General features: G+C 38.1%; 1 protein-coding gene and 1 long non-coding RNA gene across 4 annotated transcripts; one reads left to right on the forward strand and one right to left on the reverse strand.

Moving 5' to 3' along the window:
- Positions 1 to 14,479: 14,479 nt before the first annotated feature.
- On the reverse strand, positions 14,480 to 96,971 carry SLC44A1 (solute carrier family 44 member 1). 2 transcript variants are annotated; one of them, XM_088130111.1, is made up of 16 exons: positions 96,580 to 96,971; positions 76,765 to 76,854; positions 75,506 to 75,648; positions 67,945 to 68,081; positions 53,173 to 53,266; positions 42,555 to 42,724; positions 39,985 to 40,074; positions 34,821 to 34,960; positions 32,489 to 32,675; positions 28,829 to 28,994; positions 26,953 to 27,109; positions 25,980 to 26,063; positions 24,708 to 24,845; positions 21,065 to 21,301; positions 19,813 to 19,893; positions 14,480 to 18,097 (listed from the first exon to the last, which is right to left on the reverse strand). In XM_088130111.1, exons 1-16 carry the CDS (start codon positions 96,607 to 96,609, stop codon positions 18,074 to 18,076), a joined length of 1,968 nt encoding a protein of 655 aa, XP_087986237.1. In that variant the 5' UTR covers positions 96,610 to 96,971; the 3' UTR covers positions 14,480 to 18,073. The 2 variants fall into 2 exon arrangements, with proteins under 2 accessions (XP_087986237.1, XP_087986236.1); XM_088130110.1 differs by lacking the exon at positions 14,480 to 18,097 and having other exon boundaries at positions 18,104 to 19,893.
- On the forward strand, positions 64,254 to 94,319 carry LOC148213857 (uncharacterized). 2 transcript variants are annotated; one of them, XR_015793813.1, is made up of 3 exons: positions 64,254 to 64,379; positions 90,194 to 90,290; positions 94,067 to 94,319. It is a non-coding gene; the product is annotated as an uncharacterized LOC148213857 (long non-coding RNA). The 2 variants fall into 2 exon arrangements; XR_015793814.1 differs by lacking the exon at positions 94,067 to 94,319 and adding an exon at positions 91,237 to 91,363.
- Positions 96,972 to 106,279: the final 9,308 nt, after the last annotated feature.

Genomic DNA, 106,279 nt, shown 5'->3' on the forward strand with positions numbered 1-106,279 from the left:
GCAATGAGCATGAAACTGAGCAAACTCAGGGAGGCAGTGAAGGACAGGAAGGCCTGGCGCAATATGGTTCATGGGGTCACGAAGAGTCGGACACGACTTAACGACTTTTAACCAGCAGCTGCCTCATATAGGATCAGGCCAGGCACACCTCATCAACAGTGGGAGGAAGAAGTTGGCGGAGGTCAGCAGGGTGCGGCAGGGCTGGCGGAGTGCGGGGTGGCAGAGGCAGCTGGGGCTTTGCACTGGGGTGGCTGGCTGCAGTGTGAGATTTCTGTCACTAAGTGATGTGATCATGTGATATCACACTTTATGACCACATCGCTTAGCGATGGAAATTCCAGTCCCAATTACCGCTGTTAACCGAGGACAACCTATACAGATGGTGTGTATATAGCATATGAACAGATACACCACACATTGTATACCATTCTAGTGTCCATGCATTTACATTTAAAGGTTGTTGAGTTCCAACTTACAAATAACAATTTTGGTAGAGTGTCTAAATCTGAAGCTGAAACCCCTGAAAAGGCAAAAGTACAGCTAGCTAAATTTACCACAGGGATATATCAGAAAAGGGGGAGTGTTTTCAATAGCTAGGAAAAGATGAAATACTGTATATGATTTTCTGGATTTGCATAATACATTGAATCATAAATTAAATAGAATGGGTTCACATAACATACGTGAGCGCTCAAAAGATAACCAAGGTCAAAACAAACCTTGTTTGTTGTATGAACTTAGCCAGTTGGAAGTTCCAGTGAAAGCAACTCTGTGTTTATTGTTAAAGAAAGGACTGGAGACTTACTCCATTGCCACAGAATCTATTATCCTCCCTCAATACACAAGATTCTCAGAATGAAAGCATCATATTGGAGAAGGCTGATATACCCTTTTTCCTAATAAGACAAAGTGCTCCATACACATAGGCTGAGTTTGGATGTTGCTCTAGGCCATACGTGGTTTACTTTTGGTTAGTGCATTGTGTGAATCCAGCCATTGTGGTATACAGTGTAGCATGTTGTATAGGTCCAGCCAGTTGGGATTTATGCAACAAAGCCTGGCTTGCTGCAGTGTGCGAAACCAGTAATCTTCACAACAACCTTACGATGTAGGTGGCTTGTGAATGCATATGGAACTATGAGTGGAGTTGCCTGAATACATGCACAGCAACCCTGCCGGGAAAAAAAAGGATTTTAGAGGGAGAGGTGATACGAAGGATATGGGAGAAGTTGGTCTCCTCTGCAAGGGAGTGGAAGCAGAGGTAGTGGTGTTGTCAGTTGTGTGGGTTACAATAATGAAGATTTGCTAACATCTGGTTCTGGTCTGTGACCGTAATAAAGATGATTCTGATTCTGACTTGCTAACATCAAGTATAATTAGATTTCTTCACATCCATTGCCAGTCTTCTTCAGGGCAAGGCACCAAATGTCATCACAGACATTGCATATGCCCAAATCCCAGCATTACTGGAAGATCATTTCTATTCTTTGCAGCTTGCCTCAATAAATAAAGAGGCTCCTGCTGATGCTGCAGTGCCAGGCTATAGACTCAACTGTTTCAACCAATTAGAATCCTGGATTTTCTAAAGCTCTTATCCAATATGGATTATTGCCTTGCTCTGTTAACAAGCTCAAGCCACTATAATTTTGTTCCTCAGGCCAGTTCCTCCACAGGTTAAAAAATGAGTGAATTATCTGGCTACCTATCTATCATCTCTATCTGCATTACTGTAAGCCACGCTTCTGCCTTAAAGTTGTAGATAGGTGATAGAGCTGGGTAAATTTAGTATGGTGACAAATAAAAAGTAAGACGACTTTCCTGGACATGTTGGCAAAAGCTAATTAGTCCTATCACTTCCTTAGTTAAGCCAAGGGACCTTTGGCTAAAGTTCATAAAATGTGGCAATCCAACCTGTAACCCAACCAATTATTTTATTATTATTTAGAAAAGGTACATTCAGCCTTTCTTTTTCTACATTCCCCAAATGTGGATACAATAAAAGGAAAATACCATCCTAAAAGGGACCATAGAGAAAGGTAGAGAAAGTTACAATGAAAAATCAACAATACAATACAACACTACAATACAAACATTTAAAGCCATAAAACCCTTAAAGCCACAAACCTGTTAAAACCCCCCAAATCACAGTACCCTCCAGAGTTTAGAAGGACCAGGTTGGAGATACATTTTAAGCTGGCGCTGAAGCTTCTAAGACTTAGCACAACTGTAACTGAACAGGGAAGAATGCCACCATCGGGGTCCTTGAATCAGAAAGATCTCCAAATCTCTGGCAGATGCATATTACCATCAGATCTTAGTTGATGGGTTTGTGTACTGACAAATATCCAAGTCTTAGATCCATATCGCTTTTATATTACAATAAATACCCAGAATTTAGCTCAAGAGCAAACTAGCAGCCACCCAGTACCTTCCAAATAAATATGTTGGGTTAGAATAGAACATACAGTTATCAGTGATCTTATCTTTATATCACTGCTACTTTATTCTTCCTATGATCTCATAGGATATATGAGATAATATATCATGTAACTCTGAATTAGAGGAGACCATTCTGGCCCACTTATGCTCACTTATTCTTAAAGCATTCCCTTTGGTGCACGTTTGTGTTTTGACAATTTCAAGTTTTTCTTGGTTTGTGCTTCTTGCATTTTATGTTCTTAATGTCCTTGTAAATATTGTCAGTCTCGGTATTATCCATGATTCAACTTTCTTGCAGCTTTGGTTTGGCTATGTCATCTTTGGATCTACTTGTGAGTGTGATACTGTTCCCCAGGGCCTTCTGGCTTGAGGATCTCATCCCTCGATACCCAAACTTGTCTAAATGTTAAGCCATGTCCATACAGTTTTCTTGGCAACAGTAAAGAAGTAGTAAAAATCCCAGGTAATGTTCACTTGAAATCAATTTTTGAGTGATAACAATGTGTTTTTAATCATTTCATAATGTCATCCTGTGTTAAAGAATAAATATCATTTTGTCTGTGCCACCCACTGGCAGTATTTACAACTACAATATTTGTTGACATCTTGATTTGGCCCAGGAGCATTTTCAGCTTTAGAGGCATATGAATTATTAGAAGTGATTGCTAAATCTTATAAGACAAAAGAAGCCAATGATTAGACTTTACTAATATATACTTTTTTATATAGTATAAAAAGTATTTATAAATGCTATAAATATATACTATAAAAAGTATAATCAATAAATCAATTTTAAGACTGGAATAAGGATTTAGAGATTCCCATTTCATTTAAACTCTTCAATATTTGCATCAAACATTTCAGAGTAAGTTTTGTTCAGTGCAAAAATATTATTTCAGACTTATTGGAAGCCATGGTGTTTGTATAGAAAAGGAATGAGTAAATTATCAGGTTGTTGGAGATACAATGGAATAATGCTTCATTACAGCATATGTTTTCACAATATCCTAAATTGTTTACATTCTGGGAAAAAGTCCTTTGACATATTAATTTGACTTTGAGGTAGGGTTTAATATTTTTGGGTGTCCATGTTCTTTTCAGCTACATATTTATTGCGTGGTAGGAGGAGAGCCATGTTAGTCTATGGTGGTAAAAAGTCTGGAGAGGTCCGGTAGTGCCTTTTCCAGCTAACACATTTTATTAAAAGTCATAAGTTTTTGTGAGCAGCATCTGATGAAGTGAGGTGTAGCTCAAGAAAGGTGATGCCTTTAGATAAAATGTGTAGTTGGAAAAAGTGCTACCAGACTCCTCCTGATATTGATTACATTAAATTGATGCCGGGACAATGGAAATTGATTCTCTATACTGATCTTATTGCGAAGAGACTTACCTTTCAACAGTGAAAAGATAACGCTACTAAGCCCTCCCATTATATCAAGGTAGCAGTCCCCAGGGGAAGGGTTGTGTATATATTGGCAAGTAGTAGCTTACTTCTTAGCTAAATGCAGTCAGTGATTGATTTAATATATGACATTAAATTAAAATGTGGCTTGCTTATTTGAGGCTTAGCTACTACGCATAAGAAGCAATGGTTTATGGCAGGTTACTCAAACTGTGTGGTATCCAGAGCTCCTAAAACGATGAATGAATTTGTGTAACAACCCCCACCCCACCCCACCCCCAGTCATCAATAAAACTATCGGACCGTGTTTGGACAAGACTGATAGTTTAGGCGCAATAATCTAGCAGGCAGGCAGGCACATCCAAAGCTGGATTGCTGTGAGAACAGGGAAGAATGCCACCATTAGGGTACTTGAATCAAGAAGATCCTCCAAATCTCTGGCAGACGCACATCCCCATCAGACTTGGTTGATGGGCAGGTGTACTGACAAATATCCAGGTCCCAGAACCATATAGCTTTTATATGACAATAAATACCCAGAATTTAGCTCAAGGGCAAACTGGCAGCTACCGAATAAAGGGGTCTCCTTCACTGGCTGCTGCACTCACCGCAGTGACCCTGCAACAAGCCCAGCCCAAGCAGGCCAGCTTCCTGTCACAAGGTGTCACTTGTGTCTTCTACCAAGGGGTAGAAGAGGTGCCCAGTCTCACCCTCCTGGGCTTCTTCCTGGGGGATTGTGCTGAGTCAGTGTGCTTGCTCTCAACAGCTGAAATGCTGTGTCTCTTCTACTTCCTGCAGAAGGGTGATGCCCCCATGAAGAAGCCCATGAAGAGGAGGAAGGCAGCACTAGGCAAGATTGCCTCAATCCAGGCCAGATTGCCAGGATCAGGCAGTGGGTTGGGCTGTTGCAGGAGCTGCTGCAACTTTAAGATGTGTGGACTTCAACTCCCAGAATTCCCAAGTCGACACATCTTAAAGTTGCCAAGTTTGAAAAACACTGCTCTAAATGAACTTGACCTCCCAAATTTCTCAGCAATGGGCACAGTGGCTGGGGAATTCTGGGAGCTGAAAACCACCTAAGTGAAAGATGCTCAGTTTGGGGGAAGTTTATGCTAAGCCATGACACTGAAGTGCATGTGACCACTATAGTTGTAATTTTTAATTATACAGATGGAGGAAACTCTTGCATACATGGGTAACAATTGTTTAAACCAATATAATTGAGTTTTAATTTCACCTGAATAGCAAATTAAATTTGCTTTTTCTCTTGGACTCACCTATTTTGCCACTCAACATGCCATCCAAAGGGCAAATGCAGCCCTTGGGCTAAAAAAAACTCGACCCAGCTTGGCAGTAAATTATGTTTTATTGACTACTGTAGTGAAACCATACAACGCACTAAGCCAAAACTCAACAAACTACATTACGGGTAGGCTGTTGTGTGAAATAGGCCAAAGTAGACGGAGCAAGGACAAATCGAGGAGCTGGGCTTCTCATGCCACCTCCTCTGCCTCTTTTACAAGCTGGAAGTCAGCGAGAGTCAAGTTTTTAGGGGGATGAGACAGAAGGTTTGCAAATGTGGCTTTTGTCCTTAATGGTGGAGAGAAAAAAGAGCCCTATTTCATTTGCTGTAGGCCAGATATGAGCCAGATGAGGCTCCCAAAGCAAAGATTCATCCTTTTTGGGGGGGTCTTTCTCTAAATAAAAATGGTGATCAGGTTGCAGTCATGGGCATCTTTACTAAAGTAATGTAGTTTTATTGCAAGAGGAAAGACACCCACCAAAGCCTTCGAGCAAAATAGCTCCATTGCTAGGAACTAGTACTGTAGCAGAAAGTAGCTCCTTTATATAATATAAATCATCATCATACATTCATATATTCACTGTACTGACATATGTTTAGCATCCATGGGTGATGGCAGGAGAGGGTCAAAATCTGCAAGATGGTAGGCTTGGTGTTGTGATCAAAGCCCTGCCCTTTTTGTACATGAGTGCAGCCTTGGTACATTTTCATAACCATGGGCTTTCAATGTTGACCTTGTGCCTGCCATCTTGTGGATTTTAATCCCCCCCCCCATCCCACGGATGCCACTAGTAGCATTTTCACAAGTTGAAATAGATAAAAAGGACCAAGTCTGTTCTTTGGCTTACTTGGGCTAATGGCCCAAGTTCAAACCCTGTTTGGCCCCCAGTTGAAGGCTCAACTGTAATGTTAAGGGACAGAGCTGTAATTAGGATTTCCAGTTGACTTTCTTCTCCCAAAGCCTGCTATGTGGAATGGTCCTGGTTAAATCTGTAGTTTGTATATTGTAAACAGTGTGTGTACTTTACAACCATATGCAGATATCTATGAGGTAGAGTGTAATATTAGTTGGATATATATAGAATCTTTTTCTACTCTCTGAATTACATGGCCAGCAGAGGGTGCTATGGGATTTTTCTATAATTTTGGTAGAGGATTATTAGCCCTTTCTGGTTATGGGGGAGTTGTAAATTGTAACTCTCATAGTACCAATCTTTACTAACACTGGTGAGCAAGTATCTAATTCTCTGGTGACTCCCAGGCATGATACAGAGGGCATGAACGATACAGATTCCTTCAAAATCAACTGAAATTAGCTGTACTGCCACCCACTGATGCCCTGCATTGGCAAGGGGTGAGCTAGATGACCTTTGGGGAATCTTCCAAACTTGTGGATTCTGCGATTTAATAGGCATTGTCTGTGTTCTGTCTTAACCAGTGACAAAACCATTTGGATCTGCACTGGCTGACTGGAAGGGAGGGGAAGGTTCAGAGGTAAAACAGCAGAGAGTTGGCAATTTGGACCATTGATTACAGGGAAAAGGTAAATGAGGGTTCTTGAAGGAAAAACATGGAGAAAGTTCATGTCTGAGGGAGAAAGGTTTTATCTAAGGGTTCTGGCCAGGGACAGCAATTTGGTCAATTAGCATAAAGTGTGGTTATGTTTGCATTCAAGGTGTCATATTCGGGTTCCATTAAACACTTATTCTGTAGCTGTTGTTGAATGTGCTTATTGAGGACTAGTCCCTTAAGAACCATGACTGGTAAAACCCACCTTCTACATTCGCCCACCCACAGAAATCAAGACTAATGCTAAACTTACAAAGTGGGGTTTCTGGTTTTAGCCAGTACGGAAAGGACCCCCTTTCCTCCCCAAATAATTGGCACTGTATGTGCAAGTGTGCAGATACTTTTTGCCTACTTTTGGCTGGCCAGGGAAATTGCTGGGTTCGAAGAGGAAGGATGGATTTGCCCCCCGATACTGGAGCAGAGGAGTTATAAGAGGAGTTATTCCAAGGGTAGGAAGAGATCCTTAAGAGCGTGAGCGAGCCATGCCACTTAACGCAACCGTGGGAGTCACTCTCTGGGTGAAAGGAAGAGGCCAGAACTACTGGCAGAGAGCAGAATCAGCTGGGCTAGAATTTGGGGTTGGGTGCTGTCCAGCCCAGGCAGTGGGACAGGAGGAGGGCCTGGCTGGCCTAGACGGGGCTCGGTTCTCCCACAGAGCCTGCAGGGGGCAGGCTGTGATTCTGACGCACCCTCTGGGAAGAAGAGCAACAGCTTGGGGCTTGTTGATTCAGAGCACATGCCGTCTCTCGATAAGCGAGCAGACCTCGTCAAGGACAGTCGGAGGGGCCAGGTCATGTCCCCAGAGAGCTATTACACAGTGACTGATGAATTCTCTCCTGATTGCCGGCTGAGCCAGTCCCTGTGCAGTATTTTATCGGTGCTGGAAGTTCCCAGTGTTCATAGGTTCAAGATTGCTTAGAAAGGGATAAGGTCAGGGATTTAAACAGCAGGAAGCAAATATTGACACTAATATCAACCCTTTCTAAAATAGGAGGTCTGTAGAGTAGACAGGAATTTGGGTATTGATTCCCAGGAACATCCGAAGCAAGAAATTGCTGAGGCTGCAGGCGTCACACTTATTCACAAGGACTGATTCCTGCCTACTTCATCAAAGCTCCTAGGGGTCCAGCTTTAACAAATCCTCCAAGGACACACGAAAAAGGAGAGGGCACTGTCTTTATTTTGGAGGCTCCCAGGACAAAGAACTCCTTTTAAAAAATCAGACATTGGAAGGATGAGAGCATATGTGGCATTTTCTCTCACACACGGAGAGTTGCTTCTTTGAGAGGGCTTCATTGCTTTTGCATTTTCAGTTTCTACGGCTTTGATAAAATTGGCACCTGTTTTGCTTTCAATTTTTCTTTTCTTCCTAGTGTTTTTCCTGCAGGTGCAGCGTCTGCTCTTTTTTTTTTTTTTGATCAACCAAATATTGATCTATTGGTTGCGAGAGGAATTGACCGACCGGCTTGTCGCCTGAGCCTGACATCATGGGCTGAGAGACAGGGACTGGCCCAAGTCGCCAGCCAGCTTTCATGCCTAAGGCGGGGCTAGAACTCAACAGTCTCCTGCTTTCTAGCCTGGTGCCTTCACTACTAGACCAAACTGGCTCTCTGCCTGTTCTGCTTTCATTATCAGGACAAAACTCATATGCAATGACATGGAAGGATGATGCTTTCTGAAAGCATTTATAAGATTTGGCTTTTTGTGGGTGTGTGTCTGTGCGTGCCTTCAAGTTAGTCTTATGCCAGTCAAACTTATTTTGTGGCAGAAGTTGCAGAATTCGGTTGTATACTGTTCTTTGATCTAACAGTAGCTTCAACAATTTCACAACCTAAGTGCTTCCTTGCACCCTTTCCTGTTAAGGCAATTATTTTCTCTCATCCCAGTTTCATCCCTTGAAACACTGGAATCTAGCACTGAAATTTTTTGAAGCTGGCAACAAGGCAGGATGGGGGGGGGCAGGGAGAGAAAGCAAAGAGAAAGGCCTATCATCATCATCTTCATCATCATCATCATCATCATCATCATCATCATCATCATCCCACTTTTTAATGCTAATACTTTAATATTAATTTAATATTTGGTTAACTCAAGGCAGTGAATGTACCTAATACTCCCACCTCCTATTTTCCCAACAACCCTGTGAGGTGAGTTGGGCTGAGAGAGAGGGACTGGCCCAAAGTCATCCAGCCGGCTTTCACGCCTAAGACTGGCCCGGAACTCATGGTCTCCTGCTTTCTCGGCCAGCACCTTCACCACCACACCATATTATATCCTGCTTTATCATTAAAAACAATCCCAGAATGTTCCATGTTGTGTGGTAGATTCAGATGTCTGAGATTAGGCCCAGAAGAGAACTTCAGTGAAGAAAGGGTTAGCTAGAACAAGGACCCTGGCTCAGCCTGGCATTTTGCACTTACTAAATTGATGCAAGCAAAGAATGAGAAGATAGATTCTGCTTGGCCTGCCTGCAGGCCACCAGGAACAATGGACCTTAAAAGCGAGCCAAGGCCGGGCAGGCAGTGTTGACTGCACATTGGCTACCTGACATAGCTTGGATAGAACTGGAACGATTGACGCTCGGGATGTTCCTAATCTGCTATTTTATAGCTTAATTTGTAAGAACCCATTGCTTTGTTCATCCTCCCTGTTTATCCCTGCAGATCTGCCGTTTGGTCTTCGGTGGCAGGAGAACACAGTCTCTTGGTAACTGATTATTGTATGTTGTATGTAGTCAAGATTGTAGATTTCTCTCCAGGATAATTAAGTTACATGATTGCACATTGGAGTTGTCTCTCTCTGTTCTTCCAACAGTCCTGCATAGAAAACTGTCTCTCACCAATTGGTTCATGTTCATTAATTTACCCTCAAACACATAACCAACTTATACACGCTGTGTTAGCTGTGACTGGTCACTCTGCAGTTTACACACTTTAACAGATCAAGCAGACGTAAGTCTATTGGATTGTGTTTATGAGTAGAAAGCATGCTAGCCCAGCTACAGGAGGTCCATATCTATAGTGCAAATGGTCTTTGAAAGTTTATTTTTAGTTGCTAAGAGTTGACGCTGACTTGATAGCATATAATCAAAGAACTTGCAGATGCTCTTTACAAGCGGACTGAGCATGTTAAAAATGTGTGAAGTCATCATTTATTTATGGTATAAGCTACAATGGGCTGAATATGCATATCATGCTAACTATAAATCACGGTGACTGCCCCAACATAAACAGTAAGTTAGAACTAAATACAGTGTGACTTTGTGCTATGCGTGATCCTAAATTGGGTTAATATTTAAAGAGGTGTAAGACTTGTTTTTAACTAAAATAGCTATTTCCTCCCCAAGCTATTTGTGTTTCTTTCCTTCCGAGACTGAAGTCCAAAGGATACTTACTTGGTGGTGGAGAGGAAATTCAAGTAAGTTCATTTGATGGCGGGAGGAGGGGGGAATTCAAAATTCTCTTCTCATCTTCTTATTGAGTCAATACTATTGTTTCCATATTGAAATGGGGGAGAGGGCAGAAGCTGTTCAGTGCGTTCAGGCCATGGGTGAAATCCCAAATACTTAGAAGGCAATAAATAAATCAAATTTAGCTTTCTTCAAATTCAGTGATGATGGGCTTGCAACTAAATCAAATCAGGTCAACCTGAATTCAGTATGAACAAGAATGAAAAACTTTAAATATTGTCTTCGTAATATTGATAATATCTCTTCACCAGGCAGGATAATACCAAAAGAGGGAAGGGGACACAACCCATCCAATCCAACATTTGAAGAGCCTCATGAGTTTAGCCACAAGCTGGCACTGAATTTAGCTGTATTTAGGTGAAGAATATTACCTAGGAGGAAGATAATAAAGTTCTTGTTTAACTTTCTGATTGGTATGTTCTCTAAATGTTTTATAATTGTTTCCTTCTATCTGGTTAGATGGAATATTTCAGCATCACTCAGTGCTTGAGAGCCTTTCCAGAATATACTCACTGTTCTCTTCCCTCCCCTTTCTCTCTTGCTTCGGTTTTAAGGCAATAATTGCCATCAAAAGCTAAAAGCTCTTTATTTCATGCCCGCTTGGAAAGTGATGATTGGCTAATTGAGCAATTTAGTTATACTTTGTGCAATTCTGCTAGGTTTTTAGCATTATCAAACCCTGTGATTACTAAACCAAAGAAACTGTATGAAATTACGCCACAGAGTTGAAAACACCATGGTGCACAGGCCTTGTCAGATTTGACCTGAAGCTATGCCTATTGGCAGCATTCAACGGGTCATCTGGGACTTTCATAATTAATCCTCTTTTAACCGGGACCACCAAAAAAGTTTTTACACAGGGCATTTTATTATTGCTTGTACTAATTACCATGGCCCTTAGAAGGCAAAATTGCTCACGCACAGATGGATTGCTGCTGCGGGTTGGCCTTCTGTGATGGGGAGCTTTGGCTATTTATTGCAAAGTTAAATCCTAGAGCCGCTTTTGGTGGGCACCTTTTGGGAGGAGGTTTTTACTTTTTACTATGATTCAGATGCTGCAATTCTGTGGATCCAGGCCTAGTGCAGTGAGCTTCCTCAGAGATTTCCCAGAAAGGAGAGAGACTCTGGGTGTGTACTTGTACGATGAAGTAGGGGGCACACCAGTTACTGAAAGCAAAGGTTCGCATACTTTTGCCACAAATATGTAGCTTTGGATCATTTCCCTCAATAAATGATCAGATATAATGTTTGTGACTCATTTGCTTCACTGAGTTCTCTTTGTCTAGTTTTAGGACTTGTGTGGAGAACATAAAATGTTTTAGGTATTATATATTTAGGCAGAAATATTGAACATTCAACAGTGTTCACAAATTTTAAAGCACTACTGTACATTTTCTTCCTGACACCAGCGAACCCCCTCCCATAAATCCTTCTCTGATTGGGTTCCAGCTATGTCTGCCTTCTATACTTTTACTGATTATTGACTGAATACACTTACTGGACTCTTGAGCTATGTCTGCCAATGAAATGGTATCCATAAGCAAAGTTGATGCTCTCTTAATCTGTTGCTTCCTCATGGTCCCCCAAAGTGTTTTGGGAGGCAAAGGAACCTTCAGAGTAGGGAAACTTTTGAATTTTACTATGTGAAAAGTCTACTCACCTGATCAAATGTTCCCCATGCCTGCAGTTTTCCCTAAAGCAGAAATTAGGAAACAGTGGTCCTCCATTCTTTTGCTAAACTACAGTTCCCAGCAGCCCTAACCAGCATGGCCAATGGTGCTGGAAGATGTAGTTTTTTTACCTCTGGTCTACGCTATGTAGCCAGTTCAAAAGGCCTCTGATTGTTTCCAGAACAGAAATTGTGTTTTATTTTAGAGTATGTTGTGCTTAATAATGTTTGACAGCTGAGATATAAATTCATTTAGGAATAACTGATTCCACAGCATGTGGCACCAAATGTAAGAAAAATCCTGGTTGCCTGACATCAATAAAAACCATCCACATTTCAGTAGATCTTTCAGAATGCTTGCACATAACCCTCACAAATACATTAATGGATAATGGCTTCTTAAAGGGGGCAGGAAAAACTTCCATTTGCCTCACTCCAATTAATTATTCAGTTAGGAATTATCAAAAGAAGCAATCAACAGTGAATGAGATGACAGACATAATTTGGAAAGCGTAAAGCACTATCCTGAGAAGAGTGGTATCTTCACTCCAACTGGCTTCAAAATCCAAAATTTGTTCAGTGCTGAACAAATTTCAGCAAATCCCAAGTAAAACAATGGAGATGATTCTCTATGTTTTTGCTAAGAGCTTGTTACAGGGGACAGGACCCTTGCAAACCATGGAAATGCTGAGATCTTTAGAAGGCAGACAGGGCTCTACTGTTAAAACAAGCATTATTGAGACAACTTGAACCAAGTAGAAAGATAATCAAATCAAGATCTCCTGTCCAGACTGGATTCTTCCAATCTGGTCAAAGCAAGAAGCATGAAAAATATTTACAATCTGAAGAGAAACCAGGTTGCCTTAAAAATCTTTTCATGTCGAAGTACTATATCATATGGTGTGTTTAAAACAATATGGAAGTTGTATCCCTTTCTCTTGGATTCAAACTGAACAAAGTTGTCTAGCAGTTTTGTTCCCTAGAACAATCAGAAGAAATGTACTCATAGGGATTTAACTATTGAAACAACACTAGAACTTGGGGATATATTTTAAAGAAATAAGGCAAGGAATTAAGAGTTCCCTATTATCATGATTAAGTAAAACTGAATGTTTAGTTTAACTGAGAATACTGAAATTTGAAAACAAACACTTGATTGTTGTAACAGATGAAAGAACAGAAATGATTTCTAAATTACAAAATCATATACACTGTTCCTTTTGATATCTCCAGTTAAATAGTTATATTGCAAGAATTAAGAATCCAATTGAAAAAAATATGGGACGGCGCATTTTCAGGACATGCATGAAAATTAAATTTTGCTGCTGGATCACCCTAGCATATCATCATAAAATCATGTTCCATTAGTCTCATGGAAGACTAAACAAAATTAATGGATATCATTTCATTGGCGGACATAGTTCAAGAGAGTCCAGTAAATGTATTCAGTGAATGACTGGTAAATGTAACTGATTAGTGCTAGTGATGTACACAGCTAGGAAAGTTAATTAATGAGATTTATAAGTGGCCTTATTTCAAATGAGGAAGTGTACATTTGAAAATAAAAGTAGTCTGGAGGAAAATCTTGCAACTTCTAAGTTTATTTTAAAATGTCAGAAGCATCCTTATGCTTTGCGAAACTACTAGGTTGGAGTCTTTTTGAAAACAGCCCCTTTTGCATTTAGCATATTTTTACTGGCTGCTGTCTAAAAATATCACTGCTTAAGCAAGTCATTTGACCAATCAGGTGCCAATTCATGCTTGGTAGAATACCTCAGAAGTCTCCAGGTGCTATCAACCTGGAGTGCATCTTTCTGCCTGAAAATGGGGCCCGTGTTCATCTTGAATATCACGGCTCCTAAGGGAAGTAATACCCATAAAACTTTTTAAACACCAGGTTAAGAAACCAATTTTATTTGTAAAACAGGACCTGTATATAAAAATGCTGCACAATCAAGGTATACAAAAATACAAAAATTTGTTTCTCTTTACAATTCTAGTTGCAAGTTCAAACCCAAAAGCATCTCTTTTCTCAAGGTTTCAGCAAGCAGGGAACACAAGTTTGTGGAGCCTGGGAAAGCAGGAATTGTGATGATGTCAGTGGTGAGTCTAGTCCAGGTCTCCATCTTGAGTCATTTTTGAAGTAGAACTCAACGGCAGATAATCTTGGAGGAGCCACCTAAGTGTCCTGCCATTCCCTTTCTGTTTGTGGTCCAATTTCTGTGGTTTTCAATCTGCTAAATCCAGATTTCTTTCACTATAATTATCACTTCAGTGACTTAAGCAATCTACATCTGAAGTCAAGTGCCAGGGCAAAACTAGAGAACTTTTTCCCGTATATTAAGGCTCCTCCTCATAATTCTCCTCCAAATATCATTACAGTAACATGTAATATTTACATTAAAAGAGACTTAAAGCAGTGCTCTAGTTTAAGCCTAGACTAGTACCTTGGTTCCTGCTAAGACATGCATTTCAAACCTTGATTCGTGTCAGCTGTCCTAAAATGAAGTTTTCATGGCATTATTCACATTGGTAAAATCAGCATGTTAGCAGGAACAGAGGCTAATCTAGTTTGCTCAACTTAAAATATAGTTTCATAATTGGATTGTGTGACTGATTGAGAAAAGATTCTTCTTTTAAACTGTCCTGAATTTTATTGCAAGTAGTCTGAAAAGATTGAGATGTCATACGAATTATAAAAATTAACTGAAGCATTTAGTTACACAGCAAAGACCACCAGTTAATTACAGAATGCTATGTTTCATTCAGCAGCAGTTTCAAAAGGTCTCATCCTTTGAAAGGAAGCACAGAATCAAAACAGCCATTATAAAAACACTGGTAGCCAGACCCCTTGTCTCTACACCCATTTTCATAACCGTTAGCTAAGCTTACCTAGAGCGATAGCTCTTTTCCCAAAAGATTTTCTGGAGTGAGTCAACTACTGAGGCATTCCTTTTCTCTCTCCACGTCTGCATTTAGTGCAATAAAGTTTAAAAATTTTACTCTGAAATATTTAGTTTTATATTAACAAAAATAGTTTCTTTAAAAAATTGTAACAAAAGAATATATAGCATAAAACAGATCATGAAATTATTCTCTGCAGTTACACTATAAGCATTTATCATTACATCAAGCCAAACAGAGAAATATTAGCATTCATTACGTAGTAAATTTCAGAATGAAGAAAGGAATTTAACACACAAAACTGATTACTTGATAAATGAAAGCTACCAACAGGCAATGAAGTTCTTCCAGAGGTCTCTGGCTATTCATATTAATAGGAATGGAGCCTGGTCAAACTCTGGAACCTTCTGGAAAGCAAGGTTTACCAATCATGCTTTTGGCTTGATCTTACACAAAGACCAGAAGCAGAAACATGTTCCTGGCTATAACTTCAAACTGCAGGATGCTTCTCCATAAAAATATTATCCTGCAAGTATAAACTAAAGGTCTAGAGTAGCTGTTCTGGCCCAATCATGCTAGCTTTCTGTGAATAATGACTTGGTGAGACAATCAGGAACAATCTTATTAGCTTGTCTCCTGTTTATGGACCCCATGCAAAAGAAGCAGCCAGTTTTCTCAACTGCTTCCTCAATTACTCCATTACTTACAATGTTATAATTTGACCATCTAACATAAAAAGTTGATTACCTCAAGGACTGTATCTCAAAGCATCCCAATTGCCTAGAAAGCTGATACAGAATAAGAGTCAACCTTCTAATGAATGAGAGATATGGATCAAGCCTTCAGAACATATCAGAAGGAAACAATAAGAAATACCCTAAAAGTGACAGGCTGTGGATAAAAAGGAAAACAATCCCAGCTATCAAAAGGTAGAAGCTTCACGAAATTAGGGCATGAAGAAAATCCACTGTCAGGAATGTTTCAATATCAATTTCTAAATACTTTAGGAACGTAGATACACATTACATATCAATCATTCAAATATCTGATGTGGCACTGAAGGCCTTCTCATATTTCTATCCAGAAACCAACATGATCACAGGAAAACCAAGATGTGCTTTCTGGAATGCATGCTTAATATGAGAGTATCCTGAGGGTCCTAAATAACTTTATATCAAAAAACCCTAGAGAGACTTCAATGTGTTTCCAGTAGAATAAGAGACAAATTGGACACAAGAGCAAACAACTATCACGGGTGTTGAATGAGAGTTGTGCAGAAAGGGAGATGGAGATTTAAAGTACAGCACAGATTCATAGTAAGAATTGTTGAATCATTCTCCTATCTGTACTTACTTTTCTACTTTCTCCCAGTAAAGCTCCAAGATAAGAATATCTACTGCAGTCAAGTTGCTGGGGTACGGGATAGAGATAGGGGTATGATGGAAGAGTAAAATGATCTGTTAGGATGCAAGTAATGGGTTAACTGGCCATTACTTTATGAAACTGGGAAGGGAATAGAAGATCAGAGGCATTGGTTAGACTGAGTAAAAAGAGGGAATATAAAAGTAAAAGATGCCTATATCTCAGAGGAGAAAAGACTGGTAACCTATTACGACAAGTGAAATAACATTTGGTAATTAAGCACAGAGGAGTAATTTTGCTGATATACAGCCTTAAAGAGAAACATCTTTATCTCCAGTAGAATTTCCTCATATAAATTTATTATTAAATATCATCTGAATAGTTCATTAACCATTTATCATCTGAATGAATGGATGGACTGCCCTTCCACAAATTTAAGATACTATACTATCAGGAAAAGAACAGAAAAAAAAGGCCAATAATATCAATATAAGATCAAGATTCAATGTAAGAATTCTAAGTTTGCATTCTTGGCAGCAAAAACTGAAAAAATACTTACCAACCGCCAAATAAATTTGGAACAATAATGCTACTACCATCCAAATAAATCTTAGTTTGGCACAGAGGAAAATTAATCACTTTCCCCATGCCCATGAAGTTCTGATATTCTCCACATCTCACTACAAGATGCACAAACTTTTAGGATGGCAAGAGCCTCAGTATTTAGCTTGTTGCTAAAAGAATTTCAAAATTTTATTCTGGAAATGTGGGAAGATGGGATAGGAGAGAGAGATTGCTTTCTGGAAGTTTCTGAAGTATTCATGTGGCTCTCAGGTCCCATGATCATGAATATACAGAGACTACTCTAAGACCTACATTACATACTAAGACAGTGACATTTCAAAAAGATGTTTATGTGTTCTTTCCCACTGTACTCCACTAAATTACCAAATGTATAATGAAATATGTCCCAGATATGGGGTCAACAATAATAAAAACACAAGCAACTTACAGTACTTAATTTTTTTTGTATAGTTGTACAGTTTGTCTCTACTCTCAAAATCTTTCCATATTGTCATGGATGAACAACAATGGAGCATATCTAAGGCTGAGCTTCAGAATATTGTTATTAAACTGTTTATGTGAAGAATGTGCTTAGTTCAAAGAAATAACATTTCTTTGAACAACAAAGGACAAGATTAAACCTAACAGGGAAAATAAGATAACACAGGACAGAAGTTGCATATAAAACTCATTCTTCCTCATACACCTTTAGTTTGTCCTTCACAGATTCAGGGGCTGTCTCAATACCTAAATACCTGAGGAGTTGGGTTGTTTTTTTTTTTTTAATGTGTTAAATTGTATAATGGGTTAATGACAAAAATCTGAATATGCTGAACTTACTTGATTCTCTTTGTATCCCATTGCAAAGATGCAACAAAATTCAAGATGATTAATATATTATCTATTTTGATTCTAATAATAAAAAACATTCTAATGAAGGATTTTTCCTCCCAGAACAGTCATTACCCCCTAAATTCTAAAGTGTTATGTCAATTAAAAATGAAAATGTGGGGAAATTACTTGACCTACTTATGTTATTCCAGATCTGAAAATCTTGCATCATTATTTGTAAATATTGTGGAATTCTCCTCCAAATTATGAAATCTCTCTATCAGATTACAATCATAACATTGCCACGAACCACAATGTTTTTTTTTTTAAATGGAACAATGATAAAAGTTGCTTGTAAAAGCCACCCGTATGAAAAGAGTACATGTTTCACAAAAATAATCATTAAAAAAGTATTAAATCCCTGTTCCTTTTCTCTGATTTTGGCTGCTTTTTAAATAATATAGATATAGATATATATAGAGAGAGATAGCGAGAGAAAGAGAAAGAGAGAAATAGATATTGTTTTGGAATGTCAATGGTTTCCATAACAGCTGACGAACTTCAAGATGAACTTGCTCCAGAGGCCTAGAAAAGAAGTTATAAATTAGAAAAAAAGGTTAAAAATTAAGCATTATGTTTCTAGACCCAAAAGCATAATTAAGAAACTATACTAATTTTAAAATTATAACTGCATTTAAATTTTGAACAGGCACAATACTACATTTCATTGCTGGAAAAAATGTAGAAAATGGGAGGTTTTAAAAACAAATACACACACACATCATAGCAGTGATACATGGAGAAAAAGAAGAGTCCATTTCTTTGGTGCAAATGTTTAAAATTCAAACATTTGCACTAATCCCTCTTGAAAGCTTTAGACAACATTTCAACAGACGTGGACTGCTGAGTGGCTGCTTATGATAATTCATTTCACTGCATTTCTTTCAAGGAATTTAGGATGGCTTGTGTGGCTCTGATCCCAGAAGGGGCCATTTGGGCCACCAGACTGAATGCCCACAGTGCAGGATTAAAAGATCCCCAACAGATAGATGACTGTTCAGCCTCTGACGTTCTCTCTGGGATGACAGAGAACAGGTTGTAGGTCTGACCGTTTGGCGTTGGACATTTTAATTGCAAACATTTGCATGTGAGTCAGTTATTGCAGAGGGAAAAAGAGCAGGGAAGAGGCCTGTATGACCCAGCCCAATGCCTCCAAAGCAGGGTGCTGATTCATGGAGAGAAAAAAAGCACATGCCCATACATGTTTTGATTTCGATCTTACTACAAAGTACAGTAATAATGCTACGTTACTGAACTTGTTCTTGTCTCTGGGTTACTGATATTCAGTTGTAAGCAAGGAAGTGCTTCAAACCAAGGAAGCCTAGGTTATATATTTACTCATCAGCCATAAAGCATAGAAGGAACAATGATAAAGAAAGGGGAGGGGGAAGTCGTAAGAAGCAGAACTAGGAAAAACCTAATTTAGCAGGTTGAAAGGAGTAATTGTATTCATCGCCTTACTGGTGGGGTGGAGAATGCTTAAAACTGAGGCCTAAATAAATGGCTTATTAGACTACATATGGCTGCTTTTATTTGTTTCAAAGAGACCCTGCGCTGCAAAGAGAATGCAGCATGCCTCAGTGAGGCAAAGCTGTGATGCACTCTGCTTTGACAAGATGGTTTGCTCAAGCCTTCATCAAAGCAAAACATCCCCTCAAAGACATCCATAGTCTAATTGTTGATACGAATGGAAATAAATATGAAAGTGAATTAGATAGAACCATTTCCTTTCACCTCTGAGCTTTCCAACCAAATACATCAGAGGCTCAGTTGCAAGCAGAGTGGAAATCACTGATCTGGTGGTGAATGTTTGCCCTCTTTGCAGTGAGGGTTCATGTGTCTTCCAAAATTTCATTAGCGGGACAGAGCAATGAAAGAGACACCAGAGATAGATTCGTATGTCTGATATTTCAAGCCCTTGAAATAAGCACTTTTCACCTTAATGTTTCTAACCCTTAGAATACTGTGACTACTAGTAGTAGCCCTGGTGGCATAAACACAGGAGAGGAATGAAGATACAGTTCCTTTCAGCTTACTTTTATGGGAGGTGGTCTCAGCTGTGACAAAAACTCTGCCATCCAGGTAATAGGCAAGCTCACAAACAGAAAAAGCAGAACATCCTGAGTGACACAAATGACAAACACTTCTCCTGAAGAAGCACAGTCAGTGAAAATAGAAAGGGACAGGAAGTACAAATGAAATTCTTGGAAAAGAGCAGCTACCTCTTCTCTTGGACCTACCATTGGTTTGAGCTCCTTGCCTTCAGGTCCACCCCCCCGACCAGCTTCTTTCAATGCTTTTCTGCTGTTCTCCACAAATTCCTGAAAAATAGTTGGGGAAAAATCCTCTACTGTAATACTGCATTATAGACTATCTTTGGAGCCTAAATACTGGTAGAAGAAGTCCTCCTTTTCTATTATGGCTTTAATGAAGTGCTAGCCCTTATGATAGCTGCATTATACCTTCCCCCATCTTGTAAGACACCAGTTCCGAAACATGACAATAAAAATTCCCTGCTGCCTGGGCAACTAAGCTGTTGTTCCCTACCGACTTTCCACTCTTCAACTTCCTCCCAGGGTTTGCTTGTTGTCCGGGCAAATGGCCTGCTGCTGATGCACTTACTGGAGGCTCTCTTCCTTTGGCTGCTAGGAAGTAATAATGTCAGTGGATCCTTGACATTTATCCAGCAGAACCCTTGTGATGACCACATGAAAGGATTAGCCTATTTAAAATGCCAAACTACGGCTTAATGCTCTAGCAACAGATCCTATAACTGATGCACTTTCTCTAGTGCTCTCTGCTTTTTAACATTTATTATTTTATTTATTACATATTTACTGAGAGAAGCGTGGTATGTTGGTTAAGTTGCTGGACTGACATCAAGTCTTACTTCACTCTCTCTCCAGCCCAACCTACCTCATAGCATTGTTTTGGGAAGAAAACAGGAAGAGGGAGCACTATGTACACTGCATTGAACAATTCCATGTAGTCTAGAGACCCAAGTAGCTTCTAATATATGTCACAAAAGAGGACCACTGAAAAGCCATGTATTTTTCCAAAATTCTAGCTGATGCTAAAGAGCCTAGCATCTAGCTGATGCTAAAGAGCCTACATCACTTCTCTTTTTCAAACTACTCAATCTGAAGAGTAGTTTCCTTATTCAGCAGTGCAGGCAGCTGCAACATGGAAAAGACATTTCTGGGTGAATGTAAGCTTTTTACATTAGACCGTAGAAAACAAAAAATTATTTGGAAGCTTGTCAAATACCTTCCAACATGGTGTGGGATGAAAACAAATAGCCTTTACAGCAAATAAACTAGCAAACGTTTCAAAACAGAGTTCCTAAGGGAAACAACATTCAACAACCATCGTTTTGCAGTTTATTTTATTTATTTACTTTATTACAGTCAATTAGACCAGTATCGTTTTGCAGTTAATGATTCCTCCTACTTAGGAGAGTGCAGAAATACATAAACATAAGTAGGAACTTACCATCAGGACTTTATCCATGTAGAACTCCTTTCCAGGACTGCCATCATTATACTTGGTGTCAATGGCAAAGCACAAGAAAAGGACGTCCACTACCATTTCATGAATAGACAGGAAGCAGTGAGCAACCAGGAATGCAAATAGGCAGACAATGATAAGGGGCAGCACCCATACTGTGTAGTCCCGCTGGTAATTCAGCAGCATGATCCCTGCCAAGCCAGTGCTGCACACTATTAAGACCTAGGGAGACAAGAAAGCAGAGTCAAGAAAGCACAGAGCAAAGAAACTGCTGATTGCCAAAGGTCACCTCACCTCCAGGCTTCAGTTGACCAAAATATCATGAGCTACTAAAGTCTATCAAATCTCTGCCTAAACTATTCTTTTAATAACAATGGACTTTAACAGTGAAGTATTTATTCATTCTCTCTCTCTCTCTTGCCAATGTTATGCTAACTTTTTAATAACAATTTGGATCAGGAACTTCATTATACCCATGAAGATTTTCTAAACAGGAGTATCCAAATGAATTGGGTTACAATTTTGATCATTTCTAGCCAACACAGCAAGGCATCAGATTGGGTAAAGATCTGTCTGTACTTTTGGAGAAGAATCCATGATGGGTAATCTCAGTTTTTAGGAACAGAACTAAAAATATGTATTAATTCAGACTTTTCTATAACTAAACTAAATTTAATCCAAGCTCTAATTCTAATAAAATAATGGTTCTTTCCTAGTAATTAGTGCTAGCTATGGATCACCCCTCAGATAGCAATTTTCTTGGGAGGTAATTATTTTTCTTAAAATTTACAGTACAGAGATTCATTATATTTTTTCCAAACAATTGGAGCATGCAATTTAAAAAAAACACAACCTCTCAACTGAAATTGAGGATTACTAAAGGCCAACTAAAATTTACTTGAAGGCTTGAAGGCTAGAACAGCAAGAGCAATGTGTGTGTGAGAGTCTTCTAGTTAACTACTGCACTATTTTCTGAATCGTCCTCTGGAAATACTAAAGCCAGACCAGTTCCCAAATCTCTTCCAACTGTTTGCAAATGGAAGGTTAATTTAATTCTGTGTTTGCACAATTTCCTAGTATATGATTTAGAAAAGTAATATGATCCATTTCAACATTTCATTCACCTACCCAAGAAATGCAAGCTTTGAAAAAAGGATTTTCAAATGCATTTTCAAAGTATGAATCATGCTCTTTATGAACGATATGTGTGAAAATAGATCCTTGCATCCTATATCAGTGTGAACATTGGCTTAAGCAAAAAGGAAAAACAGAGCTGGGCTGGCTTGATACTGCTACAGTGATTACAGACACTGCTACAGTGGTTAGCTGGAATTAAAGATGAGAGTGCTAGTTCCAGTATTTCTCATCATTTCATTGTTGCAGCCATCTGAAATATGTATTTCCCCTGCCGTTTCTTTGCCTGCCCTTTTTAGCACATGCCAAATCCAATTCTAAGTTAATACTCCAGTGTGCAACTATGGTCAGCATATTTTATTTATCGTTATATTTATTATCTCAATTTATATAATCATCATATATTAATGATTATCTCACTACTTAGTTTATTTGTGGGATTACAAAGTCTCCACTTGGAAGTTTAATTGGCTGCAGCGTCAATTCTTTAACCACCATGAGCAGAAAGAAAGGAATTCAGAACTATGACTCCAATGCTGTATGGAGGTTTTAGATGTATTTGTCTTGCAAGGCAGGTGCGTAATAAAGCTTTTCAGTTAAAGGAAAAGTGTTTTTAAATGTGTGACCAAATCATGTCTTGTTCTCTGATTATCTAGATCAGTGTTTCTCAACTTTGGCAACTTGAAGATGTCTGGACTTCAACTCCCAGAATTCCCCAGCCAGCTGGCTGGGGAATTCTGGGAGTTGAAGTCCAGACATCTTCAAGTTGCCAAAATTGAGAAACACTGATCTAGAGACAAACATTAAGATCACCACTGATCCAATTAGAATTTTAGAAAGCATATGATGGGACAGGCCTAAATCATTAGCATTCAAGTACATATGTAAATAACAGCTCCTTTTCACATCTCACTTTAACTTCAGCATTCTTACACCACACCTTGGTCTTGTTCTTACACATTGGTCAGTTTCTCCCTATTTGAAATGAGAAAAGTCACTCATCTTCCGCTTCTTGATTAAAAAAGAAAGCAAAATATAAGACCACAATGAGCAGCACGTGAACCTGTAATTGTCAAGTGCTGAATTCATTTGACCATGAATCACAGTTAACTGAATCTTGCCCACAGAGTTTTTTTTTTTTTGTTGGGGGGGGAGTCCTTGTTGGTGTGGATATACTTTTAACAGCTGTATACATTTGTCCACATTGCTTCATTTAAACAGAAGATAAACTTTGGGTATATCAATAATAGGATAGTGTAATGCAGAGGTTTTCAAACTTTTTCAGGCCATAAAATTTGTTAGTTTTTTAAAAAATCCCCAGAAATTCTAGGATAGATCATTGGCTGTATTCCAGTGAACTTTCTTGTTGTTGTTCTTTGTCTCCCACAGAACCCCACTGAGTTCTTCCAGAACCCTAAGGTTCTGTAGAACGCTGTTTGAAACACCTTGCTGAAATTTATTTATTTATTGTTAAACTTGTATGCCGCCCATCTCCCCCAACGGGTGACTCTGGGCGGCTCACAATAACAAAAAAGGAAAAATCAATCCCTCCAACAATGGCTAAAATCCACGAATAATTAAAATAGAAACATACATTAAAAATGTCCTAACCCCCCCCCCCTGTAAATTTTAGCCCTAAAGCCTTCAAGATGCTGGTGGGGGGGAACCAAACCCATCACTCCACCAGCCATCTCCACAGATGCGAGCCCCCATCCGGCCCCCAGGCCTTCTGGCAGAGCCAGGATTTAACCCCTTTTCTGAAGGCCAAGAGGGAGGGGGCACACTGGACCTCGGGAGGCAGGATGTTCCATAGGGCGGGAGCCACAGCAGAAAAGGCCCTCTGCCTAGACCCCACCAATCGAAATTCCTTGACCAGTGGGGTCTGCAACCTGCCCCTTCTACTGGACCGAGTGGGGCGGGCTGAAATGTACTCTGTGTGAGGTGGCTGACTGCTCCAGACTGCAGAAGCAGGTACACCAGCACTTTATGCGACACAGCAAAGTAAACATCATGTCTGTTTTAGAACATCTATGCCTAGTATAGGCCATTATGAAGACACAAGAGGTGCTTCATTTCAATCCAGATTTCACTGATAGGACTCCTGGAATCAGCACCCTACTTTGGAGCCACTTGACTGGGTCAAACTGGCCACCTCACTGGCCTTTCTTTTCTCTGTGTGCATGTGCTGAAAACATTTCCACAAAGCAGCCACTTTAACCCTTTTGGCTGAGGGCATCAAGGCAGAGCACCCCTCTTTTCCACACAAAGGCAGCTCGGAGAAGCAGTGTCACTGCGCACAATTCACTGGATACCAACAGGTATCAGTACTGGAATCCTCACATATAATCCAATCAACCTTGGTACAGATTTAAAAATCAGCATATAGGCAATTGTAATGATTTAGTTTTTAAAATCACAGCATATGTATTGCTTTGAGTCAAAATAAAGAAGGGCATTTGGAGAAGGCTCCTGACATTTTTTCACTCAATTCTACCTTTCCAAGAAAGAGCATGAAGTCTCCCACTGTGTTTATCGCAGCCACTCGCAACGCATTCTCCACCAGTATCACAAAGGCATCCTTTGCGGAGGTGCAGAAACTGGTACTGTTGATAGCTGTGGCTGTATATGCATTCTGGGCAAGAAAGACACCGTTGTATTGGTTAGATCCTCTTCTACTCAAATTTTAAGCTCTTCCTATCTAAGATCTTCACATTAGAGTTAGTTTTGACAAATATCTCTCACCACTGAGTCTTTATCACAACAGAGAAGATTTCTATGAATCTGATCAATGGCCCAAATTAGGTTTTAGCAAGATACGAACAGCCAAGGTGATGCAATTCCAATATCCCCTCTGTTCTTCCTCTGTTCCTCTGTTCTTCCTGCAATGTCTTACCATGTTACTCAGGTTGCCAACTGTACTTATCATTAACTACGTCAGCATAAACAAGTCTGTTTCAGAAACCATGACTGTGGTTGAATGACTGTGCAAGTGGCAGCAAGAGATACAAGCAGATAGCAGGGACATAAATCTGGGATGTGGCTAAACTCATTTATATCTGGATAAACCATAAATTAGTGTAATGCCCGTACTAATTCTCTTTGGGACTGACCCAAAAGGATTTTTTTTTTTTGGTTAACAAAATCTTGCACATGTTTGATTAGTATCTGCAAAATGATTTAAGAAACAACAACAACTGTATTACAGCTGTACACTAGGAAGGGAGGGAGGGAGGGAAGGATATTAATAATTTTAAAGTACTGAAGCACAGGAGCATATAGTCCAATTTTTTCATACGGGTTTGAACTTTATTTTTCTATTTAAGAATTTATTTTTGAAAAAAAACAGGACAAATAGGCTGAATAGACCTGAGTGACAATTATATAACAAAATAATTACACAAGCATTTGCATAAAACTTGCAAACACAATGGGATTAGAGCAAAAAAAAAAAAATTACAATATAGCAGTCAAAGGATATCTTTGGGTTTTCTTATAGTTAATTCCACTGTAATTCAATGAAGGCGTCCTTTAAGGATATGAGAGATTATAATTCTTTCCTTTCAAAATTGATATCTAAACATGAAAAAAAATGTTTTTACTTTTTGTGTAACAAGTTCATTCTGTGATCAACCCATTCAATCTCACACCTTTGTTCTTATTTTCTTCCAAGGAACCTCTTGCATTTTAATTTCAGCAAAGGCACTATTGACCACCAAAGGATAATTATTTCATCCTCTGCTTTAAATATAAATGTAAGAGATCTTACCTGATTTAAGTAAGTCAGGCACTTTTCTAGACACCAAAGGCAGCAAATGCAGGATTTCAGAATACATCGAGCACAGACATTTTCCTAAGGTAATAATAATAATGATGATTAGCGGGCGGGGGGGGGAGAAGAAATTGCATTGTGATAGAGCACAGAATGCTTTTTAGATGAGGTTTCAAATATAGGATTCGTTTTATATAAATGCTTTCTTGTAGACACTTCAAGACCTAATTTTCATTTAATGATTCTTACAGTTATGTTACATAAAGCCAAATCACATATGCAAAACAGCTGCTTTTTCTTTCCATGCAAACTCAATCTGTTTATAGACTTATAGGGAGAAATCTCTGGGTGAACCTGGCTATACGTGGGGACTACTGGCACTTACTACAATTCCCATTCTTGCAATGATGATAAAAGTTATGGCTGCTAACCACAGAAATGGTTGTAGCTTACTTAATACCAGGTTAGGTCTTAAGGATCTACTCGGCATACTGTTCAGAATTTATGTCCAAATATCTTTCACAATTTATAAATAGAATTGCTGTACAGGTGATCTTCTTCCTCCCACTGCTGACAAGGCGTGCCCCGTCTGCGAAGGGCCAGGCCAAGCGTGCCTTGTCAGCAGTGGGAGGAAGATGGCGAAAGTCAGCTGGGTGTGGCAGGGCTGGCAGAGTGCAGGGCAGCCAAAAGGGCAGAGATGTGGGGGGGAGATAGGCAGGTTGGGGAGTTGAAGTGGAGGTGAGCGCGGCAGGGCAGAAGAAGCATGAGGTCCTAGCCTTATGACCACAACCAGTATTACCGAAACTGCTGTCGCTAAGCAGTGCAGTCATGTAACGGCATGAGAATGCTGAACTGACTGCATGGGTCTCTGTTCTGATCTGCCAGAGCATTTTTCATGGCTCTTTTTTTGCCCCCCGCCCCCGATAGTTTCATCATTTCTGGTTATATAGCAAACTTAGTTTTCTCTTACTTTTCCTTTGACTTGGGTATGAATATACATGAGAATCATTCTTGGAATCTTCACTAAGGTAATAATGAAAGACCCTTTAGCTACAGTTCCAAGGTGGTAACAGATCAAGCGATTGACAGATGCCAGAATTGGTGTGAATGGCAGATTTCGTTTTTCTCTGTGGGGAAAAGCGCAAAAATTACAAAGTGTGACAGTATACTGCATTTATAGGCAAATGTAGATGGCAATGACATTACTAAGGTGGCATCTTAACTTGTGAAGAGCTCCAGGACTAAATTTTGCAGGGCCCTAAATCTGTAAATGTAATCTTTGTCAGGGGTGAAGAGATATTGGTTCAATTCTTTTCTTACAACCAAAATGGCATATAAAGTAGTAAGAAAAATAATTACATCACTCAAGTACAGTGGTGAAAGTGAGTAGTCTTGACCTCTGCTTGGGAATAAGCAGTGGCTTGGGCCAGCAAAATGACTGCAAATGTTTGACAACAAATTACGCAGTGGTGTTTGATCTGAGAAGCAGAAAGCACTGAAATGATTGGATTGATCACTTCAGCAAAGAAGACAGAAAAATCACACTGATTACAAATAAATGTATCAACTGCATAGTTTAATTTATGAAACGTATATGTGATTTTATATTTGAACTGACTTACAGTAAGGATTTTACATCTTTCCCTGGGCCAGATTCAAAAAAACCTTTGGAAAAGCTCCACAGAGAAGTGAAGAACTTCTTGGGGTGGGCTTTCATCATACCTGACTGGATGAAAGTTCATGGTGAACTTCCATCTCTTTGAGATCTAACTACCTTTCCATTTATTTAATTGCTCTCAGTTTAAGTGATTCTGGGAGTCATATGGGTCTGCTTAGAAAAAGAGGATCAGAAAAGCATTCATATCAAGAGCTTCACTTTCCAGAGGACAAACAGACATTTGACAGCTGTCAAGATTGCCAGTCAGAATACCCCAAGTGTAGAAATCTATTAGTCTGCCCAGTAGGGACCATTTCAATCTGTCTCTTATCCATGCAGGGAATAAACTACAAATAATCTAAGCCTCACAAAAAAGTGAGGCTTCTGAATCACTGACAGATTCAGCTACTGATCAGAAGATGGGGAATAAATGTCAAACCTCCTGCCTTCAAGGCTATATTCCTGCAGAGTGGGAAAACTAAATCTTATATCCTCCTTATACACGTGTTGAGCCAATTATATCCTAGGGATTCCTCCAGTGACATGCATTAGATCAATTACATTTGGAACAATTACATTTTTCATTGTCATGGGAGTCATGAGGCCCCAGACATGGAGGTAGGGCCTTCAACATCAAGCCCAAGATAACTTCCATTAGCTTGAGGAAGGAAGACACTGAATAGCAGCTGGTCCAAACTGTCAAGATACAAGAACCTTAGATTGTTACGAACTAGAAGCTGGGGTTTGGAGTGGAACCATTCAGATGACAGCAGCTCCTGCTAATGATCCTCCAATTATGGAAACATTGCACAAAATAGCTACATACAAAATCCTCAAATAGGAACACTCCTGATCAAAACAATTTTGGGGTAAGGATTTTCTGTACTTACCTAATGCACCAATACAGCTACAATCCTATAGATACTTCTTGAAGAATTAGCTCCTCAGAATTATTTATGAGCAGAGTGTGATACATTCACTCTTTATTTACTATAAAGGCCGTAGGAAACAAAGCATCACTCCAGAGCTCCTCTCCCCTCCCCCCGTTCAAAATTAGCTGAAGTAAAGTGAGAATTTCCCTTTCTTCCATTCTATCATTTCACTTCATTATAACACTAGTCCATCCCCAGTTACTTTTGAAATTTCAGAAGTTGGATTACTCATGATTAGACTGCCCAAATTCACTCACCTTGTAAAATAATATGTCACAACAGCTCCTGCTACAGTCATCTGCTGACAGGCAAGAATAAATTCACTAATCCAAACTAATCCCACGATGTGATACCACCACATGTATTTCAGTGGGCCTGCAACTCGGAACTCTACCAAGCCCTGTTCATTTTGAACAGGGCTACCTGGAAGGAAAGGAAGGCAGGAAGGTCTTAAAATATTAAGTCTATGAGATAGCTGCCCTTTTAATATTTGCATAAAAGTACCCCATGCAAGAGTCACAGTTATTCTTGTTCTGGGCATTTTTATAAGCAAATAAAATAATCATATACAAGCTGCCTTTCAAAACACCAGTGTGGTAAAAACATTTCAGTAAAATAGTACAAAAAATTAAAAAGAAGCTAACAGGTTAGAATAATAGAATCACAGGGTTGGATGGAACCTTGGAGGTCTTCTAAGCCAACCTGCTGCCTAGTACAGAAATCCTCATACCACCCTGGACAAATGGCTGTCCAATCTTTTCTTGAAAACTTCCACTGATAGGGCACTCATGACTTCAGGAGGCAGGCTTTTCCATTGCTTGATAGCTCTCACAGACAGGAAATTCCTCCTTATTTTAAGCTGTAGAACTTCCACCCATTGGTTCTTGTCTTACCTTTGGTTACTCTGGAGAATAAATCCACCCTCTCTGCCCTATGACATCTACCCTCTCTGCCCTGTGACATTTAAGTATTGGAAGACTATTATGTCTTCCCTCAGTCTTCTCTCTAGATAAACACACCAAGTTCCTTTAACTGCCCTTCATACGATGTAACCTCCAAGCTCCTCACCATCTTTGTCGCTCTTCTCTGCACTTTTTCCAGTTCCTCAGTGTCCTTTTTGTAATGGGTTGACCAAAACTAGACACAGTATTCTAGGTGTGTTCTGACCAGTGCAGCACAATGCGGTACTATCACTTCCCGTGACCTTGAGATTATACTTCTGTGGATGCAGCCCAAAACTGCATTAGCTCTTTTGGCAGCTGCAGCACATTGCTGGCTCATGCTTAATCTGGTCTACCAAAATGCCCAGATCCTTTTTGCTAGTGCTGCTGCTAAGCCAGACACTGCCTATCTTGTACCTGTGCTTCTGGTTTTTCCTGTCTCAGTGTAGAACCTTATATTTCTCACTACTGAAAGTAGTTAAAAACTACCTGGAAGTAAAGAGTTTGGGGAAGGTTGCTGAGAAGGTCTTTGGATTACAGAGGGCCTTGAAGGAAAATGATTATCTAGACCCCTTTCCATCAGGTTTTTGGTCAGGGCCTAGTGCAGAGATGGCATTGATCACATTAATGGATGACCTGTGGCAGAGATAAGGATGGGGGAGATACATCAATTCTGGTTCCTCTTGATTTCTCAGTGGCTTTCAATATCATAAATCATATCTTTCTGAACTAACTGTAGGAAGTAGGAGCTAAATTTTATGGTGGTTCTCCTTTTTCTGTGGTTGGTTCCAGTTGGTGTTGGTAGGGGGAGAGAGGTTGAACCCAATGCTCCTGATCTACAGGGTGCCCTAGTGCTCAACACTTTCACCCCTTCTGTTTAACATCTACATGAATTGGAGCAGGTCATCCATTGGTTTGGAGTCAGGTATCATCAGTATGCTGATTATATTCAGTTACAGTGGGGCAAAAAAGTATTTAGTCAGCCACCAATTGTGCAAGTTCTCCCACTTAAAAAAATGAGAGAGGCCTGTAATTTTCATCATAGGTATACCTCAACTATGAGAGACAAAATGGGGGGGGGGGAATCCAGAAAATCACATTGTCTGATTTTTAAAGAATTTATTTGCAAATCATGGTGGAAAATAAGTATTTGGTCACCTACAAACAAGCAAGATGTCTGGCTCTCACACACCTGTAACTACTTCTTTAAGAGGCTCCTCTGTTTTCCACTCGTTACCTGTAGTAATGGCACCTGTTTGACCTTGTTATCAGTATAAAAGACACCTGTCCACAACCTCAAACAGTCACACTCCAAACTCCACTATGGCCAAGACCAAAGAGCTGTTGAAGGACACCAGAAACAAAATTGTAGACCTGCACCAGGCTGGGAAGACTGAATCTGCAATAGGCAAGCAGCTTGGTGTGAAGAAATCAACTGTGGGAGCAATAATTAGAAAATGGAAGACATACAAGACCACCAATAATCTCCCTCGATCTGGGGCTCCACGCAAGATCTCACCCTGTGGGGTCAAAATGATCACAAGAACGGTGAGCAAAAATCCCAGAACCACACGGGGGGACCTAGTGAATGACCTGCAGAGAGCTGGGACCAAAGTAACAAAGGCTACCATCAGTAACACACTATGCCACCAGGGACTCAAATCCTGCAGTGCCAGATGTGTCCCCCTGCTTAAGCCAGTACATGTCCGGGCCCGTCTGAAGTTTGCTAGAGAGCATTTGGATGATCCAGAAGAGGATTGGGAGAATGTCATATGGTCAGATGAAACCAAAGTAGAACGTTTTGGTCTAAACTCAACTTATCGTGTTTGGAGGAGAGAGAATGCTGAGTTGCATCCAAAGAACACCATACCTACTGTGAAGCATGGGGGTGGAAACATCATGCTTTGGGGCTGTTTTTCTGCAAAGGGACCAGGACAACTGATCCGTGTAAAGGAAAGAATGAATGGGGCCATGTATCGTGAGATTTTGAGTGAACACCTCCTTCCATCAGCAAGGGCATTGAAGATGAAACGTGGCTGGGTCTTTCAGCATGACAATGATCCCAAACACACCACCCGGGCAACGAAGGAGTGGCTTCGTAAGAAGCATTTCAAGGTCCTAGAGTGGCCTAGCCAGTCTCCAGATCTCAACCCCATGGAAAACCTTTGGAGGGAGTTGAAAGTCCGTGTTGCCCAGCGACAGCCCCAAAACATCACTGCTCTAGAGGAGATCTGCATGGAGGAATGGGCCAAAATACCAGCAACAGTGTGTGAAAATCTTGTGAAGACTTACAGAAAACATTTGACCTCTGTCATTGCCAACAAAGGATATATAACAAAGTATTGAGATGAACTTTTGATATTGACCAAATACTTATTTTCCACCATGATTTGCAAATAAATTCTTTAAAAATCAGACAATGTGATTTTCTGGATTTTTTTCCCAATTTTGTCTCTCATAGTTGAGGTATACCTATGATGAAAATTACAGGCCTCTCTCATCTTTTTAAGTGGGAGAACTTGCACAGTTGGTGGCTGACTAAATACTTTTTTGCCCTACTGTATACATTTGTTTCCTGATTTGGCCAAGCAATGCTGTTTTAGTCAAGTCCCAGTGGCTGGAGACTGTAAGGGTTCGGATGGGGAGGAACAATCTCAAACTCAACCCTAGTAAGACTGAATGGTGGTATATGTTTGAGCCTTCTGGTGTCAGTTTCAACCTATTTCATGGCAAACTGGGATTTTTTGGGAAAAAGTGGAAGGGTACCAATACTTTTGATTGCATCTATACATATACTGTGGAATCCCTGCTCAATCAGCGGTGAGGTAACAAAAACAAAACATGTCATATATTTCAAAGAAGATTCTTAGTGAGGTTCTTAGATTTAATTTGACCCAATATAAAGATGAGAGCACAATGCTTTTCTGAAAGTGCAAGCAAAGAAACACAAAAAATCTGAAACTACACAGCACGTACCAGTGATACCTAGGAACAGCAAGACCATAATCCAATATATCCAGAAGAGGATGAGGGCAAAAAAAGTCCAAAATGGCTGGAAGACAAGCAGTGGCAGGTGAATGAAAACCTTGCCAGCCACGTGGAACAAGGCAATGGTGAGAGCTACTCTTTTGCGCATAACTAACATTATTAATAGTAAGATAACCTGAAAAAGGAAAGAAATTCCATAATAAACTTTAGGTGAATTGTATCTATTGAAATAAGGTAAAAACATGCCTCCTATTCAGAACCCCAAAATATTTGTATTTAATTACATCATTAGAAATGCCAACACAAAATATATGAAGTAATCTTAACTCCAATAGCCACCTACTAATAACAGTGGGTTTCAGGGCATTTTCACATATTACTCTAAGGAAATAAAGGTGAAAGAAAACTGCAGCCAGTCCTGGCTTGGATTACATGACTAGGTATAGCACGTTTATTCTATTCACACATTATATTTTAGATAGACACCTAAAAAACACATAACTCGGCCTTCTGACTCGGCCTTCAGAATGATCACAGCTTAGGCAGAATATTGCCTTCTCTTTTAGACTGAAACTCAAAAACATAATTGAAAACTGTGTGGATCAGCAGTGCTGACAACTAGGTCTCCATGAAATTTAAACTTTGATAATGAACTATTTCAGAGCCAGTGTAATGTAGTGGTTAAGATGTTGGACTAGAAAGTAGGAGACCCAGGTTCTAGTCTACTGTCTGCCATGGAAGCTCACCAGGTGACTTTGGGCCATTCACTTTGCCTCACGTGGTTGTTGTGTGGAAAACAGAAGAACGGAGCACTGTGTATGCCACCTTGTGCTCTTGTACAAAAGGCAGGATATAAATCTAATACTAAGTAAACCATATTACATAGCATTTCTTCACTCATCTCAAAACTAGTTCTGCCATTCTTGAAAGCGTAAAACTCCAATATTATTTTTATTCTCCTTCCCCTTCAATCAAATAAGATACTGTAATGGTATGTGAGAAAGACCTTGAGAAACAGGGCGAAGAGATACTGCCTAGGGAATGATCTGATAAGAGAGGGCATAGCCCGCAGCTACATAATGGGTAGAGAAAGAGGCTCAGAAGGGATCCTCCCTAACTTCTCAGGCTGTAATGGAGATGGCGGGAGATTTGTACTTTCAGACTTGCAAGATTCTGTTAATGTAACCTTACAATAAAGTAGTATTAGCTCATCTGGCCGTGTTTCCTGTCTGGTCTACCTGGGAAGGCTGACAGATACTGAGAAAATTAACAGCATGATTACAAAATTAACAGCATGATAACATAACTATACATACACTCCTGAACTTGTCACTACCTACCCAAGTACAGGTAGTCCTCAGTTAATAACCATTCATTCAGCAACCAATTGAAGTTATGACAGCACCGAATGAGGAGACTTACGGCTGGTCCTCGAAGTTGTGGCCGTCATAGCGTCCCCACAGTCACGTGATCACAATTCAGGCACTTGGCAACCAGCTCACAATTACGATGGTCTCAGTGTCCCCTGGTCATGTGGTCACCATTTGTGACCTTCACTGCCCACTTCCAACAAGCCAAGTCGGCAGGGAAGCTGGCAAGAGGTCACAACTGGTGACTGCATGACATCGCACCTAATGACCATGTAGGATTTGCCTAACAATTGCAACTGGAACTGCTGGAATGCCATCTTAAGTCAGCACAGTCACGTGACATCACACTTTACGACTGCATTTCTTAGCAATAAAGTTTCCAGTCCCAACTACCATTGTTAACCAAGGACTACCTGTACTTAGTCTTTCATATGAGAGAATAAGAAGCCAGCCTTGACTTTTTTCTTCCACTATGTAGAGCCTATGATATAAAATGTGGCATCTTATTTCTAGATTATACATGACCAGCATACTGCATGTCCATCTATCAGAAGGCTTTCTTTTGCAACTCTTTCTCTCTGTGCTTACACATAATAATAAAATCAACCCCAAAGGTGTATATTTGGTTGTCTACTTTCCCTTATAAGAGAGCCAGTTTGGTGTGATGATTAAACCATCAGGGTAGAAACCAGAAGACCATGAATTCTAGTCCCATCTTAGGCACAAAGCCAGCTGGGTAACCTTAGGCCAGTCGTGCGCTCTCAGCCCTAGGAAGCAGGCCATGGCAAATTACTTCCAAAAAACCTTGCCAAGAAAATTGCAGGGACTTGTCCAGGCAATTGCCAGGAATCAAGACTGAACTGAAGGCACAAATTTAAACTTCACTTTCCCTTGCATATGCCTCCTTCATGTGCAAAGACATCCTAATTTGACAGACATCAAGTACTCACTGTGAAGATGGTAGCTGCAATGGCATAGATCAGGAGGGCCTGACGATTGTCTTTGGCTATCTGAAGCTGTTCAACAGTAAGAGTGACACTGGGAGTCTTCCACATTTTAACATACAGCCACCACAATACTCCTGTGCCACCTGTGCCCACATAGGAAAAAAAAATACAGTGCATGCCATTTTCAGAAAAGAATATATATATATTTTTAATATGTACGCAAATAGTTTGGACAGTTTCATTTTCTATCACTCTAGGCCAGATTGAAATACATCCAGGGTTAACTTTAACATTAAATATGGGGACAGAATGGTACTCTGATTTCCCAACAGACGACTGATTAGAAAGATTTTGGCTTTACAAAGCATATCTTTCTGTTCCATAATTAGAAGAAATTGAGGATTTCTACGCCAGAAGTGTCACGGCCAACTTGACTCAGAGACTCTAATACCGAGGAGCCTGCTCTGGATGCACCAGGTGAGTGTCTCCTTGCGACCAAGCAATTAAGCACCCGAGACTGCCTCTGCAGTCATCCAGAGTAGTTGCCCTTGGAGTCAGATGATGAAGAACTTGATCCTGGGCAACTGCCCAGTCCCTGGATGTGCTGCTCTAGGTGCTGAGCAGACCAAAGGTACTCTACATGCCTTCTCACTGGGCAAGAGTGTTCTCATCCTTCCACCCAGAAGAGGCTCTAGATAAAAGCCACTGTTATGTGGCAAGAATCTATTGGGAACAACCGTTCTTATCTGGATTTCACATGCTTGAACCTTTCGCCTCCTGAAACTCTGAACCTGGACCAGCTGATGACCTACCCTTTGGACACCTAGATCCTTGGACTGGGATCTGACAACACTTCTGCTCATGCTTTGGATTCACTTGCAGACAAGCTCATGTGCATTTGGAACTTGCTGAGATGTGCCTGCGACTACACACACGCTCTGCTTGCTGAGCCTGAAATAAAACTTCAAAACCTAGTCTCTGTTTATGGGTAGGCTTGGTCTGGAATTGGACAAGAAGAGATGGTTTTATAACGAAGGAACAACTCAGATAAAACTGCCAATAGACTGGACTATGCTGATTTACAACTTTGTCATCTCTTTCTTTTCTTTGAGATGAGAAAATAAGGCCTTGTTCCACTTTTTTCACTGGTTATAACTGAGACTTTCAACTGTGACCAACATAGGACCCTTTTTATTTTCCCATCATCCACCAAATACATATTTTGCCAGTAACTGAACTGTTACATTCTCTATGGGATATACAATTTTGGTTGAAGTAATAACTTGACAGGTGCTAGTTTTCATCTTAAGGAAGACAGGAGCATCTTAATTTTTTAAAACAATTTTTTGCTATTATTTTTACAGATTTTTATAAAAGCTGCTTTGAGTACATTCTACACACTGAAAAATCTCAAAAATTGTATAAATACCATTTTCTTGTATCCCAACTCAGTATCAGACAGCCAGTTTGGTGTATTGGTGAAGGTGCTGGCCTAGAACCCAGGAGACCATGAGTTCTAGACCCATCTTAGGCATGAAAGCCAACTGGGTGACTTTAGGCCAGTCATGCTCTCAGCCCAACCCACCTCAAAGGGTTGATGTTGTGGAGAAAACAGGAGGTGTGAGTATTAGGTATGTTCACCCCCTTGAGTTATATATATAAAAGGTGGGATAAAAATATCATCATCATCATCATCATCATCATCGACTGCTAATCTTCTGCCTTTTATTATTTCGAATTAGAATTTTTTTTAAAATTTTAGAAATACTACCTTTATTTCATTAAACATTTTTAAAGCAGTACCTCATGCAAAAAGTGTGTCAATTAAATCAGACTACAGTAAGCCTACATGACTTTTAAAATTTTCTAGTTTTGCAGCTTATATCACTACATATGCCTTACCATTTTCCTCACTTTTGTACTTTTATATTCCATGAAGTGTAACTCCCTGAATTCATCAATGTGAAGTCATTCTGCAATATAAATATTACATTCTGCAGGGTAAACATTGCCACTACTTTAATATTTTCTTCTGATTTCTAATAATTGGCAATATCTTCATTCTGTCTAATAAACCTTATGTAAACTTTGATGATGACCAAATTGATATTGATGTTTTGTGACTTGCCATTCCCACCATGGCAATCATTTTTTGATTAGACAAACTTCCCTCATGGCAGCTTTTTGTGAGAGCATTCCCAACATGCTTTCAAAACCTCAAATGTCTTCACCAACCTGAAAAGGCTTCCTATCTCTGAGATAGTCTTAATTACATGTACACAAATCATTTGGATAGATGATTTCCCAGCACAGACTGCATGTCCTTTTTGGAGCACAAAGAACCATTAAACACCATGTTGGCAACAATAGCAATTAGAGCTAATCAAACTTTCTTCAACAAGGACTGGAAAGAGAGTCAAATGCATGATTGAAATCTTAAATTAGGTATCAAACTTTACTAAGTAACTTTAGGATCCAAGTAATGTTTAGCTGTTGTTAAAGCAAGTGGTAGGCAGTCTATGATTTGCAGTCCATATCTTCTAACTTCCTTAATTCTGGGTAAATAATCTGGAGTGCTACATATATACTGTACCTTCTTTAAAAAGGAGGAGAAATCAGTAGTTACTAACTCTTCATGTGATCCTTTGCATTACTCTTGCTTGTTACTGCGTCCCCCCACCCCCCAAATTTCACTCATCATAGGAAATCACTTGTCACTGACTAGGCTGTACTGAGTATCTGAAAGCAGTCAAAAAAGATAATACTTTATTCAAGAAGCCATAATACATGTGAACATTCATCACAGCAAAGGAATTCAATCATTATTTTTCTTCTGTGCAAATTGTAAACCAGTAGATATGAAGACAATGCTGATTTGAGAATATTGCTTGTTTTCCCATAGGTTTTGAGATCATTTTCAGTGCTAATAGTAAGAAAATTCAAGCACTAGAATGGATAAGGGGGGAGATGGGCGGGGACAAGTCTGCTAAAATAAACAAACAAACAAACAAACAAACAAATAAATAAAGCAGTGTGCTTATGGGTCTTTGGAAAATATCTGTCTGGCACAGCTGGAACCAGGATCCCAAACTAAACAGACTCTTGCTCTGATCTGGAAGGACTTTGCTTGCTTCCTCTGAAAACTAGGGAATTTTATGTTTTCAACAGATGGGCTAGTTGGATCATGTGCAACAGCTATAAAAAACTGCCAATTTACTGAGCAGTGAAATGTCAGCCCATAAATGCTCTAATCTAGAATCTGGTTTGATACACAATAAATTTTTTGGGGTTACCACTTTTTAAACATTTTATTTCTAATTGTCAACAAGGAAATCGGCTCTGTAATATTTAGGAAAATTAGAACATCATATTGAAAGGTCATTATAGTCTCCATAAGGACAGGATTTTAGTTTTAAAGTCTCAGAGATGAGAAGAATACATCACAAACATGATTAGAACAGAACTCAAATGTTTATCCTGATTTTAACTGGAAGCCCAGGTATCTCTAAATGTATCAGAGAGATATAATAAAATAAGATAGTGATAATTATGCATGGTCTAATGAAGAACAAATCTTGTTACAGTTTCTAAATAGAAAGCCATTCTAGGGATACCCATTCACTTCTATCACTGCTCTCTGGGCATTAATCATGTCTAAACAATTACGTATGCACTGCTGTCAAACATGGAAATAACCATGGTTTTCTTTTAAACCACAATGTGAAATCCATCAGACATGAAAGAAACATAAATAAAATACTGTTTGCAATTTTGGGTATCAATTACTGTTTTTTTCTATCAATTGTCACTGCTTATTTTGCATACACGTATTAAAGCTTTAATATAATCTTTAATCTAGGTTTGGCCTGAATTCATTGTTTTCTCCCCCCTCCTTCCCTTTTAAATGTATGGAATCTGTCTTCCAGATCTTCCAGCTAAGGACAGTTTTTTATAGATCTGATGACATGGGTCCTCATTCCTGGATATGTAAACTGTAAATACCAACAAATGTATTTTGGTACTAGAAAAATCTTTTTTTCCCTTGCAATATGCATACTTCCACATGACACACAGCATATGTGTAAGCAAAGTACAAAGATAATCTATATATACAAAAATTGCCTACATTTTAATTCAATTCAGATTGAACACCTTTCAATTAAATGAGTTGGTCCAATAACATTTCTATTACCATTATCATGGTTATTCTAGAAAGCAAAGTTCTAGATTCTCAAGATGAAACATTCAATCTATAATCTCTCTCTCTCTCTCCATTATTACAGTTAGGCGAGCCAATGGAGCATTCTCAACTCATGAAATCAGGGACTAGTCAGCCAGGGAATTTTCTGGCTTTTTAGAATAACTCGCCACGTACACTGAGCCATCCTCATAAAATTTGGTTTGACTTGTAGCTGCTATTGAGTATTTTTTACCCCCAAATCCTCTGGTATATAAAAATGGCTTGGAAAAGAGGCAGTGACTTGGTGGTAGCATGTGAAGAAGTTAAGAACATAGTTTTTTTTGTTGCTCTGAAATACTTCTTCCGTTTTTCCAATGTAATGTAAATGGATAGAGTTGAATGAACTACTAAAGACACTGCTCATCCCAGGGCCCAAGCCACTGTTTACAAGTTGCTCTATCCTTGTCAATAAATAACACTGACATAGACTGTGGTGAAACTCATGTAATAATTATTCTAACTCCTAAGGTTTGCAGTGGAAAATGTAAACTTGTTTTGAGGATATCGATTCCTCTGGCAAATGTAATCCCTAAACTTGCTCTTAATGCTATCTGGAAATGTCCCCTATTCTAATGCCAATAAAACAAAGCCTATACTACTCTTCAGATGGTGGTTAAACAGTTCCAGGGTTACTTTCCAATAAAACAACACTATTATCTTCTTCATTACGCCGGCCATTAAATACAGCCTTTAAACTAACATTTGGACAATGATCCCTTCCATCACTATACTGCCATGATCACATGATAAAGGAAGAATGTAAGCGTCAATCCTAAAGTAGGAAGCTCTTTTTGGTTATTTCAATTTTCATAAAGCAGAGAGAACGGTTTTGAGAAAATGGGTAAAACAACAGCAAAATGTTTCTGCAGCAAAAAAAAGTTTTAAACATATGCAGTCTGAGGACACAGAATGCCTTCAATTACTTACCAAGTGATCCCAAAACAACAAGAATGGTTAAGATCCAAACAAGTACCCTTGAAATGTATCTGATTATCACCATCAAAATCATGGAAAGCACTGCAGAGAAACAAAATAGAATAAGCAGGTTAATTATTCAAAGGACAAATAGCCAAGAATAATGGCTGCAGTAATATAAATTAATATTAGTGATGTTTCTGCATTCATTATTAACTCTTCTGTACAACAATGTGCAGGTTAAACTACTCTATTTAGCTTCCCATCTGTAAATTAAATAAAACAAGCCTGTATGCAGATTAAGCACCAATGTTTATATACACACACCTACATACATGTATAAAGAGATGCAGGCACACACAACAAAAGATTAAATGACATGATAGAACAGCACATTTATTATCATGAGTTGAAGAAGCATCATACAACTCATGGTGAGCAAAACCCAAAAAGTTGCATGCAGACACACATGCTTAACATTATCATGTCAAGGATGAATAACGATGTAAACATTGTGAGAAGAACCACATCATATTTTATGCTTCAATATCAGGGTAATTCATTTAACTAACTCTTACATATCTAGTGCTTTGTTTGGAATGTGAAAATCTAATCTGTGTATGGTACTTTGTTTCATACTGAAACATATATAAAATACCAACAACAGATAGGATGGCTTAGAAGAGTATGAAAAGCTGCAACTGCTTCTGGACTGCACGTATCATTTGGAGGAATACTACTTTTAATGTAATTAACAGTAGAAGTAATGAGTTGTATTAAATTATAATTGAATGTAATATAAATTGTATATTTATATTATATAACGTAAGTACATAAACATAAATTGCAGTATACTGAACATGTAATATTCAGCAAGTATCAGCAAACAAAGAAATCCATTGGCGAACTGTTCCCTGAATGTGATCTTTAATGTACTTAAGCGAATACTGATACTGTGGAGAACATTAAGTTATACACTTTTGGTCATTTACTAACTTTAGCTGAGATTATCATCAAGTTTGAGGATATTCATTTCCCATTGACTGTGGCATAAATATCTAGAGAGGTAAAGGCTTTCAAGTAATAATAATAATAAAAAAATTCAATCCACTGTGTTGTGAAACAAATCTAATTATCACACTGCTACATGTTTTGTCATTAACCCAAAATGAATGGCTTTAGAGAGCTATGGCTTCTCCGTCATTGTAATTATCCCTAAATCTTATTATCATCTGTGATATATATATATATATATATATATATATATATATATATATTTCAATGGAATATTTAAATGTGTATTGTTTATTAAGAGCTGTTGGCTCAATGTAAGACCATACCAAAGAGTTTTCTCTTATTATCATCATATTTAACAAACAATTCTATATAGAGTTAAGAAATTTCAACTAGGACTGTACTCTTTAAATCATGTGATTGAAAGATCAGCTAATTATTTCATCAACACTATGCACACTAATTTTAATTAAAACTATACTGAATCTTTGCCCTTGAACATTTGAAATAAAACATGAACTCTAGGTGACCGTTGCCCAACTTCACACACAGTGAAGTAGGAAGAATTCACACAACGGGAAAACATTATATCTCCCCAAAGTTCATATTTTATTTCAAACGTTCAAGGGCAAAGATTATTTAGGAACAAAATAGGAACAAAATAATGTCAACATAGACAAATAAACCTGCACTGCTTTTACTATGAAGTCCTTATTGAGCTATAATCATGCCAGAATGAGCAGACAGATTATATTCAGGCTTGGATGCTGAGTTTATTATGTATTCTTATCCGCATTTGGCTAATTCTTTCAGTTCGCTTCATGGCAACAAATTTGTTGGACCCTCCAAAGTGTCCCTGAAAAAGAGGCCAATTTGGGACACTGAGAAACGTCTGTGGAAGTGCTGCTTCCTTCCACCTATTCATCCTCATTTTAAATTCATAAATTAGATCCATTTTAAGTTAAAGGATACTTGAGTTGGGAAAACATGCTTGCCTGCTCACTCATTTACTGTTTGACTAGTTGAGTTAAGCTACATAAAAGCCAGGGCTTCTTTCCTAACAATGAAGGGTACTTCTTGCTAAATAAAGTTAAGTCCCTTTTATTTCATATAGTAGTATTTGGGCACGTGCATTAAAGTAGTGGCAATCCTGGCACTTATTTTAGGGTAAATGATTAATCTTTAAATTTTAAAAAAATGTACCTATAGTTGCTATTTCTCTGATGATCTTAGAGTAATTTATGCGTGGTTCTTTATCTATGAATGAGATCACCTCTATGGCTAGATTCCTTTAGTTACCACAATGGAAATGCAGCAATGTGCCTTCAAATAATTCAGCTTTCATCAGTTAAAATCCCCGTACTACTTCAATGTAAGGAGAATCAACGCACACATGTTTAAAAAACACTTAATTCAGAGGCTGGATAAGAAACACTTTTTGGAATAGTTTCCTATACTGCAATAGTTAATACTGAGCATGCTTCATTTTCATATTGTGGGGATAGAAGTTGTTCACATTCTCCTGTTGCAATACTATAGAAATAGCTAAGAATGAGAAAAACAATTACCTAGTGATAACAAGCAAAGTCCCAATATAATCTCTTTGCAGGTCATTACTCCACTAATCAGCCTGTGCAAGACACTACTGTCACTGACAAAGGTGATCAGGGCCTCTGCAAACTTGGTATAGCAGGAAATGTTCACAGGAGCACAGCGATGGAAGAATGGAATAGGTGCACTGGTGATACAAGAAAAAAAATCAGAAAAAAAATTACTCTTATGTAATATAAATGCCACATCAACACACAAATGGAAGGTGAATTGATGCAGTACACTCCACCCTCATAAATACTCTAAACCACAAGCTGTGAGATAAAATAAAAGTGCTGCTATAAATGAAAATGACTGTAATGGGTCATGAAATAATTTTTAAAAACCACGAGGAGGGTGGAGTGCACATTCCCAACACATCATCTTAACGCAAAAAAGAAAAATCAATCAATCCAAAATAATAATAATAATAATAATAATAATAATAATAATAATAATAATAATATAAACTTCCATTACTCCAGAGTCTTAAGGAATATACTATAATTTAATGTGAGAGAAGAAGAAAAATATTCAGATTTCTAGAATTCACAGGTATTACCACCTCACTCCCCTTCAGAATAGCAAATGTTTTGTAGCAAAAGTACTCAAGAACGTCTGTGCCAGAACACTCCAAAAATGCAATTTTATGGAGATCCTTCAAGCACATCTTGTCCAAATAATTATTCTAATTACTGGATATCACAATTTGATGGTTGAGTCACCAATTCTAGAAAATTATGTATTTGTACACTATAGGATGCATCACATGCTTCCTTGGACTCCAGGTGGTATACAATAACACAATAAAATGACATTCAAAAACAAAAGTGAAAACCTCAAAGGACTACCTAAAGGCAGCCTTGTGACCCTTAGCGCTTAAATAACATGCAGAATAATTCCTAAAAGCCAGGATGTTGGAGGCATTCTACACCTCAGGAGACTATCCAAAGTGTGGGGATAGTCATTGAGATGCATCACTGGCCTCTCACCCCATTCACTTCATTCTTAACATTCCCTCTCTAAAAAAATATAGAAAGTGGGCTGAATCTTGCTGGATAGATAGATGTAAATATTCAGAAGCTGATCCATGAATGGCCTTGTTTGTAATGACCAGCAACTGTACTGGCCAAAAGGCAGACCAGTAACCCAACCATAAATCATAGCATCAGTGCTAAATGGACCACCACATTTTGGACCAATGGAAGTTTCTGTGTCATCTTCAGAGGCAGCCCCATGCAGAATGTGTTGCAGTAGTCTAACCACAAAGAGTTATGGAAATTATAGCAATTTGATAACCTTTTAAAACAATATTAGATTCATTTTGTTGTTCAACAGTTGTGTAAGGGCCTGATTCTTGCTTTCACAATATAAGCTTCTCTACCCTCAACATGGGTAGAAGTACTTGGTAGCTAGATCATTCAACACATTATATGGTGTTAAGTTCCACTGATTAAATGACAAGTTCCCACCATGTTAATTATTATTCTTCATGTTTGCTTAATAGACAGCTACATGACTGCTGCCAAAATTTATAGGAAACTGTCAAACTTACCTATTTTTAACTCTCTTTGGGACACATAGAACTTTTTGCATTTTTATTCATTAGATATTCTAATGATAGGAACAATTTCCATATCTAAATGGGATTTTATTCAACCTCCTTCTCTGATTCAATTCCTGGTGTCTTAGTTGCCAGGTTCAGCAAAAGTATGACAAATAGGGTATGACATGCCTTTTTAGGTCCTCAGCTGGATATCTTTCAAAAAGAAAAAGCCTTCACATCAAGGAAACAGAAGAAAATACTCTCAACCTTCCTTTTCCATATATTACATTTCATTTGCAAAGAAACATGTTAAAACAGTAATTGTCTAATTTTTAGCTCCAAGCTGAAAGGAAATTATTGCCTACTATATCTAGAGAATTCTTTAAGAATCTCTATTTCCCACATAACTAACAAGCACTTTGAAGTATAAACAAATTTCAGATTGTGTTTAGAGCCCTAAGATAAACAATAGGCAACATGGGCTAGAGACCCACTGAATATGTGAGACATGCTGCAATTTTAATTCAATTTTCTAAATTGATTGAAGAGATATAAATTTTTTAAAAATCACCTTTTAATAAATATTGTCAGATTTTATTATCAACATCTAGCACTCCTAAATATATATATGGTCCAATCGCAGATCTTCTAGGAAAAAATCCATAATTGTTTTCAGTATTTATATACAGGTAGTCCTCACTTAATGACCACAATTGGGACCAGAATTTAGGTCACTAAGTGATGCAGTCATTAAGCAAATCATCACATGACCAGATCTGAGTTTACTTTTGTGTGGTCGTTAAGTGAATCACTGATCGTTAAGTGAATCACATGGTCGTTAAGCAAATCAAGAGGTTCCCCATTGATTTTGCTTGCCGGAAGCTGGCTGGGAAGGTCACAAATGGAGATCACATGACCCCAGGATGCTGCAACCATCGTAAGTGCGAGCTAGTTGCCAAGTGCCCAGATCGTGATCACGTGACCACAGGGGTGCTATGACAGTCATAACTTCGGGCACTGGTTGTCACTTTTTAGCACCGTCTGTAATGGAGGGCATGAGCGAAGAAGATACTGGAATGGAGGATCAACATTATCAGGAGTGAGGGGGAACATTTCAGAGCAAGCGCTTTCTCAGCCTGCAGCAAGAGTGTGGGAAGACGAAGAGGATGAGGCTGGCCCCTCCCTAGAGTCTCACTGGCTATAGCCACTAGTTGCTTTAGTATAGGTTTAGTCACTATTAGGAGCAAGCTAATAAAGGAACTATTGGACTGGACTGTCTCGTCATTGTTCTTGGGCTGGGCCTGACACCATTGTAACTTTGAATAATTGCTAAATGAATGATCATTAAGCAAGGACTACCTGTACTAAGTCAGTAGACTGGGTCATAGTTGGAGGTGATCTGAATCAAACTTTGGTTCCTTTTTTAGATTAACACTCCACTGTCCACTTTATACTTTTGGATTTGTGGCATTTAGCATTCTATTTATAATTTCAAATATATATTTTTCCCAGTATTTCATTCTTTGAAATCTAAACTTAAAGTATGTAATACAGACACTATTACAATGTAAGGCTTTACTCCCATAAAACTCACTGCTTCATTTGTCATTACTGTCTTCCAAATGGGATATTGCTAAGCATTCAACTAACACTGATTACTATTTACATTTTTTTTTTAAAAAAGCAACTACTGGCTAAAATTAATTTTTCAGAGGAGAAAGTTAAAAAATTACTCTTTATGCATTATCATTCATATCCTAATACGATATATATGTGAAGGATCACTTCTTTTTTTAAGATGACTTTAGAATCTCTGCCCTGCATAATTAAAACATTAACAGAATTACAATATTGGAGACAGATTAGAAAGCTATAATATATTCAAATAATATCTGATGCTTTACAGATAGACAGAAAATTTGTATTTCCAACTTTATTTTATTAAAAGTTTGGAGCCAGTCAGACTTGATGTTAATGGGTCATAGCAACAATTTAGTCAAGTGTAAGATTTAGAACTTTGGGTTTGTTCTGACTTTTAAATTCATCATAATATAAGGAAACTTTCACAGTTCCTAGATTTGTACTTATACCCTGTTTTGTTGCAAATAAAGGGTGTTCTAGACAGTCTACAATTTTTTTTAACATTCAGTGTAAAATAAATGTGATTAAGAGTGACTCTGACTCCAAGACTGGTTTGAGAGGCCTTGCTAATTTATTCTTTCACATTATTTTAAATGAATTAACAGTATACTGAGTACACTCTTTTCCACAATGGCATCCTGCAACTTTCATTGAGTTGGGAAAGGCAGATTTAATTTTTCATATTTTCAGGCTTATCACTGTGCATTTATCTTAGTTTTGGTTCCTGGCTCCTTCAGAATTCAACTCCTTTTGGACTTGAGTAATTCTTTGATCCTACCAAAATCTTGGCATGTTTTGGGATCCCTGTTTGCACAGAGATCTGTTTTAGTATCTGCACTTAATGCCACAAGATACCCATGGAAAATACTGGACTACTAATATAATTCCATTTTCTTTAATCCCTGAAAAACTTACATTACACGATCTGAGCTTTAAAATAGTAGGTAGAGCTGTTCTATGAGAAAACTAGGCCTTTCATTACTTTGGATAGATTCAATTGTAAGAAAGCTGTTTTTAAAAATTTTGCAATTTTTTTTTAAAGCAAGCTTGATTTATCAAAGTGCTTCTTGGCATTTTATTTAAGGGTAGCATTTGTTATTTAGTCTATTTGTCCTAAAAGTTATTGCAGCTTCTGATATTCCAGTTGTTGCGGGCTTTCGAGTAATTAAAACTGTGGCTCCTTAAGCCAGTGATCTTCTTTAAACAGAAAGTTAAAGGAAGCTGATGAAACTGCATTCATTATTTGTGTGGCTTCTGGAATAATGTATGTGTATGCCTTACCCTTCTAAAAAGGGTAAAAAAGACTATAAAAAAGACTATCTTATCACCTTATATCTTATCTTAATGAATGTTTACAGAGATCATAATTTGTGAACTCACTCAATACTAGAGAGATGGTTTAGCATTTTCCATTTCCATGTCTAGCCTTTCCCAACCCTGCTGGCCCTTTGCGAGGCAATGAAGACCTGAATGTGTTCCAGGCTCTGAGAGTTGGAAGGTCTGATGGCTCATTGAGAGGTTTTCGTTGATTGTCTTCTTGGGGACCACTTTAGCTTTTAACTTTTGTTGATATTGGGTTTTTTCCTACTATTTTTAATGTATTAGCCACCCAGAGTCGCATTTGCAAGATATTAAACTGAAAATTAAAATTAAATGAATGTTAAATAAATAAGCAAGCAAGCAAGCAAATTAGTTTTCCAGGACATATTCATTTTTTTTTTAATCCGTTCAATCGTGTCTAATTCTTGGAGACTGCTGGACAAGTCCCTGCAGTTTTCATGGCAAGGTTTTTTCAGAAGTGGTTTAGGAATGTGTAAAACACATCAAGTTGAAAGGTTTTGACCTCAGAACTGCTGTTATAAGTGCACCAAACTTGAAATTAACAGGTTTTTGTTCTATGGCAAGAATAAAAGGCACAAAATTGCAGGTTAAGAAGACTGAGTACAAATGTATATGCATATACAACCCATTATATTGTTGTATTACAGCTGTAAATGTAAAGATAATAGCAAAATATCTGACTTCCAGAGTGCATTTTTAAAAAAATGTAAAGATTTAAATACTGTTTGTTGAACTTTCTGATACAAGTGCATAAATTCTAACAGGTTTTTTTTGTTACTGTTTCTGTTATTTATGGGCATTTTTAATGTGTTTAATGTTTTATAATCCCTTGGGCCAATTTTCTGTACATTGCATGCAGTTGCAGTATGTATGGACTGCCACCTCACCTACTCTTGTGGACCTGGAGTGCAAACAAAAGAACAAAGGACTTTTTAAAAAGTTCCCATGGCTGAAATACTCAAAACAGTTCAATTTTTATCCCATCAGAATACAGCAAATTTGGAACAGTTGTGACAAAGCCCTGCAAGTGGAATGGTTTTGTTTTCTGCTCAATGTGGAATCAGAAAAAGTGAGATATTTTGTTCTCTGTCTCTTGGTAAAAGCTCTTGCCCATATTCAGTAAAAAATATTCCAGTCCAGAAGCAACTATATTATCCTGTTTGCTATAATTGAATTTGCAAATGCTCTTTAAATCTTCCCAGTTATAGAATTCAACATTCCCTTGAGGAACACAGAAAAATTCTGAGTTGATTTTACACAATATAGAGGGAGTGTATGTTTGCCAATTAAAGAGGCTAACAAATTGTGATGGCTGTGATCCCAAATGCCTTTTTGTCAAGCCCTGGAGATCCCACTGACAGCCATTACCAAAAACTGGCAATGCAGCTTCCTGCTGTTTTGAAAAAGAAAACACATGAAATACTATAAGGTAAATAAGTGGGGGTTGTTGTTGTTTTTTTTTGGTGTGTACATGCCTTTGAGTCAGCGTTGACTCTTGGCAACTGCCTGGACAAGCCATGCAGTTTTCTTGGCAGGATTTTAGGAAGTGTTTTTGTCTTGTCTTCTTCCTAGGGCTGAGAAAGAACGATTGGCTCAAAGTTACCCAGCAGGCTTTGTGCTTAAGGCAGCATTAGAACTCAGAGTCTCCCAGTTTGTAGACTAATATGGAGAATATCTATGTAGTGGCTGAGTCAACACCAACTTGATGTCACATAATTAATCGTTTAAAACATCCCCAAATTCTCAGAAAAGAAAAACTTAACTCCACAGATATGCCTGACATGACCCTACTCCACACTTTTGTTCCTCCCCTGAAGCCCTCACCCTTCAAGCAGAGTTGAAGGTTGCCCACCTATGATGATACTCAGATAAAACATTCTGGCTGCCCTCTCTCTGAACAAGCAAGAAGAAAAAGCCAAGAACTATGTCTCTTGATTTTTGCTTGTGAAGAAAGGCACATGTGAGAGTTCCTGGTGTGCGCATAATGATAATGAAGCCACAGAGGAGAGCTGAATGGGTTTTTTTTAGCTACACCTGCTGGCAGGAAGGATCAAGCAGAAATGACAAGATAACCCTGCATGATGCTTGTTCGTGGGTAAGCATGAGAATTCTGGCTCATCCCTGGTTGTCAACCCAGCAACAACATGTCTCTTATGGGGTGGGTATTTTTTAAAAACCTCAAGCTGCTTATTTTTCAATAAGTAACTCATTTTAAATAATATTCAAACCATAATCCTGTTCAGATTTTACCGTTTAACACGGTCAGTCCAGCATATGAGTGGTCTCGTCTCCTAGTCACACTGGAGACAGAACTGAAGAGAAAATCTCCCTGTTTACAGCATGGTTATCTTCAGCAGGCAGTCTTGGTGGACAAATGCTTCCATGTGAGCCTTGCAGCCTTGAGAGGGGAAAGTTCCAAGTCAAGTGGTTTGTAGAAAGCTAAGCTGAATAGGAAAGGTGAGGGCTTGCTCACCATTCCTCAACTTTTGGATTGAGCATACACAGGAAAACCTGAGCAGGAATTTTGGGTTTATCAAGTTAAAAACTCCATAGGTTAAGAGAACTATGCTCCATCAAAGCAAAGGCCTAGCTCAGCATTCTGACTCATCGTGGCTAACTAGATCCCTGTGACAAGTCTAGGACATAATCATGCACCCATCTGTCTAATTCCCTTTTAAAGCTATAGAAGCTGATGGCCACCCCTACATCTCATGACAGCGTGCTCTCCCATTTATTTATGTACACAAAGCTTTTTCCCCCCCATTGTCCTGAATTCCCTACTGAGTTACAATGGACAATTCTAGAATTATGAAAGAATCTTCCTACTCACATTTTTCATACTGCACATAATTTCATAAGCATCTATCATTCCTCCTCGGCTATTAAAATATTTAAATATCTCAAACAATGTGACTTTCCCTTACAGGCAGGTTGCTGCCATCCCATAATCATTTGGGCTGCCCTTTTCAGCACTTTTGCCAGTTCTGCAATTTCCTTTTCAAGGTGTATGGACCAGAACTTATAAAGAAAGGAATCACTGGTTTAAGGAGTCAGTATCCAACTCCAACTTGAATAAACCAGTTTTTATATAATATTGGAGAAAAGATGACAGCATTAGCTCTTATTTATTAGTAGCCAAGTGGAATGACTGCAGCTGAGAAAGAGATGGAGGCAATGTGTTCACTCCATTGAATCAGCTAGGTCCCTTTTGACTTCTCCCCCTCCACCACCATTTGGCTACCATTCTACTTGGCTCTTGCTGAGGAAGAAGTGAACTGTTATAAGAATGATATTACAGTACAACTTTCAGAAATGAGGGCCTGAATTTCCCTATCCATCTCCTTTGCACTGATAATTAAACAAAAATCAACCAATATGCATAAAGATCAGAATATGGCTAACACCACAAAACTAAACAAATGAAATATCTAATTACAGTGTTATTTAAAAAAATAAAATAAAACGTGTATATTACATTGATGCCCATGAGCAGGAAGTCTTTTTTTTTTTAAGAGATCTTAGCACCACATCTAAGATATTTTAGCCTTTTTGTGAATACAAATAATTAACAAACAAAATATAAATTAATAAATTGGTGATACAAAAGGAAGAATAAATAAATGAATTATTAATGAAATTATGGCTTCAAACTGATTTTAAATATTAGGCATTGAAGCAGCTTCAGGATTCTTCTTTAACCTAACTAAATGGAAATACTATTGAGAGCAAAATTGTCATACTTCTTCCATATACAAGGATTGTTGTAGAAAGCAGTAAGTTACCACTTAGTAAGAAATATTTTATAAACATACATGTAATGATAATTGTACTTAAAGAATGTAAATAAAGCCTCTCAAATACTCATCTTTTTAAATTTTAATGTTAACCTGAAACTATTTGGTTAAACATACAGAAATAGCATTTTCTGATTTTACACTGAGAATTAAACAAACACCATGATTGTCCCAAAGCTGAAGCCCAACATTTTTCTTTTATTAATGTATCAGCATTTGGGAACAATTTTCCAATCAACATGTATGTTTATATCAGAATAATTAAAATTTACATTCATTGATAAGAAATCAAAATCAGAAACTGAGGAGTTGTGAGGCTGTGCTGCCAAGCTAGTGGAATTTTGGATGTAGGTTTTTTAAACAGCTAACAGACGCTCCATGATAGGCTCTACTTTCCTTTGCATCTTCCTTCATTTTAAAAGCCTTCAGCTATACATCACTGAGAGGCTTGCTCATTGTTTGAACAGAAAAAAGACTAAGACTGGCTCTGGACTAGATTCATGGTTGCTTAGATTTTGATCAAAACAATCCTTTCTCTCCATAAATATACAACTTACATAACCTGCAAAAAACTTTATTCTCTTTACAACCTCCTCTCCTTCATTTACACATAGTTAATTATTGCACTGAAATGTCTTTTGCTAGACAGTGTGATCTAGCAGTACTGAAATTATGTGGTTTTTACATGTAGAAGACAAATTCTATAATGAATAAAAAATTAGGTCAGTGGGTATTACATGATATCTTGCAATAAATGGGACCCCAGAGAATGTAGTACAAAAGATCAATTTTTATTACAGTAATTTTGACTCTGGTAGGTGTAAAATGCACAGCTCCTTCCTTTAATAATAAGCGGAATAATAATGTATTGAGAGTGACCCTGTTATTTTATTAATGACTGATTCTATCCTTTGTTTAATAATGATTATAACTCGGGAAAGGAGAGAGCAATGCTAAAATGTGTTATGAGGAGACAGCTCATCAAACAGAGAGAAACCTTCATTATCAGTATTAAATATAGGCTTCAAAAGAGGCAGAATCGCTATATAGGGCTGGCACGGAAAGAAAAATATAAATATCAATTTTTAGGCTAGTTAAATAAAAATTTGACAGATGAAGGAAATTTATCCACTGTTTCCACTTCACATTTCAGGAATCCCAGTCCAAAAGCCAGCCATGCAGAGTTCCTGATTAGAAACACTAAGACAACATCCACATATTATATTTTTTTGAAAGGGAAACTCTTTTCCTCCCAAATAATTCCAACTTTAAAATAGAAGATCTGTCTTAAGAGTCACATGGAATGTGGTGGAAAAAAAATTTTTTTTCTCTGCAGGTTAGAAAGATAACCCTGAATTTAAGAAGATCTTTCCTTCCAAATCCTGACCATCATGAAAGGAAGATTAAACAGAAAATCTATTTAGGTATACGATTGAAAAGGACGAGAGCAGCAATTCTATCCTGTAGGATTGTTCGTGGTTATATTAAATTCCAATTTTCTCATCAGAAGTCTAGAGGTCACCTCATTTAAATTCAGGTTTGCCTTCAGTTGGGTAAATATGCTGTGTGGAAGTTTCAGTGGAACTGCAAATCCCAAGGACATATTTCAATACATTTATAGTAATTAAACAGAAGTTACATGACATCTCAGGAAGAGGTCACCCTGTTTATATAACTAGGGTCCATAACTGTATGAAATCACCATCACCATCCTCCTCCTCCTGCCTTTTCTCCAAGAGCTCATGGAGGTTTACAAGGGAGGCTCCCTTCATTTTATCCCTAGAACAACAACCTTGTAGGGCAGTTTGGACTATGAGAGAATGACTGATTCAGAGTCACCCAGTAGGTTTCCATGCTTGAGGTGGATTAGCATCCAACTAAGCAACCAAGTGTCACTGAATGAAATACAACGACAAAATCACAACTGACCAAAAAAGGGGGAAAAAAATCTCATGCACATGCACCCAACACAACCCAAGATACTCCAGAGCCATGTAACCTAGTAGCACCAAACTCCTTTGAGTTCCTGGCTAAATGATAGTAGGGAAATCAACATCATTTTCAATGCATTTTTCAATGCCAGATCTGAAATACATAAAGTGTAGAATAGGACTTTTAAGTTATGTACTAGGTTTGAGGGAACTCTTTACAACTAATGTATGGTGCCATCCTGAATTGCCCTTATAGGTTACCAGGTGATTTAACCTCATAATAATACACACACCTATACATAGAGTTTTGTCACAAAAGTAAGACATTCAGTAGTTTCTTTACCTCTCTGGAACTGGGAGCTTGGGGCAAAGCTTAGCAGCGCTTAAATGTGTAGTGTATTCAGATGGCTTTAACTCATAACTACATAAAGCAGAACCTGTTTAAAGCATAAAAAACAAAACAGAACATTACTTGATGAAGAGTGATACAACACATCCATTAACTTGAGAAATACAAATATTATAGCATTCCATGATGCAATAGAAAACGCCATGTACAATATAGATTTTCTGAGACCAATGTTGTGCTTAGGTAAAAAGGAAATGCTGTGTTTTTAGAAATTCTTCATTAGATTGATCTCAACCATTATTCAAATAATTACAAACAAAAACTTCAGGAACTATTTGGAACAGGATCGGCATGAGGACTTCTTGCAGCAGTCTAATGTAAAGCACTGAGGAGTTCCTTGCAAGGACCAACAATTATGACATGAGAGAAAGTTCATATCATTAATGAGAATGGGAGATCTTCACATAGAACGGATTATTCATCACTCATTTTACAACCACCACATGGAGCAGCCATCTTGCAGAAACTCTTATAAGCAACCTTCATATGATTAATATAACATGAACATGGAAAGTGAATGGGTAGGTGGAAAAGTTATTTTTGAGTTTAGTATGATTTTACATGGATAATAAATGTTGTCAAGGAAAAGAAGTTTATGAAATAAGGAACATATATATATATATTCCTTCAATAAGCTGGGCCTAGATGAAAGGAATGCAAAATTCTATAATCTGGAACTTTGCATTTTGCTAGTTGTGCTTATGTCTCCTCTGCTACAACTTTACGAAATAAACCAACATTGTTCTCCTGAATAATACCACCTAGTCTAAACTAAAACAAGGAATGTATTTCTATAGCTTTCAACTTGAATCAATTATAGACTTCCCCAGGCTGATGCCTATTCTTTTATAAGGAAGAACGCTAGAAATCTATTTAATTTTTATGTCACAGAGCTCACAGCCCATCAGAACTTTTATTAGCACTGTACATCTTAATAGCATTCCTTTTATCATCTTTATAGTCTCAAAGATACTGTGCTGATTTTGAGACAATTCTATTTGTTGGAACCACAGAAAAACTAAAACATCCATCCTGAGCTCAGGATGGTACACTCTTTTCCCACATTTAGAGCCAAATGATCTTTCTATTCTCTAACTAAAACTTCTAGTGCCCCCCGAAAATAGTTTGAAGTTTCCAACCATTAAGAACAATCAATCTCAAAGTTCCTATCCTTTTGGGAAAGTTTCTACCCTTTTGGGAAAATCTCTTTTATGAACCACTGCATTCCTTACAAAAAAGATTTACAAGTGATTTTAGGACATATCCAAGAATATATAATACACACGGCCATTATCTATGGAGCTCTGCATCTCATGAGAAGACAGGTAATATGTTAGTAACTTCAAATGAGCCCTAAGGAGCTTTAAAACCTAACATGTTGATATAATATAATTTTCTAAATGAGTCTCCAAAGAGTAACTCTTTGCCACCATTCTTTCAAGATAAATCTCCAATAGAATTCATCCCATAATCATATCTATATTTCCATATGATATCACACTTGATCTTAGCCAAAAGGTTGCAAAGCTATATATCTGTATTTGTATCATCTAAAACTTGCTGTTCTGAAATGAGCAAACCAAAATACAAGCCTTCCATTGCATGTTCGCAGTAACCCTTGACTATGGAAAAATGATAGTTGACAGCAGTGAAATTTTCGAAGGCTTTCACGGCCGGCGTACGATGGCTGGTGTGGGTCTTCCGGGCTGTGTGGCCGTGTTCTGGAGGTTTTGTTTCCTAACGTTTCGCCAGCACCTGTGACCGGCATCTTCCGAGTGCAGGAGCACAGACAGGAGCAGTTCTCTCTGTGCCTCCTGCACTCTGAAGATGCCGGTCACAGGTGCTGGCGAAACGTTAGGAAACAAAACCTCCAGAACACGGCCACACAGCCCGGAAGACCCACACCAGCCATCAGTGAAATTTTCATTTGTAAGTTAATAGTCATTTAAGCTATCAAACAGTATTTAGTTTTCTCTACATAAAACAAAAATTCTTTTTCTTCTACTTTTTTACAACCAGCTTTTTAATAAACAGTGATGCAAACACAGTTCATGAAGAAAGACACTCCCACTTCCAGAAGTCAAGCACAAAAGATTATTTCATTTTTTTTTTTGTTCAAGCCATTTTATATTTTCTGTATAAGTGGGAATGACATCCACTTATTTCAGCTGCAGATAATTCTACACCATTGCAAATGTCACTCTAAAAGCATCCCCTCAAAACCTACTCCACCATGAAATATAAAACCAAAACATTGTATGTATTTTTCAAAACTGCTTTTCAGCTGAAGTAATAACATTTGGCTATATTCAAGAGTTTTACGAAGCCAATTTTCCACAGAAATTTCGACCACTAGTCCTAGGCTATTATCCCATTCCTCATTTCCTTAGGAGTTAATATTGAATCTCTTGCTTCATACCTGACCTACCCAGAATTGGAGATCAAAACTCTTATCTCCAAGAGCTGGCATATTATGAGTAACCTTTTTTTAACTGACACTTACTCTCTACTTCTTAATGAATACATATCCTGATTCATCTCAAATTGGATCCTACTCTGCGTTCCAAATATAAAACCATTTCTTTGATAAATGCGAATGCTGAAAGCTATCTTCGGATAGTGCACAAGAGCTCGTAGCCCTGGACACAACACATCCAGCTCCAGCTAGACTTGTATGGGACTATCAAGCTTCCGTAACATTGGATTCCTAACTGATACAATCACGTGAACTGAGAATTGGTGGAATTCTGCTGCTTTTACATGTGGGAAGCCGAGCAAATTTTAGTTTTGGGTTGGTGGAACTTTCTGCATTTTATTATGAATTCTCCCAAAGTTTTATATCTTCAAAAGACATGATTTATTTAGCTCCTAGATCACAAGTGACTATAAATGATATTTTGCATTTTTGAAAATTATATTGATATAAAGGATACCTTCTCACTTCCTTTTGATTTGGTCATAGAACCTTCTGCTTGTACTATTAGAAAAATTGAAAATATTAAAGAAATTATTGTAGCCAGGCAGAATAAATGATAATTATGTATGCAGGTGATCTTATATTGTATAATATATCAGAAATATCTATCTCTAATCTTCTTTTCTTAATACAAGAATTTGATATCTTCTCTGGTTACTGCATAAATTAGGATAAATCACACTTGACATTACTGGGTGCTATTGTTATTCGGCCTTTTGATACATTTAGGACTTGCAGTTTTAGAATTGTTCTTATTTATTATTATTTAATATATTTAAATAATATATTAAATAATATATAATAAATATTTAAATTTATTATTATTAAATATTATTATTTAATATGTGATTCTACTGCTCCCTATAAAAAGCACCCTGAACTGGTTTACAAAGTATAAAATGAAAAATACAAACTAAAAACAATTCAATCACCATATATTGTATACTAAAAATGAAGGCAGAAGTTTTTAAAAAAGGGAGGAGAAGTAGAAATATATTCATTCAACTTTCATCTAGAGAGGGCCTGTATGAAGAGATAGGCCTTCAAGGGACGTCTAAAACAAGTACAAGAGATTCCTGAAAAATGTCAAGGGAGAGAACATCTTTCTTTTGGTATGAGTCCTAGAAAGCATTCCCAACTAGTAAATATGAATTTAACTTCAATTTTGGTCATGAACAAACATGATCTAGATTGACTGTCCATAACTCCTTCGTGTATTTGGAACAAAATAAATATACCTGAGATATTGAATTCCACTAATTTATCTTTTAAGAGACTTTCCTATTTTTATTCCTTTACATTATTTAATATAAATGTATTCAGTTATTAAATCATATTCTTTCACAAGGTCATTCTTTGAGATTCTCACTGCATAAATTACATCTCCTAATGGGAAAAGTGGATTTAATTTTCTGCATTTCAAGACTTATCCCTGGCTACTTATTTTTGCTTTGACTATATGCTGGAATATGGAATTTCAAAGTTCAGCTCCTCTTAGATTCAACTCAAGGATTATTATTTAACCACACTGAAATGTAGGCAGGTACCTGGGTTTATTTAAGAATTGGTTTCAATACTTCTATATAATTGATAATTGAACAGAGATATCGATACTGTGATATAGGAACAGCTCTGATCCCCTTACCCATAAAAATTTGACATTATAGTATAATGTGGATTTAAGTACAGCTGATAATTCTTTTAGATCTCTGATAATATTGTAACAATGAGGTTCTGCTGAAAAACTTTTATTTTTATTCTTTTTGTAAAACTGAAAACTAAGTGCTTCTTGGCAGATTATTCAACTTAAACATTTGCATTTAGTTATTCTGTATTTTTATTTGTTCTGTGATTATATCTGAGTACAGTACAAGACCTAGTTTATATCTGGATTCTATATCATTACAGCCTCTGGGATCCCATACTTGTTAAATTTTTGAAAGTGTTAACTGAAGCTTCTATGCTTATAGGTCATCTTGGTAAGAAACTGAAAGAAGCAGATAAAACTGATTCTATTCATGCAATCTTTGGAATGACAAGTTTGAATGTACTGTCAAAGTTAGAAATGGTTTTTACAATGTAACATCAAAGATCATACAGGAAAACACTGTCCTAATGATTAGTCCAAACAGGACAAACATTTATGGATCCTCAACCTTGGCATGGTTAAGGATGAAGTAGGATCTCTAAACATGCAGATTTTACTTGCATACAAGCAAGCATGACCAGAATGCCCTGTCACTCAACACAGCTAAGTTTAAGACTTAGGCAATAGGGCTTGCATTTATGGAGAAACTGTGAGCCAGGAACCTTACACCTGTTAAAAATACCTGTCCTAGTCCTAGCATTCTCTCTCTCTCTCTCTCTGTGTACACACAAAATAGCACAGAATAAGAAAGTTATGGCTTAAATAATTGGCTATAATTACTGATTTAAGAAACTACCAAAGTTGTCTATTTAGTCTAGTCATCATAAGTAATAGTCCTTTTTTTCCTGCATCAAGTATAAAGATTTAGCACTACATAAATAAGCCTTGGATGCCAAACACTTTCCCTCCCTTTTGTACTATGATTTCTACATTTCCTGTTTCGTTTTTGTTTTTATGAAAGCAGAGTTTGCCTCCTAGTTGGCAACTTGACCCTAGCTGGCAACCTTGAATTTTATGTATGCACTTCTTTCTTTCAGAAAATCCAAATGGCCAGCTGATGTTTCTCTGCCAATTACAGATGTTTAAGCCAGAATCTTTGTAAATACTCAATGCAGCTTCATGCATTAGTTATTCAATGTCAACAAGAAGAAAATAGTGGCAAGTAATTCGGTTTGGGCACTGCATGACTTGTTACCTTGTGATTAAGAATATGAATTTGCATATGAATGTCTGAACATTTCCTGTCACTAATTTTGCTCTGGCCCATCTATTTTGTCAAATACACCCTTCAATTTAATTAAATATTTTGCAATTTCAATGAAGCCAAGATTTCAAAATTCTGAGCAAAGAGCAAAGGACATGATAATTAAATTCAAGTATATCAAATATAATCTCCAAAGCCACCGTGAGCCACTTCTTACTATTTGGCAGATAAAGTTGCTCAGATCTGCTCATAGTTGGACTCCAGCTGGTCATTTCCAATTGAGGTGCCTGGTGTGGTTACCTGGAGAAAGTTTGCTTCTGTGACTCTTGAGGAAGTGGACAGGGTTCTCCAATCTGTTAGCTCAGCCAACTTCTTATTTAGATCCAGGTCCCTCCTGGATAGTTAAAGCCACCCAGGAGGTAACCTATGGTTGGTTCCGTCTGGTGGTGTCAGCTTCTTTGACTGAAGGGATTGTTCCATTAGCCTTGAAGGAAGCTGCGTTGTGTCCTCTCCTCAAGAAGCCATTATTGGACTTGACTGTCCTGGACAGTTTACCATTCAGTATCCAACAGGCTCAGTCCTGACAAGACCAAATGGCTGTATCCGGGCCTGCCAAATCCAGAGGTATTCCATTGTTAGCTGTCAATGGAACACTTCCCCATTTGAGACATGTGTGCAGTCTGGGGGTCTTTTTATTTTCTTTTGATTTCTTTTGGTCGTTTTGAATATTTTGTTCTTCTAGTCAGTTGTATCTTTTGTTTGTGTGTGTGTGTGTGTGTGTGTGTGTGTACAGACTCATACATACTCAATTCGACTTTTATTTCTTAAGTCAGTAATATACATGGCCTAAATTTTCTAGAAAACTAGCACAGCAGTTCTGCTGACACTGATAGGTGGAGGTGCACTAGCCATTATCAAAATTACATCATTCGGGGGACAATGGCTGCATGCTGACAGGAGTCTTTTTCCTGTCCGTAGTTTGTGGCATTTTTATTAACTCTTAGATACTTAAGCCATGAGTTAAGCTAAAAAAACATGGTTGGGGGATTCTTGGACATTCTCCTCAAGGCCACATTTTTACCATCTAGCAGCCACACAGATGCAGTTTTTCAAAGTTGACCTCTGTTAACCTCCCTTCGTTCTTCCTCCTGGCAGAAGCATTTGAAGAATCTATCAAGGATCCAACCATTAAATTATCATTGTACTCTGTATCGTATCTCTGTACTGTTCCTCTTCCCCGGATCTTACAATTACAACTACTTTCCTATACTGGATTTTATAATTACAATTTCCAAATGACTCCTGCACTGAGGCAGAGGAGGAAAAGAAAGGGAGAGAGGATGTGACTGCAGCAACAAACAACAGAATCCATTGAGCTTATACAGCAGTTAGATCTGAGCTAAGATCTGCATTTGAATTATTAACATAATTTGTTAGTGGGAACAAGTTGTGGGTTTTAACTAACAACTACTGTAAATACCTGTGACTCACAAAGAATTACAACAGCAGTGCAGGAGATTGTTTGGGTGGAAGCTGACCTTGAGTCACATTTCAGCTCATTTTTCCTATTGCGCAATACAAGAAGACGTTTCACTAGATGGCTCCAAAGAACATATTTCAAATTGACTTATTCCAATTTAAGGACTGCATGTATTCTTACTATCAATCATGAATTTACCCAACAGAATTTACATACAAGCACACAAAGTTTATATAGAGGTTTATATAATCTTGCAGAATTTGATGGGGCAGTGCGCAAACAGAAGGGATGAAAAATGAGTGAAAGGTTTTTTGGAACTGATGGTTTATTGAAAGCTGGTCATATAAAGAAGATTATAAAGAGGGTTAAGAATGTAGTAATAAGGTAACAGCAGAAGTATTACAAAAGGAACAGATTCATAATTTATTATAAACTGTAATAATCAGAAAGCAGCAATGGTTGATTTCAGCAGTAAAACAAGAAAACACTGTGTATGGAAAATATTTTTACTACTTGCAAAGAAAGAAAGAAAAAGAAACAGCGTCAAGGGAGAAGCAAAAGAGGGGAGGGGAAGAAGAATCAGAATCAGACTCAAGATATGCTTAATCAAATGTTCAAGAAACTAACTGCACAATGTCAGGACAGAAAGAGAACTTTCAACAATCACAACAGACAGTCACGAATAAGTTATCGGATATGAAAAATGATCTGAAAATAGAGATGGAGAATATGAAAGCTGATTTAAAAATAGAGATTATGAACGTTGTGAAGAGTGTTCAAGCTAATACACAACCGATTACAGGGATAAAAGAGAAACAAAGTTTTGTTTTGTTTTTTGGCACAAGAGTTGAAGGCCCAAGAGTGAAAGGGCCAAGAAACAGAAAGAACAGTGGATGCATTAGAAATTCAGCAAAGACAATTAAATTTAACATTCGGAGGCATCCCAGAAGATTTTGGAAAAGGAGATCTGAAAGCCACTTCAAAGAGTTGATGCAAAACTATCTAAAAATAGAGACTTTCTAGATATTAAATACATTTTTAGAATAAATTTTACATTTGCACAAAGAAGAAAAGTGCCTTGGGATATCCTTATAAGGTTTTTGCACAAGAGAATGAGAGCTGCTATTCTAAAACAGCAGACTGAGACACATTCAACTGTAGAAGGGAAGCAAATTCAAATATTTGAAAATGTCCCTCCTAGAATGTTGAAAAAAGGAGACAATTCTCATTTCTTGCAGAAGTACTAAGAGCTAAGTACCAAGTACTAAATACTAAGTACCAAGAACTAAACGCATTAAATATAGATGGTGAATTCAGTTTGCACTGGAAGACATTTTGGTGACAAAAAGAATAACTACTAGGACAGCTATAGAAACTTCCTCTTTATATGAAAGATTAACTGCCCAGGTCTAAACAGACACAACTTTCTAGCTTTGGGAAGGATACTGGAGATGAACAAGAGGGGAAACCTGGTATAGCTGCAGCATTAAATTGAAATGAACAATTCTGAATAAGTTCTGAATACATAAAGCTAATATTGTTTGTGTACAAGAAATGCATATGAAATAAAACCATGCCAATTTGTTAAGACAGAAAAAATTAGGATATATAGCATCAGGAAAATAACAACAACAATAAAACCAGAACAGTAATTCATCTTTCCTGGGAAGTACTGGAGCAATTAAAGGATAAAGAAATAAGAGTTTTAATTCTGAAACTAAGAAAAGAAGGTAAAGTGTTATCCATTTATGCTCCAAATAAAGACAAGGAACAATTTTATGAAAGATGCTAATAGAAATTACAGAGGGGGAAATCATCATCTTAGGAGACATGAAGTGCTAGATCTGAATTTACACAGATAATTTCAAGGGAAAAAAGGAGGAACGCTCCCCCAAAAGGTTTTCCAGCATATGGACACATTGGCTTTGACAGATGCTTGGAGATCCAGAAGCAAGAGATTATATGTTTTCCTCAGCTAGACATCAAATGTATCCAAGAATCAGTATGTGTTGGGTCTCCAAGGCTCTCACATTTATTAAGGAAATGCAGATCTGCCTAATGACACACAGAGATCATAATCCAATCTTAATATCATGGTTCCAAGGGGAAAAACTGCCCTTTAGATGGAGGATGAATGATACTCTATTAGTTCAAGAAGGAATATTACAGAAATGTAGAGGAATTAAAATGCTTCTTCAAAATAAATATGACTCCAGGGATGTCAGAGACAACTTTATGGGAGTCATGAGAAGAATTCTTTTAGGACTTACCATGATTCAGAAAAAAAGAACATAATAGATGGAAATCACAACTGGAAGAAAAATAAAGGAATCAGGACAGATCCACAAAACCAATCCAAGAGGACAAGCACTGTAAACACATTCAAATATATTAATAATAAGAAAAAAAGATAGTAATAATTTTAGATGCAGAAAAAGCCTTTAACAACCTGGAATGGTGTAGTAGAAATTTGCAGGACTGGCAAAGAAAAATTAATAGATTTATATGGGGGGGGGAACCAAGGATAAGATTCAAAATCTTGCAAATCTCAAAAGAAAGGCAAACTAGCTTTTCCTAATCTTAGTCTGTACTGCACACCAGTTGGGAATTTTGAAAATAATATTTGAATTGAAACTACAAATATATTTACTAGGAATGATTCCAAAGAGTATACATGAAAAACATCACAGCCTATAGAAATATACGCTGACAGCGGCAAGAATCTATTTGGCATAATATTGGAAAAGAGAAAATGTGCCTACAAGATTTGGAGACCAAAATTGGAGGATATGCAGCAACTGAGAAATTGACTATATATTCACAGCAAAACTGTAACTCAATTCAAGTAGGAATGGCTCACTTACATATAACATTTTACACAGCAAGGCAAGCTAAGACATTTAGAGTATTGCTTTTGAGTTAAGCTGCTATTTCAACTTGCGATATTCTTGCTGAATTTTGCAAAACCATATAGTCCTTCAAAGCATACTGAATTAGCCTTGTTTATGCTAATTGCTGCATAGATATTATATGATTTTTACTGGAAAGGTTGTCTGATCCTCTCATTGGAAGAACAGCTAACTAAGTTGTGGGAGTGTGCTTCGATGTCTAGCATCTTAAAAATAAACCTGATATAGAATTCAATTCAAACTGGAAACCATTGCTTGACTACAATATATGGATTTATACCACATCCATGTACCACAACCTAACTCTTTCCCCAGGTGCTTGGGTCCAGTTGAGTGAAGTCCCCTTCTGGTTGTTCCATTAGTATGCTTGGTCATCATTTTATACCTTGGATATGTTTTTAATGTTATGTGATTATTTTGGTTATTTTTGTTTCTTCTTGTACATCACCCAGAGTCACACTGGTTGAGTTGGGAAGCCCTATAAATCAAATCAATCTCCATCCAAAATTTGGGTTTTTCAATGCGTAGAGTCCATATTTCAATTTTACAAGATAGCTAAATTAGAAGAGACTCTTAGCAACATGGACTGAATTTGCTGCAGCACATAATCTTACTTGATGAATTATACTGTGTTGACCATGGTTTTTGATCTTCATGTTTACCTCAGAGCTTAATAGCAATTTTTAATCTTGATATATATTCAGTTATTCATAATTAACTAATGAAATGCTAGAGAATTATAATCTTTATGACATTTTTAATTCCTTATTTATTCATTTGTATTTTATTCTTTTATCTTTTTCTTGTTTTTTTAAATTTCTGTTTATATACAGATAGTCCCTGATTTAAGAATGCCCCGTTTACGGATGACCCATCATTAAGAACAGAGCCTATTGTAGCAAAATTCATGTTAAATAGACAATGATTCGATTTAAATACACAATGGTCCGAGTTCATTACACAATACTACTTATGTAGTATTATACAATAATACTGTTCCAACTTGCATACAAATTTGACTTAAGGACAGACCTTGGGAACAGAATACATTCTTAAACTGGGGACCAACTGTATCCTCTTTAAAATGTCTAGTAAGAAAAAGAAGTGAAACTGTTTATTTCACTAAAAGCCTAATACAAAGTTGCTATAGCAAATGAAAAACAACCTAAAATAAAAATACCTTTTAAAACCTAAAATAAAAACACACAAAAGTAACTTAAAAATCAGCTCAGTTTTAAGTCATGGATTTGGTTCAATCTTTTCTCTCATGTGACATAATTATTGCTTTTGCTTTGCAGTTCTCAGCAAAACTGAGAATTTTTTCTCTGAAATGGGAAAAGTTGAGAAACTGGTTTGTGAACTTTCTGAGAAGCTGAAAATGTAGATGTGTTGCAAGAGGAATGGAAACAGAACTAAGGCTTGAGGTTAGTGTCACACTGGGCCAGTTCACACGAATTACTGAATCGTATTCTGGTACCGTACAGAATATACCTGCACTTCCAATTCTGTATAAACACATAACTGCAATCCCCTTTTAGGTTTTCTGAAGTTTTCCATATCAAAGGTACTCCCAAAAATCCAAAAGGGAGATTTTCAAAGAACTCTGTGTACTGCTCCTTGACTTTCTGACTCAGGCTTTTCTTTCTTTCTTCAGACAATTAGTGATTGGCCAAGTGTACCATTAAAAGCCAGCTGGACAAGCTACAGCTTGTCCAAATCATCATATGGCACAAACCAATATTTCAAATCTGGTATCCAATCCCACTTTGTGGCTAACCAAATGTTTACAAAGCAGTTCGTCCAGTTTGAATGTTATTGCTGTGGCCGTTTGTAAGGAATGACTGTTTAAGAGGAAGAGAAGCAAAGGGATAAGAAATAATACCATAATATCTGTGCCTCACAATCCCTCTGAGCCACACTTGGAGAGCCCTCAAATTAAACAATTAACCTCCCATATCATTTTCATCATTAAAATTCAACTAAGAAATCTCCCCTCATAATAATAGTGCTCTCTTACTTTTTTCTTATTACTACCAGTTTGTCCTGCCGGTTAGCATTTGCATCTAATATGCTTACTTCAAGGACAAGCAGCTGCTCCTCAAGGTTGCATAAGGTGAAAGGAGATTAGAACGTCTTTTCTGATAAAATCTAATGCCCTGGATTAACAGGATGGTGCTAATTTAAAAACCTTAAAGGGGTGGCGCAACAGAATAAAACTTCAGAGATATACAAAATAAGCTTTTAAAACTGTGACAAACTTAAACTATCAAATTCTAGTATTAGTATTTTAAATACAATGAACATTCTTACTGAAATACAGAGGGTTAGAAATACAGCAAGTTTAATCTCCTGAAGTTTATCTGAAGAGGCCAAACTGTTTCCATTTCTACAAGCAAAATCAACAGGAACTATTTTTCCCAATTTGTGTTTCATCCAACATACTGCAGTCCTAACATACTGCAACACTTGTCATGTTGTAAGTCTCAATGACTGCAGTGAGATTTACTTAGAAGTACATATGACAGGATTGCACTGCACGTTTGCCACAGGTAGGATGTTTCTAGAGTTTTCCTACTACATGGAATATTCCCTACATCAAGTTAGGAATTTACTGGTATAAATTTCACAATCACATTTCTTATACGTTAACACCAAATCTTTTCTAAGCGGCTTTAATCTGAGGTGAGTAGGCAGAATTGAGTTGCACTCTGTTTAAGCAGGACTTCAATTTCTGACTCAGAACGGCTGGATTTTATTCCTAATTCCTGTAGCCACATTACACCTAACTTAGTTACATATTACATAAGCTAGGTCAAATATATAAGGCTATTTTCATGTTCCTGACTTTACTTCCTTGGTTGCAGTTCTGTGCTTTGGTTGTTGTCAAGCAAGTTAACATCTTTGTTTAAGTCAAGGTCGGCAACATACTGCCTATGGGCCAATACGGCCCACCATCTGAAATCATCAGGACCATAGCCCCAGTATATATCCACCCAGCCCACAAGAGAGACTTGGCTGCTCTTGTGAGCACTCGTGGCCTGCTTGGGAAGCCATTTTGGTGACAGCTTCACCAGTCACCTTGCCGCGGGTGAACCAACAAGTCCCCTGTCTGGCGCTGTGAGGCAGAGGAGGAGGAGGAAGAAATGGCAATGGCAGAACAGCCTCTGGTTCTTATGTGAAAGAGGGTTACTGATCCTGGGCTTAAGTAAACTAGGGAGGGGAGGAGATTTCTAAGTAATCTTATCTCACCACCACAGTTATGCCTTCAACTTCCTTGCCAAGTTACTCAAATAGTTTACACCAGTCTTTCAGAGGAACAGCATGTTTATTCCTTGCTATTTAAATACTGATAAGCCATTAAAACCACCTAAGTGGTAACTAAAATACAGGCACAAAAACACAGTAACCTAATTTAATAAAACTTTAAAATTTGAAAATTAAAAAGCATTTTTTTTAAAAAAAAGTAAAGAGTGACAGCAATTAAGCATCACTTAAACACAGCATGGCCAATAAAGCCCATCAATTAAGCCATTTGAAACTAATGGGTTTTCAAAGCCTTTTAAAACTAGAGATTGGCATCTCCTCCTGCTTTTCGCCTATTACCTGTTGGCAGCTACTTGTTTGGGTAGGTGTGTATCTTGGGTTAATTTCGGCCTAGTGGTAGAACTAGCACAAGTGGACATACTTTTCCTTCTCTTACTGTTCCGGAGACACAAAGAATCTCACACTTGGCATATAATGCCATAGTATTGCCTTCAGTACCTTTCTCTCACCTGGTATCATTCAAAAGACCAACAACATCTGGAAGGCATCAGGGTGTAATGCGGTGCACACTTTTGTCAAACTGGCACATACATAAAAACATACTGAGTCGCATCTAGTGAAATGCAGGTTTGAATGCATCAATATTCCATTAAAAACCTTCTTAGACACTGAAAAGCAGCATATTTGGAAAATAAATCTGTCGAGAAGTCTTCCCAGCATCTGGCACTTTATGTGCAGAAAAGTTTTCACATTGTCAGGTTTCAATCTAGAGCAGTGTGATGCCCTGGAGAACACCGCATAAGTCTCCTGTCCCTGTTTAAGTTCTGAGAACTCTTTTAATGTATTTGTTTTAAATAAAAGTGCACATATAAATACAAAAAAGCACCTTTTCTCCAAGCATATGTGCAGCTTAGGAACAACCTATGCATTTGTATCAGCATTATCAATATTTATGCATAATATATATTTCTGACACATAATAAAAAGAAAGTAATTCAATCAAACTACTCCAGGAAGGAAGACGGGAGGCAGGGAGGGAGGGAGGGGCAATGTTGTTTATTAGTTTATAAAATGCTTCCATGTTAGAAAGCCAGTATGGTGTAGTAGTTAGGGTGCTGGATTATGAATAGATCCAATTTCAAGTCCACGCTCAGTTACTTTCTCTCAGTTACCAACCTACCTCAACAGCTTTTTGTTGTAGAAAAAACTGAGAGAGTTATGGATGCCACCTTGAGCTTGTAGAGGAAAGGCAGGATATAAATCTAATAAATAAAAATAAATAATACTGCTTTCTCATCAAAATGATCTTTGCTGGAAACAATTCTTGGACCATCAGTCTTTTACAGGGTATAACATCAAAGAACCAGTGCAGAGCTTCAGAACAAAAACTCAAACATTGTAACAACACTGTTACTGTAAGAAAGGGGTTGTCACCAGATTAGGAAAATTTGATTAATCTTACAAGCTTTAATTCCTCTAGCCCAATTAAAACTCTATACATTTGGATATGAAAAAACAGTGGTTAATTTTTGTTTTGTTTCTTTAAGATGCAAAGTTTATAAGATCATATATATTTGCAGCCATCTTAGATAAAGCATTTCATTCTGTCCAAGAAAAAGGAAAGCCTGTTTAAAGACATTGCATGATAGTTGCTTTTTGATGTGTTATTAATAATTTCCAAACGATACTTAATAAAATGAGAAATAAGATTGTTTTTCACCTTACCATTAATATCTGCAAATTTCTGAATGTCAGCCAGAGTTTTCAACTCACTACGTGGGCATGCTGATACACAGAGAGCAATGGACTTGATCTTCCGATGTACTAAATCTACATTGCATGGCTCCAGAAAAAACACAAACCTTAAGAAAAAAATGCACATACATGTTAATTTAGATAAAGAAACTAAAACAGAGTTTTCAGTCAATAAAAATTCTACCAGTAAAGAAATTCTATCTCTGTAGATTTAAAAGCTCAATATAACACAGAATTTATTTATTTTTCATTATACACTTCCAATTAAGACCAAAGAGGTGCCTCTCTGTAATGATGGTGGATGCTAAGTATCTATATTTAGTGTTAGGGAATCACCACAAAGCAAACCCAGATGCAACATATGTCTTTCTGAGTAGTCAGCAATTTTTTTTAGTTACATCTGACTAAAAATATCATTCCTAAAAATGCATTTCTACGTAATGAACCATAAAGTTTGGTGCCCATGCACAATCTTAAGTTGGATATATTTTTGCTAAACACCTTACATTTTCCTTTGAATGAATTCAATAAGAGCTGAATTCAGAGACCAATTAATTAAATATTGAAGGAAAATGTTAGAGTATGTGATTTATCTAATCCAGAAAAAAAGCAACATTTGAAGTAACTGTTCACTGTTACAGAATGATCACCAACACACTAACATCTGGAAGCTTTACCATTCCCACTTTTAAACATAAACCAATTTCACATCAAAGCCTGCTGAATAATCATTACTACCTATTACCATCCCACCCTTAGTTACCAACTTTAACAAAGGTTTACAATCAGTTAAAGTAATTTATTCATAGAACTGTGAAACTATCCTTGTTTTACCACATGGATGAGCAAGATATGGGCAACCTCTCGGCCTGTGTGTGTGTGCCCTGCAGCGTTCAGGAATCCACCACTGAATTTTGGAGTGAATTTCTTTATCATCATAATCATCACCATCACCCAAATCCACTCCATGAAAAAAGTGAGTCCTGTACTCTCAAGTGACATCATCACCATGTACTCTGAGGCATTTAAGGGGCAACAAGTTTTTTTCAGCCACAAAAATACTACTTATCCTTGTTCATAAGTTTTGAGAAACTAAGAGCCTACATATTCTGAATGTGACCTTTTTTGGACCAAAAATATACATTTTTTGCTAGATCACAAAACTATGCAGATTAAAGTCAAATTATACAGATGCTCAAAAGTAATAGTACAAAATGGGACAACTTTAACACCATACTCTGGATTATATTAACAGAAGATTCTGCTAAACCATTTTACACTTATGATTTACATATGAGTTAAAATGGGGTTTTAATACTGTTAATAAAAAATCAGTTTTGCACAATGAACAAAAAGTTTTACTATCTTAACTTTAACGAATAGCCATAGCTTTCTCTTTCTCAATACACTAATACAAAAAAAAAATGGGCTAAGTTCTAATACTGCAGCCCTAGCCTAAATCATTTGGGAACAAATGCCAATTAAAAGCTTATCTGTGTATTGTTGAAGGCTTTCTCTTGGAGAATTACTGGGAAGTTCAAAATGTATGTTTCAATGAAAGCTCATGCAGAGTATAAAGTCAGAAAGAAGTTTACTGTTCTCCAGTCAGTGATTTATGTTCCTCTTAAATGGAGCTCAGAAAATATTTTTGTTGTTCAGTCGTTAAGTCGTGTCCGACTCTTCGTGACCCCATGAACCATATTGCGCCAGACCTTCCTGTCCTTCACTGCCTCCCTGAGTTTGCACAGTTTCATGCTCACAGAAAATATTACCACTACATTTATCTATATGGTGCAAAAACAGGAACTATGAAGATCTGTTCACGAACAATTTGGTTCACGAACAGCTCCGTTAGCAAAATTTTGCTTCCATTCACGTACGCCGGATCGGGTGACGAACAGGATCCGTAGCCATTTTCCCTCCTGTGACATGTGGTTGCGGCTTCCTGTAGGGAGGGGGACTCTCCCTCCAAGCAGTTACCACCTCCCCACCCGCCTTCCTGTCCTCCACGCCAGAAGTCGCGTCAAGCAAGGTTAGCTTTCTCTCTCTTCGTACTGTATTTTGTGTCATATTTTTGCGGTTTTAAAAAAAACAAAAACATATGGTTCAGAACGGATTAACCGTAATTACATTGAACCTTATGGGGAAATTTGATTCGGGATGCAATCAAAAATTGGGTCGTGACCAAATTTGGAGAGGTCAGAACGGATTAACCGTATTTACATTGAACCTTATGGGAAAATTTGATTCGGTTCACGACCAATTCGGTTCGCGACCAGAGTCGCGGAACGAATTAAGTTCGTGAACCAAGGTACCACTGTACTGTTATTTTGATATATGCTTTATACTGTAGAATCAGACAGAAAGCATGAAGTAATCATAGGATGGTCCATTAGTTACTTTTTCTACCTGTTGTCATTATTATTACTACTGCCATTAATGCATAAAATATCATCCCTTCATCTGTCAACCAACCTTTGCATTTTCTCTTGACCTACTTTATGAAGGTCCATAAAGATTACTGAGTATATATATATTTTCAAAGAACATTAAAATAGCAAATATAAGTACCAATCATAACTATTATTTATTTCCTGCACAACATACAGAAAATATGGAAGATAGTTAAGGAAGTAGAAGTAGCAAAAACTTTGGGGAAAGCGACCATAATGCTGAACTTCTTCATTTTAAGTGAAATTAAAATTGAGCATAGTCAAACATGTACTGTAACATGGACTTTTAAAACATAGATTTTAATAAACTCAATAGGATCCACTGGAAAGTGAAACCATTGGGAAAAGGAGTTCAAGATGAGTGGGGGTTTCCAAAGAAGATATTAAAAGCACAATTGCAAACAATTCCAATGAGGAGAAAAAATGGAGGAGAGCTCAAGAAGTCAGTATGGTTACACAAGAAGATTAGTGAAGATCTAAAAACAAAGAAAGATACATCCAAGAAAGGTAAAAAGAGCCAGGTCACAAAAGAAGAGTATAAACTCTAGAGATGCTCTCAGGGAAATGAATGCCCAGAATGAGCTAAGCAAAGGATGTTAACAATAACAAAGGGTTTCTTTTTGCTGCTTGCAAGGAAGGCTGCCTCAGTGTTTGGCACTGAAACCAGCCCCTTGTACTCTGCCACAATGCCTGGCCACCAATGCTCCAGTGACTCAGTTTCCTGCTCTTGCTACTTAAAGTACAGCCAATCTGTAATAACACTCCCCTTATCCATGATTTAATTGTGGACGAGCGAGCCAACCTTGTATGTAGTATGAAGGGTGAACCTGACTAAACAGAGGTAAGAGCCTTTCTAAGGATTACCTTGTGGTGACAAGTAAAAAAAACAAGTATTTTTCTGCTCTCATTGCATCAATGGAGAGCTGGCTGACAGCCCTGTTTTGGGTGACCTGGTCCTTTTTGAGTAAGGAGTGATTAGGGGGATATCTATAGGGCTGCTGTGAAGGCTACTCTAGGTGTCTGTCTCTGTGCCTGGAGACTGGAATGCCAAAGTTGGAAATATTGAGGAAGAAAATGTTGTTGCGCTGTGTGGTTTAGGAAACTGAAATGAAGCAGGAGAATGACTTATCAATTTCTGCCAATAGAATGATTTCTTCATTGCAAACAACCAAAACAGCGCCCACATACAGGGACATCAACATCACAGAAATCAAGCTGATTATATTATTGGTAGAAGGAGGTAGAAGAGCTCAGTTATAATAGCAAAGACATGGCCAAGGAGTAACTGTGAAACAGATCACAAACTGCTCATGTGCATGTTCCAAGTTAAGCTAAAATGGAAGAAGAAAGCCAACCAGTTTCCACAATAAGATCTTGAGCATATATAACTACCATTTTAAAGGAGAACATCCAAAATCGCTTTGAAGTCCTGAACCCCATGGATAGGGACCCAGAAGAACTGTTGAATGAAGTTCAAGAAGTTGTTAAGGATGAAAGTAAAAAGTGGCTGCCAAAGATCAAGACTGGATGCAAAGACTTAACTCTCCGGAGAAGGCTCTAATGCTGGGAAAGGTAGAAGGAAAGAGAATAGATCAACCAGCATCAAAGTGGATGGACTCAATTACAGAAGTGATGGGTACACCATTGGAAGACCTGAAGGACCAGATTGGAGACAGGCCTTGCTGAAGAAAAATATATATGGTTGCTAAGAATCAACATTGACTTAATTGCATGTAATCAATGCAAATCATAGGGGGGGTTTTTCTTGATTCAGTGGGACAGTGAGTTGTAAATATTAAATGCTGATATCAAAGGTTCAATTTGATCAGGTTATTTAAACTTCATTGGGAACTAAATCGACATAAAATGGTTTTCTTTAAAAAAAAAGTAACTTTGGACTTTGAAAAAAGATCTGGATTCAAATCCATGTAGAGTTATGCATATTTTTGTACCAGTCACTATATTCTTGAGATTTTTGTAAATATTTTTGAATGTTTTATAGCTTTTCATACAGGAACTCTATCTTTTACTTTGATATGGATAAGCTAGATCTTCATTTTCTGTCTACAATATTAAAAAAAAAAAACAGTTTTCCTCTGGTATCCAATCCTTCACTAACAGGCATTACTTCTGCACCCAGTGAACATGGCTATAAAGAGAACCTATCATTAGTTGAAAATTATAAAGACCACTGTGTGCCTTCCAGCTCACAGGTGCAAGTACACTTTTGATTTTGATTTTCAACAGACCTTCGAGCAGCAGAAAAGGCTAGGCAGATGAAATCTCAGCCTAATCTAAATGCTTTGACTCCTGCTGATTCTTAAAGCTATTAATGTATCATTAGAACAAGTCCCCCCCCCTATTTATTCATTAAGCATTACTCAGAAAGTGTGAAAATTTAAGACAGCAAAATATGGGAATTCATTTATAAGTTTGGACTTCTGTTCCATATGGATTAAATACTCTCCTTATAACAATAGCTGTTTGGGGTACTTAGTTTAACTGCAGAATATATCATTATATGATACAGGCTATTATAATTGCTTGTTAATACTTTCTTACATCCTACAACGCATCTGTCACATTTTGAAGTATAGAAAGTTAGAATTCTATCTTGGCTCATGAATAGTATTGCTGTAATGTAGTGTAATTATTATTATCATATATATATATATTCATTTCCTTGAGATTGCCACAAAAAGTTCTCCATCTGCTCAGCAGCCAAGATAGCAGATGGTTTTAGTGCAGGATCATGGATTGTACACACAATTATTTCATATCCCCTTTCTTTTCTTTTTTTTCCCCAAATGTTTATTACAAGTCTCTGTTTTTTTTGAAGTAATCTTTTACAGCCATATTAGGGAAAAGGTAAGATTACTTAAGATTTTTTTTCAAGAAACAGTAGTAAGTCTTACAGAGAGAGATAGGTAGGAATAGGCCAGTTTGGGCTATATAACAAGTGGATGAATGGAATGGTGAAGACTTACTTTGAAACACAACAAGCCTCTTTTCCTTCTTGAAGATAAATAAAATCTCTTCTATTCAAACATTGTCACCATAAGTATCTATTTAAAATGTGTGAAATGTACATGCAGTTTTGCACCATGAATGCACACCAGTTAAAACTGTGGAAGCTGAGGAGGAGCTCCATTCCTCATTTTGCTTCAAGGTACGCACACATTCAGAATACTGACTTGCCTTGTAGACCTTTTAAGGAGGTATTTCATTGCACAGCTCGCACACCATATCTCCCTCTGCCTGTCACTACCATAATATTATAACCTGCCCTTTCCCTGCCCTCGTCCCCAATCACCAACCTCCTTCAACCCCTGCCCTCCTTTCTCCAAGGAGACTCATACTATACCAAGTGACGCCAACGGCTCAATCAGCTAAATTGTCAGATGTCAGAACATCCTTCAGATTAACCAACAGCCTATACTCTGTGCCACACACATATCCATATCTCATCAAAAACCATATCATACCACTCCCCCTAGTCATACCACTCTCACCCAAGTAACCAGAGGGGAGCAAAACAGCACTCTTCATGGGTTTAATGTAAGCTGGGGTGTACCTTTCCTCCCTCATCTCTCACCCAAGGGGGAATGGGTGACTACACAATAATCAGCACCCATCCCTCAACATCAAAAATAGTCCAGACCAACTACAGTATCTCAAATCCAGAGCCTTCTGATCAAGGCCAGTCCAGGAATATTTCACTGCCAATGTCTTTTCCACCACCACCACAAAGAATATAACCAGTTCCATTGTCATCTCCATGCTGCCAAATCCTCATCAGTTGAGCAATAGTAGCTAGGTAGTAGTTTACACACCACCAAACAGCTGGTTGTTGTTGCTGTTCTGTTGCTGGTTCCATTGCTGCCTTGGTGGTCCTGGCAGCTTCATCTTCCCAATCAACTGAGAGACTACTCTAGAAGCCCCAAGTTTCATCAATTCCCACAGTCACAAAGTAACCAAATATCAGCCCATGACTCAGTGATAATTCAAAAAAATGAAAAGACCTCAACTTTGATGTCAGACCTTCATCACCTGTGCCATCACTTTCATAAACTTTTATCAAAATACTGCAAAACCAATAATTTGTATGCTGCCTAGAGTCACTTTTTTGTGAGATGGATGGCTACACAAATATGATAAATAAACAAATAAACAAGAAAATTGTGTGAGCATAGATCTCACTTCAGTGAGATGTGTGTGTGTGTGTGCATGTGCACACCTGATTCTTCAACTATCCTCCCTTCTGTATCTTTTGTCATTATTATCACTGTTGATAAGCTAGGATGAGATTCACTCATTGTGCTAAGCCCAAGATACATGATTTCATGCCCCAGGGTGCAGGTCCCAGAGCCCCTATAAAGGTTGCTACTAAGCTGCAATTTTTAAAGTATTAGAAAGAGAATATTATGGCTCTACTTTGACTTCAACCACCAGTCTTTCTTTGGGCTTAATTTTCAATTAGCTGCCCCTCATATTTACAGTGGAAATATGCTTTAGTCATAATTAAATATTGTTCTCTAGAGGTCCACTTATACTTTGGATATTCAAAACTTCTTTGAATGCAAATAGTCTGATCTTGCATCAGATGTGCCTGGAATAATTTCTTAGGGCATGTACTGCTATGACAGCTATGCAGATTAAAGATGTGAGAAACAGCGAATTCTCAACATTTTCAAAAACAATTCCCATGATTCTTTTGGAAAGTGTAACATTAATACTGCCATAACTGTAATAAAAAATGGCTTTCTCCAAACAAAAGCGCATCATCTTGTGAGCAGGGCAAACAAAGAAAGCACTCAAATATATTTGCATAAGAACTGACTTGTATAGAGGCAGCAAAGAGATTCTAAATTTCCAAGTATACAGTTCACAGGGATGGATGTTATTTGCACAGAATTACGCACAAGCATCCAGATATAGAGAACATTTGGGAAAAAGAGATTGCTTAACTAAAACAGTAGTGTCTAAACTTACAATAAAAATGTTATTATTTTTCTTAGTCTTGTAAACCAAAATGACTCAGTTATTAAAACACAGCAGTCCTTAGATTATATACTTACTTTTTTTCTGTGAGATCTAAGCCACTGTTGTCTATTCCCTCTATTTTTACATTCTTCTGTCCACAGATATTTCCGTAACTATCATATCCTGAAACCAATCTTGCAGCTGCTCCAGTAGCTATTGAAAAGCCACAAATAAAACCCTGGAAGAAATAAATTGAGAACGTTTTCAGTGCCACACTATAAGAGAAATGCCATTTTTTTAAACTATATCTTCCTGTTAGATCTCTATATAAAACTTCATTCTTTTTTCTATTCCAGTTCTTTCTTCTTTCTTCAGGATTTTTTTAAAGGTAAAAGCATGATTGCCTAATAAAGAACAATGGAAATTCATGTGTGTACATCATCATACGTATATACACACTATAAAATTAGCATCCAAAAGGGAAATTGAAGCACCAGAACCATAGGTACAACAGTTGTATAAGTCTAGGTTATCACAAGCTTCCTTATTTCAGGCTTGAAATTTCTGTATCAAAATAGTATTCAGAAGCTCAGATAGCAACATTGACTAGAAGTGCATCTGATTAATCACATTTATGAGCCTGATACAAACCTTTCTTGTCGATAAGGATCTGGCCATTATTATCTATGCTCTGAGGAATTCTATGCTGGAAGAGGATGTATTCAAGATCCTTCAAAATCTGCAACTAATGCAAAATACAGCTGAAGGAAATAGGGCTGTGAGCTCATATTACAATCAACTAGACTGGGGCTGCCAATTCGTTTCTAGTTTATTTATTTAGTTATTTGCTTTGTAAGACTTAGCTTGCTATGTGATTCTGGATGGTGAACATATTGTTAAAACAGCAGCAAAATCACCCACAAAAGCTAAAACACAACGCTCCTGGGGCACTGCACATATCTACACAACCCCCTTAAAAATGGACTCACTTAAGCCCAGCACCTATCTCGATCTCAGAGGAGATGCTGTTCCATAGGGCAGTTATAGTGACAGAGGAAGGAAGCCTTCTAGATTGCGTAAGAGGGCACTTAAGAGAAGGGACCTAAAACATGCCTGCCCTCTTGGTCCTTGTGGTCTACAGAAAGTAAATCTTAGCTCAAATACTAACACTCAGATAAGATATATTAATCTCATAGATGTGCTGAAAAGGATCAATTTAGTATTTTTACTTGGCTGCTTAATGCAGCACATATATAAAAATAAATGAATCTTCTGACAAGTTGTGAAATCATCATCCAGTTCCTGGGGGGGGGGGAAAAAGAATGCCCCTTTAGATATGTCTTTTGTTACATACCATGCCAATGCAAAAGAGAATAAACAGCAGCAGCCATGGGATATCTGTGCAGCTGCGATCCTCCAGAGGTTTCCACTCTCGTTTGGAACTCTGTAAGTTTGGAATTGAGATGGGAAGAAAAAGAAACATGAATAAAATACAATGGTTATAGAAATCTGGAATAAAACATTAATAAAATTATGCTTTGGCTACTGGGAATATAAGTGATTACTGTACACTACTGAAGACTCCCCACTGTCTTGGCTCCAGCTCTGCTAGTTTTCATTAATCAGAAGTACCTAGATATTATTTTTTTTAGTGCTATAGTGCAATAATGAATGCAAATGGTCCAAGTATCAAAATGATGACCATTCTATTTGCACCACCCTAGATGAATCCCCAAAAATTCATTAAAATCTATCAACCAATCAATAGCTGGATTAGAATTAGAATTAAGATTACTTTCAATCACTTCAGAGTTCTTTATCCTTCTGCCCAAAGTGTATAAACATGTAGAACATGTAGTCACAAGTACTTTTAAGAGACTTTCATTTCCATGATAATCTGCTTTCCATTATTCATGTATACACATGTAGTGAACCCTCCATAAGATAATTAAAGAACCATCAACTAAGTGAAAATTATGAACACAGCTTTGCAATCATAAAACGACATAAAATTATTCAATATACAGTGAATTTAATCGGGTTACGAATTTAATCCGTTCCGTGACTCTGGTCGCAACCCGATTTGTTCGCAACCCAAAGCAAATTTTCCCATAAGGTTTAATGTAATTACCGTTAATCCGTTCTGGCGTCTGCGGACCACACGTCAAGGGCAGAAAAATGGCTGTAGACCACGCGGCAGGGCGGAAAAACGGCCGCAGACGACGTGGCACGGGCAGAAAAATGGCCACGGACCACGTGGCACGGGCGGAAAAATGGCCGCGGACCACGTGGCATGGGCGGAAAATGGCCGCGGACCACATGTCACAGCAGAAAATGGCCACGGATCCGGTTCGTACCCTGAGGCGGAGTTCGCAAACCGAGGTAAATTTTTGCAGCCGGAGCTGGTCGCAACCCGAAAAGTTCGTAAGCAGAGGCGTTCGTAACCCGAGGTACCACTGTATTTTCAAGACTTTTCTACAATAAGCAAAATTTACTTATATAAACCCTTCTAAGTTTTGTATAAAAATGAAAGGAAGGAAGGAAGGAGAAAAGCAAATTCCTTCTTCAATCACAGAGGTGTCCATTTATGTCATAGGATTTATTTATTTAAACATACATACTGTTTTCCAAGTTTTGGATAATAATCATTGAAAACCTATTCTAACCTGAACCAACTGCATCCTTTGCAAATCATGAAATGATATACCAATCATATAATTCATCTATTAAAATAGGCCTTAGTGAAATCCAGTAATGACCTATTAACTAAGTTTGCACTGGAAGATGTGGGGGCACACATTCTACTAAGTCCTAATGAGATTTGATTAGTTTCAGCTTACTGTATTGTATGAATACAATCATTGTGGTTTGTAAACTAAGTATCTTGAGGAAGGGGGTGTCATATCTTCTATTCATTTGGAAATTGATGGAGTTTATTTATAAATATATTCGAGTTCAATATCAGTTGTTGTCTTACATATGTTATAGACAGCAATATGTGCTGAATTCATGGCCTATAATCAGGGGGAACAGCCAGCTATGGTGTTTTGCAGAGTACGATGTAAATCAAAGGTCACAAAACGAATTCTAGCCACCACTGTGTGCTATTAAGCTTAAATTCCATATCCATGATGATCCACTGATATGGACAATAAAGAACACCCATTTTGTCACAGAACTCTTAATTTGAGCATTATGGAATCTAACAAAGGGAAACGGTTTCAATTCCAACCGTTCCCACTATTTCCAATGTCCTGCTTATTTAAGCAAAATGACACTTCTCTTGCATAAGAGGAAGGTTATCAGCAAACTCAGAAGAACCAAAATTTGTAGACTGAGAAGGAGCTGCAAAATAGCTCACAATATGTAGATGGATATTGGCACACGAAGAATGGGGAAAAGAAACGTTCATTCCCATTAAAATTCCTATGGTAGAAACCAGTCACTGTAGCAGCTTTATTATGATTGATCAATAGACAATTACATGTTCAAAAAAAGAAAAAAATTAAAGGGTGGTTAAAAAGTCAGTTGAATGAATACAATCCATATTAACTATCTTCACCTAGAATTTCAACGTTGTATCACGTTATATCATCATATTCATAGCCAACTATATGATTAAACCTATAGATAACACTGCTCTTCCAATCTATTTAATCAATTTTTCCGTTTACTCCTCAAGACGCTAAGGAGCTGAAATGAAATCATGTATGCGATAAGCATGCAAATAATTTCAATCTCAAAATTATGCAAAGCCGAGTACCTTTAATATTTCATTTATGAGCATCACATAGTTTTAATCCAAGTGTTATTATTACTTGCTCTGCAGTCTGGCAGTAGCTCATTTTGCCCCATTACTACTGAAGCACCATAAAAACGGCAGCTGACAACCCTGGCCTGCAGCCCAAATGGATTTCCGCCTTCCCACTCTCTGCATAAAAACATGAATAAGCATGATACTTTGCCCAGCTAGTTGCCATAATGTAACTATTTTCTATTAGAAGCACTATTACTAAAACATGCAAACGGAGGTAGCCCTATCCATTAAAAAAAAGTCAGATATAAAAAGTATTTCTTATAAAATTTGATAAGAATATACTCAATAATTAACGCACACGTTTATACTTGCAGCTTTTTCAATGTTTTATGTTTAATTAATCTTTCATCCCAATGACTACATTCATCTGTACATAAATTTGTGGAGATAAAATGTCAGCTGTAGCCAGGACAAACATTTTCTCTCTCTCACTCAAGTTCCCGTGTTATTATCTCCTTATTTTTTCTTCACACTCCCTCCTGTTTCCCACTCCCTACTTCTATGGAAGAAGCAGGGTGAATTGGGGATGCAGGAATAGATTACTTTAGCCTGATGCATTTCCAAAACATGTAAGAGAATCTAATCAATTTAACAAAAGTGACCAAATCCTGTTTAACACAAGAGTATATTCATATAAAACGAAGTTCAAAGGTCAAATAGCAAGAACAGGCAAATCTCAAGCTTATTGGTTTTATTTATTTATTTAGAACAGGGACGTCTACCAACTGGCACCTGACATGAAAGGTATTGAAGATTTCAGAGTCTAGAAAGGTCTTTTGAGCACCAGAAATAAATGGAGTTCATGGTTCTTTCACATAAACATCTGCTATTTTGGCCAAATCCATAACTTCAGAAATGTAATTTAGAATTGGAGTGGGCTAAGAATTTTTTTTAATTCCTGCTCCTGTCAAATGGTTGAGAAAAAACAAGTTGAGAGAACCCTTGCTGATACACTGTGAGTTATTTGGAGATCTTCTGTCCACCTCGAACATTTGAATGCTGTATCTACTACACGCTTTACCTTTCACTGCTAGAAGAATGTTCATACTGTATTAGCAGCATCCACAAGGTGTTGGTGATAAAAATCAAGATGGTGGCTGCAATAGCAGGATCGAAGCTCTGCCCCTTTGTGCATGCAATGTTGACGAATGCGCAAAAGGGGTGGGGCTTTGATCATTCTACCTCAACCTCTGTCTTGTCTTTTTTGACTTCACTGCTGGCTCAGATCATACGCCAGCTACAGATATGACAAAAACCATGCCTATCTTTGTTGTTTCTTTAGAATTTTCCTTGTACTCTTCCATTTATTTCTGTCTAAAACTTGTTACTTGCAAGAATTTTCAAACCTGACAGATCTTAAATGTCTAACAGTTTTCTTTATTCCAGACACATTTTTACTTCTCTTTTCTCCAGTTATAAGAAGAGTTCAATATGAATCACTGGCAGTTTCAGCCACTGGATTTATAGCACCTTTACTTTTTTTTTTTTTTAATTCTCAATAAATTAGGAGGAATTCCTATGTACAAAATAAAAACAGTTTTCAGCACAGATAGCTATTGTTATGATAGCTCTGCACACTGGAATATATAATACACAGAATGGCATCTTATTTTTACTTTTCTTTTTGATTATTTTCCTTTGATAAAAACCTTTAGATTTTGCTGTGCTGACCAATGGAAAATATTATTAGCAAAACAAATTCATGTGATAACACTTTATTGCACTGCCGAAGCAAAACACGATCCCATAAAAGATTTACAGTATCATATTTATCCAAAAGGAAGACAAAGTTTTTACCAAATAATTATCTTTCAAATAGGAGATTGCTTTATATTCACCAAATAAAAGCAGACCTATTGAAAAGGAGGGATGGGTGAAAGAGAGAGATACCTAGCTGCAAATAATGCAAGCAAGCGGCTAGAACAGAAACAGAAAAAGGAGACAAGCACTGTGCTATGGTTTCTTCATTCAGAGTAAAGATTCTACAAAAATGTGTGGCACCCAAGGTTGGAGAGACTAAATGGAGACTTATTTCTGTCTGAATGAAAACTTATAGGAAACCTAGGTGCAATTAATTCATATATTTGCTTTCTTTGGGACATACTATAGAATATAGATGGGCAATCTGTAGTTCTGTGTAGGAGAAAATATGGCATTGGTTTGGACAAGTAAAACAAAGGAAAACATCCCTCTTCCCTAATTACTTTCCTGGGGAGTTAAAAATAATAAAACTGTCAGATCAGCCATAAAAGGCTTGGAAAGCCAAGGAATGATGATAAACCTGGAAGATATCAGGAGCAGGCATAGGCTCTGGGAACCAAAGAAAGTTTAAGATAAACCCCTTAAAGTGACCCTCTAGAAAGTAACCATGGTCATAAAAGGCTGTCTTCGTTCTCTCAATAAACCACTGTCTTTGTAGTATTGCCCCTATTATCTCAGAATCCACCCCATATCTGACCTCACTGACTCATAAGAGACTACTATATCCAATCATATCCAATCAATTACTTTGCTGTATCAAATCAGATGTATACAGTATTGAACTTTGCATAATTCTGCATAGAGAGGTTGCATCCCTGCCTTTTTTCAGATTAGCCTTGCTGCCTCCAGTACCACAATAAACAATCTCTGATTGTCTCTGGTTTAACAGGAACTCTTAGAAAAATCTGTGAGAGGAGTTTTTCCTACACTTACATATGCCGCCCTATTTCAATTCTCAATAGTCCTAATCAGTATGACCAAGGGAGAGAGATACTAGAAGCTGAAGTTCAGCCACACTGGCATGGCCACAGCTTATACAGTACATCCATGCCGCAGAAGACCAAGCCTTTCTGAAAAAGGACAGCCTTGTTCTTTTATTATCCAGAAATACTGTGTCTAATATGCACTGTTAGAAGAGATTGTAAGGGCAAAGAATTAATGGTGAGTAGGAAGTTCCTGACAGTTCCTGAATTTTTCATATGGTGTAATTCAGTGATGGGTTTCCTTTACTCTGACTTAAACAAGAGTTGCCTTGCTGCAATATGCAAATTTTAGGAAATCCAGATGTATACAAATACCTCTTAATTATCAAGTCCTCACCCTAATTAGGTAATCATAAGGATTCCTGTAAATTACCCAATCCAGAGCTCTGCTGGAAGCATGATCCTATCCTGAAGATAGTTAAAAAACAATCTGGGCACCAGTCTGAACGTGGGTGTGTGTACAGTGACCATAAGATTCAGATTGGATCCAACTCAGAAAATAGCCTAATTTGCATTGGGCAGATTGAAAGGGCTAGTTTAATTTAGGACTAAGTACAATATGAGCTTCTCAACAATCAGCTAAACTTTAAAAACAACCCCCTCTCCCTTTCCCTTAGAATTGGGCAGAACCTGCTGATAAAATTGACAAATTTCAGGAAATAAGGTCTGTGCTAGGCTCCTAGTACTTTGTGCAACAGCGTATTTTCTTTTCTTTTTAGTACACATCAATGAAATATACATTACTTCTTTTCAGGAATAAAAGCTGTCAAATTCAGATAGGAACAGAGACTTCAATGCAGATGATTGTTTGTTTGTTTAGGGTGAGCTTAAATCTTTCTTTCTTTCTTTCTTTCTTTCTTTCTTTCTTTCTTTCTTTCTTTCTTTCTTTCATGATCAAAGACAAAAAAGTAAGTATCAAACATATACACCAATGATACTGTTAACGAAGATTCATTAAAAGAAAAAACCTAATGAAATAAAATAATAAAAAGAAACCCTACACCAAATTCAAACACAGTGCTTCCTGATGGCAACTCAATAGAACAGAATGTACGAATTGCAAGAATAATAGAATTTCTGCAGAAATCATAAATGAATTGATTGAAATAGAAAATACAATGCAAAAAATTTCCATTATGTACCTGTCTACTCTTCCCTTCCTTCTCAAGCTCTTCAAAACATTCCTTGTTAACAAATTACATACAGTGGACTTAGAAAAACATTAAATAAGACAGCATTTCCAGTGTTCCTATTATTTTAAGAAATCCACACGTCTCTACATCAATTTGAAAATGCTGGCCAGCAAGTAAATAGAATTTGAGGGTATGACCTTGCACTTAAGAATGTGTCACTAAGTATTGTAATGAGGCTGGAAAAGCGCTTGTACTATCTTGATTTCTTTTATACTCTATTGTGTCATGATAAATATGTGCTTCCATATACCACCCACTTTTCAACTTCTCAGTTCAGTCAATCACATTATTTTGTTCTCACCATGTTAAGAGCATCCAGCTGAAGGCTTGACAAATTATGACTGTCTATATCAATATGGAAGAAAATAGCACATATAAACCTTCAAAGTATTGAAACGCACAAATCAGGTCATTTTAATTTGATAAAACAATAAACTTGTCTTTCTGTCCTGTGACTTTGAGGAATTGGAGATTGGATTTAGATGGAAGAACACAGTACAACAGGGCTATACTCCAAATAACTACTCAACCCACCCTCTAAGAATTCTACATACATTGCATAGAATTACTGAATTCTATTCAGGGGCTATTTAATTCACTGAATTAACAAGGGGCTATTTAATTCACTGAATCTAACTTCCTACTCAGTGGAGGAAACCTAATTGAAGCATCCAAGACAAATGAATGTCTAGGGTCTACATGAACTCACCCAATGAAGGAGAGCCCACCACTCCTCTGGGTAGTTGGTTCCACTGTTGACTTATTTTTACTAGCAGACAGTTTTTTCTAATATTCAATCAGAATATTCTTTCTAATAGTCAGGTATTTGAAAAGTCCTCTCATATACCCTGACAACATATTTTATCATAGCTAAACATTTTAGTTCCTTCAATCTCTTTTCAGAGGACCTAGTTTCTAGTCTCTTGGTCATCATCACTGTTCTTCTCTAAATCCTTAAAATATGTTACTAGACACAGTATTCAAGTTAGGACCTGATCAAAGCAGGCTAAACTCAAAAAATTATATCCTGTAATTTGAAAAGTATATTTCATTGGATGTAACCTAAAACTGCATTTCTTCCTAATATATCACATTGCTAGCTCAAAGTCACATCACATTCAAGTACTATTCCAATATCTTTTTCACAAGTACTATTTACCAATGCTGATATCCATCATCTTATACTTTTGCATCTGATTTTTGTTTTCTAAATGAATAACTTTGCACTTGTTTCTCTTAAAGTCCATTTTGTTACTTTCAACCCATTTCTTCAGCCAGTAAAGTGATATTCCCTGACCACATCTTTATCAATCTCAAGCTTCAATCCTGTTTATCCTGCTCTTCAAATTTTTCTGGTGAAATACATGCTTTTCTGTCGGAGAAGGCTGAATCAAAATTGGAATTGAATAGCTCTGCCTTTTCTTTATTAATCTGTTAGCGTTTTGCCCTCTTTAAGCAACAAGTAGGTGGATGGACAAAAAGTACCTTCATGGCCTTGGAGCTGAAGACTAGAAGCCACAGAATCCATTAACTTTCAGCATAACAGAAACTTGTTATAGACCTATAATAATGGCTCCTTGAGTAATCATTTGTGAATTCATACAAAAGGGTTCTATGACCAAACAGAACTCTAGCACTATTTGGAACTTAAATTTTAAATGGAGACCAAAAACAATGGCTGTCGATCCTTGAAAACATCCAGTGATGGACCACTCCAGGAGGCAGGCTGTCGCACTGCTTAATAGTTCTCAAAGTCAAGAAATTCCTCCTTATTTTGAGTTTGGATCTCCCTCTGAAAAGTTTCTACCAGTTGGTTCTACCCTCAGGAGCTTTGGAGAACTAATCCACAACCTCTAACCCATGACAGACCTTCAACTATTTAAAGTTACCTTTTGGTCTAAACATAACCAATTCTTTTAACTGTTCTTCATAAGATTTAGCCAACAGAAGGCTCTGTGGAAGGTAAATACATAATCCCAAGAAAAGTCACAGCTCCTTTAGGGAAATGTGGATAGATGCAAGATTTGGGCAACTGCACATTCTAAAATATTTACAGAGAATAAATTCCAAACAATGTACAGCCCTAGTATTAACTGATTATGAACTCCATAGATTACAAAGTATATAGTTAGTCTGTTCACACCATGATAATTAGCTGTGACAAATCCTTCATCTATCATCCAACAGTTTTCTCTAACCTGATTAAACCTTACAGAGAACTATGTGCTATTGAGGTGCGTGCTCCAGGAATATTAATTTAGAAATCTGAAATTATAGTAAAAGGAGGTAACACCAAATCACCTTAATAGCTAATCCTGAAGCTTACCCATCTATTTGGTTACATATTATGAGAGGCAAGGGATGTGTAAAATGTTCCATGCACAGAACAGCCAGTTCTGGGTTGTTTGTGTCAAGCAGAAGATTTTGGTCAGAAAGAGAAAGAAAAAGGGTAAAGCTAAAGACGTCAGCAGTGGTGCATGGTGGCTAAGGTAGGAGAAGAAAGGTGCTGGGAAAACTGGGGGAGGGATGGGATGGCCACCTGGATATGCCATGCCTGAACCAAGGACACTGAAGGCAGCAGCAAACAGGAAGGAAAATGAAGGCCCTGGGGGTGGGAGGGTGGGGAAAGGGAGCAGGAAGGGACAGATTGGATATGCTGTGCTTGAAGCCAAATTAATTACTGCTGTTCCTGTTGCTGTTGATGATGATGATAATGACACTGTCTTTGGCTTCAAGTGCAGCATACCCAATTAGCCTACCCATTCATGATCTTCCCAGTGCTTTCCTTTCCCTACCTCTCTTAGCTGCTGCCACCAGTATCCTTGGGGTAAGCAAAGACAGGCAGTGGGAGGATATGGGGAGGACAAGCCGGCTGGTTATGCTTGCTTGAAGCCAAAGAGATGGATGGTAGCTCGGGGAGATAGGGAAATAAAGGTGCTGCAAAGATCAGCAGGCCAGCCATGCAGAGAAGGAAGTGAAGGAGAAAAGAAGGGGTGAGGCCCTACTTGCCCTATAAGATCCCTCTAAATTTTGATTTGCCCCAAACCCAGAACAACCAACATGTTCTGGTTTCAGTTCTCCCAAACCACAGCCCACTCAGAATGATTTGCCAGAACTCCCAAACAAATGTATTTGTTTTGGGTTTGAAACATACTTTTTTATTCCTTTCAGGTATACCCCTATGAAATGTCCACTAGCTGAATTTCAAATTCCCCAAAAAGTCATACAACAATTATTATTTGTAACTACAGAGCGATTCACAAATGAAAATGTGCAAAACAGACCAATTGCTGGACCTGATAATGTCTGAAACATCATGAAACATTTCCTGTTCAGAAAAAAATACACATGGATATGAATGAACCATCCAGTAATGCTCTGATTTGGGGGTTGGGGGGGGAACAATATTCCAGGAGAAAACCAAAATGTTTTAGAAACAAACTGCTCCATTTTGCACATCTCTGTGAATACCTGGCCAGGCTTGCTCAATCAAATTGACTAGGTTCACACAACATACTAAATAAAAACTAAAAATTCATTATAACTCAGTACAGTGCATAAAACCCAAGAGTTTTTATGCTGCCTTTGGAATATTTGGAGGATAATGTATATGGTTGAAGTAGAGGTTGAAATGAAATGTACTGCAGAATATTAATATTTAATGCTAAACATGTTCTCTACAAAACAACTAAATAGCCTTGTTTCTGACAGGAAGGTTTTTAATTTCATTTTAAGAACAAAGCTGCACCAAAGAACAATTTTTGCTGTCATCATTGGATAAGGTGAACATTTTTCTTTCTCTTCTGATATTTTTTTCAGTTTTTGAAAACTGCCAACCCATTACCTCTTCTAGACTCAGACATGTCTAGTTCTTTCAGGTCTCAAACATCTTTCTTCCCTGTCATTATGTTACTGACTTCCCTGTCATTATGTTACTTCTTCACTATTTCCACTATGTCAAATCCTTTGTGAATTTTGGTAACAAAATCAGATTAATTCAACCCTTTATTTTAATACTTATCTAGTCACTCCTAGCCACAAGAAATTTTATTTAAACAACAGGTTTGCCAGTACAGTACAAGTTGAGTACCATGTCTGAAGTACAACCAGACATAGCAAAAATAATACCAATGAAGTTCAAGGAGATGCAACCATCAACAACCTCCCTCTCTGCATGGCCAGCTCAATGTGACCAACACAGGTCACAGAAAGGAGGAAAAGTTTGCTTCCTATGTCTAACCTTCTAAAGTTACTGCAAGAAAGGGCAACAACATTCTTTTCATTGTTACACAAAAGAACTCCGTGAACTTAGGAAGTCAGTATTTGTCTACTATTTGTTTATATAAATACATCATAAGCATCCCTTTATTAGGGATCTATGCTGAAATTTCTAATTAGTGCAAATATATACTTCAACATTAAATAAGTTCTAGATCAGCATGCATAAAAACAGTTTCTACAACTCACAGACCTCTTCATATATATTTATTATTCGGCATTTATTATTCTTTTTGTTTTTCAAGTGAGTGGGTGAAAGAGAAAATGAAAGTCTGTATATGCGTTTCACTGTATGTAACAGGAAGGGGCATATCTCTTAAAATCCTAAACTGATTATTCAGATGTCAGCCTGAGTTCAAAAACAATTATGGCCAAGACAGTTTATGAATGCAGTACTGTAATGAGGAAGGAGTCATAAGTTTATATACAGTTAAAAACATGTCAGTTTATGTGCTTTATTTACAATGCAGTTTAATGTTTCTGGATAATTTCAAAACAATTTTAGTGGCCATTCAAAATTTACAAAACAATTTTTTTCTACATACTCTGTATCTGCAACACAAATAATTTTCTCTAAAAACTGAGGATTAAATCTCTTCCATCCTAAGTAGGCCAACAGACTTCTTGGACTTATTTACAAAAGGAGCCCATCTTTATAATTCAGAAAACATGGATTACACTATAGAATTAACTTGTGAGTAAAGGAAGTATAAATCTGGGGTAGATCTCATATGGAAAAACATACACTGTCTATCAAAATGTTTAATAATGGATAAGAACCTAGCTCAAATCAAACCTAGATTTTAGGTTGTAAATAATACTGTGAAAAAAGACAGCAATCTTTTTCCCCCAAAAATCACATATTTAACAACTGCATATTAATATGAAATTTTAAACTTGAATTTGCAATACACATTCTTAATTTATCATATTCCTGCTGTGAATGTTGTGAGATATTTCAACACAGCATAGACTTTAATTTTCTTATCCTCAAGAAATATTTTCCAGTTCCAGTTCCATTTATATGACTAGAAATCACTAAGAGTTGCAGGGAACTTAGATACATCTCCTTAAATACAAGTTCAGATTTTGACCACCAATCATACCTGTGAAACCCCCAACTGCCCTAAATGGGATGGTGGAAATGCGACCATCCTTGCTTTCTTTGATCTCTCAGCGGCTTTCGATACCGTCGACCACGGTATCCTATTGGGATGGCTCAGGGACTTGGGGGTGGGCGGCACAGTCTTGTGCTGGTTCACCTCCTTTCTTCAGAGCCGATCCCAATCGGTGTTGATAGGGAGCGAGAGGTCCCATCCTCGGCCCCTCCTTTGTGGGGTGCCGCAGGGTTCAGTTCTCTCCCCGCTCCTTTTCAACATCTACATGAAACCGCTAGGTGAGATCATCTGCCACCATGGGATGAGGTATCATCAGTACGCTGATGGTATGCAGTTATAGATCTCCATCCCAGGTGAAGTAAGTGATGCCATGACCTCCCTTTCTCGGTGCCTGGAGGCTGTAAGGGTCTGGATGGGGAACAACAGGCTTCGGCTGAACCCTGGTAAGACGGAGTGGCTGTGGGTTAATGGCTCCTCTGTATCCCGGACTTTGTCATCTTTGGTGCTCGATGGGGTGGCACTACCCCAGACAGACCCAGTGCATAATCTGGGGGTCCTCCTAGACTCACGGCTCCTACTTGAAGAGCAGGTGGCAGCTGTGGGAAGGAGGGCCTTTGCACAGGTTTGGGTTGTGCATCAGTTACGCCATTTCCTGGATCGGGATGCCCTTCGAACAGTCACTCATGCCCTTGTTATCTCCCAGATAGACTACTGCAATGTGCTCTACATGGGGCTACCCTTGAAGAGTATCCGGAAGCTACAGCTGGTCTAGGATGCAGCCACGCAGGCTATTTTTGGAGCCCCAAGAAGGGCCCATGTAACACCATTGCTCCCCGAGCTGCATTGGGTACCAGTTTGCTTCTGGGTCCAATTCAAGGTGTTGGTTATTACCTTTAAAGCCCTACATGGCATGCGGCCAGGTTACCTAACCTCTCCTCTATGTCTTCAACCCGTCCCACCCGATCACACAGAGAAGGCATGCTTCAGACCCCCTCAGTAAAAGAACTCCGATTAGCGGGATCCAGAAGGTGGGCCTTCTCTGCAGTAGCCCCGCTCTTTGGAACATTCTGCCCCCAGAGGTGCGATTGGCCCCCTCATTCCTGGCCTTCCGAAGGGCCTTGAAGAGCTGGTTGTGCCACTTGGCCTGGGGTGGGGAGGGAATACTTCAAGCAGGGGGATGGCTAGCCCCATAGTGACCAGCTGTCTGCAGCTTCATTTTCCATCTTCTTGGATTTTCCTTTTTTAGTATTGTTTTTAATTCTGGATGTATTATGTGTTTTAGATATATTTATAGTTTTAATGTTTTTTGTAAGTCGCCCAGAGTCTCCTATTGTGGGGGAGATGGGCGGGGGAGAAATCCAACAAATTAATTAATTAATTAAATAAATACAATTAAATGCATCCAGTACGAGCCAAGCAACTCCTAATGGCTTATAATGTCAAGATCATGGAAAATGATAATACCACTCTGTGCTGTACTGCTCAGGGCACACCTTGAATATTGCATCCAGTTCTTGTCATCATAATACAAAAAGGACACTGAGGAACTGGTGCAGAGAAGAGCAACAAAGATGATAAGGGGCTTGGAGGCTAAATCCTAGAGAAAACAGTTTATATGATTTATGTATTTTAGAAGATAAGGCTGAGGGGAGACATGAGAGCAGTCTTCCAATACGTGAACGAAGATCAGAGGGCAGAGGGAGTGGATTTATTCTCCAGCGCACCTGAAGGTAAGGCAAGAATCAATGGGTGAAAGCTTTACAGTAAGAGATCCAGAGCTGAAATAAAGAGGAATTTCCTGACTGAGAGAGCTATTAATTAGTGGAACAGCCTACCTCCTAAAGTCATGGGTGTTCCATCACTAGAGCTTTTCAAGTTTGGACAGTCATTTGTCTGGGATGATCTGAGGATTCCTGCTCTAGACAGGGAGTTGGCTTAGAAGACTGCCAAGATTTCTTCTAAATCTATAATTCTATGATAACTATATATATGAATTTTATTATATAAAAATAAGAAGTTGGCATATTATTTTTCTGAAAAGCCTGTCATTATAAATATAATGACTAAGGAAATCCAGGTCTGTCAGGAAAATAACTTGAAAAAGCTATATTAAATCCTATTAGCTTTTGGAAAAGAACAACGCTTTCAGTGCAGATACAATAAGTTGCTTTAATTCTGAATACCCTTTGTAGTTATTCATTGTCTAGACCAATTATGGGTAGATTTTAGAAACACTATTTATTAGATTTATATTCAACCTTTTCTCCAAAGAGCTCAAGCAACATTCATAGAGATCTTCCATTTTACCCCTACATAGCTTCTGTTTTTTACTTTAAAATCTCAAGAACTATTTACTATTCTATACATTTACAGTTTAAGAATTCTGAACTGCAGAATTCATTTTCTGAGCACAAGAACTAAATTTATCACATAAAAACCCACTACGTATCGCTTACCTCAAGACTTCTCAATTTTTAGTATAATGATGGATGGGGTCATTTTGCTACAATCTTTGTTAAATAATCAGGAATCAGAAATCCTTATCAATTTACCTGAAGAGCCAGACATATGGTACACTGTGTAGCTAATATACTTGATAACAGCCTAGAGAAGAGGCACAGCTATACAGCTATTATAGTATTAATTCTGCATGTTCAGTTTTATTTCCAATTTCAGAATCAAAAATTGGACGCTGTCAACTTCCTAGCAAAAACGGAAGAGGAATAGACAAACCAATAAACAAGCATACTTTCTGTCAGAAATCCAGCCATTTCATAAGCTTTGCATGAAATTTTTACTCCAGAAAATAACAAATTCAGTTATTTTATTGCTAGCCATGAGTCTTGGACAGCTATGGTTTGTATAAGTTTGTTAATTTATGGTTAGAAAAAAATCTGTTGAGTAAACCTAACACCACTGAGCACACGTAGCAAGTCTTCGTTAGATATATACTTTCCCAAATGTTCTACAGAGTCTGTGTTCTGTACATTGTCATTCCCAGCTAAGATAATAATAGACTTTGTCATTTTTCAGGCAGTTAAAAAGTAAGTCAAACATGTATTTCCAGTTGTAGCATGAGGCAATTGCTGCCATCACTTTCAACTAATATATTGGCATCCACAGACCTGCACATACTGCACTGTTTCTACCATCTTTACTCCTAAACCTCAGGTGGCAGGAGTCAAATAAATAGCTGGCAGAGCAAACTAAGTAATACAGATTAGTAGCAAAGAGAAAAATAAGAACTTCAACAGCAGAGCACACACACTGTGTATATGCTCACACACATTTAATCCCTCCAGTAAAGGAAGTTCCCAGGTTCCAGACTGGGAAAAACATCTCCAATTTGTTAATTACATGGGATAAAGGAAGTTTATGCAGCCTTTCTCTGTATGGAACAGCTTTAAACATTAACAGGTGCTTCAGATACATAAATTAATTCCTCCATTGCTCCTGATGGCCCTATGCTGTAAAGGTGTCACATTCAAAGTCTTTAGGCAAGTGTGCAACTATTAAGATATGTGACATATGCACCCCACTTAACACATAAATAATTGTGATTTCATGTAAAAATAGATTTAAGCTCTGCATGATTTAAGTTAGCTCTATATGACTTAAATTAGTTAACTTAAATCAAATAGTATCCCAATGGTTAGGCAATGATAATAAACTATTATCTGAGTCTCCAATGAGGTATTGGGGGATGACAGTACATCCTTTGACAAGTTCCTTGGCACTACTAAGCTCTCCATCCTTCCTGATTTTTTAGTCTCTTAATTAAACAAAAACAACAACCACAACAACAGAGCAAAGCATCAACTTCAAACATGGCCTGTAATTCCAACAATGCCTCTGGGTCTCACAAAAAATATTCTTAACAAATAAACTGAAGGGTGAGTGCTGCTCTGGTATATTGGTGTTCTGTGATTGGTGACACCCATATCACAACCATTTTGAGAAAGTATCATGCACTCAATATTCCAAATGTTCTCATGGGGCCCACAAAATTAAGGACTCCTGAGTATTCTGCTTCATATAATTTTGTCCCAGACAAAATTTCTCCACAAACCGAACAATCCTGGAACAAGTGCCTGGTCTTCAGGGAAGGAGAATCAGATTTATAGCTATACTTTACCCCTTTAAGCTCTTCAAGGTGTGTCTCTTCTTCAATGACTAAATTAATTCATTTATATGCTGAGTTTTTCTGCCTAACAATTAAATATACTCTGAGAGTAAAGACTGTTGCTTTCAGACCGGCTTGAACCTTCCCTTTCTTTTTAGTCATTATAAATATATTGCTGCAAGGGTGAAATGATTGCATTAAGAATGTCATTTTCAGGAAATGAAGGGAACAAGTCTAGTGATAGTACAGGTGAATAAAAAGATATGTGTTTTATTTATATGCTGCCTTTCTACACAAAGTATCTTCCCATCCCATCCCCTGCTCAAATTCAGAATTTTTATTGGAGCAGTGATTTAAATATTCAAGGAGATTATGAACAAAAGTTTAAATTAAAAACAGAATTTTTAAGAATCAACATATAAACAAGGTATAAAACTTAAAATAAATTGTTAAAGATCATATGACTATAGAAAAAGAAATCCAGCCATGGAAACTTAAAGAGCAAACTGATTTACTTCTAAAAGGATTTTGCGAACTAGAAAAACAAAACAGCATCAGTAAAACTTGACTGAAATGCAGGTTTCATATGAATTTCAACAGAATGAACTGAGTGGGATAGAAAATGTTTCAAATGAAGCTGGATTAAAAAAATAACAGCAGGATGCAGTTTACAGTTAAAGAGCTAGGAAAAAACAAACATAAAAACAGTATTTCTATCAGATAATTATTAAAATGCTTTACATGAAAAGATACGGACTATTAGGAGATTGTATGAATATTGCTCCAGATGCAATAGCAATTTTTCCTACATTTTCCCACTACTCATTAAATTTGGCTATAGATAATATTTTTAAGTATTTGAATCCAAACCAGGATAAGGACTTTTTTAAAAGTCTGCTATGCCCTCTATACTCAAGGTTAATATATATGGAACACTGAAGGAAGGGAGCATAAAGAAAAAGAGAAAAATAATTTGGAGACAGAACATATGAACCAAAGGTTAAAGACAGAACTGATACTGTATATTCTACCTGCAAAACAGCAGGAGAGCTTTGTAATAAGCACAAGGATTGAACTGAATGCAGTTATTATTAGTGAATGCACAGAGTAGATGTAAAGAAAAACATTGATGATTGAAGTAAGAAAAATCTAGCAATTTGACAAAAGTGGCATTGGCAAATAGGTCAAAAGACAGAGTGGATTCAACCTGAAGTGAAAGCTCCACAAGAAAAGAAAACCCAATGTGTTGATAAGCTGGTAAGTCAGTAAAGAATGTGAAAAAAATCAGAAAATATAATACACAGTCTGAACAATTGAGGCTATGTTTCAGCAGTCATCAAGAATTTGTTAAAGCTGACTAACTAATCCATAGCTGTTTTTCAGTCATCTCAATACAGAGTTATGGAGGTGAACAGAACCAAAAACCCATCTAATGGCTCATTATCTGCTGCTGCCACATGGCATGACTGTCTACAGATTTGCAAACTCCAAAACCACAGAATGCACAGCCTCATTACTGAAGTACATGAACACTATGTAATGGACACTAATGCAAGCAATTTGTTTCAGAAAAATCAAACAAATAATAGCAAGAGAAAGGCAAAAATATTTCAACAGACATTTTGACAAAGATGAAATGAAATAAAGGACAGGTATATTTGGTACCAAATTCAAAAACTACTGACTAGTTCTCATTTGTTCAGTCATCAAAATAAGAGGTCTGAACTAATAAGAAGGAATAGATAAGAGTATGATCTACCACAATGGCTTGACTTTAACGTCAGGGATGATCTGCTCCCCCTCATATACACCCATTCTAATAAAGATCAATGCACAGATCAGAAAACAATGTAGTGATCATGATAGTGATTAATTATATGTCTAAAACTCCAAAATTTGGCACGTGGAATATTTACTATACATATAGTTTCCAACCACAGCCTTAAGTTCACACAAATACATGTTTTTTTTTAATGTAATAAGCTATCAGTCCCATCTCTGGATTCAAGTTTCTCTCTATAGCCTAAAGAAAGATGCTAGTCTGAAGAAAAAATAAACAAATATTGATGGTGGGAGAGATAGAACACTGACAAATTGCCTTTTACTCAGAAAGACACAGAAAAAGAGAAAGTAGCCTGAAGACAACTGAAACAAATTAACTATGCCTATCATTGGAGAAAGAAAACTTCCCATAGTTCAGTAAAACACTGTATAACACTGCAAAAACACTTGGAAGACTCAGAGAACATACATGCAAATATAATTCTTTTACTTGAGATTACTCCTCCTGGAAAGGTTCTTGGTGCCTTTCTAACCATTTGTGCCTAAATACTAATCCAAATTAAGAATAGGGTTGTGCAAAATATTTGTTTTGAACTTGGTCAAGTGTGACATTTCATGACTGTCCTGCTTCAAGTGAGAAATTGTTTTGAGCACAAAATGGACTGTTTTGAGTATTCTGAGGTTGGAACAACTCTACTTTGAGAATGAAAACATTAGGGATTAGGGGCTTCAAATGGGACATTTCAACAAATTCCATTCTCATAACAGATCAAAACAAAATTATGAATTGCCCCACCCAACAAACACATAAGAATTAATCAAATCAATGTGTTACGACCGCCATCCTTATACTGTGCAGAGAATTATTACAAAAATTACACACACACACACACGCATAAAGATTATTAAAGGATAATCCCTCCTGAGTTCTTGGGTACAGATAAAAGATAGACAACTGAATATTGGAAGATAGCAATATGATACAGGAACTGAAATATTTGACCTGGATGTAGGAAATCCTGACTGGGATACAGCTCTAGCCTACTCATTAGACACTTTTGCAAAGATAACAAAAGGTCAAATCACATAGGTCATATTGAACTCAAAGGAATTGTAGGATATAGATGAAAGACAGATTTGGAAGTAGATTTGCCCAATTAAAGAAGAGACAGATATGGATTGTGGATTTGTCATCTTCATCATTTTTACACTTGCAGAAATGATAACAAGACATATACAAGGGCGTTATTGTAGAAAACAATCAAGGAGCAGAAGATTGGGAAGGAGAAAAACAAAAGGTACCCTAAATATCCTAAAGCATATTCAAAATAGGGCATTTCAAATGAGGGGATTTCCATGGGGCAAAAGATGTTCTAAGATTCCACACCCCGAGGAAAACCAAGTGCAGAACGAGCAAGCAACAGGCCAATAAAAGTTAAGATTCTGGTTCTATGAAGGACAAAGAACTGAGCAGAGACTGGGATGCCAAAAGCTAACACCAGAGATGGGAAGGATGCTGAAGAAAGCTGATGGCTGTCATATTCCTCTTACTAATTATTAAAAAATTTTTTTAAAAAGAACCCCAAACAAGAGGTTGCAGGACAAATGCTTTCCTAACGTTTTTGCTAATTGTATCATATTTTTTGTCACACCGTTTTCTATCTCACCGTTCCTTAAGCAGAGCCTACAAGCGATACCTTTATCCAATAAATGACGGTCGCCGCGGCGGTAGCAATCCGACCCATACGCTGTGCTCGATTCCGGACTGCAACCGGGGAGCCGGCTCAGAGCAGAGAAGCCAACGTGAGGGGGAGCAGATAAGGAAGGGGATGGTGGTTCAGGAAGTCCGGGGCACTTTTTCCCAAACAATTTAGTTTGGGTCGCGTAAGTTGCTGCAGCCCGCAGGAAGGAGGCGGGAATAAAGGAAAATCCGGATAAACAAAACCAGCCAAGGGGCAACTCGGGCGGGAGGTAAACGGGGTGCCTCTTGCACCGAGAGGAGACACCCGGGAGGAGAAGCCCCGCGCCTGGAAAAGGAAGCCAGCAGAGCAAGCGGGCTGGGGCGGGGGGGGGGGCGTCAAGAGCGCCAGGGGATCCCACTCTCCCGCGCTTACCTGCGAGGCGGCGCTCCCGCAGCAGCCCATGGCGGGCTCGGGGCTAGGTCTCTGTCGCGAGCTCCAGGCATCCAAGCGCCGCGATCTCTCGGTCGCCCGCCCGGCCCCAGGGCAACGGCGGCAGCGAGGCGACGGGGGAGGAAGGAAGGGAGGGAGGGGGACGAGGACGGGCTGCTCGCGCCGCTGGGGGGCCGCTCGTTCGCTCAGACCGCCGCTCCGGTCCGCTGCGGCGCCTCGACACCCTTCGCTGAGGAGGCGGCGGCGGCGGCTCCTGGTCCCTCACCCCTCCACCCGCATCCCAGCGGCAGCGTCGCGCGGCGCCTCCGAGGGCGGGGCCAGGGACGGGGCGGGGGAAGGAGAGCGGGAGCAGCCCCCCAGCAGGCGGCCGGCGCGCTGCGATTCCGCTTCGCTCGCCTCCGCCAACCAGGCTGCCGCGCGACCTAGAAACAGACCCGGAACTCCGTTGCAGGCGTCGCGGGAGAGAGCCGAGCTGAATTAGGAAGGGTGCCAGGGCGACGCCGACCTCCCCGCTGAAAGCACTGCGGTCCAGGCGAAGGACTCGCTAGCGCTGCCGTCAGGGAAACCCTCCATGGCTCTGTCCCCGGCGCTGGAAGAGCCCGGCTCGCTTCCGGTTTGCCTTTTTGTTGGTCGTACCCCCCTTTCGTACTTCCCCTTCTTAACTCTCAGTCGAGGGGAAGGTTAGAGCGAAGTAATTAGCGCATAAACTTAGAAGCCTTAATTATTTAAACTGCAACCGTATCTCTGTTTATCTACGAATAAATCACAGGCAAGTCAATAGGATTTACTTGTGCGTAGATAGCCAAGGCTTGTTCTATTGATCGCTCTTACTCATTTAAATCCCCGAGTGACCTTGGGCACTTTCCTTTTCCTGTCCTTCATAAAGATCTGTATCTTTTGGTCATATGATGGCCTTTATATCACCCTTGTTAATACTTGGAATGGAAAAGCTGCGGAATAACCGAAAAAGCAGGAATAGGGAAAACATACGTACACAAGCATATGCCAGAATAATTCGTCCATTGACCAGGTTTGAAAAGGAGAGAGAGTTACTGTTTCTGGTGAATTAAAACATTAGATGTCTTACATGTATAACATAGCATGTTTCCTTTCATTTTGGAAAGGATATTCTTGTGAGGATGAGGATGATGATGATGAAGATTAAACTTGTATGCTGCCTGACTCTAGCCGACTCTGGGTGGCTCACAACAACCAAAGAACTTACAATAAAATAAAGATAAGCTATTATTAAATAAAGATAAAAGGTTTTTGCTGAGAAAAGGATTGAAGGTATAGCAAGTTGATAGAGCCTTCTCCTATGGAGATAACATCTAGTATGTGACTGAGGGCTCCATAGGATGGGAGAGAAATGGAGTCGAGCATAAATGGGAAGAACATGTATGCATTCCACTTGCATGCACAACTCAGTTGCATAATACAATTGTGTAAAGATTTTCTGGAGAAAAGAAGCAGCTCTAGGCTGAAGGGATTCCAAGAATAAAAGAGCAAAACTGCTACAATCTCTCTCTCTCTCTCTCTCTCTCTCTCTCTCTCTCTCTCTCTCTCTATATATATATATATATATATATATATTGTGTGTGTGTGTGTGTGTGTGTATAGTGAATAACCCCATTAGAATATAGTAGTTTTGTTTTGTTTGTTTTTTTCTAAATACATAGGATGTATGAATTACCATAGATGAGCATCTAGAACAGTGCTGTGGAACCTGTGTTTCTCCAGTAGCAGGACATGATGGGAGTTGTAGTTCAGAAGCGAGTTTTTCACCCCTGAATTAGCATCCCTCAGATCTATTCCCAATTATGTAGGCTGCAGAATTTGTCACTCTGTTACAGTTGTACTGCTGTAAGATGCTTTGTGACAAGAGAATGATACTTCTCCTTTTCATTTCCTTTTTCTGCTTTTTCATATAATCAAGTTTCCTCAGATTTGGAATACTGTATTCCAGAGAAATACTCAGTTCCATATAGCAAATCACAAAGGTTCAAAATAGCTGGTTAGTGAGGCATCCCACAGCAGCTATTCTATAAAGAATTAACCAGCTCAGAAATGAATGTAAAGGCTAAAGCCATCCAAATAAACACAGAACTGTTAAAGATTAAATACTTTTCAGCAGAAAAATCTGGGCTTCTACTCCTATCACATAGATATTTAAGGTGGAAGTAGGCAGCCTGGTATTATCCAGATGCTTGGACTACAAATGCTGCATTTCTTTGCCAATGGCTAGAAAGAATAGGGATTGAAGTCCAAAAGGATTAAGTGGAGTAAAGTACATCCCACTCCTAAATTTTCATTGCACTTTTCCTTTCACTAGCTGGGTAGGTTATTTCTAAGAGACTGCTACATGTTATTCCAAGTAGTCCCTTCAAGTCAGTACTACGTAGTTTACAAATTAGACCGCTGAACAGATTTCTGGTTTGGGTTAAGAGGCATGCTGTATTTGTTCACTTAAAAAAATAATTTTCTCCAATATGGTTGCAGCTTTTTACTGATGGATAGTAGAAACTTTTTTTCATTAAAATTTTTACCTTTATAGAGCTGAAAAAATGCATGGACAAGAACCTTTGGACTGTAACTCTGTAAGAAAATCTTCATGAGACTTTTGCTTTCATGAAAGGAAATAAAGACAAAGATTCTTAAAGAATCTTGGTGATAGGAAAATATGTTACTTGCCTCTAGTTAAGAGCCTAAAAGGTACTCTCTTTTATGGAGAGAAAGTGAGTCAGATAAGTACCTGAACTGCACAGGGCAAAGACAAAAGAGAAAGAGAGCTGAACTGAGAGAAGAAATGATGAAAGCCATGAGAATATCAGTCTAACCAACAAGCCCGTTACATAAAAACCAATAAACCAAATCTTTTAGACAAGGCTGAGTCCTCCTGGGTAGCACTAAAGTGCTGTTATCCAGTGCAGGAGCCAGTTTACATTATGCTATCTTAAAAGAAGCGCTGACCGCATTTTCAACTCTTACTCTGCCTTGGCAACAAAGAATAGAAGATCTATCCATACAAGAAACATGGGGGAGGAGAATGGGGGAGTAGGGAATGCCTCCTTTGATGCCAGTTACTGGCAGCAGCAGAAGTTCTTGTTCGGGTGGACTTGGGTGAGTATGGGTGGGTCAATGGGACATAAGCTATAACCACCTTTCATGTTGCTCAAGCAACAGGTAACCTATGCAGAGGTGCTATGTACCAGTAACATGTCATAATTTTTGAACACAAGCCTGTTGATCTGAAAGCCCAAATGACAGGTAGAATGGTAAACCTGTCTACCACTCCATCACTTTTCTGTAAGGCTGGTAAACCTCCATCCAAAGATGGCATTAGAACAGGCAATATGGCACTGTTGCACTGCTTCATTGCACTGACGTGGGATGGTTCTCTGTATGACAACAAACGGGGACAAGCAGGTGAAGGAGCTACCGCATTACCCGTGCATAGCAGCTGAAAGCCTTGAACTATTCAGTGGTGGTAGACCAGTGCCTCACCTGAATAGGAATCAGCATTTTCACATATACAGGGAGCTGATGGGAGGCCTGAGACATGCTTTGTAAAGCAAAGTGCAGTCAGGCTTTATGTGGGAAGTTTCCTTCTGATTTGTGGGGGGTGGGCAGGCAACCCAGCAGACCAAGACAAAATGGCCATGAAGATAAGTGGCCAGTGACTGGTGGATAGGGGCATCCTGCAACAGCATTTACCTGCCAGTAGAGTACAGGCATTGCCAGTAACGAAATGAATTGCTCAGATGACCTCGCAGCTCCTCTTATGCCAGCAGAAATTGGAAACATTTTTGATGTGGAGCAAGAAAAGGTAGAGGTTGTCCTTGTAGTGGGCCAGGGGTGAGTTGAGAATATTGTTGTACATTCATGTCCTGGTCAAACAGTGGGGTGTCTTCACACCAAGGTAAATATGATGAATAGATGAGCTCTGTTTCTATATCTCTTGCCTCTAGCGGTCAGTTTATATATGCAGAAAGTTGGTGCGTACAAAGTTGAATTCCAACAACAGCCACTTGTTCTACTTAGAAGATCCCTGGGGTCTGTATTTTGAGGGCAACTAAACTTTATTCTCAAAATAAAGGGTCCTTACCCTTCTGGCCATTAAGGCCAGAAGGCCATTAAGACCTGGCTTTTCCCTCGGGCACTGGGCCAGGAGGGGAGAGGAGCCTAGCATCGTTTGGTGTTTTTCTTGAAAGGGTAATGTTGTAGCAGTGGTGATATGTTAGAGTTACAATCCTGTATTTTTACAATTTGTATATTTGTAAGCTGCCTAGGGTTGTTTTATATAATATAGGCTGCCATGTAAAATGCAAACAAATAAATCAATCAGCATTGACTCAGGGGCTGTCAAAACACACATCATTAGAAGCTTCCTGTATTCTTTCAGTTTGGCTTTAGGGAAGCCACCTTAAGGAGTGCTGAGGAAGAGCATTTATGACAGTCAGAGGACTTATGACTATGCATATTTTTCTCAGAAATGAGTACCCCTGTGTTTCCCGGGGCTTTTTCCTTGATAAATATATTTATGACTGCATCTTTAAACCTTATTTTGTTCTCATGCTGGGAATTCGTATTCCTGAAATAATGAACTGAAATCTGTAGTTCTTTCACTTTCAAGACTCCTGTAAATTCCCAGCTGGAGTGAAAGAAAGTGCATTTGGAGAGCATCTGGTAATGCCCGGATGCCTGCTTCTAAGCCAGAATGCTGCTCCATTTCTCACCTAAAAGATTAGCTTTGAACACTAATCAACCGAGCCCTATTTTTCAAGACATCAGTAGGATTCAAAACAGTATGAAAACAACACTCCCTTTTCTCTTGGATCTCCTCCAATTTCTGCAGAACTGGATCCCTCCTATCTGCTCCTTACATGACTCAGAATGTGTTTAATGGCCTATGAAAGCCCAGCCAGTCTAGAATACAAGTCAGTGTTTCATCTAATTCTAAGTCAGCATAACTAAAGCATATCAGCAATATGCATACAGTATTCAGAAGCAGATTGGTATTATTACAGCCATTCTATAAATACAGGGCTAGTTGGAAGTATAGGGATGCCAGATGATAAGATGATTGGATCGCTTCACAGTCATCTTAAATAGAACAGATTTGCATGTGATGGATGAATCATGGAGAAGAAGCCTTAGGTGCTAACAGCAAATGGCTTCACCTCTCCAGAATTAGCTCTAGCACCTTGTTACAAGATTGCTGGGAAGAAAACAAGTACTGACTTTTTAAAATATACCTGCTTACCTTGCACATAACATTGTAAATTTAAGGTAAGCAAAGTGTCTTGCCTTCTGTATCAGAGGCAAGAGAAGGCAATTCTTGCCATCACTTTATGAAATATGCTTGAAAACACTTATTTCAAGCATATATTAAGATGCTTGAAAATATGGCCTCCTTACTTTTGCTTTCTCTAATCACATCAACCTGAAGAAGCCAAGTTGATTTGTTTCCATTTGTTTTTTCTAACCAATGAAAAACAGTTCAGATTTTGCTGACAAATTATTTGGTGCAGAGATGATGTATTAGCCAACCAATGAGACCTAGAAGGATGATAGCTTTAAGTTTGATCAGTATTGTGTAGTGGGAGAAAATATCTCATCTTCCTCCTGTGTCTTCAACTATTGCCCAGCTATTTTTAATCTAGAAGGATGAAGACAAATGGGGAATAGTGGGTGGAAAGCCAAAACATAAAAGCTTTCTCACATATTTTGAGCTATATCCTAAATGAGAACCTGAAGATGGCCATCAGTTTTATTACTTAAATACGTAACACAAATGGACTTGTTTTAAATAGATAGTTCCCCCTAAAGTTCTCATTTATAAACTTAAAAAATAGGAGTAGCTTGCTTTTGCAAACAATGGAAGCTGGTTTAATGTGTGTGTGTGTGTGTGTGTGTGTGTGTGTATATATATATATAAAAATATTAAGGGTTAGTTAATCAGATCATGGAATCCGGAAAAGAAATCCATATGGCAAAAAAGAAATGGTGTAACTCAGTTTTACAATGTAATCAAAACCAGTTCTTCTTAGTATAGTAATTCTGACCACCTAGCTATCTACCTCAAAAGCCAGTTCCACAATCAAGGATACTTAATAAATCCTGATGGCTCAAGGCTTTTCAGCAGGGGATTTGGCCTCACCTTCTTAGGCCAAGACTTCACCAACGGAATATGCGAGAACTTAAAAAATGCTGAATTCCTTCAGAACATTATGACTTCAGGCACAACAGTATTGGCCCAAGAGTATTTCTCCATGCTTAGTTTTCTAAATATTCTCACTGGTTAATACACTGTGCTATTTTAAAATAATATATTGTTCCTGTGTTTTATTTATCTCCTGACAGTCAAAAATACGAAGAGGGATACAGAGCATTTTTATTACCAAAGCTTGCCCCAAATATAAAGATGTTTAACAAAACTGCAAGAGGGTGTCCAAAAAGTGGGTGACGCAGTGGTTCATATGTGATTACAGCTAATATTCTCTCTATTATGAATGGGAAAATGGTATTAATGAAGCAACACTTACAAGCAAATCACTTGTAAGAGCTACATAAAAATTATATAAAAAGTGCTTTTTATTATAGTAGAGGACTATCCTCTACTAAGAACATAGTACATAGAATGAACTAATAAACTTCTTTGAGCAAATTATGAGGGATGGTATTGTTGTAAAGGCTTAAACATGCAGAATATTCTCAATTATGGCTTCCAGGGAAGGTATGGCGAACTGAAGATGGCTCTGCGAAAGCGCAGCCGATGACCACGGCAAAGAACCAAGGAACCAGTGAGTAGACCAGTTCCTTGGGATCTCTCTGGATAAGGAGAGGATGGGAGACTGTCTGCATGTGCTCCAGATGGCTGCTCCCCAGAAGGAAACCACAGGACAGTTTGAGCACTGGGAGATGACAGGATTAGCCATCTTGCTCGCAGCTGCAGCAGACACTTTTGAAGGACACTAAGTTTGCAAACCTCACTTTCTAATCACTTTTGGAAATTGTTCATTACCTATTTCTATGCTATTAGAGAGCTTCGGAATGACAAGTTTGAAAATGCTGGGCAAGTCTGCCTTTAATCCTGAACAAAATAAAACTTTAATTATAAACTTAAGAATTTAAAGAATTTGAAATAAACAGCAAAACGCTAAATAAGATTTCGATCTTAGAAAGTTATAAATGGACAAAGGGTCCAGATAAAATTGGAATATTGAAACTTTTACAATAATATTTTGTAATTAATTATAAAGTACAAACAGCTTCTTGTGGGAAATAGATCCTGTTTTGGTTTTTACAAGAGACAACATAGATAAAGAATTTCATGATTTCAAAAACTGGACACCAAAGGAGACTAAAGATTTTAGATAGAGGAAAGATATACAGACCTGCAAGATGGTTCTGGCAATATTTGGCAGAGAATATTTTTGATTTTTGAAGAATGGAATCAGAAAATAATAGCCACAGTATCAATGATGTCAGTAATGATGTCTGCTTCTATGGATAGACTATGTCCAAAAGACATTACTGAAGAAATGTCAGATGTAGAACAAATTTTATCTGACAAGCTAGAGATGGTATTGAAAGTGGATTTATAACTGACAGGCCAAGAGAATGATTTAGAAAAAGATGTTTCACTGGATCTACAAAAGAAACTGGCTAAGGTGTTAAAATTTAAAAAGGAAATACAAATGACAAATCAAGAGAGTGACCTGAATAACTTTTTTTCCTATTGGATTTACAAAAAAGGCTTGTTAAAGCCTTGAAGAACTCTGTACAATGGAACAAAGAAGAAATGAACAGAAATCAAATCCTACAACAATACTTGAATGAATTAAAGATTAAGATGTTAGAAGTAAAAAGAAGGAATACAAAGCTAGTTTATTTGATCAAGGTTAAAATAAGATATGTTGTTACTTCTGGCTACCCTTTTTGGACTTTCTGCTGACACCAAGACTGAAAAGATGATGTTTTATGGATTCATTTATAGATAAGAGTTGGGATATGGGATGAAGAGATAAATGTTTGTAATTTTAGAGAGGGTGAAGAGTTACTTAATTTGTTTATATTTGTTGTGATGAAGGTTGGAAGCCACTTCTTTATGTATTTCTTTTCTTTTTCTTTATTATGTTCTTACTTTTCTCTTTTTCTTCTCTTTTCCTTGGATTTTTTACTCTCTCTCTCTACTTTCTTTTCTTTCTTTAAGTTTTGTTTGTATTAGATTTTACTATTACAAGTAATCCTCAACTTACGATGGCAATTGGGATTGGAATTTCCATTGCTAAGCAATGCAGTCATAAAGCATGACCACCCTATATAGCAACGGCAATCCCTGCCAGTTGTCATCATTAACTGAATCCCATGGTTGTTAGGTGAGGCAACTTCCTGCCAGCTTCCCACAACTAAAGTCAGTGGGGAAGCTCCCAGGAAGTTGCAAATCCCAGGATGGCAGACAAGTAAGTGGCTGCTGCTGGGTGGGGGAGAGAGTGAGGGGGTGCATGGGGATGCATGGGAGGGTCGGGGAGGGTGCGCAAGGCAGGGTCAGGGAGGGTGTTCAAGGGTGTGAGCAAGAGGCATGGTACAGGTCAGTTAAGGTACACGAGGGTGTGAGAGGTGCAGCACGGGTTGGGGAAGGTGCAAGAGATGGTCAGAGAGGGCGTGTGAGAGGTGCAGCGCAGGTCAGAGAGGTTGCACAAGGGTGCGAGGAGGTGCATGAGAGGCATGGCGCAGGTTGGGGAGGGGCACGGGTCAGGGAGGGTCTGCAGGGGTATGAGGGAGTATGCGAGTGTGCAAGGGAGGCGTAGCAAGGGACAGGGTGGATGCGCAGGGCGGTATAAATGGCCAGTGCAGCGCAAGCACGGAGGGGGGAGGGTGGGCAGTGGGGGAGACTTACCCCAGCGACTTGTGGCCTTCCCTGCCAGTTTCCCCACTGACTTTCTGGGGAAGCCGTCAGGGAAGGTTGCAAATGGCGATCACGTGATCCTGGAGCCTGCAACCAGTCATAAGTGTGAACCAGTTGCCAAGCACCCAGAACATGATCACGTGACTGCAGGGGTGCTGGGATGGCCAAACTCTGAGGATCAGTTGTAACCACCATTTGTTCAATGTTGATGTAACTTCCAACGTCGCTGAAGGTTGAGGACTACCTGTATAATCAAAATTCTTAATAAAAAATATATACACAATATTCTCAATTACGGTGGAAGAAACAGCAGATATATTTGGGACAGAGCAAGTGCCTCTTGATGTAAGGTTTGTGGAAGAAAATAAAGGAAATACATTCATACATGAGGTATGTCATGGATTTATTTCAATTTTAGACCAACTTGCAATAGGCGTAGCCAATAGTCTCTTCTGCTTGCTTGGATTTGGGATTGGATCTCAGCAAATTAGATGCTCAGGCTATGATAGCTGTTGAACTATAGCAGGAAAAGAAGGTGTGATCTGAGCACAGCGTACAGCAATTATTCCCAGGCAACCTTTATTCACTGTTCATCCCACAGACTTACTATAAATGATCTGAAAGGCGTACATGATCTACACATTACAGTTGGCTCACTTAAAGCTATAACATTTTTTCATGAGAGCACCAAAAAGTGACACCTGATAGCCAACAAATCAGTGCTATGTGAAACACCGTGGACTCAAAACTATCAAAGTTATCACAATGTTT

Source organism: Python bivittatus, unplaced genomic scaffold, assembly GCF_059951505.1.
Source record: "Python bivittatus isolate LINGU-HERP-01145 unplaced genomic scaffold, Pbiv_v1 ctg000850_np1212, whole genome shotgun sequence".
Taxonomy (NCBI): Eukaryota; Metazoa; Chordata; class Lepidosauria; order Squamata; family Pythonidae; genus Python; species Python bivittatus.

Bases quoted from the DNA above. Each gene is read 5' to 3' on its own strand.
- SLC44A1 (XM_088130110.1), bottom strand. From the start codon at position 96,609: ATGGGCTGCTGCGGGAGCGCCGCCTCGCAG. The intron at 68,082-75,505 runs GTAAGTATATAA...TTTTTTCTTAAG, and splicing joins TTAGATCTCACAGAAAAAAA to GTTTGTGTTTTTTCTGGAGC. The intron at 24,846-25,979 runs GTAAGATCTCTT...TTTCTTGCCCAG, and splicing joins GCCTGACTTACTTAAATCAG to AATGCATATACAGCCACAGC.